At 40.4% G+C, this 144,179-nt stretch overlaps 4 protein-coding genes across 5 annotated transcripts; 2 read left to right on the forward strand and 2 right to left on the reverse strand.

The window, feature by feature from the left end:
- Positions 1-290: 290 nt before the first annotated feature.
- tmed1a (transmembrane p24 trafficking protein 1a) lies at positions 291-7,616 on the reverse strand. Its single transcript, XM_052132219.1, has 4 exons — positions 7,196-7,616; positions 2,416-2,513; positions 1,842-2,028; positions 291-1,540 (listed from the first exon to the last, which is right to left on the reverse strand). Exons 1-4 carry the CDS (start codon positions 7,376-7,378, stop codon positions 1,322-1,324), a joined length of 687 nt encoding a protein of 228 aa, XP_051988179.1. The 5' UTR covers positions 7,379-7,616; the 3' UTR covers positions 291-1,321.
- Positions 7,617-9,549: 1,933 nt separating this feature from the next.
- Positions 9,550-19,814, forward strand: LOC127647763 (tumor necrosis factor ligand superfamily member 6-like). Its single transcript, XM_052132218.1, has 4 exons — positions 9,550-10,798; positions 15,783-15,822; positions 15,990-16,067; positions 17,202-19,814. Exons 1-4 carry the CDS (start codon positions 10,595-10,597, stop codon positions 17,588-17,590), a joined length of 711 nt encoding a protein of 236 aa, XP_051988178.1. The 5' UTR covers positions 9,550-10,594; the 3' UTR covers positions 17,591-19,814.
- Positions 19,815-25,104: 5,290 nt separating this feature from the next.
- Positions 25,105-31,402, reverse strand: tnfsf18 (TNF superfamily member 18). 2 transcript variants are annotated; one of them, XM_052132826.1, is made up of 3 exons: positions 31,217-31,402; positions 28,984-29,065; positions 25,105-27,541 (listed from the first exon to the last, which is right to left on the reverse strand). In XM_052132826.1, exons 1-3 carry the CDS (start codon positions 31,385-31,387, stop codon positions 27,201-27,203), a joined length of 594 nt encoding a protein of 197 aa, XP_051988786.1. In that variant the 5' UTR covers positions 31,388-31,402; the 3' UTR covers positions 25,105-27,200. The 2 variants fall into 2 exon arrangements, with proteins under 2 accessions (XP_051988786.1, XP_051988785.1); XM_052132825.1 differs by having other exon boundaries at positions 31,205-31,402.
- A 23,196-nt stretch (positions 31,403-54,598) lies between these two features.
- ppap2d (phosphatidic acid phosphatase type 2D) lies at positions 54,599-115,887 on the forward strand. The gene is made up of 6 exons (XM_052132160.1): positions 54,599-55,258; positions 104,344-104,501; positions 106,733-107,019; positions 107,903-107,960; positions 113,008-113,184; positions 113,633-115,887. Exons 1-6 carry the CDS (start codon positions 55,069-55,071, stop codon positions 113,732-113,734), a joined length of 972 nt encoding a protein of 323 aa, XP_051988120.1. The 5' UTR covers positions 54,599-55,068; the 3' UTR covers positions 113,735-115,887.
- The last annotated feature ends 28,292 nt before the right edge of the window (positions 115,888-144,179 follow it).

Consider the following 144,179-nt stretch of genomic DNA (forward strand, 5'->3'; position numbering starts at 1 on the left):
AATCAAGGCAGAGTAGATAATAGAGATCAATGTGATGCTGATATTTGTTTTTCAATGCAGTCTATGATTAACTTAAAATGCAATTTTAATGATCCGGGTCAGATTTAATTCATATTGTACTTGTTTGCAATATAGCAGTTATAATTGTCCTAAATAAGATGGTGATGTGCTGTATAATAAAACCATTCAGAGCAAAACGTTCCCTTTGATTTTTTATTTTACTGCCATATAATGAATATGTATAAATAAAAAAGACATGTGTTAGTCATAATTTACTGCAATTTTATTTATTTCAAGTCTCATAAATAGTTTTAACCACAATGATGTAACAGTCATGTATAAAAAATTACATTAACAAACAAGCTACAATCATGTTTCTACTTCGTCAATTTGGTGTTTAACAGTGTTTGAGCTCTAAAAAATTTAGAAGTCCATTAAAAAACAAACAAATCAGATATTAAATAATCACCGATATATCGAAATACTCATATTTACTTTGAAAGGCATAAAGACCTGAGAGTTCCTTAAAGAAACAGTTCACTGATGAAAATTGTCATGCCAAACCCTATTTTTCTGCATAAACACCAGTAGACATTTTTGAAGAATCTTTACAAAGCTCATGCCATACAGCAACGGTTCATAATAAACATGTCTGTCTCCAAAAAAGACCATAATACTAATGGTGCACACTATATTCCAAGTCTTCTGAAGCCATACAAAAATTTTGTGTGAAACAAGCTTTATTCACTGATAATCTTCAATTCCGCCAAACTTGATTGAATCTGGACATCATAATGTCAACATCATTGACATTAAAACAACATTGGTTCTCCAGTGTATAGTGACAACATCTGGATTTTCAATCTGGTTGCTGACAATAAACTTAAAATATAGTGCGTAAGTTGTATGGACTACTTTTATTATCTTACCTTTTTGTTTTTTTTTACCTTTTCGGAGCTTAGTAGTTGTAAGCTGTAGAGCAAGACCTACGTAAAGACTCTTCAAATATTTCTCCTTTAATGCTCCACGGGGGAAAAAAAACCAACAACAGTGGTATATGAGTTTGGAACGGCATGAGGGTGAGTAAATGATGATTTTTTGTTATGTGAACTATTCCTTTAATGATTATTTTCCTGTATACATTAGTACATACTTTTATTTCATTCTTCAGCAGTTATCATTAATCCTCTCTATATATTACCAACACCATCAGAACCATCCACAACCTGGCACATAAGTCATGTTTCACCTATGCTAACAGTGCAAACAGTAGTTACAGCATCCTTAAGACCCTTTTAGGTCCCTGTCCAGCTCATCTTCACTACGTGCAAACTCTGTGTTTGTCACTGAATAATCTGCGTACTGTATAGACCTGGGAGAGAGCCACACTGAGCATCACCAGCAAACTGACACTGGACCAAAAGGAAACACGCCACAGATTATCCTCCAGCAGGTAGCGATCACGAGCCTCAAACGCCCGCAACGTCGTCTGGATCTTCCAGCTTCGCTCCAGGTTCCTGTGCATGACATCCATCGCCTCCTGTGTGATGAGAGGTGACAATAGTCAGCAAGGACCTATGCAATCTATCATTATGGATATCCTTACAAATAAAGTCTCAGACTTACATGCCCGGCTCATTCTAAGTTTGTACTTTGGTCCTATAGAAATAATTCAGTGCTAATACTGCTGTTTGTTTCATCTTCTCACACACTTGCTCTGAGTGGTGCTCAATCTCTAATTCCCCAAAAATATTCAAATGAAAAATCAAAATAAAAACATATTTTTTGGCATTTGAATATAGATACAGTAGCATGGATTGCTGGTTGTTTAATTTATTTACCCTGATATCCTCTAGTTTGTACTCCAGTGAATCATCAGTTTCTGGCAGACCAGCCCAATCTTCATCATCCTCCCTATCCTCCTCTGCTGCATCCATAATCACCATCACATAAACCATCTTCTCTGATATATGACTGAAGCTGTTATCGAAGCAAATTCTGTAGTCACCCTCCTCCATGGAGTCCACCCTGATAGTAAACCACACAACAGACATGGTAAAATCACTATAAACTCATAAAACACACTTGCTGTACTGTAATGCTTTGTGCATTGACAGGCAGCAAAAACCTGTTAAGTAGTTTGAAGTCTGAACAACAATGAACTACATGAAAATCAGTTTTGCTAGTGATTTACACATTTTCAGATGGCTATGCACATAGCTAGGAACAGTCGGATTCTGTAAACAGGTAAATGTTTTCTGTAAATGTGGTCAATGTCAGCTCTGCAGACGGCATGTAAATATCCAGCAGAGGATATGCAAATAAGTTTGTTTATGACGGACTGAAACTAACATGAGTGCATATGAGTAAATGAATGAAGGTCGTGCTCTGTGCACTATGGGACATGAAACCTACGTGTGGATACCGTCAGATTTTCTGAAGTCGGAGACCAGCCTGTATCCGCTGGGGGAGATCAGAGTGAAGCCGACGTCCAGCCCTGTGCCTGCAATGACCTGCAGAACCACAGACAGGTTATTAGTGCTGCACAGATGTGAGACTCCAATAATGCCAAAATAAACATTACACCACTTAAAGTCAACATAAAATGTTTGCAACCCCTTTTCCTTCCATAATTGGAGTATTTCAGAAAAAACTAATTCAGATTGTTTGATGTCAGCCAAAAAGAGGCGGGGCAAGCTAACACATTTTGATAAAAAAATACAAAACACTTAATATTTGGAATACTGTGCACCGATGAATTGTTCATCGCTGAATCAATCATAATAAGACCAAATCAAATTTACTTTCTTAATGCACAATCCATTCCTAATACATGGAAATTTATAGGAATAGTTCACCAAAAAAGGAAAACTCTCTCATCGTTTACTCAATCTCATGCCATCCCAGATGTGTATGACTTACTTTCTTCTGGAGAACACAAATTGGACACAACTTTGATTTTAATTTGTATTTTTTTATGGAAAATATGTGTATTGTTTGATATCTTACAAATCCCTATCTTTCATTTGATAATTATATTTATGAATTTATTGTATTGTTAAACACTTTGTTTGGCAGTTTAGGATTGTGACCTCTTGCTAAGGACACGTGAAGTTAGAAGCACTTTCAAGTATAGAGCATGCATTTAATGAAATTATAATAAAATTACTTAAAAATAAGTAATAAATCCCTTGAGTACATACATTTCCTTTAGATTTAACTTATTGTAACTTAGTATTTTTATAATAATGAATTTAATTTGTGATTAACATTTTTTATTGATTCATATATCAAACAAATAAAAGAAAAAACATATACAAACAGAATCAATCCTTAACACCCCCCATAATAATAATAATAAGATTTTTTTTTAATATAATAATCACACACATAACAACTACACCCCTCTCTTCATTGTCCCTCCCCGAGAGCCCTCCAAAAACACCAGATATTTGCCCCACTTTCCCACAAACAAGTCCAAATTTCCCAATACTCTTGATACCCTTTCTTCAAAAGCTGCCACCCTCACCATCTCTGCACACCACTCTGGAAATGATGGTGCTCCATTCGACTTCCAACCACTTAAAATAACTTGTCATAACACTAGTCAGAATCTTAAATTGCATAAGGTGCACCCTTGCATCTCTAGATGCAGACTTGATGTTTTCTAGCCCACACTCCCTCCAGACTCTGAATTAACAGGGAGTAATACACTGATGCCTCATGACTTTTCCAAAAGCAGTAATCACCTCTCCCAGAGTATCTGCTACTTTAAGGGGGTGCATGCTACTCCCAAAAATAGTACAGAGCAGGTGGCGCAGCTGTAAATACCTAAAGAACCGAGATCTGGGAATCCCAAAATGATGAACCAAATTCTAAAAAGTTCTCAACACTCCACTCTCATATAGGTCACTGAGTGTATTAACCTCCCTGACAATCCACTCTGACCAAGAGAAAGGGGACTTTTTAATATGTAATTTAGGGTTCAGCCATATGCTTGAGGCAACATTTAAATAAATGTCAGAATTAAATACTCTGGACTCCTTCATCCAAATCACATGCAAATGCAAGATAACTTATCTTCTCCAGTTAGTTTGATAGAAAGGCTTTGCAATGGCAAAATATGGCAAGCACTTCCTGTTGAATACAAAACCAGGGAGGGGCTCTCTCAGGTGGAAGCGACCAATGAGCCAAATATCTGAGACCGAATGCATAATAATAAAACAAAATCTTGTGTAGGCCTAGCCCACCTTTGTCAATCGGCCTATGCAATATACTGAAATGTAATTTGGGACGTTTACCATTCAAAATAAAATGACTTCGCTATGCTTTCAAATTGCTTGAAATAAGAGAGGGGGACATCTACAGGAAGAGATTGTAGCAGGTAGTTGAATTTTGGAATACAATTAATTTTAATAACATTAACCTTCCCAATCATAGATAAATGTAATGAAGCCCACCTACCCACATCGCCGAAAAACATTATATTAAGGGGTCAAAATTAACTCTAATTAAATCACACAAATTAGCTGGGAAGAAAATGTCCAAATACTTAATGCCCTGTTTGGGCCACGGAAGGTGCCTGGCTGAAAATTCGTTACTGGGCACTACGCTGTCAGAGCCAAAGCTTAGGATTTAGACCAATTAAAGGCAAGTCATTGATCTAGTGGGGTTAGAGACGAATAATAAAATATCTTCTGCGTAAAGCAAAAGCTTATGCACCACACCTCCCACCACCACCCCTGGAAAATCATCCTCCTTTCTTATCGTGGCTACTAATGGTTCCAGTTCAAGACAGTACAATAATGAGGAAAGAGGGCAACCCAGCCGTGTCCGGTGCCCCTATCCAGAAAAAAAAAAGCTGTTCAGTTTCCTCTGAGAGTCAAACGAATGTTCAGTGAGCAGACTGTTACATAAGTGCAGCAGATGATGTAATCCTTCAAATGTCCTATATAAAATACTCCACAAAACAAATTCCAGCCAATAGGAGGCACAAGAACAAAGAATGAGCAGATTCATCCACAATCTGTCCCGATGGAGTGTTATTCCACAAAACAAACTCCAGCTGCTAGGCGGAACCAGCACAAAATAAACTAAGAAGGCATTCAGCTTCCTCGGACAACCAAATGTATGTACGGCGAGACAAACTCACTCAGGGGGCACATGAGAAACATCAAATGGCTTATTCACTCCATTGCCTCTATGAAAGACTTGTTGTGGGCATGTAAATATTTTGTAGCCATCCTTAGTATCTATTCTCAATTTGGCCGGTAACATAAGAGAAAAAGCGATCTTCCTTTGATGTAAGAGTTTATTGCAGTCCTTGAATCGATCATGTTTCTTTTTTGTCGAATTCGCAAAGTCTGGGAACAAGAACATTTTGTGATTCTTCCAAGAAAGCTTTCCTTTACTCCTCGCCTCACTTAACACAAGATCTTTATTGGGTGATCTCAGAAATTTGGCCAGAATTGATCAGGGCCTGTCTCCCTCAGCCGGTCTGCAAGCCGGGACTTTTGTGAGCTCGCTTGATTTCCAGCTTGAGGCCTGTTATGTCGAGAAGACTCGGGAAGAGTTTGTCCATTCATGTTCATTCATTCATTGTTTCTTCATGCTCAGGAATTCCAACAATTCAGACGTTATTTCACCAACTGCAATTTTCCAAATCGTAAACTCGTTCAGAGTCAATCTTGGTTGCCAGCGGATTAGCAGTTAATTCTCTCTCCAGATAATCGATTAATCTCTCAAAGTCCCACATTCTTGTAACCAACTCAGAAAATTCCACCTCCATCACCGTAATCAATCGACGTATTACAGCCAAATCTTCTAAGTCGGCAACAACTTTCGTCATCATCTCAGACATGTTGAACAGTTGATGCTGGATTTCTCCCACCACACTGTCCAAACTGAGTCCCTGGTCTGCTGGCCTGTCAGAGGTTTCAGCTTGAGCACGTAAGTGTCTTTTAATATCTCCAGAGCCTGAGGATTTTGACTTCTTTGCCATATTGACTGTTTTATATGACATCAAAATAATAAAACATTTGCAAAGTACGCAGAGCTCGCTGTTTATACGTCTGCTCCTCACATGATGTCCCGTGACTCATTATTATGAATTTCTTGATTTTTAACATAAAGATGACTTTCATATGTTGAACATGTTTTGTAGCACATGTTTTGTTACTTATGTCAAGACTTATGTGCTTTCTGGAGCTTCAAACTTCTGGTCACGATATACTTGCATTGTATGGACCTATAGAGCTGAAATATTCGTCTAAATATCTTTTTTTTTTATTTGTGTTCTGCAGAAGAAAGTACGTCATACACATCTGGGATGGCATGAGTGTGAGTAAATGATGAGAGAATTTTCATTTTTGGGTGAACTATTCCTTTAACTACCACCCTACATATTTTATGCTGCTCTCTAAGGTGACATATTTGGAATACTCTACATAGGAAGCAACTTACAGACTAAAACGGAGTGGCACATATTTTTTTTCTTCATCTTTATCTGAGCAGACTTTAACAGCTACATTATCATTATTTGCCCTCTTTTTTCCATATTCAAATTACATTCTATTTTCCACTGACTGATTAAGCAGTCCAACGAACAGCCAGTGTGCGGTTACTGGAGATAAAGTGTGGCACGCAGCACTATTCGATACAGTGATCCTTCTGTTAGATGCAATGGAGCTTTGCTTCAGGTCAGCTGTTTTGCAGCTGTGCCCATTTTAAAATAAAGGGGACTGGCTCCCCAAACAAGACCCCAGACATGTGGCACATTAAACTATGTGAGGTCACAACACAAATAACTACTGCAATGAATGCTGCTCATTGTTGCATGTCTAAAAATGAAAAATAGGACTAAATGATGATTACTCCATCGTCTTCCAACGATGCAACTGAATTGAATGTGAATCATGTTGGAGTATCACCAAAACTGTGGAGAAAACATACACAGTGCTTGAAACTTCTGAATGCACTTTGACCTAAATGTGCGTCTATAAAAGGAACTGCTCTCCTACTTCCTGATCATTCTGCAAAAGCAAACCTGCTAGCAGAGTTATTAAAAGTGACAGTTAAATATAATTGAATGTAATGACAAGAAACTGTGGACAAAGGTTTGATGGCTACTCCTTTTCTTCTAGAGACCGCTAATTTATTGCAGCGATTGAATGTATTGATTCCTTTTGATAAATACCTGATACTCCACTTCCATGCTGCCGTTCTTTGTGGCTGTTTGGAAGAAGCACTCGGTTCCTCCGGCAGGTAGAAGGAAAGTGAATTCTGTGTCCAGATTCGATCCGAACGCGAATCCCAAATCCACATTGAGAGTCAGCAGCAGCGACAGCACGACGAGATGCGCCTCTTGAACGCACTGCATTACTGCGCTTTTAATAAACACACTAGAGCAGCCGTTTCAAACAGCCTGTCTGAAGTGCAGGCGACGCGACAAAACTAGAACGCTACCATTGCCGTATGTGTGAGTAGACACTGCAAGCGCATAATTGTGGACTCTCGCGGACCCACGCTGCTGAATGCGTCGAGTTTAGAAAGTTTGCTTTGTTGATAATACCGGGGGCGTTCTAGTTTTGCAGCGTCGCGTAAAAACTCGTGTTCCGACGTCGAGACTCGGCCGCCTGAATGACAGCGCGCGCGATTTCTGTGTGGACAGCTTCGTTGACAGGAGTGTTAGAATAGGTTTTATACTGCAAGACAAGTTTCTTTAAGTGTAACCTGCTCTGGCGACCAATTTGCTGCAAAATGTCCCCTGAAGTTTGCTAAATGTAAATGTACCAAATTTCCTCGAAGGTTTCTTCATAAATAGGCTATACACACGAGTAGGCTACAATCTTTAAGGGTTGGGTTATGGACTGTTGTGAAGTCTAATGTAAGTCCCCGTTAGACAGGTAGGCCTATAGGTAAACATAAACTTGTTCAGTGAGGTAAAGTTATTTGAAAAAACTCACATTTTCAAGCCAAACTAACTTGGACATGCATGAATGGGGTTTCTTTGCCTAGCACAAAGGTACATAAAAAAAGAGATTTGCTTTCATATAAATGTTTATTATAAATCAATTACAAAATTTAACCATTTGATATTATGACATCAAAAAACATATTTAATGTTCTTAAAAATATCCCTTTTGGACACAAGGCTCTGTTTGTGGAATTTACATTCTATATGTTTTCAAATAAATATAGAAGTGTACATTTTTGTAATAATCTAATTCCATTAAACTGAACTAGAGACATGAAACCAACTGTAAAACACTCAGAATATTGTTCTTTATAAAGCGCAAGACTTGTTTTGGGAGTAAATGCTCAGTACTTTTTATATAGTATCCCTATAAATCTATTAAACTCAATGACTATAGAATTATAATATCTGTATAAATAGTACTGAACATTAATTCCACAAACAGAGTCTTGTGTCATGAAAGGGATATTTTTAAGAACATTTCATATTTGTTGTGGTGTCATAATATCAAATAGTTAAATTATTGATTTATAGGGCTAATAAAATTTATATGAAAACAAATCTCTTTTTTTTTTTTTTAATTCAGCTTTGTGCTAGACAAAAAAACCTATTCATGCATGTCCAGGTTGGTTTGGCTTAAAAATATGATTTGCATGGCGAGTTTAATGGGTAGCGTCACAAATGTCAAACGAATGTCAAATATAAAACTAACGGTGTGATTATATAGTCAATTCACTAAATGGATTAGTAGACAAGGACTGATTGAATGAATATTGTGAGTTTTTGAGTTGCTATTTCCGCTCTGAAACGTCATGTAAATGTGAATGCCGATTTCCTTAAGCCATTTAAGTGGTTAAAGGAATATTTCATCCAAAAATGAAAATTCTCTCATCATTTACTCAACCTCATGCCATCCTAGATGTATAGCCTATGACTTTCTTTCTTCTGCTGAACAGAAAATGAAGGTTTTTAACAGCATCTAAGCTCTGTTGGTCCATACAATGCAAGTGAATGGTGGCTAGAATTTTGAAGCTCCAAAAAGCACATAAAGGTAGCATAAATGTAATCCATACAATTCCAGTGGTTTAATCCATTTCTTCAGAAGTGATATGATAGTTGTGGGTGAGAAATAGATACATATTTAAGTCCTTTTTCCTTCACTTTCACTTTCCCGTTCTCCTTCTTCTGTTATTGGTGATTCACATTATTCGTGCATATCGCCCCCTACTGGGCAGGGAGGAGAATTTATGACAAAAAAAAAACAAAAAATCTAATTCTCTCATCATTTACTCTTGTTTATGTTGTTCGAAATCTTTATGCTGTTATTGAATTGGTGAAACTCAAAAGGAGCATTTTTGAAGAATGTTCACACAGCTCATTTCCTTACAGGTACAGTTTATAGTAACCACGACTGTCAAGCTCTAAAAAGGACAAAAAAGCACCGTAACCGTAGTACAGGAATATTACGGGTTTAATACAAGTTAAGCTCAATCAACAACATGTGGTATAACATTGATTACCACAAAAAATCAAGGCAGAAATGTGAAATTTATAATTTTATAAAAGCCTTAATTCTTCTGTTAAAACATGTGACTGATTTGAGCTGTAAAATTGTTTAAATTGTCATTTTTACAGTCGTTTTAGGGTTTATGGTGTTATGTACATCCTTATGGCAACTAAGTTGTCGCCACAGAAAGATTTTTATCATTCCAAAATCATGTTGACGTATATTATTATATATTTTCAGGAATGAATGACTTAAACTTTGGTCTAACAAAGCTATTGTATGGCTTTGGAAGACTTGGAATGTTTGTCAGTAGTGTCACTACAAATAGCAAAACTATTTGTTTGCTAACGTGTAGTGTTGCTATCTACTTTCTCTAAATTATAGCTTTTAGCTTAGCTTAGCACATTTTTCTGTCGAGTAGTTTGTAACTTAGCTAGCTAAATTGCTGTTTTAAAGAAAAAAGCTGCTCAAATTCTCCTTTTGTGTTCCACAGAAAAAGTATACTGGGGTGGAATCATGAGAGGATGAATAAATGGAGATTTGGGTGAAATATTCCTTAACATGGTAACATAGAGTGTGTGTATGCATGGGAGGGGAAGTGGTGGCTGAGAGTTGATACACAGCAGAGAGGAAGGTGTGAATTGGTGAGCTCATTGAATGGCTATAAGCATGTGTCTGTCCTTGTGTGGGCATTTGTGCATCCTAAATATTTTTTTTGTGACATCATATTCGCTCATTACCATTTAAATAGATTCCACTTAACCTACCCAGACCGGAACTGACTACCTTCCATGTCCAAAATGCGGAAGATCAGAAGATCTTTCCTTTTCGTCAGTAAAGACATTTTCATCTTTTGGAAAATGGTTGGACTATTTAAATTGATTTGTTTTGTTATGGCAGATTATGTGTGAGACTTGTCTGAGAGGTTTTTTTTACTCCGTGGAGAACCGTCCGCCCACCTGAGGTCTTTATGATTGATGGTTATCTCTCACGCTTAGGGTGGGTCTCATGCGCTCTGTGTGCAGTTGGTCTTTTCTTTCACTGTAGAACTGCATCCCCTCTTCTGGATGTTGAATTGTCATCTTTGAAGTGGCCAGAGAGAAGCTGTGGACATGGCTCCAGTTAGTATTAAGTATCCCTCAGTATTCGTGGTGGACAGCAATGCCAGAGCACCTCCGCTGCCCCCCAAACCGGGACGGAGGAAGTGGCACAGGGCGACCCAGACACTGCTGTTGGTCCTGGTCATTGTGGCTCTGTGTGGCATGGCCGTGGAGGCCTGTTTCATCTATCATCTTTACTCATCCAAAGACAAGCCTGTAAGTACCATTATGTGACATTTTCAGATGCATCACAGTGCAGAGAAAGCTTCTCCACATCTCATGCATCACTGCCAGTTCCTTCCCTTCATGTTTATTGCTGGTTTCTGTTTGTTGATCAGTTTTCTTTTTTGATATTTCGGTCTGATGAAGTTTTGAGTTGTGAAGCTGTTTCCTTTCACACAAAGAAAGGTGACAGATGTTATGTAGGTAATGTTAGTTGGGTGTTGACAACGTTGTGGTGTGTAGCAAGCACTATAAAAAGATTCATATAGTTGAAGTGTATTTTTATCACCTGCTACATCTCAGGATATATAACAAAAATGTACAATGAAAAAATAATTGAGAAAAACAAAGTTAGGCAATACTTTGACACTTACTTTAATTTTCTGTCCCAAAATATTGGGTTACTTGTCTTTACTGATTGGCTTTTCTTTAGTCATGCTTTTTCTTTGCAGTCGACACACAAATGTGCATGTGTATGCAGTCATACACATATACATTGAAACTCTAAACCTGGACATAAATGGAAGGTTTTACCATTTTAAAACCATTTTAAACAAACAAACAAACAAACAAAAAAGTTATGATGTTAAATGAAGAAGAAATATTTCAGATTGTTAAGCACTATTTCTAGGTCACTATAATCAAATGTAAGAAACTTTGTGACCATGTTAACTCCTTTATACAGAAGATCAGTTTCCCTGTCTTCCACACTGTAAAGAAAATCATGTTTTTACAAAAACAAAAACAAAACAAAAACTGGCAGCTCTAGTTGCCAGAATAATTATGTAAAAATACAGTAAAAATGTAAACAATTTTACAGAACAACTTATACATTTTATAATTTAATACTTGTAATTGACATGACCATGCTGGCATTGTAAAAAAAATCTGCTCTTGGCTTTATTAGGAATTGTTAATCACCGTTAATCAATCAGAGTAACACATTTTACATTTAAATAATGCAGTAAACATTATCTAAACTACATTTAATATAACACAGAACACCCCAATGTATGTAACTGATATTAAAAATAAGAAGAAACATAACTATTCCCATAAAATATAATGAAATATGATGGGTCATGCAGGGAATTGTGGAAATTCTTTTTACTGTAATTTTAACAATAATTTACTGTAAAAAGTACATGTACCCTTGTTAAAAATAATGCACATTTTTACCATTAATTATACAGGCAAATCATACTATTTACATCTAAAAAATGTTTATTACTACATTTTATTGTAAAAACTACTGTATTGTCTTTTAAAATATGTTACAAATTTTGACTGTATATTTAACATTTTATACTCGTTAATCAATTAACTTTTATTTTCTGTAGCATTTTTACAGTCTTTTACCGTTAAAATTACAGATATTTTTTTACAGTGCAATTAAAGGACAAAAGATGCATCTCAAATCATGATAACATGGATCATCATGTGGTCCATGATAGTTCGAGTGCATGCTGTCATTAAAGCAAATGGTGGACATTCCAAATACTAAGACATCAAAAATTCATTTACATTTTTCCATTAAACTTTTCTCTCAAATTTTTATGCTGATAATATTATTTAACAAATGTTGGAAGATGTATTACATTAGAATAGATTGCAAAATAGAAGCATTTTCACTATTGGACCCCACCGTATATAAATATGTGTATGTATATAATGTACACTGGTTAGATACAAGGTTTCTCCCTTTACTTGCAGTTCGCAGACTTTCAGCTGGACCGACCTGCTGGAGCTGAAACTACGTGTGCTGTGGTTACCTGACCTATAACTTGGTCTTAAAGACCTGATTACGAGAAACAAGGTTGTAACAAACCTGCAACAGAGTAATCTGATGTACAGTTTTGACACAAATTAAAACAGGATTGTATGACCATAATCCGATTATTTAATGCAACGGGAGTATCTAACTTCATGCAACGCTATTAATTTAACAACATTTTTCAGTTGCATTACATTGCTTCCCTATCTGTCACTCACTCGACGTTGTGTCAATGAGTTGACACTAGGGGTTGCTCCTGCGGAGCCCAGACATCTCTGATCTTGAGAAAAGGCCAATGGAAATTGGCGTGTGCAATTTGCATGCCACTCCCCCGGACATACTGGTATAAAAGGAGTGACGCTGCAAACACACATCAGATGTCTTCTTCGGAGCCGAGCGAGGAAGTTCACAGAGCTATATCCGCCTCCATTCATCTCTCTACGCTGTTGGATCTACGGCGCATTCCATCAGTCCTACCCCTCGCACACCACGGTTGTGCTGAGCAAATACCCCTGGGCGCTTCAGCAGCAGAAAACTACGGAGCGAACAACTTTGTTTATATGTATATATATAAATATATATTTAACTCTTATATATATATATATATATAAACACATAAAAGAGTTTAATTTCCTCTAAAAGTGTGGCGCAAACAAAAAGCATATTTTTCAAGATGCCTTTTTCGTTTGTGTATATTTCCTGGTTGCGATCGTTACCTCTCCGCTTCCCATGGCCACTATCGCTGCCTCTCGTGTTGGGCACTGCCCACGCAGGGACAGCGCTTGTGGATGGATCATGCTCTCACTGCGAGGGCATGATTCTGGCAACGTTGTGGTCGCAGCTTACTCTCGGAAGATGGAAAGCCATTCCAGTGGCTCCCCGACTCAGTCCTTCTACCCACGGGTATGAGGTGGGGTCGATTAGCACTGGGGGTGATTTGGGGATTTCAATGGGAGCTTCTCTGCCAGGAAACCCTCCACGGATCTCCCATTCCCCAGCACGCTCGTGTGCCCCAACGAGTCCGCGATGTGACTGCCGGCTCATCTCAGGGCGAGTTTGCGGTCGTGTTCGTGGATCACGAAGTGGATGAGCTTTCGATTACAGCATCGGAGAGTGGGTTGGTTCAGTCTGTCGCCATGCGCAGCTGATGGCCATGCTTGCCCGGGCAGCTGCAAGTGTCGGGATGGAGTGGAATCCTCCGCTCCCCCTGAACTCTTGCAGCCCGGTGATCGGTCCCGGGGCTCCGAGCTCCGCTTATGGCCACGCCCCGCCCCCATACCTTTCTTCCCGGAAGTGCATGATGAGCTCACGCAATATTTTACTGCCCGGACCCGGTTCACGGTCTCGTCCTCTCTCACTACCCTCGACAGTGGGGCTGCCAGGGGGTGCTCGGCGACTCCCCAGGTTGGTAATGCGATCGCGGTGCACTTGTGCCAGCAGTGCGCCACCACCTGGCGGAGCCGCCTGAGTCTCCTGTCCAGGGCCCGTGGGTTTACGTCGTCACTCACGACTGAGCCTACAGTGACGCAGGACAGGCCACCTCCACCCTGCATGCCATGGCTCTTCTGCAAGTGCACCAAGCCGCGGTGCTCAAAGAACAGCACAAGGGTAGTTCTGACTAGAATTCTAGATTTATGCAGGAGCTGCGCTCAGTGACTGGTCTCGCCCTCGAGTGATGATGGTTACGCCATGGTCTCTTGGGCAGGCAATGTCCACCTTAGTGGTCCAGGAGTGCCACCTTTGGCCCAACTTGGTCGAACCAGTTTGGCCTATTCGGCGGCACCGTAGAGGATTTTGCCCAGCAATCCTCAGTGGTTAAAAGGCAGACGGGGAACATTCAACACATCCTGCCCCGGGGCGACGCAATGTCTCGCACACCTGTCTGTTTGTCGACAAGGGCGTCTCCCTGCGGGAGCAATACTGGCTCTCCCACAGCCCGCCCCAGTAGGCTGGCCCCGGCATCGAGCCACCTGCAGAAAGCAGATGCCACCCGTCTCATGGCCGGTCACCAAGAACCCAAGAAAGGCTTCAAAGTGTTCCAAGGTTTGCTGATCTGTGGAAGAGACAGGATTGAAAAATGATCGACCAACAATTGCATTCTGTCCGAATGTAATGATAGGATGTCCTTCCTGTCTGTCAATCTATATTTGCATTCCGCCTCGCAACTTGTTCACGCAGACAATCACACGTCGTCAGCGCGGGTTCCTTAAAGCTGTGCAGAGCGAGCACGATAATTACGTTCGTTATTGTAATGTCAATGTAACCTGTTAATGAGACATGAGGTAATCAGAAACCATTACGATTGATTCCCCAACACAACTCTCATCCTTGTGCTCAGAATCTGCTCTGTTTGTGTGTGTTCATGTTTGATAAAGGAGGTGTGGCTTTTTGACAACTCTACAGCGATGGCGGGCTCTATGCTTTCAAAGCTAGCTTGCTAACTGCTAGCCTCTCTGGATTACACATCCTAGCTTTAAGAAGAATCAATAATTACTGTTACTAACCCTAAACTTACCTTTAAAGAGCTACAGCATTTCAACCAGTCACATTAAGTTTGGAATTAATGTATTAATTTGAATAGAACCATGACATTTCTCCTTCAAAACATGATTTTTGCAATGACCATTTAACATTGTTACATGCAAAATCTTTTAGGGTTTTATAATTTTGTACTAAGAAAAAATTAAATCTATAATAAAACTAATTGCTGTGATTTATCCCATGACAAAGTTAAAATATTGAGCTTGACAATGCCAGTATAAGACAGGTAAAAATGGAAGACTTTGATAATGTCACTTCCTCAAGTTTGAGATCAGAAAGGCCAAACCATAATATTAAAGGGGGAAATGTCACAGCGTTACATAACTGAACAGAGAGTGTGGCATGAAGAGAAGAACTGCATTTTCTTAGACAAAATCTTTATAGACAGTGAAAGTATGATTTATTGATTTTATTTTTTAATTAAAGCGAATGTCTGTAGATTTTTCCACATATAACCCAATAAAGGAAATATGTTAAATTAAATCAAGTGAATGGATCTGCTAATATGAAGCTAGATACAATGGCAATGCACGATACTTCATTGTAATTTCTCTGATGTGGTACATTCAAATATGGGTCGTGTGTTTCTCCCAAGGCAATTAAATGGTCATAGACTCACAAAAATGTCACACAAATTTATTTTGGTCTTTTTATTTTCTGCAGACCTCCGCAAATGATCCACAGACTGCCATGAGAAAACAAGGTAAAGATTACATGTTCTGCCAGCCAGTATTGTTGCACAGTTATAAAGTTTGCTTAACAGTGAATAATATTGTTTTTGCACTTCAATCAATTCTTTAATATACATCAACATGGCATATGAGCAATTTCAGATTGCATTTACGGCAATGTATTTTTGGCATATCATAGAGAAAGAAGATACTGTGCCCCCCAAGCAAAAACCAGTTGGAGTTGTGAAGCCATCAAAACCAGTGGCACATATAACAAGTAAGTTCTGAGCTGTTTTTCATTATTTTGCACATGTGTGAGGACATAGTGGCACACAGGTTTGGTTTACTTGCCATGAACAAAAACCCTTCTGAAAAAACCTGCATGAATTTCCAGGCTTGTTAAACCAATATTTCAGTGATAAAGGATGAGCAAGGAGGCGGGAACTTGCTGAACAGTATGCATAAAGTTGAATAAAAACTCAACATAAAGCAAACATAAGCAAACACTGACACATATAACGCGGCCACGTGCATCTCACTCTCTCTGGAGCTGGCGTCTCCGGCTCCCCTTTATCTGTCTCCCGCTGATCAGCTGATTCAGCGCCGGCCGTGCACGGGCCGGCCACTCCCTCCACGTCACTTTCAGGTTCAGTACAAGTTAAGCTCAATCAACAGCATTTGTAGAATAATGTTGATCACAAAAAAAATTTATTCTGACTTGTTTCTCCTTTTCTTCAAAAAGAAAAGACAAATTTGGGTTGCAAAAAATTGTTGCAATCAACGTTTTGCCACAAATGCTGCCGATGAAGCTTAACTTGTTTTAATCCTGGAATATTCATTTAAGAGCTGATCTAGGTGATGGATCAGCATAGCCATGCTGTTAACCAGTGACCAAATGCTGGTCAGCCATCATGGTCATTCTGGTGAAACTAGTTAACCAAAGAAGTCTTGTTGGCCCTGCTGGAAAGGAAAAAAATATATAGGTCTGGTTGGTCTTAGCTAGTTTAACCCTTCTGTTCTGGAAGAAATGCGTACAGTTTTATGTCTGGGTAAAAAAAAAACCTGTTAAGTACAAAATATACATTATGAACATGAACATTGACATACTGTATTACTTTAAACCCTTTATTTAGAGTGAAAACAGCTGATCATTGAAATATTACACATTGTATCTGTTTGAAACAAATACAGAATCATGGTTTGAATCATCATACTTACTTATTGTTGTATCTGCATATTAAGTTGGGATAGGAGAAAGTATATTAACACCGAAAAAAGAGACACTCTCCAGCTTTAAGCTGGTTTTAGCTGGGGGTTTTTTGTCAGTAGGTGTATCAGCTAGTTAAAAAGCCTGGCGTGGACACCAGCACACCAGCATCCCATGCAACTCATGCTGTTCTTTCCCATCTAGCTGGTCAGCATCTTGCTAATGGAGTCCTGCTGTGGACGGAGAATCAGGAATCCATCCTTCACCATGTAAAACACAAGGTCAATGAGGGCAAGCTCATCATAGAGAGGGAAGGCTTCTATTCAGTCTACTCTAAGATCAGCTTAAAGGTGGACAGCTTCATATTCTATCACTCTGTACTAAAGATCACACCTCGATACACAGGGGGAGAGATTTTGCTTCTCCAGTCCACTAGGTCCATTCCGAAACAGAGGCCAGGAACCATTGACAACAGTTATCTCAGCGGGGTGTTCCACCTGTTCAAAGGTGATTCTGTTTTTGTCAGGATTAAAAATTGCACACTGGTGTTGTCAAATTCTGCTATGAACTACTTTGGTCTGTTCATGGTTTAGAATGTTACCAAATGGTAAAAGTGTTGGTAAAATTTTTGTAAATCCACAGTTGGATTCAATGAAAAGTTACACTAACTTAAAAAAAAGTTTGACACCCAAAATTTTTAAAACAATGTACACTCACATGAGTTGTCCTAATTAGTTGCTAAGAACAACTTTTAATTCTACATTAGAGTCTCTGATTTTGGCCAGCATCACGTGACCAGCCAATCTTGAAATTCCACCGAGATAATCAACAAAAACTTCATGCATCCAAACTGAGAGGTATGAGAATAAGACTAGCTAAACCAAGCAGTCAATAGGTTAGCATGGTAAATTTAGCCCCTGTTGGTACAGTAGGTGCCATAACTACACCATCTGAAAGCAAAAACTATCTTTCACCAATTGTCTTTCAAAAGTTGCCATGTATTCAGATAGAATGCATTTTTTGAATCAACATATCAATGTAAATCACAAGTATTTAATTATATTAGATATCTTAATATATTAGTTATATGAGTGCTGATTTTTGGAGCATGAAATGGACTTTGACATCACAGCTCTGCTAAATGGTTTGGGACTGTGTATGCATTGTCACGATGGCATTTTCCTGCAGCTTCAGAGTGATTATTATGATCATCTTGACATTTACAGTAATTTAATAAAAAATGTCCCTGACCAGAACTGAGAACAAAGATGGCAGATTTCAAATGATTAGATGAATGGAAAAATTATTGGTAGATCTCTTTAAGTATTATAGAACTATAGACCAAAATTAGCTGACTATTAGAACTGAAACCATTACTTAGAGCGTGTCTAACAATAACCATTTCTCACTTTCACATAGTTTGTGCAGTGACCATTCAACCCATTACATTCAGAAGGTTTAAGGTTAATTGTTATGGGGTCAAAGATCAGGGCTAATTATGGCCTTAAAGGACTAGTTCACCCAAAAAAATTAAAAGGTAACACTTTACAAGGTTCCATTTGATATCATTGTTAACAATGATATTTAAATACGTTATTAAAATCAAAAGTTGTATTAGTTAACTTTAGTTAATGCACCATGAACTAACATGAACTTACAATGAACAATTTCATATACCAACTGTAAAGCAGTTCAATGGAAAGGAGGCGAGAACTGGCTTGACAATATAACTAATATTCCGCAGTCTGCCTTTATCCCTCTCGGAGGATTGATTAGACTGATAAGGGGCCGAGTATCTAAAATCATGACCCGGCCCCACCCTCCGCCCTGCCACACTAGCAAACATGAACAAAGATTAACAAATGCAGTAAAAAATTATATTGTTAATTTTTAGTTCATTATATCTAAAGCATTAACTAATGTTAACGAAGGGAACCTCTTGGGAATTCTGTCATACTATACTCACCCTCATGTCATTTCAAATCCGTCTGACTTTCTTCCTATGCAGCACACAAAAAAAGTTTTGATGATCTTCTCAATACAATGACAGTTGATAGTTCCTCACTATAAAGTATTGTCAAATTAGTCCATGCGGCTTGTGCGTCTTACACTCAAATTAATTTTTTTTTAAAGATTTACACATTTCATAATTTCATAACAAAAGCCCATCAAATGTAATTGAGTAATCTTTAACAAAATGAAATAAAAAACGAAATAGTTTAAGTTTTATTAAAAATTACACAATTTAATTTCATGCAATTTTGTTATGAAATGAAAATGTATATTTATATATATATGTGTTGATTTTTTGTTTGTTGCAATGTATCATGTACTCTACCATAATTTAATCATGATAATTACTGAAAATGTATTGTTTAATTAATAAATGTCATAAATTTCCAGTAATAAATATATGTAGTCTATTCCAAGTTTTCTGAAGGCAACGATAGGTTTTGGTAAAAAAAATATATATATATATTTTTTATATGGGTGAATTATTCTTTAAACTAAGAATTATCATTGCCTCAGTCCTGGTGACAGTTGTCAGAATAAAGACAACTGGATCGCAACATAAAAATAAAGTTTCCTGCTCCTTTGTACCTTGATTTGCACGTGTCTTTAATGTTACTATTTTTAACTATTTCAAATTTGCATTCATTTTTTCAGATAAACATTTAAACTATAATTTAATTCTCTGAAGATATTTCTCTCATACAGTATACATGTACTGTATATCTCACATTAGGTGTGAGAGTCTTGTGTTTATGTACAGTATTTTGGCCCCAAGCACTGCACAGGGCCCATTGTCTATGTCAATCATCTTGTGCATCACCGGCATCAAGCTGTTGTAAACTTCAACTGAACAAATTATTTTAAATGAATTTATTTTAGTTTGTTGGCTATTAATTTTGCTCTCAAAATAAAGGTATTGAAACACATCAGCCCGCTCCAATTCATAACATGGCTGTTATACAACATGCGTTGCTGCATTTCCTTTTAGTTATTTGAGATGATGTGCAATGCTGTGGTTTGACCTTTTCTGCTCATCCACAGTGACTGACACTTACATTTTTGAATTCATGATTTATGAAGCATGATTTTTTTATTCACAATACACATTTGTTTCTGACTCATCTTACCCCCCAACCTCTTTGGTGAGGTGAAGTGCGAGTCATTTGTCTTTCAAGATGCTACTTTTTGCTTTTGTAGGATGACATCAGTGTGTGGTGTGCCACAATAAACATATAAACATCTTTGGTAAAGTTTAAAGTCAGTTTGGAGAAATGCTACATTTTTCAATTCTTCACACAGATACACACACATGCTCGCATGCCACCGTTTATCATTTGAATCACAAATTTATTTATTTTCGAACACAAAAATGTATGTACTTTTTAATTGCATTTCATATTCTAAAAAGCTTTTCTTTGGGAACTCCCACACACAGTGTATTCTTAGCAGAACTGTTACTTGTTGATAAACTGCAGAGGAAGTGGTGGTGGGGGGCGCTGCCTGCATGCACAGGTATCTTTCTTTATGAGTTTCGCTGACTCAGATATGTCTGAATCTGTAGTCTACTCTAACAGGCTTCATGGAAGATTCCAACCAGCACAAAGCATATGGGCCGGATACATTATTGGCTTTTTATGAGTTTTGTGATTTCGTGTTCATGCATACACTATGATTCACAAGTTTGTTTTGAATAGAAAAATCTATCTGTATGCAGACTGATCACAATTTGAATTCAGCAATGGGGTTAATTTCAGGGTACTTGAACATTTGGAAATAACATGCCATTTCATGTGTGATTATGTTGTATGTGCATTTGTTTGTCTATTGACTTGGTGTGTGTCATTTGAGGGAGCATATCTACTATATGTTCACATTTGCATATTCATTATGTTGTTGTTGAAAACGAAAGTTACACCTTTATTTCCACCATACAATAGCTCTCAAATGAGTGAAGAGATTCTGCTTAACACATTTTGAAGATTAACACCTGAAATGATGCTACTTCCAATGAAAACACCATTCTGTGGGTGTAATATTTCTCCATTTTGACAGACACCCAAAATAGCTGTGTATTCTGACTAAATGAAGAGAAGGGCTTGGGAGTTGGGACTGTGAATGACTTAAAACCTTCTGTTGCCAGAACTGAATGCCCACGAGCAAAGATGGCTGTCATACTATACTTGAAATCGGATGTTAATGCATGTTTCTCTCCAGCTATGTTGGAACTCCTTGAGCTGCCGTTTACAGTGTGGATCAGTAAGTAAAATAGCGCCCCCTGCTGCTGTAATATGGGAGCTAAAATTACAAGTTCTCTTCGCCTCGTGTAGTGATCTGGCGAAATGATGAAAATATGTGTACCAAAAACTGTTTTTCCCACCCAATCAAAATAAAACATAATTGGAAAAACTGAAACTTATCTTGACGCCAAAACTAGCAACAATGAAAGAAAAATCGCCACGAAAATTTTTTTGTTTTTCACACACCGTTTTTTATATATTTATTTATTTTTATACCGCGACGAGGACGGCGGGACAAATACACTACTTTTAATAGAACTGTAACAAGAAAACATTGAAAATCTCAAGCGAATAGGCCAATCATACAGTCAAAACTAACATATTGAAATGTATTCCTACACATTGAAAATGAAATACAACTAAAACAAAATTAAAAACTTGAACTGTTTCTCTCTCTACACCTCAGATCAAGAGAAGAGAATGCTGTAAGAGCATCAAATTAGCATACAGCATTTCAATGTCATTTTTGGCTGCATTAAAGAGAGGGAGGGAGGGAAGGAAGGAAGGAGAGACTGAAAGAGAGTTATGGTCTCATAAACAGATTGGGAGATTGGAAAGAAACGAAATGACTGCATGTAAAACTAGATTCCCCTCAGCCACAGAAGCAAGTGCGGCCTACATTTCACTGACGCAGTCATCGATCGAGCGGAAATGCCCCTTCTCTGCTTCTGTGCTGTCTTCATCCTGCGGAGGTGGGAAATGGCTGATTCTGAATGGAGTGGGCTGTAAAATAAGCATCATGGACCTATTTCTAATATGATGGTGATGGATAATGTTTCTTTTCCGATTTAGGGAGAAATGTCACACAAAACCATGACATTGACCCCATTCTGTTGAGTAACTGACAAGCTTCATCTCCCATCAGACATTTTTGCATCAGTTCAAATGTGTTTACTTTGTGTTGTGGCGCGTCTGATTGCATGTTGCTCAAGCAACCTCAGAGGATTCTGGTTCCATGGAAACCAAGAAGTTAACATATTCACATAAAGCGGAGGAGCACGAAGCTGAGGACTCTTGTACCACCCTGAAGGGGTTTATTTTGCCCGAACCGGCTGATTGTTCATTATCCCGCTTATTACATGGGCGATTTACCAAATAAAAAAATACATGGACATAAAACATTGATTTGCATTGAAATTATGTAATTATGTAAAAAGAAAAAAAATCAGTGAATGGCTGAACTCCACCTCCGGTTTGCGTGGGAATTCTGTTGATGTTTATTTTGTACTTAAAGAAACATCTGACTGTTCATTGTGCAGCTTATAACAAGACTATTTGCCAAATTAATAAATAAATGGATATGAAACATTGATTTTAGTTACAAAAAAATGTATTCTCTTATTTTTAGAGATCTCACAGTGATCCGAGAAGCAGGAAAGATGGCTCACAATACAGGGATGAGCAGTCTGAAACGTGGATGTGCGGTTGTTACAGAGAAATGTCTGACCTCTAGATGGCTCCATTGAAAAATCTGAATGGAGTTTTCCAGAAAGCCGTGTAATAATTCAGTTTAATTCAGCTATTTTCTAGTCACATAAGTGCAGCTCCTTTCTACTTGGAAAGAATTTAATCTCCAAAATGTTTTACTAGTAAAACATTTGGGCAAAAATGGCCTTCAAATAAAATATATATTCAAAAACAACTGTAAAATAACAACATAACTGTATTTCTCAAATATTACTATGCTTAGTGGGCCTCTGTGAGAGTGATTTAGCATGGGGAAAACCACTGTTACCAAATGGTTACTCATTTCTGTGAAAAAAAAAAACAAAAAAAACTACTATTGGAAAGAACAGCACTCCTAAAAATAGGTGTGTGGTTTTCCACAATGTTTTGGCAACCAGTTGAATTAAAAAAATGTCTCGCTATCTATGACTTAAAAAAAAAATCCTTTTAGAGAAAAAATAACAGTCAATGGCTTTTAAATGACTGACACTTTTAACTTGAAGATTGCCTTTTCAACATTCACTGTATTGAACATGACTTTTTCTTCCATCTATGTCAGTCTCCTCATACACTACCAGTTGGATTGGGCACATTATGCTGACTCACTGGCATCTCCTACCAGACATTTTTACATCAGCTCCAGTGTGTTCACCGTCCCTTTGGTGCGACCAGAAGTGCTTTACATCAGCGACGTAGGAGACCCGGGTTTGTTTCCTGCGCTGAAGCCAGGAAGTACTCGCGTTCGCATCATCAGTACGAGTGTGATTAGGAGGTTGCATTTTTTTTTATCAAACATTAAATTTTTACTCGACTGATGGTAAGGTTTAGGTTTGAGGATTGGTTTGTGGGGTGTGGGTGGTGTAGCCACTTTTGGTGTGAGCTGTACACTTTTAGTTCACACGTGCCCATATACAGAACAACACTTACCGCTTTGGCCACTAGGGGCAGTGTTTTGAATTTAGAATTTGCACAGACCGATTTTTAGCTAAAGAAAAGTCAACTTACAGTTTACGATTTCACTGTGAGATCAGTCTGATGAGAAGTAAATACACCCCTGTCTCAATTTATGGTTCATATGATCTTAAAAACCTTTTGTTCTAAAGGTTTTTGCTTAAATGCTTGAAATTAGTTTTGTAGACAAATACAAAAGTGGAAAATTATTCTGAAATTGACATGAACTGTTTCATTGTGTTTTCTATGACTAGTCAGAAATCATGAGATTAATCATGATTATTTTAAACAATATCTGTTGTGAAATGTGCCTACACAAAGAAATATTGAATTGAAAATGTTTGTCTTATACAATCGTATACATCTTACACTTTTAACATTACATTTAAAATGAATAGAAAAAAAGATATGCTGTAAACTTAATGGAAATTAAATATTTGCCTGTATAGTATCACACATACTATTTGTCTCACACAGTATAAATGGGTCTTTATACATCAAAGCGCATAGCTGCCTTTATGTTTTAGGGGTCCCTTGTAAGAGGACCATCATATTTGTGGGTCCTTGCCACCAAAATGTTTGAAAACCCATGAGCTAGGCAAAGGATGGCTACTTTCAAGAAGCTAAAATATAAGATTTAAAATTTTTTACATAATTACCATACTTTTATTTGTGTTGTTTAAGGTTTTGATGACTTATCTATATTACAAGAATAGGTTTGTCAGCAGACATGTCATTAAACATTCCTATCACTTGTTGAGGAGGCATGGCCTTGCCTTGATAACACAAGTGCAGTGAACTAAATGTTTACTTTGCTATTCAGGTCTACGAATCTGTGCAGTTTAGTCTGATGGCTGTGTGTGGCAACAGTGGTCCTGAGTCATAAGGGGCTCCTCGAAAGCATGCTGAGTAGTGTTATAGTGAGAGAGAGGCGCTTACGCATTCTTTCACTTTCTATTCAGACCAGGTGGTCTCGCTATTGAGTCATTAAAACGTGATGACAAATCACAGTAACTCAGATTCATGGCAATATCCGAGATCCTGGAGATCTGTGTCATGACAAAAGGCCCAAAGAAAAAAGTGGTGGTTCCCTTTGGTGACTAATAAAGATTACATTTGGTAAAAGCTTACTGAATATGAAAGGACTATTATAAGCATGTCAGTGATGAAACACAAAGCTAATTGCCTATTTCTGGTGATGGATTCATGGAAATGATTCACTGATGTGTTGTTTTGTTTCTGCCCGCTCACTCCCACATTCATGGAAAGTCTTAACTTGTATGTCTTGTTGATACAGAAATATCCTCAGAGTGTACGAGTCATCACAAAAATAAGCAATAACAAATTAAAGTGTTTAAGCTGTTTATTCAAACAATGTAGGAAGTCTGATTGCAAAAAAAGAAAAAAAAAAATCTAAGTGGGGTAACCATTCAGAAAGAATATATTTATATATTATATATAATGTATATTTATATAATGTATAATTAAATGGTTGAAAAATGTATGTTGGCATAAGTAGTGCAATATGCAGTCAGCCAGTTTATAGCAAGAAACCATAAAGCAAACTTATAGACCATGTTTTTATTTTTTTTTAATTATTAGTAATAAATCAGGTATACATGCACATGCATTAATCATTGTAAATGCATTCAAGAGGCAAGGAAATTATTTTAATACCTTTTACTAGTTTGTTACATCACTTGACATTTTTTTTAATTATAAAAAAATAAATATGATATTTTTGGGTAAATATGTGAAACCAACATGGACACAAATATTACATGAGTTTTAAACTAGATTTCAAATTTTATAATTTCTGACAACCTTATTTGTCCACAATATCATTAACTGATATACAGTTAAAACAGACCTATATTCCAACAACTTCTCGATCTGTATTTTAGTACTGATAACAACCTTAATATTACAAGTGATTAAACCAAAGGCCCCATGAGGACTTTCTAAAAATGTGTTTTATCCATTAATCATGGCTAATACACATGTATAGACCGTGTTACCCACACAAAGACAAAACACCATCAGAGAAACACATATATAATGCAATAAACATGAATAAACATGATCGAATCTGAACATTGAATCCCATGTACATACTCATTAAACAACATAAATCATTAAAAAAAAAAACATTTCTGGGAATTTCTACTGTTTTTCACCAAAAATAATAAAATTACTCATATTTTTTACTCTTGAAAAGTACATAATTCTAAAAATATTTGACAATAAAAGCACATATTTTCATAAATGATGAGATAATTCATCCTTTTTACTTCCAAAAATTATTTTTTTTAATTATATTTTACAGTAAAATTACACATCTTGATAAATAATTTTGTTTCTTCACTGTACATGGTAAGATAACACAGTTAACCAATTAAAGATTAAATACTTCCAACATTTATTTTCTGTTAAAATGACAAACATTTATTTACAGTGGACACTTAAGCCACACTTAACAATGTGTGCATTTCATTGCATTAGATAATAAAATACTGCACAAACAAATTATATTCAACCTTTTCTATGAACTTCTGGAATTATTTCTAACCAGCTGGTGTCAGGGTGATTTTTAGTGGATGTATGAAGTCAGTTCCCAAGTTGACAGGTATCCAAGAGTAAACACAGGTCCTCTAAAGTTTGACAAAATTATTATAATTTTCTTTGCCTTTACAGCAGTATATCTACAGATCTCTAAATTTGATTTAAAACCTAACAAACGTGCTCCACATGTGGGCGGCAATCGAAAGCTGGAAAATGCTGTCTTTGCAAGCAGTATATGGAGGTAGTAAGGCATCAAAGCATGTTTGAATCCAATATTTACATCACATCCTGTTTACTGAGATGCCTGCATCTGGTCAGTTTTTGAAGGCAGGATAGATGTATCCTTCGCTGCCTATATGATATCCCACAGTCTTGAGCTTGCGTTATTGTGGTTGGTTGACATAATACAAATGTTGTCTAAAGGAGTGCTTGAAAGCGGTACATCAGATTACATATGTCTAGTTTTTTGTCTTAGTTATTGTGGATACTAGATATTTCTTTGGTTATATCTAAAGCTCCTTTGAATTTGATGTAGATCGTTTGACATGTCATTATGGTGCCTTAGAAGGCTGTCCGAAACCATTGTCTTCATGAGGAACCTTAATACACAAAATCATTGACTGAATGGGCAGCGAGTCAGCTGCCTTAGCTTTCGGGACGCACATAAAGTGACACAGGACACTGTGTTCACAGAGTAGGGAAAAGCTTAAATACAGTGCTATAAAGGCATACAGCTTTGTAAATGTCTCTTTAAGAAATAAATAAAATATATGCCTTATCGTTAAAAAATATGTCATATACTCCCTCCAGTGTACTTCAGACCCAGCAGGCCTGTGCTTCTCTGCATATTGGAAAGGGAGTCCACATTCATACTGTCATCTGTCCATTTCATATGTTACAGTCTTATATCCGAAAGGGCTTCGATTCATGCTGATCACAGTTTGATCACACCCAGGTATGTTTCAGTGGCAGAGTTTTGGATTTTGGCTTTAGGAGTGCAGTGTACACTTAAAGTGCTTCCTTTATTCAGAGATGTCCCTTTACCTATGAGGCCTGTTGAGAGAGTTAATTCATTGATATGACCTTTTAAAATAACTACATTTGAGTCATATACTGTCACTGTATATTTCTGTTGCGGCTCCCCAGATTCGAGTGTAACTTGCAGGTATATGAAATATTGGCCATCCTCTTTAATCTCCAACTGATCCTTGCCCTCGATGAAACTCGGTAAATTTGTTTCCCAACTGAGTTTCGCCACCTTTTCTCTGTCATCACCTGTGGAAAGGTCAACAGGGAAGTCATTCTTGGGTTATATGATGCTTGTACACAAACATTTCTAATTGAACAGACAACCTCACTGTACAGAATATAAGACATAGAACTTTAAAGGTGATATGTGGCATTTGTTTTTAGATGTTATACTATCCTAGCATCAGGGCTGGACTGGTAATCTGGCATACAGGGCATTTTCCTGGTAGGCCGACGCAGTTTGGGGCTGTTCAGGGGTGGACTGGCCATCGGGAGAACCGAGCGGGCCTGTGGGTCGGCCGTGAAATGGGCAAAATGTGCCGCGATAAGCTAAATTGAGCAGCTGCGTTATGCGAAATGGACCACAAAATGGCGCCGCAATATGCAGAAAAGTACAGCGAACTTTCTCTTCCCAGTCCAGCCCTGCCTAGCATAGACAACTGTACAGCCCTGTTAAGGCAAATAAAAAAATGCTCAATTTGTCAAGAATAACCAGCTGACAATTTTAGTTCTCAAATTTGTCACTGATCCCAAATACAGTAACTTATTGTTTATCCCTTCTGACATTCTCAGCAATGGAGATCTCAGCAGTGTCTCAAACTTAGTGTCTAAGTGTTTTCAATCAATATGAAATAATTTCTCCTAAGGGATTTCTGGAAAACATCTAAGACAAAGACGGGACTTTAAAATATATTGACACTAATGAAAGAGTAACCTCTGAGCAATACAAATATCACTCTGGGCATATTGAACTTTACTTGCTTTTAACTTGAGTCTGTTATCTACCAACAACTGTGTTTCAAATAATCACATTTATAGCTATTCAAAAGGCACATTAAAGGAATGTTCTGGATTCAATAAAAGTTAAACTAATTCAACAGCATTTGAGTCATAATGTTGATTACCACAAACATTTATTTAGACTCGTCCCTCTTCTTTAAAAAAAAGCAAAAATGGAGGTTACAGTGGAAGACACTTACTATAGAAGTGAATGGGGGCCAAATATTGAGGGTTTATGAGCAGAAATGTGAAGCTTATAATTTTATAAAAGCACTTACATTAATTCTTCTGTTAAAATGAATGTATTATTTGAGCTGTAAACTTGTTTAAATCGTAATTTTTTACAGTCGTCATGGCAATGTAGTTGTCTATAACTTCGCACAGAAAAGGTTTGTAAGTGATTTTATCACACTAAAATCATTAACATGCATATTGTAGGTCTTGGGGCTATACATTTGAAACAGAGCGTATTTTAACGTTTACAGATTGGCCCTCATTCACTTCCATTGTAAGTGCCTCACTGTAACCCAGATTTTTGCTTTTTTTAAAGAAAAGGAGGAACGAGTCAAAATTAATTTTTGTGGCAATCAATATAATGTCACAAATGCTGCCAACTGATCTTAACTTGCATTGAACCATGAATATTCCTTTAACATGTGAGGCTGACTGGTTTAAAAGGTTCAACTTACAATTTGGTTCAAATGTCACTAAACTGTTTGGAGGAGCTTTGGCAATTGTGACATTTTGGTGGACGCTGATGTTTCCGGTCTTCTGTGGGGACAGAAAATAATAATAATAATAAAACAAAATGTTGGTAACATCAAGGCTTTTAATCAAACTCACATTTTCTAATTACAGTTCAAATGCTAAAGAAAATTACAAATGCAACGCTCGCAAAAGACAGTCTGTTTGAGTGTTAATGACTGTCGAGTCTTGACAAATGCTTGAATGAAAGTTTAAAGAAGTTTCAAAAGACTTGAAAGCTACATGTCTACTTGAATACTTCACAGAGATCTAAACAGATCTATATAGGGTTTTAAATCATAGAGAGACAGATATGGATGGCCAGATGGATGGACAGAAGGAGAAAAAAAAGGATAGATAGATGATGCACTTCATTTCCTTTAGCTAATTTATTTACGTTTCAAATACGAATCTTAAATTTAGCTTGCAGTGCTTGTGATGACAGAGAAACAGAATGACAAACATCATCAGGATGGAGAGGGCAGAGTGGCATTTCCCCTCAGTGGGGACAATGATGTCATAATGTCTTGTTCTGTGGTTACTGTTTTGTCTTCACCAGTCTGATACACTTTAACCTTTTCTCTGTGTGTGTGAAAAAGAACAAGTAGAAGAAGAAAAAAAAAGAGTAACTTTCAGGAGAAAGTATGGTTTCAGAACCTAACCAATTTCGTTTTCAAACATCAACCTCTGCTTCTCATATCTTATAGGTGTTACTTTTGAATGAAACCACCAGAAAACTTGAACACAATGAGGTACTACTCTTCCACCAAAACCTAAAAATGACCCGAAAGTGGAAATAATTCTTCACGTTTCTGACTCAAACTAGAGTTGCAGAACAATACTAGTAGCTGAGTTTCAAAACACATGGCAAAATGATGATGCAAAAGTGATGTCAGTGATGAAATTGCGTAAGAAGCAGATCTTGATTTCTTCTTTCACTGGTTCTCACTCTTGGGCTAAACATGTTCTGACATGTTCATCCACTACTCTAGGCCATCAAAGCATCTTTGTCAAACTTTGAATCCACATACATTGAGACATATCCCTGCACTTGCTATGTCATTTTGCTAAAGCATACCAAATCTGATGAAACCTAGTAAAGCTGTGAAACAACAAGTATTGCGTGACCACAACCACACAAAAACGGTGAGTAATCCCACATCTTTAACTGGAGTCAGTCTTGACACATAACACTTTCCTATCGGCATGCCATCATGACTAATACGTCCTTCCATGTGTATGATGCACTCACTGCTCAGACAAAAAGTGCATCTTTGGCAAAAGTCAGATTACACTACATTGCTGAAAAGAGATGGAAATTAACAAATTGATATGGGATACAGATACTGAGTTCCCACACAAGCACCAAATGAGCTTTTTACATACAGTATACCAATTCTTATTCACACCACCTTATTGCAGGTCAACAGAAATTATTTGGACACTTTATCCATACTAAAAATTGTATGATTGCCATGCATGCTTCCACTAAACATAACACTGGGACCAGTAGGTTACTGCTGTATTGAAGTAATTGCAAAAATGGCTCAGATGTTATTTCTGAGAACATTTCTGTAAACAACATTTCTTTGCAGATGCCACTTGGATTCCCTAATGCAACAACATTCATACATAATATATAATATCATTTGTTGTGATCACACACTTAAGCGTTTCCCACCAGCTGTGGTCCTGAGTCATCAACCCTCTGTAGTCTGTCTGTATCCCACCAATACTGGGTACAATATCTGATGCGTAAACAAATGTGTGTCAGTCATGCTGATTATGAGATATATGCAATCTACAGTATTTAGTACTCAGCACACATGACAGTGATCTTGGGGTCACTTCAATGACACAATACTTAATCCAATTAACTTTACACAATACACAACCAGTGAAAGTTTGGACATATTTGATTGAATTTATATTTCTCCTGATTTAAAATAAACCTTTTGATCTTTAGCTTTATGCTTAAATGCTAAACGTTTTGTCGCCGGTATGAGTTGGACCACATGACGAAGAAAAATAGCAATAAAAAAGAATGATGCATGTCCAAACAATTGACTTAAAGTGTATGTTCACAGATTACATACACACTGTCTTTATCTCATCTCAATGGCAGAACATTATCTTAGATCATAAAGAAGTAAATCTCAACCATACCTGTGACTGTACCTGAGCTGGTGCTCCATGAATGATCTGGACAGTTATTGAAGCAGCCACACCAATAGTAAGCAGGGTGGACCATACGAGGAAGCCCCAGATAAGCCTCCTCTGCTGGGCCAAGGCAACACCATCCCTGCCTTCTGTTTTTTCTTTGCAATACTCAGTAGAGAGAGACATCATGTCCAACAGCCACGAGAGAGGAGTGAGCTGACTGAGTCGAAAACACTGGCGAGTTCAGAAGGGAAGAACTGCTTCCCTCCCCTCTAATTCTGGTTGGCCCGTATAGAAACCTCAGAATGTGTTAAGCTTCCTGTCTGCTGGGTTGCGTCTGAGTGTGAGTGTGTGGCTGTGCTCCTGTTCAGGGTTTTACAGCAGATGTCCAAGTGGAGTGATAAAGTGTACTTTCCCCTGAAGCATGGGTTATATGAAACACCTCTCGTTTGGTGAGGGACGGGCCCTCTTACTAGCTGTCAGACTGTCAAAGTTGCTGGGAATTTTTCTCTAGAAATTCACGTTTGATACACCACATCACACTTGGGATTGGTTTCTCTATGCTTGCCATTGATTGTACAGTGAGCATGCTGTGACATGCTCAGAATTGAAGGAACAAGAATCACATATGTGTCAAATCAGCAAATATATGATAACACTAAACATGTTCCCTTTGTTAAAGGTTTATAAAGGGGTTCATTAAGGACTAAGTCTTTTACAAATCCATCATAAATCATTGATATACAGTTATAATAACATGAATAAAAAAGGCCAACTGTCATGCAGTGCTTGCCAAATAATGAGCATTTTAGCTTACATGTTATAATTGCTTACTAAATACACTTCCTACTTATATTAACCCTTAAATGCACGGGTATTTTAACAAGATAAAAATGCATATTTGATTAACTCCACTCCCTCACCTACAATCACCAATTCACGGTCACTATTATTTAAGTGAATGTGATGGTATAGGGTTGATTTCAGGGTACATGAATATGCAGAAGGAACTCATTGATTTCCCTTCCGATCATGTTGGTGTGAAATGTCTGGGGTGAAATATGGTATCCACATGTGCACCGTTGGAAATTCTACAGAATTTCAGATGTGTTTCAGAACCTTCAATTTCCACCAAAAGACACCATAACACTGCCATTTGTGGTTGTTTTGAACATTTAATTAAAAAACCATGTGCATTACAAAGGAGTTGGTCATACAGCTTCCAGTCTACAAAACATTGAAATAAGACTGCTGGGACTAGCTCCTATTCTGATAGCATCATAGTTGTCAGATACTGATTTTGTGTGATCGGCTCACAATCTGCATTGCAATTCATCAGTGGGTTCCAGTAAACCATTTCTTTATTGACCTCACTTATGCACAGGGTCACTGTTGTGCTGGCACTGAAAAGGGCCAGTGTAGTCAAGTTATTTTCAGTTTTATAGTGCCTTATACAACACACATAGTTTCAAAGCAGCTTTACAGAAAATCGAATAATATCTCGAAATATCTATAAAGTCTTAGAGTCATCATTGTGAGTAAAGACGATGATTAACACCCCTGGAGTCACGAGTTCAAATCCAGGGCATGCTGGGTGACTCCAGCCAGGTCTCCTAAGCAACCAAAATTGGAGAGAGTCACATGTGATAACCTCCTTGTGGTCACGACAATGTGGTTCGCTGTTGGTGGGGCCTGTGGTGAGTTGGGCGTGGAGAATAGCATGAAGCCTCCTCAAGTGCTATGTCTCCACGGAAACAAGCCCAACAAGCCATGTGATAAACTTGACAGTCTCTGATGCGGAGGCCACTGAGATTTGTCCTCTGCCACCCGGATTGAGGCGAGTCACTATGTCACCATGAGGACCAAATCAAATTGGGATTTAGGCATTCCAAATTGGGGAGAGAGAGAAAAAAAAAAGAGTCATCATTGTGCAGTTTGATTAAATATGATTATGATGTGTGTATAAAAATAAGTAATTTATTATTAATTGTATTTATAACCCCAGTGAGCAAGCTGAAGGTGACTGTGGCAAGGAACACAAAACTCCATAAGATGTTGGTTAATGGAGAAAAATAACAATGGGAGAAACCAGACACACTGTGGGGGCCAGTTCCCCTCTGACTAACATCACGAATATAATGCCAATATTATACTTATTTATAGTGCAAGTCATGGTTTAAAATGATTAAACTAAGTAAGTGTTTAGGGTCATTGTTTAAACAGAATTCGTAAGAACTGTAAGATTAATGAACAATGTCTTTGAAGTTCATCCTGGATTAACTGCAGAAGTTCAAATTGATGAATTGTCCTTTGTTAGTCGGCTGATGAAGGCTTTTGTTGGCAATTAATTGATGGTCGATGTATTAAATTTCAAGAGTGTAGTCCATCATTAGACTGAGGTGATGCAGTCAGGTGTATAGCAGTTTAACCGGATAGAAATTTCGGTGAGGTCTATCCTAAGTCCAAGGTTCAGGCAGTGGCATATTAAGTATTCCATGTCTTATGGTTGGAGTTGGCATCAGTTCATCCTCTGAGGTTTGAATAATAGAATGAAGTGATGTTTGGCTGGTTCCGGCTGGAATTTGCCATTCTCCAGTGGTGAATTCTCAGAGCAGGAAAAGTCTTCTCTGCTGGCCTAACATGCCAAATAAATTTGACATTTACATTTACATTTATGCATTTGGCAGACGCTTTTATCCAAAGCGACTTACAGTGCACTTATTACAGGAACAATTTCCCCGGAGCAACCTGGAGTTAAGTGCCTTGCTCAAGGACACAATGATGGTGGCTGTGGGGATCGAACCAGCAACCTTCTGATTACCAGTTTACCAGTACTGTGGTTTAGACCACTACACCACCACCACTCCAAATAAATGAATGTTTTTCATCCTTTCATTCTCTGTCACCTTTTTGCCTATGTATTTTTAATCGCTTTCCACTCTTAATTAATCTACAAACAAATAGAGAAAAATGAAAAGTTTATCCTGTCAGAATTGATTCCTTGATGCTTACAAGCGAAGTGTGACAACGTTTTCACAAGTCGCATGCCTGAAGCAGCGCGTGAGTCTGAGCTCCACCCCATCAGGCCTTCAGAATTTCCACAGAATCTCTCAACAGTGCAAGTGAATGAGCAACTAAAGTCAGATTGTCACATTCATCAGCCAATCAGATTGATTTATTTGTTCTTGGTGGGTGTGATCTTTAAGAGATGTTCTGGTCCAGGCCTTCTAGCTGGCCTTGAGTGACGCAATCACGCTTTAAGTGATGTACGTAACTCATGAGCGAAGAGCATAAGATCAAGCTGTCTAAATGTACAGACAATTCCTTGGAATTCATGGCTTGGTTAGTGCTCTGACATGCACTGTTAACTGTGGGACCTCATATAGACAGGCGTGTGCCTTTCCAAATCCTGTCCAATCAACAGAATTTACCACAGGTGGACTCCAATCAAGTTGTAGAAATATCTCAAGGATGATCAGTGGATTCCGGATGCACTGTATAAGCCTGCCATGTGTGTGTTTTTGGGGAGAAGACACAGGAGCTTTCCCCCCCGGCCGGGTGCTACGAATAAAGCACTGAGGAAAAGACTGCACTTTGTCCTATGTGTGTTTGGAACTCTCACTCATGTGACTTCCAGGTGGAGAATTTCCATGACAGACTTCTCCAGACTGTTGCCACAAAGTTTGAAACAAACTATCTAGCCTAGAATGTCCTTCTATGTTCAATGTTTTAATTAATGAGCCTAGCCAAACATATTAAAATGAAGGGGTGTGCACATACTTTTGGCCATGTAGTGTGTGTAAAATATGTAAAGAGCAATAAAAGAACAAGATGGTGAAATAGTAAAGGGGAACAAATCCTGACCTCATTGACATAAAGATCAAAATGCAGATATCAAGTTATAATCTCCTGCAGTTTTTTCTTTTTTATTTGGAAGTATTGCCAACAAACAAACAAACAAACAAACATAAATCCAATGCACAATTCAAAAGCAGAAACATTTCAGAACCATATGATGCATACTGCCATCTTTACTGCCATGTACTCTATATATTTTGACCTGTTGTTTACCTGTGAAAACTTTGTAACTAGAGCAAATTACTCTTGCTATCTGTCATCAGGCTAGGCAAAATGCTTTAGAATAAACACCTGCAAGAAAACAACAAGCCACAACAAGCGAAAGATTAAATATCAACACTTTCCAAAACCACAAGAGATTTTCCCCAGTTTAACCTTTCAGAACCTTGAGTGAGATGATAAATCAGTGAAAAGAAAAACAAAAGAGGAACCGTTGTAGTCGTACATGGCATATTTGGCAAAGAGGAACTGAAACAGACGTGAAGGCACGTATCAAACGTAACGTAATGCTGCAGTGGGTGATATAGGGCACTGGTCACTTGTGTGGGTGTGCCCTTTGCCTCACCAGAGGAAGTTCAGGCCTTGCAGAAAAACACCTGAAATGTGTTGGGGATGCGAGGTGGGAAATTAGCTTGTGGCTTACATGATAGCGTGTGTCTATGACTGACCAAAACATCCCCTACACAATTTCCATCCTTTATCAATTGACATTTCAACAAATTATATATAGGCTATTTACATCAAATTGTGGCTCTGTGGGGGCCATACTATCTGTTGCAGGACTCCTTGGATGAAATCTAAAAGGCAGATGCTATTTGCACTAAGTGTAAATAGTTTTAGATGCTATAAGTACCCCAATGGCAGATACTATTTACATCTACATGATATTAAAGCTTGTTTAACAAACGCCTGCAGATACAGGTGCATAAAACATTATAATCTCTTTTGATAATCGTACACCTGAAGCACAAATTCTAGCACTGTAGCATTGTTTATAAGCTGGGTTGCTAGGAGACATCTCTAATGAGAGTCAAACCCCTGCTAAGCTAACGGGAGTGTTGCAGTTCTGAATATCGGGGAATGGAATGCATTTATGGTCGGAGATATCAAGTAGGAATATCCCAAATCCAACTTGAATGGAACGCAGCATAACCGTGTATCTTGATGAAACTAAATGTATTGCAAGAAACATTTAAATGAATGTCTGTTCGGGAGACGTTCATTTCACAAACAGTCATGCTGCAGTTAAAATTAGGCTTGCTTGAGCATTAAGTGTCATTTCAAGTTCTGGACTTCTTTTTAAAATGTCAGTTGGTATTACTAGTTAGCTGCAACATAATGTATGATGCCCAAAAGCATAGTGTGTCTTATTCAATGTGAAAATGTGTTTCTCACATTTGAGGTGTAAATGCTTATCTGTCATTTATGTGTCCCGCAGCAGCAAAGCGCCTCCCCTCACCTTGCAGTCAACCACTGCGCTAAAACAAGAGCATAAACTTTGCCGGTTACGAGCGACTAAGAAATAGCTGTCCGAAAATGTACAAAAAGTGGATACACACAAGCATGAGAACTTCCCAGATCTTCAGTATGTCTGATATCAATACGCAGGGACACTTATGAGAAGCATGAACATCTGCAGCTCAGGGTAATACCACTAATCCACTAAAATAACGAACAATTCTGCTCGAAATGTTGATTTTGTGCTTAGATTCAATTTCAGCTGCATCAGGGAGAAAATGCGTGCCGTTCTTGTCACGCTTTCTTTGTCTTTTCTGAATTTGTTGCAGTTTATTATCATGCAGGAACACTGACATAGTGATTGATGTATATCATCATGAAATCAGAGACCCTCCCCTCCAATTTCCGATCGCAAGTGGTCACAGAAGACACATTTAAATGACCAGGTGTAAACAGCAATGTGTCTCACCTGACCACATGTGATCGGATCACCCAAGATGCATCTTAATACCAGGTGGAAACGGGGTCTCAGATAAGCAGAACTAAACTTTGTTTTTGGAGTTATGTCTGTGAAATAATCGGGACATAGTACTTTTGAATGGGCAGAATTTTCGTTAATCTCTTTGATGATTCCTGTGATCGCGGACTGATAATGTTACTGTATGTATTTATTTTTTCCATGGTGGTTTATTATTGTGGTATATCGTTTTCAGTCACACCCATCCCTAAACAACACATAAAAACAAAACAAACTGTGGTTGTCTTTTCCTGTCAAAGTGGGCAATGTGGACCACACTTTGTGCCATTAGTCAAAAGTCAGGTTACATGAAACAACACTTGGTTTTAACCACTGATGTGTGTGTTTGCAGTTTGTAGGTGAACACTGAACATATGGAAAATATCCATAGTCTTGTTTTGACATGTTTTGAAATCAGTGGCGGGCCTTGCATTTAATGTCTAGGTCTTCAGTGTGATTCATGCCAGTAAGAAAACACAGTTTCACAATGAATAAGACACCCTATGCTTTTGGGCATCATACATTATGTTGCTGCTAACTAGTAATTCCAATTGACATTTTAAAAACACATCCTCTCACGAAAGCCACAAACTTGAAACGACACTTAATGCACAAGCAAGCCTAATTTTAACTGCAGCATGACTGTTGTGTAAAATGAATGTCTCCCGAACAGACATACAAAAATCATAATTTTTCATATGAATCTACCAAGGAGGTCTATAATACCTGGAAAAATCTATCTAATAATATTTGCGATTTAAATGTTGCTTGCAATACATTTTGTTTCGTCAAGGTACACGGTTATGCTGCGTTCCATTCAAGTTGGATGTGGAATATTCCTACTTGATATCTCCGACCATAAATGCATTCCATTCCACAATATTCAGAACTGCAACGCTCCCGTTAGCTTAGCAGGGGTTTGGCTCTCATTAGAGATGTCTTTTAGCTGTCACGATCCCCGGCTGTCTGCCCCGTGTTTCACTAGTCTATTGTCTTGAACAACAATTCCCACAATTCCCGGCCCTCATCACTGCCAGCACTTTGTCATTGTCTTCACCGGATTGTCGTTTAGTCCTCATTACCCCTCTATATTTAAACCCTGGTTGTTTGTTCAGTCTCTGTCGATCGTTGTTTCTAGATGTTGGATGTCGATGTTCAGCCCAGTTTACCCTGTTCATGTACCCTTTGATGTTTTCATGTTTTTGTTTCATTTTTCCCATCGTGGATGTTTCCTTTGTTCCTGTCTGTCTTGTTTTCACCTTTATAAATAAAACCCGCACTTAGATCCGCACTCCTCGTCCGCCCGGAGGAGGAGGAGAAGAGGAAAGGCTTCTACTCTCCAGCCTCCGCCTTCCACAGCTCCGTCCCCAGAACCTCCCACGGCTCTGCCTTCTATGTCCAGCGAACCAGAGCTCACGCATACCATGGCCAACAAATCAGTGCCTGCAGCCTCGAACGTCAGTGAGCCAGTGCCTGTAGCCTCGAACGTCAATGAGCCAGCGCCTGTAGCCTTGAACGTCAGTGAGCCAGCGCCTGTAGCCTCGAACATCAGTGAGCCAGCGCCAGTAGCCTCGACCGTCCCAGAGCCAGCACCAGTAGCCTCGTCCGTCCCAGAGCCAGAGCCTCCCAGGGCTCCGCCTCCCAGAGCTCCGCCTCCCGAGCCTCCCAGGGCTCCGCCTCCCAGAGCTCAGCCTCCCGAGCCTCCCAGGGCTCCGCCTCCTGAGCCTTCCAGGGCTCCACCTCTCGAGCCTCCCAGGGCTCCGCCTTTCGAGCCTTCCTCGGCTCCGCCCCTCAAGCCTTCCACGGCTTCAATCCCAGAGCCTCCCAGGGCTTCTCCTCTCGAGCCTCCCAGGGCTCCGCCTCCAGAGCCTTCCAGGGAAGACTCTGGAGACTCCGCCAACCACGGCTACGCCTCTTGAGCCTCCCTCAGCTTCGTCTCCTGAGCCTCCCACGGCTCCGCCTACCATGGCTCCATCTCCAGAGTCTTCCACGGCTCCACCCTCCATGGCTCTGCCACCAGCAACCTCCATGGCTCCGCCTACCATGGCTCCGCCCTCAGAGTTCCCTATGGCTGTGGCCCTGTGGCCAACTCCCAGACCTCCCGAACCTGTCCTGTGGCCGACTCCCAGGCCTCCAGACCCTGACCCTACCCTGCGGCCAACTCCCAGGCCGACTCCCAGGCCTCCTGAACCTGTCCTTGTCCTGTGGCCGCCTCCCAGGCCACCTGACCCAGTCCCCGTCTTGTGGCCTTCTTGGACTGCCTGTCTGCCCTTTGTGCCCCCGTGGACTGCCTGCCTGCCGTCTGTGCCCCCGAGGACTGCCTGTCTGCCCCTTGTGCCCCCATGGACTGCCTGCCTGCCCTCTGTGCCTCCTTGGACTGCCTGTCTGCACCTTGTGCCCCCGTGGACTGCCTGCTTGCCCTCTGTGCCCTCCCTGGTCTGCCTGCCCCCCCACACCCCCCCCCCTCACTCCTTGGACAATTTAGTTTTTGTTTTTTGGGTATTTTTTTTTTTTTTAGGAGCGTCTGGAATCCGCTCCTTAGTTATGGGATATGTCACGATCCCAGGTTGTCTGCCCCGTGTTTCACTAGTCTATTGTCTTGAACTACAATTCCCACAATTCCCGGCCCTCATCACTGCCATCACTTTGTCATTGTCTTCACCTGATTGTCGTTTAGTCCTCATTACCCCTCTGTATTTAAACCCTGGTTGTTTGTTAAGTCTCTGTCGATCATTGTTTGTAGATGTTGGATGTCGATGTTCAGCCCAGTTTACCCTGTTCATGTACCCTTTGATGTTTTTGTTTCATTTTTCCCATCGTGGATGTTTCCTTTGTTCCTGTCTGTCTTGTTTTCACCTTTATAAATAAAACCCGCACTTAGATCCGCACTCCTCGTCTGCCTCCCCCTACTAACGTTACACAAGCAACCACAATGCTACAGTGCTAGCATTTGTGCTTTAGGTGTACGATTATCAAAAGAGATTATAATGTTTTATACACCTGTATCTGCAGGCGTTTGTTAAACAAGATTTAATATCATGTAATGTGGAAACAAACTCTTTTATCGATATTAATAAAGTGAATGTTTATTTCACTTTTTTTATATGTCCCTGAGTGTGGACATGTTTGTGTGACATCATGCCCCTGCATCTCTGCAAGTTGATAATTTCTGCATGAGCCTATAAGTTGCAATTCTGATTTAAAGATGCATTGCATTGCACCTTTCCTAGTAGGAAGTTGTAAAATCTGACTTTCCGAGTTGAATGGAATGCAGCACTACTTTTCAAAACTTGATCTATCACTGAAAGCTCCAGCAGCCTAAATTATACTTAGAAAACTCCTGATGTTGCTATAACAATGCAAAAAGCACTTACCAATTAACTTGAAGTAAAGATCAGCCCTCTTTTCCTGTTTAATAAATAAAGTAATCACACAATCATGCAGAACATCTTGTGTTTTTAAATCCATACGGATCTCTTTCTAAATGGTGTTGAAGCAGTGATGACAGGTTACTCGTCAGCAAGATATTGCGCTCTTCGCTTTCAAATTATTTAAAGCGTGATTGCGTCACTCAAGGCCAGCTAGAAGGCCTTGACCAGAACATATCCTAGAGAGCACACCCACCAAGAACAAAGAAATCAATCTGATGAATTTGACAATCTGACTTTAGTTGCTCATTCACTTGCACTGTTGAGGGATTCTGTGGAAATTCTGAAGGCCTGATGGGGTGGAGCTCAGACTCACGCGCTGCTTCAGGCATGAGATTTGTGAAACAGTTGTCACACTTCGCTTGTAAGCATCAAGGAATAAATTCTGACTGGATAAACTTTTCATTTTTCTCTATTTGTTTGTAGATTAATTAAGAGTGGAAAGCGATAGGCAAAAAGGTGACTGAGAATGAAAGGATGAAAAATCTTTATTTATTTGGTATGTTAGGCCAGCAGAGAAGGCTTTGCTGGCCCTGAGAAATCGCCACTGAGTTCACGGTCACCGCAGAAAAACATAACAAAACTGGCGACGAGGACAAAAGCTTGCATATTTCTTCTGGGACACCAATACAGTTTTTTGATCGCATGCAATTGATTAGCGCTAGCATCGCTAAGCTAACAGAATGCATGCACTTTTAAAGTTCATCACACCTGGAAAATAATAGAAAAAAGGGGAAAAAGTGTCATCGTGCATTAAGCGAGACAGCTGCACATCATTAAAGAAAACAGATAAATTAAAACAGATAAAGAAAAGAGAGAGCTACAAAACAGTGAGTGAAAAAAACTCAAATAACACAGAATGTCTGCTCTAGTGGGGCAAATTGGACAATATGACCAAATGTTGAGCAATGGAGCTCATATACGGAGCAGTTTGATTATTTTGTCAAAGCTATCGGGATAAAAGTTGAGGTTTTAGTACCGACTTTCCTGAGTGTTATGGGCAGCAAGACATAATCTACTGCGTAGTCTAGTCCAGCCTAATAAACCAGGCGATTCCTCATACAAGGACATTGCAGCATTGCTCCAAGAGCATTATGCATCTAAACCTCTCATCATTGCTGAAAGATCAGTTAGAGAGAGAATTAATTGTATCCAGTATCCAGATGAGTTTTTGATAGTCTGGACAGCATAAAACCACATAAAATACGATTTTTCAGAATCTGATTCAAACCACATCGGAGATGGTTTCAAACGCGATTGAAATCTGATTTTTTCAGATGCATCTCAGTCCGGACGCTCTGGCTGCTGAAATCGTATTTCAAATGGTCTTTAGCGTCACTCTTAACGTGACACACAATGATGATGGGTGTGTCTCGTTTCAAAGGCTGTGTACTAGGCAGGATGCTTCCTTTGAAGGCTGCAGTATACCGAGCGTCCTCCTTTAAAAAAGTCTTGTTTAAACGAGACGGCCTTCGTAGGACAAACGGAAACGGAAGGTAACAAGATTGCTATGACAGCACGCCACTCTTTAACAAGCGCAAGCACTTTGAGTGAGAAGGGAACAAAGTCCCTTTAGAAGGGAATGTATGAGGTACATTTTAGGAAAGTTATAATGATGTGATTTTTACAGGTGTAGTTTTAGTCTAATACTTTATTTTAATGATATATTAATATAATTATACATATGATATACTCTGCACCCATCTACTGAGGTACTTCAACTTGAGAATTAACATTCCTTGCATTTGAGCTTCATATTTATGGGCAAATTGGCATCATTTCTTTTTTACATTTCCGTTGAAGCAAAGAATTGTGGGTTGTGAGTGCCCATGAAGGATTCAACTGAAGTATCCTCTGAATTCCTGTGAAAGAAGGTCGCAATCGAAGGCCACATGCAAAGTGTCCTAATAGCTTTTATGAATCGAGACAGCCTCGATGATGTATGCGGCCGGCAATTGTGACCTCCTGAGGACGCAGCCTTCCAAACGAGACACAGCCGACATCAAAAATCGACATCGGCTGTGTCTCAGTTGGAAGGCTGCATTCTCCTGAGGTCACATTTGTCAGCTGCATACGTCATGCACTGCGACTGGACAGGGTGCTTATTTGGAGAGTCAGATGATGCACCTCCATTTTTCCTGCATCTGCTTTGAAAGCATCGTCACGTGAAAACGCCTACATCATTACCAAAGCAACCCATGCAGATAGGTTGGTTATGTCTGAATGCGCAAATCTGATTTGATCACTTGCAATTAATAGTGCGGACAGTCTGCCTGAAAAGATCTGATTTGAGAAAATATCCGATTTGCCTGCAGTCTGAACATAGCCTAAGAGAAAGATTTGTGTGCGGACTGTGCAGTGAGACAATTCAAAAGTGACTTCTATGTGAAAATAATCTTACACTAGGGCAAGCAGTGGAAATCAGTGTTTCCATGAAATGGCTGTAAAAGAGGCACAAGCGTTTAGCATGTCCAGTCAAGTTCACAAAGTTTACAGTGAAAAACAGAAACATGACAGCAAGAAAACCTCTTAAAGGAGTTGTGGATGTGACTGTAGAGCTGAACAAACAGAAGGTAAAATGACCACTGTACATTGTGAAAGGTAGTCACACGGCATTGGTGGACCGACCATAGTTAGAGAAAATAAAGTTAAACTGGCAGGAAGTAAATTTGGTCGCAAGAGAGACAACCAGTCTTCTAAATATTTTAAGAAGGCCTGCTGAGGTATTTGCAGGGGAACTGGGCAGCATGAAAGACATTATTGTAAAGCTTGCAATTAAGTCAGACAGTAGACCTAAATGTCTTAAAGCTCACCCAGTTCTATATGCTATTAAGCCAAAAGTGGAAGCTGAACTCAACCATTTGGTGCAAGCAAGAGTACTGAATCAAGTGAGTGTGAGCAAATGGGCAACACCAATTGTTCCTGTAATAAAAAAAAGAGGGATCAGTCAGAATCTGTGGCGATTTTAAGGTCACTGTCAACCCAGTTTTAACTGTGGAAGAATACCATGCCTCTAATTGATGATCTATTTACCGGATTAGCAGGAGGCCAACATTTTGCAAAATTAAGATTCAACTTTATTGTCATTGTGCAGAGTACAGGTACAGAGCAAATGAAATGCAGTTGTTTTTGCATATCCCAACTAAGCACCCCTGGAGCAGATAGGGTCAAGGGCCTTACTCAAGGACCCAACAGTGGTATCTTGGCAGTGCTGGGGCTTGAACCCCTGACCTTTCGGTCAGTAACCCAGAGACTTAACTGCTGAGCCACCACTGGCCCCTTATGTCAAGTGGGCCAGTGGTCCCCACAAGGGACTCTACAGATATCAGAGGCTTCCTTTTGGAATAACTTCAGCCCCGTCCCTGTTCCAACAAGCCATGGACCAGATCCTGAGCAGCTTAAATGGAGTGCAATGTTATCTGGAAGACCTACTGATTACAGGAACTTATGATGAGGCCCATCTAGGGAACTTGAACGCAAAGCTTCAGAGACTGAAAGAGCATGGCCTGTGGGTAAAGAAAGACGAATGCTAGTTCTTCTGCCCAGCCATCGAATACCTTGGACATGTAATTGACAACACAGGTCTCCGCAAGGCATCATCAAAGGTAAAAGCTATTGTAGATGCACCAACTCCGAAGAAAGTAAGTCAGCTGAGATCCTTCTTAAGACTGTTAATGTACTATGCAAAGTTCATGCCTAACCTTTCTAGTAGACTTAAACCCCTACACAAACTCCTGAATAAGTACACACAATGGAAATGGTCTGATGACTGTGAGAAGGCGTTCAGGGATGTGAAGTTCACATAATGAAGACGAGTCATGGCGGTGGCCAGTCTGTGGGTGTGCCATATGAGTTTATGTTCAGAATGGAAAATCAACTTAGTACTTTAAAGGAGTAGCTTTAATATCCCCACCCTTTTATTTTACGCTTTCCTCCTTGGTTTATTGATGATTTTAATACATTTCCTAACAATAATTTTTATTATTAATATATAACCAGTCATTCTCCTAAATCAACAGTGTTGGGTGTAATCAGATTACAAAGTAATTATTTATTGTAATTTAAGTTTTTTTTTTTGTAAAAACAAATTTTTATGTAACATGTTATATATTCTTGTTATTAGATTACAGTTACTGACTTTAAATTAAGGTAATTTTAAGTAAATGACTTGGGATAAACATATATCTAAATAATAGAAAAACTAACTTTTCTGAAATGTGTTTTATAAAGTAACTTAAAAGTAAAGTAATAAGTAAAATGATTACTTTTTGATGAATTAATCATTGTAGGAGTCTGATTACAATTTAAAATAAGTAACTAGTAATTTGTGGTTGATTACTTTTTTTTTAACTTACCTAACACTGTTAATCAAGTACATTTATTGAGTGAAAATGCAACCTCTGAATCATGCTTCCCATTTGTGTAAAATATTGAAGCTCCAAAAATAACACATGTCAGCATAAAAGTAATTTGTAAGACTCCAGTGATTTAATCTATGTCTTCAGACACAATTTGATAGGTGTGTGTGAGTACAGATCAATATTTAAGTCCTTTTTACCATAAATTCTCCTGCCTTCTCAGTCAATCTCCACTTTAACTTTCACTTTCACAATCATCTTCTTTTGTTTTTGGTTATTCATATTCTTCATGTATATCTCCCCCCAAAGGACTTAAATATCGATCTGTTCCCTTTACAAAAAGCTTCACTATGATGTTGCGCTTTGCTAAGCGCTTTTGGGAACAATCCTGCATTGTGACCAGCTGTGAATATGTGTGTAACACGTCAATGAACATTGACTGGAATTTATAGCCTCGGCTGGTGAGATCATTAGATGCAACTGTGGCCAGGCTATAAATAGACGCGTCACCAACGTGTCGTCAGATCCATTTTCTTCAGAGCATACTGTGCTGTGTGTCTCACAAGCCTGTCAGAAACGTTCTTTCCTCTGCTAGGATTTATAATTTGTTAGGCAGTGCGCAGTGAACCTTTTCTCCTTTCCCTCTTTCTATATATATATATATATATATATATATATATATATATATATATATAAAATAGAAAAGAAAAATGTGGAAAAATGTCGGAGAAGCAAGGCAAACGATGCGTGTTTCCCTGTCAACGTTCTATGACTGTCAGGGACACGCACCAATTTTGTTTTGTTTGTTTGGGGGAAGAGCATGCTGCTCTCGCATTGGGGCAGGGCGAGTGCGCGCATTGCGACCTACTTTTGGGCGAAATGCTTTGCGCTTTCCTTGCTTACATCCAGGAGTCAGCGCCCACTCTTTCATCGTGGGGCTCTCGCATATATCTGGCTGAGGAGCGAGAGACGGATCCGTCCCTATCGCTCGCTCTCTCCCCAGATTCAGCTGATCCTTCTCGTAAGCTGAAGCGCACCTCGGCGCCTCTTCATTTCACGAGGGGGTCGCTGAACCTCTGTACATTTCACGCATAATAATAAAGCGGCTGAGAAATTACTCGAGGTGGTTACTCGGGCTGTGGCCAGACTACAGTTAGACTGGCCACGCGAACAAGAGACCAACCCCAAAACGCTGCAAACTATAAGACAGATTTCTGTCTGGTGGCCAAAAAAATAAATAAATATAAAAAAAAATAATAAAAAAATGGAACGCTATATTAGTCCCTTCCTTTCTTTGATGACCTCCATGACGAGCTTTCTCACTCATGGAGGAACCCATTTACTTCCCGTGTTCACGTACCCTCAACGTCTTTATACTCGACTATCGTGGGTGCTGTGACAGGGGGGTATTCAATGATGCCGCCAGTTGAAGAGACGCTTGCGGGCTATCTCTCACCGGGTTCGGCATCATCACTCAAGAAACCCACTCTCCCCACTAAGCAATGCAGGACTACCTCCATGCTAGTGGGGAGGGCTTATCAAGCGGCAGGTCAGGCTGATGCTGCGCTGCACACCATGGCCGTGTTACAGGCATACCGGGCTGACCTACTGAAAGACCTGAGTGCGGGTGCAACGCTCGACAAAGATGCCTTTTCTGAACTTCGTCAGGCCACAGATTTATCTCTCCGTGCGACCAAGCAGACAGCCCGTGCCATTGGTCGGTCTTAGTCCGCTTTAGTCAGCACAGAGAGGCATTTATGGCTTAACCTTTCAGGCATCAAGGATAAGGACAGAGTTTTCCCACTCGATGCCCCGGTTTCGCCTTCCGGTCTCTTCGGAGACGCCATGAGGAAGCCTTTGGGCAGTTTTTTCCTCGCCGCACTCAGGGGGGCGGGGCCGTCGGCCACCCAGTCCCGTCCCGACTCTGCTAGGCAGAGCGTGGCGAGTCATGCTCCCCCTCGTAAAGACTGGGGACAGGCTCGTCGCCCTCAGCAGCCCCCGAAGCAGGACATTCAATTCGAATTCAATTAGCTCGCCGCCCTCCGCGTTTCAACGGCGTGGTTTCCACTGCCGTGAAACCGGAGCAGACACGTCTACTGTGAATAGGTTCGCATTCGGGGATGAAGCCTTCCAGTATCGGGTTCTTCCATTTGGCCTAGCCCTATCACCCCGCACATTCACGAAATGCATGGATGCAGCACTGGCTCCTTCGCGACTACGGGGCATCCGCATTCTGAATTACATAGACTCTATGAACAGTGCAATGTCTCCTCTACTTCTCCCTGAGTCACCCAGCCCCCCTGGGTCCGGACGTGATGGCGCATACATGGCCCTGAATGCGTCTGTATGCATTTTTCCCCGGTTTCTCTGCTCCCGGGAGTCTTAGCCAGAGTTCGCCAGCAAGGGTCTTGCCTCTTTCTGATAGCGCCGCGCTGGCCGAACAGGGTATGGTTCTTGGAGCTAATATCTCTCCTCGACGGCTCGCCTTGGGCGATTCCGGACAGGAGGGACCTTCTGTCTCAGGCGCAGGGGACGATATTTCATCCCCGGCCCGAATTATGGAAACTTCATGTTTGGCCCCTGAAGGGTACCAACTGAGGGACACAGGGCTGTCACCTGAGGTTATCGAGACCATTCTTAGTGCTAGGGCTCCCTCTACCAGAAGAATCTACACCAATAAATGGGGTGTCTTAGAAAAGTAGTGCAGTTCACATGGTGCAGATCCAGTTAACTGCCAAATTGTTTCAGTTCTGGACTATCTGCAGGAAAATTGTCAGCAGGCATATGCTACTCTCATACCCGCTACTCTCAGGGATTATGTGGCCGCCATTTCGGCTTGCCACGCCTTGAGGGACTCGCTCGCTTCATTCGTGGAGCCATGCGACTGAGGCCTCCTGTTAGGACCAGAACTCCTTCATGGGACTTAGCAATAGTCCTGGAGGGTCTGGTTGAGACCACATTTGAACCTCTAGAGTCAGTGTCTGACAGACTTCTGACTCTCAAGATGGTCTTTCTTATGGCGATTACCTCTCTTAAGAGGATTGGGGATCTACAGGCTCTGTCTGTTTTGTCGGCCTGTTTAAAATTTGCCTCAGGTATGGCCAAAGCTATTCTGCATCCTCATCCTAACTACCTTCCTAAGGTGCCTTTTTCGACACTACATCCTGTCACTCTGGAAGCCTTCTGCTCCCCGCCATTTTAGACTTCACAGACTCTGCCCAGTCCATGCCCTTCAGACTTATGTCCGCCGCCCTAGCCAGTGGCATTTGAGTGAACTATTCCTTTAATGAACGAGCTGCCTAAAGTGTGTCCTGAAGTTGGTCTTCAGATGTATGCCGATGACACTGTGGTTTATGTGTCCGGCAAAAGCCCTGCTGTTATCGGCAGTACACTGACCAAAAGTCTTGAAAATCCTGTTTAACTCTTAATCTGAGGAAAACTAAATCTATGTGTTTTTCTATAACAAGAACTCGCACAATAAATGCCCTTAACATTAAAATGAATGGCGAACTCATCGATCAGGTAGAACAAGAAAAATATTTAGGAGCGATTTTAGATTCGCAGCTAAATTTGAAAAGTCATATTAAAAACATTTCAAGAAAAATGAAGGCCAGTATGAACTGTTTCAGAATGATCAGGAGCAGTCTAACATTTGAATGTGCTCATGTCTTTCTGAACACTATGATCCTTTCCCACCTGTCGTACTGCACCACTGTTTGGTCTCAGACCAGCCAAACTACCCTAAAGCCTATTGAGAGGCTTTATAACCGTGCTTTATAACCTTTTAGATAAAAAGCCCATTCGATTCCATCACTGTTATATTTTAAGTAAACATAAAATCTTAAATTGTGTTAATTTTGTTAATCTTAGACACATAAAGTTGTTTTTTAATGTTTGACTGGACTTGCACATGAGCCACTTTGTAAATTTGTGAACAGGCTGGAATCCTCCAGATCAGCAACAGCTGCTTCATGTGGAGACTGTAAAGTTCCATTTTGTAAAACATCTTTTGCCCAAAATGTTTTTTCTGTGAAAGGAGCCAATCTGTGGAACTGGCTTCCTACAAATATAAAGACTTAAACTAAATTGTCCACCTTCAAAAAAACTAACAAAAGCCTGGATCACACAGCAGCAGCAGTGTGATCATGCCATATGAAATATATAGCTGTGTGTATGTGAGGTGTGCATCTGTGTGAGTTCGAGTGAATGTGTTTATTTACTATACTAACTTTTATTGGTGCTAACTGGTTTCTGGACATTTTATTGGGCAGTGGTGGCTCAGTGGTTGAGGCTCTGGGTTACTGACCAGAAGGTTGGGGGTTCAAGCCCCGACACCTCTGTTGGGCCCTTGAGCAAGGCCCTTAACCCTATCTGCTCCAGGGGTGCTGTATCATGGCTGACCCTGCACTCTGACCCCAGCTTAGCTGGGATATGTGAAAACTAATACATTTCACTGTATATATGCAAAAAACTGTGTGTATAATGTGTGACCAAAATAAAGGATTCTATTCTATTTTAACTATTAAAAGCCTTTCTAGGGACAGGTGTTGCGAATTAGCCACGGCTATAAACACTGAGATAAAGGGATCGGATTGTTCCCGTATTGTATTATGTAATAATCTATGTTTTCTTTTTGTATCTGTCCCTATTCAAATAAACAACAAATATAACAAATAAATAAATGTGAACACAATTACTCCCTGTCTCCCACAGCACTGTATGTGCTTAAAAGGATAGTTCACACAAAATGCTAAATTTGGTGTTTATTCACTCTCATGTGTTCCAATCTGTATGACTTAGAAAGAAAAATGAAATGGTAGGCAGAATGTTAGTCTCAGTCACCATTCACTGTCTCTGTAGTGACCTTCCTGAAATTGAGAGCACATTTTTACTTCAGTAAACTCAGTTGATTGCAACTCTGACTCCAGGGGCCGGATTCACGAAATGTTCTTAAGACGAAAATTCTTCTTAACTTCCATTTTCTTCTTAATTTCTAACTTAAGAAAAGTTAAGAATATTTTATATTCCCAAAAAAATGTATTAAGAAAGTTCTTAAGATAGATACTGTAGATTTATCGTTAAGATTTACCAGTGTTGAATTTCTGATATAATTGTATTAGACAAGGCAACCTCATGAACAGGCTAGTATAATCAGACAATGTAAAAGCCATTCATTTTATTCTTAAAGAAAATATTTGAGAACTTCTTAAAGGAATAGTTCACCCAAAAATGAAAATGTTCATCATTTACTCATCCTCGTGCCATCCCAGATGTGCTTGACTTTCTGTCTTCTGCTGAACACAAATGAAGATTTTTAGAAGAATATTTCAGCTCTGTAGGTCCATACAATGTAAGTGAATGGTGACCAGAACTTGGAAGCTCCAAATATCACATAAAGGCTGCATAAAAGTAATTCATAAGACTTCAGAGATTTAATCAATTTCTTCTAAAGAGAACCATTTTGTTTTGGGTGAGAACATAGCAGAATATATCTGTGAAGGAGTTCAATGGGAAGGAGGAGGTGAGAATATTTGGCAATATAAATAATATTTTAATGAATAACTTAAACCAAAAGACAAACACACACATGACGGACATGTCCGTAAACTATCTCTCTCTCTTCGCACCACCGTCTGCCATCTGCCTTTATCCCTCTCGGAGGCTTAATTAGCCTGATAAAGGACCGGGTGTGTATAATCACAACCCGGCCCCGCCCTCTGCCCTGCTACATTACTTCCTCATTCTCTCAGTCTGGGGAGTCCCCGGCCTGACGTACATCCCCTCTCCCTCTTTCCCTGGGGGAGGGCATGCTTTAAGCCTGGTCATCCCCATCTACCTGGACGAGGGAGGGGACAAGGGGAGGGAAACTAATTAAAATGGGGGGGGGTACTTCCTGTAACAGTGTAGTACCCCCCCCCAAAACAACACTAAAATTTAAACGAGAAGGAATAGGCCAATGCAGAATGGCAGCGAGAGAGAGAGAGATGAAAAAAAAAACCTACTCGCCTGTTCTCTGATACACCGTCGCATGGTCCTCGATCACTTCTCCACCCTCTCAGGCGGACGACAGCCACTTCTCCCCGGGCGGACCGGAGTTCAATGGGAAGGAGGAGGTGAGAATATTTGGCAATATAAATAATATTTTAATGAATAACTTAAACCAAAAGACAAACACACACATGACGGACATGTCCGTAAACTATCTCTCTGTCGTCACACCACCATCTGCCATCGGCCTTTATCCCTCTCAGAGGTTTAATTAGCCTGATGGTGTGTATAATCACAACCCGGCCCCGCCCCCTCGCCCTGCCACAATATCGAATTTTTCGCTATAAATCTTGACAGCAGTTTCCTTGGCGATCACGATTACAAGCTCGATTTCCAAATCGAGTGCAAAAACAAATGTAACACAGAACCCAATATGCAACCATAAACTTACATTACATTGTTGTCCCATGACCTAACTAAGTTTGCCAAATGACCTCAGTTTAATTCAGCAAGTGTTGGAAAACGTTGGAAATTGAAATGGTTATTTTGCATTTTTAATTCAATTTTGTCTAAAACTGTATGAACTCTTGTCAGTATGCAATTAGTCAAGAAAGAGATCAAAAATTCATATCAAAATCTAAATTGACATCACATTTCACAGCACACATTGAAACAAATGGTAATTTGTCTCCACTTACAGGTCTTAAAAGGTTTCTACACCTTTTCTGTGACGCTCTGGATGTAAATTGAGGCTTCAGTTCAATAATCACTCAAATGGAACTGAATCCATCGAGACATTCGTTCCACAGTATCACAAACATTTGTTCTTGAAGTTTGACTGAAAAATTAAAAAAATTAGCAGCTTTCAAATCAAATCAGAGGTAAGACTGGGTCTAATTTATGTTTGCAGAAAAAACATGGCCTTATTTTAAACCTTATTTTAGAGTTAAAATAGTAGAATAATTTGGCTAAATTAAATATTACCACAACAATGTTCAGACAAATGCTTCTCAGCTTCATTAGCAAACATCAAACTCATCACAACATATTTGCATTTCCTAGGAAGAGAAGTGACATCACAGAGGGGTGAGAGTACATATGAGGCAATAGTATGACCAAAAATAATTTCAATGTGATTAATATTTCAGTGACAGTTGGTGATTTCCCAAGACGAAAGGCTGACTGTTGGTGTTGGTGATGCAATAAATCTGAGCTGAATAGACTTCAACTTTATGCAAATGAGCAGCAGTGTGATGCAGCGATTAATAATGAGAATACAGAACTGATCTGCTTCCGGATACAGTTGGATACTGCTCTCGTGTAAAAACGCCTGCTAACAGCCATGAGGAAAGAGGCTTGACGACCTCCAGTCAATACTGTAATCAATTTCATTGGGGCTTGAGAGTGCATAGCCACAGGATCGTGCATATACTTGGAACACCCCCCCCAAACGGATCCCGGCCCACTTAAGAATGACACCACAATACAGTATTCAACAAATATTAATATTAAATTAAGATTACAATATATAAACTACACATACATATAATATACACTACATATAAAAAAGTAACAAAATTTTTTTACATTATACAACTATAAAAAAACAACAATAATTGACTATAAATAACAATAAATAACTGTATACAATGGGACACAACAGCAAAATTTTGTTAACTAATAGTTGTAATTTAATGCATGACAACAAATAAACAACATATAGCTAAGTAGCTGGCTTACCTTAAATGATTAACAGTGGTCTTGACTGTGTTCCTCTTCCTTTTGTGTAGGTGCGTTTCATAATGACGACTTTACCGAAACCCTTTGAGCGTGCATGTGCCTGTCACATCTAGCTACAACTCTCTCCTTGATGTTACAATCTCCCTTCCCTTTTGGGCCACAAGGGGGCCCCATAACTGTCTAAATGAGCCATAACAGCTGGCTGAGTCTTATTCACAGCCTTTAGTATGTTTAAAAAAAATAAAAAATAAAATTACCGTCCTTTTGGGGCCCCCGAACAGGGTCTTTGGGGCTCTAAGCGGCCGCTTATACTGCTTACAGCTAGACATGGCCCAGCATAGCCAGACTTGGTGCCATACTTCAGCAGAATTGGACTAGATGGAAAATGTAATTGTTGAAAATACTCACCAGATGGCAATATGTCCCAATTTTCCAAAGTGCACCAAACTGTACTTGAACCTGCAAATACTTGAAAACTTCACATTAGGCTCTTCAAAAGAAAACCTCAGAGAGGCCCACAACTGGTCGTCAGCTTCATGTGTTGTGACATTTTTCAGATTGTTCATTTAGTTTATTTTTGAGTAGAAAATATACCATTGTAATCAATATTGATGTTATTTTCAGAGCTTGAGTTTTCATGGAATAGAACACAAATTTTGAATTTTTAAGCACATTGTTTGCCCATCATGGCAAAGAGTGAAAATCTTTCAGAGTTTCTATACGGCCTATCTAGCTTTAACATAAAAAAAAACGAAATCTGCTTAACAGTGTTTCAGAATAAGCTGAAAGACAGGGAGAGGCAGCTTTTGTTGGAGTCAGAAAGAAAAGACAGGGCAATGAAAGGCTGTGTTTCAAAACCTAGAGAGCTGCCTGCATAGACAGCATTTCTGGGCTAAATCCTGCATAAGAGGGAGTTCACAAAGGACAAATATTCTTGTGTTCAAAAACAGCAAGATTTGACGCAACTGCCAAAAAATACATCTGGTGAGCAACAACTAAAAATGTTAAACTCAACGCAATGATTCTGAACAGTTTTGAAATGTTCGGAACGCATCTCTGATGAAAAAAAGCTAATAAAACGTGCTTCTGAATGCTGAAAAAGGGGCCGTTCACACCATCTGTGCCTATTTGCAATTTCCTATGTAAAAATGTGCTACTGGCTACACTGTAAAAAGTGGTAACCTGCAGTTGTTACCTGAAGGAGCATTTTCTACCTGATCTAACCCTTAAAATTGTTTGTTGGTGCAACCTAATGTATTCAGGTTCATTCTGTGATGTTTAAGGAATAGTTCAACCAAAAATAAAAATGCTCACATAATTTACTCACCATCATGCCATCCCAGATGAGTAAGACTTTCTTTCTTCTGCAGAACACAAATGCCGATTTTTAGAAGAATATTTCAGCTCTGTAGGTCCAAAAAAATGCAAGTGTAGGTCCAAAATTTTGAAGCTACAAAATCCACATAAAGGAAGCATAAAAGTAATCCACAAGACTCCATTGGTTAAATCCATGTGTTCAGACATGATATTACAGGTTTGGGTGGGAAAGAGATACATTTTTAAGTCATTTTTTATCATAAATTCTCCTCCGTGCCCAGTAGGGGGTGGTATGCACAAAGATTGTGAATCACCAAAAACAGAAGAAGAAGAACAGGGAGGAGAATTTATTGTAAAACAGGACTTTAATATTTATCTGTTTCTCACCCACACTATCATATTGCTTCTGAAGGCATGGCTACATGTAGCTTTTTTGAGCATTTGGTGTGAAGGGCACTTGAAGGTGCACTCAGTATTTTTTGGGGGTTATGTCATCTTGGAGTTACACTGTCTGACACCTTGAGGCATGGATGCGGCATCATTCAAACAATCTTTTTCAGTTACTGAATTATTTATTTAATTTATTTACTGATATAGTCATCTTCTCATGGGAGTGCGCATGATTACAATTAATTTCTTAATGAGAAAAAATGTACTGCACCTTTAAAACGAGCCCAAACATGCTGTCTAAGTAGGCAGCTCACTAGGTTTTTAGACACAGCCCTAGAGACAGAGGGTGGAGGAATAACACATATCAAAAACTGTCTGCTTAAAGTTTTCTCTGTTGGAGAAAGAAAGAAGAGTGAAACATGGGGAGCAGAAGTAAGAGAGGATGACAAACTTTTGACTGACATACGTTCTCAGGAATGTGTTTTAATCCATCATGTCCTGACGATGATGGCAAAACTGCAGCTGAAACTTTTCTTCAGTGATGTGCAAAGGAGTTTTCATCTAAGACAGAGCGGACCAGGATCCCTGTACAAGTCTGTTCGCTTTATTAGTTAAAATAATTGTTCCCATTTCTATATTCATCGTCTACACGTGCGCGTGTATGGGCTCTGACACTTACTGGACTTTGTAAACAAAAACAAAAAACTAAAAAAGACTCTAAACTTCAGCAATACTGTACTGTACAGTTCCTGAACTGTAAATTTGGCTTAATTGATATTGTAAAGGTATATGTGCTGAACTGAAAACACGGGCGTCATGAATAAGTTGAATTCGGTTAACAGTCACACGGAGCTCCAGCAGCGGCTGGCGGATCACGGCGGATCCGGAGACAGTGCGATTGAGAACGGCACGAAACACATCGTGAGCCCCTCTGAACCTGCCGACAGTGTGGAGTGCTCCAACAGGAAGATGCTGGTCGGGCTGGACATCCTCTGTCTGCTCGTGGGTAAGAGCGAAAAACAAAACACAACAAAAAAACTTGAGTGACTCTTTGTGATAACTTCCTTTAATAACACGTTATTACACTGTAATAAGTTAATCTGCATTGCAATTGGTACCTTAAGGCACTACTACCTGACCTGACATTTTACAACGACTTTCATTGGTGTAGCAATATGTTGTCAGGTTTATGTAATCAAATAATGTAAGTTTTTATAACATGCCACCAAAACTTGAACTGACAACTGGGTAACACTTTATCATAACTTTAACTAATAGGTTATTAAAAAAGAGTAATGCTCAGATCAGTAGTTGGTGTGCATTTATATATGAATATAAAAATATATGAATTAAATTGTCATGAACTGACATGTTAAACATTAAGTTAAGGTTTTTGTAAAATGTCACCAAACTGCAACTTGCCCCTGAGAGCAAGTGGAAAACAACACAACAGATTTATTGCAGGGCTTTGAATGTTGAAGGAGTATTCAGTGAGACATTTTCCTCTTATAATAAATCAAATGAAGACATTTATGTTTTTGACAGTTCTTCACAAAAATGTTGATGTTTTTTTTCTACAATTTTCATAACTTGAAAGTTAGAAACTTTAAAAAGTGGAGAAATCCAAAGTTGCACCGTCCAATAATCGTCCCAGAGCTTACAGAAGGAATAATAAGTTCGTAACCTCTACACATGTGCTTTGTGTCTTAAGTTTTGAGTTGGCAGTCCTAGGAAACTCTGTCATTTCCATGGAAAAAAGCAGTTCTCTAGAGAAAAGTGAAAGTGCCTTTTCAGATGGCCTCAAGAGCACATGTTGTTTACTTCAACTTTATTATAACTTTCATTGAAAAAAGATTACATAATGTGAAATAAATCTATCCTTTTCCTGATCCCACCCTTAAAATGAAGTGTAATCCAATATAGTTATACTAATTCATTTATATTAAATAATATTTTTCACTGGAAAGGCACAAGAACAGTTTTTTCCTTCAGGCTATCCATCTCATGAACAGTTAAAACTGCCCCATTGCTCACAGTTTAGTATATTTATATTTATCCGACATATCCAACCTCTTCTGCCATTACATTCCCTTATACTGTATATAACAGATTTGTGTGTATATATATATATATATATATATATATATATATATATACACATATATATTTATAAATATATATTGTCTTATTGTGTATTTCTATATATAATTATATTTTCTATTCACTTTTTATTTTTATTCTATTTTTTATTATTATCTCTGTCATGTTGTTGTATTGTTTGTGCACTGGAAAGTTCTGTCACACAGACAAATTCCTCATTGGTGTTAGCATAATTGGCAATAAAACTGATATTTTATACTTGGATTTATCCAGTTAATTTGGATGTCACCACATGTATTACATTTGTTTTTTTAAGTTGCCAGACAACATTTTTTACAGTGTATAATGCATAACATAGTTAATGTACATTGAAACAATCTGAAATATCACAATTGTATTAATTTTATATACTGTACATTTTCACATTTGAATGTGCATGAACTACTGAATTATTTTGCATTATATACTAATTACATTATGAAAGTAATTTAAAAGTGTTACCAGAGTTTTCTGCTGAAGAGTTTTTTTCCCCATCCATTAAAATCAAAATGATCTATTAGTTTCTATTCATTATTTCTATTAATCCTGTTCATTTCCATTTATGGGATAGTTCAATAAAAAGTATGTCATCATTTACTCACCCTAATTTCTTTCCAAACACAAATGACTTTCTTCCATTGGCATTGCCCTTCTAGATTTGCCTATAGCCCCCCAGAAATGTTTGATGTCCCCGCCCTGACTGGCAATAAAACAAACAAGGTGCACTTCACCCCCCTGATGGCAAAACAATCAATGTTGCCCCCCTAAACATACAAGTGCACCAACAAAGATTGCATTCTAGTACCAGCCCTGGTCTCGGTCACCATTCAGTTTCATTGCATTTTTTTTTTCGCCATATAATGAAGGTAAATGGTGACTGAGACTGCACTTTCTCCGAAACATCACTTCTTGTGTTCTAAATAAGACAGGAAGTCATAGGATTGAAACACATGAGGGTGAGCAAATGATGACAGCTCTTTCTATTTAGGTGAACGATCTCTGCAACGATTATTAATATTTTTGTGTGCAGAACAGGCTCTGTTTTTGGGGGTGCTGTAAGTTTATTGACACATTTGTTGTTTCTTGTACAATCAGTGCATACTTCATCAGTTTCTGTTGGTTTAATTTGTCACAATGACACACAACAGGCATGAGGGGATAAACACTTTAATTATGTTTCTGTGTCGTTGCTGGTGTGCCAGAGAGAACCTGTCCTGGCAGACAGACAGGTTACAGTGAGAAACTTATTCATTGACCTAACTTAAAATAAAACCTGCTGCTCTATGAACTCAAACTGCTCTTGGCTTCCAGGTAAAATTGACTCTGTCCCCCTCGCAGAGTCTGTTTTTAGCAACGTGAAGTGTCTGGTAAAGTTTGAGGTTAAGTGTCGTGCAGAGGGGCTCCTGTGATTTTGTCTGACTGTCTGATTTTTCAGTCAGACAGCGCTCATCCCTCTCTGCCTTGTAACGTTACAGTCATGCACTCAGCAGTTCCATGTCCTCCAATCTGATTAGTTTGTGATTAAGAAGCAGTATTGTTCATACCTTGTGATGACTGGAGAGAGCAGAGGCGGCAAAGAGGAACTTTGTAGTGGAATTAACATGACGTGAGAAAGGAAGAGCTCACCTGTGACAGCACACTTTGTGTTACTTTCTCTTGACATAAATCAATACTGTCAAACATGCAGGGCCACATGGTATACTTCATTTTTCTCTTATTCAGCTTAAGTAGCAAATCTGACATTTTAATATGTTTCATTAACTAATTGCGTTCTCCATCTGGATGAAAATAAAGCAATAAGAGGGTTTGTGCTTTACACGGTCCTAATCAGGTGTGATGCATTACATTTCCAGTGCAACCTATTCTCAAAGAATGAACGTTATAACCACATTTTTGTAAACTGAGATTTACGTGCCGTGTTCTACGCTTCAGCACAGTGTTCTGGTGAAATGAACACTAGAGACACTACAACAACTGAGTTTTATTCACTTTCAAACAAATCATGACTAGGAATGTGGGAGACTAGTTGACTAGTCCACTAAACGGTTCTGATGCTGCTAGTCGACACTGCGGAATTACTAGTCGGTTAATATTTTTCTGCATTAAACTATTCAAAATTTGTACACATTTACGTTTGGCTTTATATTTTTACAGAGACTGCACTAAAATTATATTAATAATTATATTCAAATTATATTCATATTAATGTTACACATTTTAAATAGAATTAATAGTACAAATATTATTTAAAAAAGAGGATATCTGGAGCAGATACAAAGTTTCATTTCACAGCAGGCTGCGTGTGCTTTTTTTTACATCGTAACTGTTATTAGTTAATATTTTTTACTGAACAGCTGTCATATTAGATCAGTGGCTAATGCATGCCTACACGTCGTGAAATATACAACACTTTTCAGCGCAATTTTGCTTAGCCTACTTATTATTATTTTCAACAGTCCTGACTGTTTTAATATATTAAGTATCCTTTACTTGGTGAATTTAATTTAGAATAGGCTATTAGGGTGTGGTATTGGTACTGCACTATTCATTCAATTGTTTTCAATAAATAAACCTGTATTCGCTAAAGGTGAATGCGTACCGTGTTCAATATTTAATGTAAAATGATGATAATGCAAGGCGAGCACATCGCTGATAAATGCCCTTTTCTGTTTAACATTTTTTATTGATTCGTATAGATAACAAAGAAAAGCAAAACAAGTATACACAGAATCAACATTTAACCTCCACTATTACCCCTCCCAATCCCAATCCCCAACCCCACCCTTTTTTTTATTTGAGTGCTCAATACATCACACAAATAACTCTGAACCTTCAACCAAAATTATTGGATCTTAACACACCACCAAAAAACATGGGTTTTGTCTCCATCTTCTGATTGGCAGCATTAGCAGGTGGGTGTGTCTTTAAGACCAAGGCTATACAATCTAGAGGGGGTCCAATAGAATTAATGTAAAATCTTGAATTACATAAGGTGCACCCTTGCATCTTTAGATGCAGACTTGATATTTTTTAGAATCCTAGTCAACACTCCCTCCTCCAATACCAAGTTCCCATAATATTTTTTCCCATAATCTCATTATAAAAGTTAAAGCTCTGTCCCCCAGACTCTGAATTAGCAGGGAGTAATACACTGATGCCTCATGACCTTTTCCAAAAGCAGTAATCACCTCTCCCAGAGTATCTGCCACTTTAGGGGGTTGTATGCTACTCCCAAAAGTAGTACAGAGCAGGTGGCGCAGCTGTACATACCTAAAATCTGGGAATCTCAAAATGTTGAACCAAATTTTCAAAGGATCTCAACACTCCACTCTCATATAGGTCACTGAGTGTATTAACCTCCCTGACAATCCACCCTGACCAGCAGAATAGGGACTTATTAATACATAATTTTGGGTTCAGCCATATGCTCATGACAACATTTAAATAAATGTCAGAATAAACGCTCTGGACACTTTTGTTCATACATAACGGGGTGTAACTTAACTTCTCTGATTAGTTTGATAAAAAGGCTTTGCAATGGTGAAATAGGGGCAAGAACTTCCTGTTGAATACAAAACCAGGGAGGGGCTCTCTCAGGTGGAAGTGACCAATGAGCCAAATGTCTGAGACTGAATGCATAATAATAAAACAAAAATTTAACTATGCATCTTACTGAAATGTAAAAAAAACAAAACAATGTTCTGCACTTATATAGCACCTTTTTAACCTTAGTGGTATTCAAAACACTTTACACTGCATCTCATTCCCCCATTCACTCATATAATCTGAGAAATTTACCATTCCAAATGAAGGACTTTGCTATGATATCAAACTGCTTGAAATAAGAGAAGGGGACATCTATAGGGAGAGACTCTAGCAGGTAGTTGAATTTTGGAATACAATTAATTTTGATAACATTAACCATCACAATCATAGATAAATGTAATGAAGCCCACTTGCCCACATTGCTCAAAAACCTTTCCAATATAGGGTAAAAAAAAAAACTAAATCACACAAATTCGCTGGGAAGAACATACCCAAATACTCAATGCCTTGTTTGTGCCACTGGAAGTTGCCTGGCTGAAAAGTCATTACCGGGCAGCACTAATCTGAAATTATTCTATTCGTTTGTACCACCGCTACCGGGTGTCTATAAAGTAACTTAATCCAACCAATAAAAGTATTCCCGAACTCTTACATTTCCAAAATCTTAAAAAGATAATCCCATTCTGCCATATCAAAGTCCTTTTTGGCATCAAGTTAGATGGTAGCAACCAGAGTCTGATCATTCACCACTTACCACATGATATTGATGAAACGCCTAATGTTATCAGAACAGCTACGGCCAGAATAAACCCCACCTGATCTATATGTATAAGAGATGTCATAACTTTACTTAATTGGCTAGCCAAATGTTTTTTTACAATATTTTAATGTCTAGCTGAATGATGGAATTTGGATGGTAACTTTTACACTCGCTTGGATCTTTGTCCTATTTAAGAATCAGACTTGTGTCATGGTGGGTGGAAGCTTTCCATTCTTTAATGATTCCGTATAAATTTCTTGCAAATGTGGAGCCAATTCTGTAGCATAAGATCTAAAAAAATTCAGCGGCAAAGCTATCTGGCCCTGGTGCCTTACCCGTAGGCAAAGCCTTAATTACCTCACCAAGCTCCTCCAAGGTTATCTCAGAATCGAGAGTTTTTTTTGCTCAGCCATCAGTTTAGGAAGTTCTAATGGTTCCACAAAGTTTCTAATATCCTCATCAGTAGAGGAAGACGTGGAACTATAGAGATCGAGAGCATTATTAATATCAATGGCTGAGGTAAATATTTCACCACCAGCAGACCTCACTGAGGGAATAGCAGAAATCGACCCTCTCTGTTTTATATTTTGCAAAAGGGATACATTAAAGCACCAACTATAGGATTTCCTTTTCTAAATATGTGGTTAACCTCTAAACTCACTAGGGCGTGATCTGAGACTAAAATGTTTCCAAATAAGCAATCAACAACAGATGAAATGAGGGACTTAGATATTAAAAAAAGAAAATCTATACTAGAATAAATCTTATGGTCTAATACATTTTTTTTTGTCCCTACCAGATGGGTTGAAAAGTCTCCAAATATCTTTAAGACCAAGATTTTTACACATCCCTTGAAGCATCAGTGTTGCACTTGCGGGCTTACACACTTCCATTTCAAAATGATCAAGGACTGAGTCTATCAAAAGATTAAAATCTCCTCCCAATATTATATCATGAAGGGTGCCAGCAGCTTGCAACATCCCTTCAAGATCCATAAAAAAGCCCTGATCATCAACGTTAGGTGCGTAAATATTAGTCAAAATAAGAATTTGCCCCTGAATTTCTACTAAAACAATAATGACTCTTCCTAATTTATCTTTAATCTGTTTGAGACATTTGAATTGTAGATGTTTACTTTTCAATGTAATGACTCCTCTGCTCTTACTTGAGCCAGCACTAAAGAAAACATGTCCACCCCATATCTTCCCAAATTTTTCAGCCTCCTGTGGGCAAAAGATCCTTTCTTGAAGAAACACTATATCACATTTCTTACACTTAAGAAGAGAAATAAGTTCCTTCTTTTTATGGGGTGCCCCAACCCATTCACATTCCATGTGGAGAGAGACAATCCACTCATATTAACATTTGACATTTTTATATAAGAGAAAAAATAGATTGTGTGTCAAAAACTAAATTGTAAAGACCACATTCCAACATAAGTGCAACAAAGAAAACCCCAAACTTCCCCCAAACCAAACAAACAGAAAAAAGAAAAACATGCGCATTAACCCTGTGCACAACAGCGCCAACTGGAGTCCATCCCTCTAAACTCAAACAGTCCATTTACGCCTACAAGAGCCCCCACGACAACTTTGCCATCGGATCGCTCAAGTCCGGTGTTTCTATACAAATTTTGTGAGACAGAACCACACAACAAAATATAATCTATAAAACAAGCTCCAGCCAATAGGCAGAATAAACACAAAACCATGTAGATTCATCAACATAACATAGCGTCGGAATTTATTAGTATTAAGTATTTTTTGAATAGATTAAGTATTTTAAATGGGTTGCTAAATGTTGGTTTCTTTTTAGACTAGTCGACTCCAAAATTTTTGTTTAAATGTCAGTGAAATTTGTTATTTCTCACATACCTAATCACGATTACAATGGCTGATTATGACTTTATAAACACTAATAAATTGTGCTTTTCATGTCGCATTTGCTTTTAGGACACTATCTGTTAGGTTTTGGTGTTGATTTAGGGTAAGGATGTCTGTTTTTTTTACCTTTCATTTGCTTTTAAAAATTATTTTCAATTAATTTCAGAATTAATATATATGTTGTTATTTTTTAACGTTAGAGAAGCTGAAGTTTATACAGGGTTTCCACAGGGCATTAAAAAGCATTAAAAGTCATTAAATGGATTTTGCGAAAATTAAGGCCTTAAATAGCAATAAGAGCATTAAATGTTATTCCTACAGGCATTACAATTTTTAGATAGTTTTGAAAAAATAATATTACCAATTTATTTTGAATATAGCCTTCACAATTAATAACTTTGATTTGCTGTTGCAAAATATGTACATTGGTGTGATAAACACACGGATCCAGTTTGGTAATTGCCTCTGCAAAACTGACATAACGCCGGATGTTTGAACAGCGGCGGGCTGGGACCTGGAGGAGTTAGAACAGATAACGTAAATTTTGTAAAGTTGCAAAGAAATGGGTAAGTGCAAATTCCAGCAAAAGTGGCTAGAAGACAAAGAATTTAGGACATGTTTGTTTACATGGTTGGTTGTCAACATGGAGCCGTTAAATCTCATATGCAGTCCGACCACAAATCGGCTATGAAAGGCAGACAGCAATTAACTATCTCAAGTTACTTCGCCGTGACCGACAAAGTAACATTTTCAGCAACTACCACCACAACTGCTGCTGTAGTGACCACCGCTTCCTGCGGAGCCACTACCAAAGGAAAATCGATTGAACTTTGACCAGCATTTGGTTCGAATGCGACGCTGCAGGCAGAGGTGCATCAACACTCATACGCATCAAACGAAGGTGTTTCTGAGTTGTTCCAGGGAATGTTTCCTGATTCGCAAATAGCCAAATCTTTCACCTGTGGAAAGGACAAAACCAGCTACATTTTAAAATGTGGACTTGCCCCATACTTCACAATAAACTGATTTCTGCAATTAACAATGCAGGACAATTGTGAACTACTGGCTTCTGTAGCCTCAGCCAGGACCATATACAGGATCTACCTTGATGAAGAGAGGAGCAAGAGAGAGGGTGCCATGCGTGGACTTAAGAGTAAAGCTTTGGAAGATGAGCTGGAAGAACTGAAAAAGAAAAGGGATGTGTTGGAGATCATCAACACATCCCTTTTCTTTTTCAGTTCTTCCAGCTCATCTTCCAAAGCTTTACTCTGTGCGCCAGCCTTCAGAATGATGTCGATCAAAAAGCTGAGCTGGCCAAAAACAAATCTAACACACTCATGGCTCAAATGATTACAAAATCTAATACTATGAGGCGATACAAGGACAAATGCAATGGATTGAAAAATGTTGAGTCCGAGTTGGAACTAAAAGTGAGCGAACTAAGGCACATGGATTAATTCTCTTATTTACACAAAGTTAAAAGTGTGTAATTTCTATAGCACTTCAATTTTGCATACATTAATTTCCAGCCTTAAAAAGTTCAGAGTTTTTCCTTCACTGTCCAGACTGATAGAATTTCCGTTTATAGTTGAAGGAGGTCACGTGTATTCGATGGCGGTACAATTTACACAAACAGAAACATAATGGCTTTTTTTTCCAGTCATGGCCTGATTTTTCAGTATGCCTATAGCATTCAATATCTAGTTGATTGGTACTATGTTAAAATAAATTTGACATATCTGCAAATACATTTTTATATTTTAAACTGTCTCCTGAGCCAATTCTAATTCAGTTCAGAGTGATACAGTTTATTTAAATTATGTAGATTGTCTCAAATATCCAAGATTGTCATCATTGCATCATTGTCAGATTGAATGGTTACAATTGGGAAATGGGCTTTTTAAAAATGTATCGTTTGTATATGTGTGTATATATATATGTATATGTGGTTAGTCATGGGTCATGTATGGCATTAAAAATGTTAAAAATTGCATTAAAAAAGGCATTAAAAAGCATTAAATTAGATTTGATGATACCTGCAGAAACCTTATAGTTATAGTAAAGGAAATATTTTGTGCTGAACATGTTTTTATAATCTAAAAAAAAACAATAATAAAAGTGCCAAGACAACCCAGAAATACAAAGTTCTCAAAGCCACAAGTCTAAAGACTTAAACAAAAAATTAGGTTCCTTCAAGCTTTTTTCTCTGTAAAATCGAGTACAGAGTAAAATTAAGGCTCCGCCTTTCAAGACTACACAAAATCTGACTCCACTGCTCAGCTATTATGAATAAAACTACGTCCCATTTTGAAAAATAGACTTTGGAGACATGCTCATATTGTTTATGAGACTCTAATATATAATATAATGTACAGTTTTACAACATGAATGCTGCTCAGATTGCATAGTTTGTTGAAGAACGACATTGAAGGGCAATTCTTTCAGGCAAGATCTCATGTAAACAATGGAGAATATATCAATATTTCTCAGATTTATCATTTTTATGGACAAAGTGCTATTGAATGTTTTTGATGAACGCTTGTCATGGACAATTGACCCAAGTGTGGCGAACTGGATTCATCTGGCGATCGTGTTTTCATATAAAAGGTATGAAGTCCCGTTTTCATATTGCATGTTTTCATTTGTACTCCTGGGACAAATAACTAAATTGCTGTTTCTGGAGCATTGCTATCATTAAACAGAGATCGGATATCAATGTTGAACCCTTAGACCTTTGAAAAGATGTATCATTTGTTAACATAAAATGTATTTATAGACGGTAAATTATATATTAAATTTAAGCAGAGTGACGTCACTACCGCGTGCGGGGGGGGATTGCGTATCAACAGGTTAAGGATATTTGTTTTGTTCACCTCTCATTTCCTTTTAGGACACTTTCGGTTAGGTTTATGTGTTTGTTTAGGGTAAGGATGTCTGTTTTGTTCACCTCTCATTTGCTTTTAGGACACTATCGGTTAGGTTTAGTTGTTTGTTTAGGGTAAGGACGTCTGTTTTGTTTACCTTTTTGGTTTGGTTGTTCGGTTGATTACAATCAGTTAGGTTTAGGTGTTGGTTAAATGTAAGGATGTCTGTTTTTTTCCACTTATCATTTGCTTTTAGGACACTATCGGTTAGGTTTAGGTGTTGGTTTAACGTAAGGATGTCTCTTTTGTTTCTAAATCTTATTTTGATTTTAGATTTAGGTTAAAGTTTTAGATGTTTTACTCATTAAAACCTCCTTCTAATATTCACCTTAAAAACCTCTGATTACGACACCATTTCACTCGCTTTCGGCGCCTTCTGTTAGAAATTTCACTGGTAAACTGCAGCAAAATGTGTTATGAAGCATGTAATTTTGTTTTGAAAAATTGTTGCCAGGGTAAAATCATTTTCAGGAAATCATGCTGTTCCAGTGACAAGCAATATGTCTGCCCACACTGAGCATAAAATGCTGCAAACAGTCAAATCAGAACAAATTTGATGTTGGCAAAGTGGAATTTCGGACCAATGAGATTTTACAGTGTGCGGAAAAAACATTAAATCAACTTAAACTGGTTTGCCGGTTATAGCTGTTTTAATCTGGTCTCCCAGCCTGGCCAAGCTGAGTGCCCAAAACCCCTAAAATCACCACACAGACCAGTTTAGCCAGGCTATGAGACCAGCTAACCATCTTAGTCTGGTTTTATCTGTTTTCTTTTTTTTTCATCAGGTCGCTGTGGCTTATTGCTTCACTATAGTAGCGTGAGACAGTCACTGGTTAAAATATTGCAACTGGTTTCAGTGTTTGATTGTTTTTTCAGCAGTGAATAGGGTATTCATGCCACTGCATTCTGATCCACTTTTAATAAGTTCTCAAAGCCAAAATAAGAGCAGCTTTGATGGGGGTTATGTCTGAAAAGCTCTTGCCATGCATGTGAATGCGAGTGCTGACTGCATCTGCTGCGCAGAACAATGCCGCAGATTGTTTACTGACTGAGACGATCGATCACCAGCTTGGCTCTGTTTCTCTGCAACTCTTTGTCAGTGCATTCCTCTCGGCCAGATTGTGATACACAAGGAGGTTTTGCAGAAATGCCTGTCCTGGAGATATGCATGATTACCTGTGGCTTGAGCAGAGGTCAAAGGTCACAGTGTTAAAGAAAGGTCACAAGCATACTGAGTGTGTGTGTGTGTGCACGCTGAAATAAGCAACACAGACCCTCTATTTCACAATCATTATGTATTATTTTCTAGTGTGAACAGTAAATGTTTATAAGTTTTATATGCTGGTCAAGCTTAAATGGCCTGAAATGGCTGCAGGACTGCAGAGGGCCAAATCTCAATATGAAATATAAGCCCAGATTATATATTGGCAGTGGGTTTGACTAGTCAGTTTAACATTAGTGTCATATAAAATCATGTGTAATGGTTAAGCAATGTCCTTACAAAAACTGCCAAGGTAATAACAAAGAAAGTGAACTACCAGTCAAAAGTTTGCACATCATTTACAAAATGTATGTTTTAATGATCTTAAAAGCATTTTAATCTAAAGGCTTATGCTGTAATGCTTGAAATTAATTTTGTAGACAAATATAAATCATGCCTAGATATTAATTTTCTTAACAAAACTTAAATTATAATTAAATAAATGTTTTTGAAATGAATGACGGAGCAGATAGTGAAGGAAAAGCAGCCAATAAGTCTCCAGCATAGATCACTATTTTCCACAATTTAGAAGAGTGGTAAATTCATGAAAACTATTAAATAATACAAATGGAAGTATGGTATGTAGTGACAGAAAAATGTTACACAAATAATATATATAATATATTATTGTAACACTGTTAAGAATGGGCAAGGAGGAGGCGAGAACTGGCTTGTCAACATAAATCATAATTTAATGCAAACTTAAACCAAAAGCACAAACATAAACAAACACACACACGACAGACATGCCCGTAGTTCTCTTTCTCTCGAACTATCGTCACCGGCCACTTTTATCCCTCGCGCGCCTCATCAGGCCGATTGGGTACCGGGCGCGCGATATTCCGACCCGGCCCCGCCCCCCTCCGCTCCACACTTATATATTTTTATATTCTAATATATATAAATATAAATATAAATGAGCTTTTCAAACAGTATTAAAAGAGTTCCACCATTCATAAAAATATATTTTAGTCTATTTTTAATATTTGTACATTTCAATTTCATAACAAAATTCCATCAAATTGAATTGTAATCTTTAACTAAATAAAATTATTTAAACTTAAATTTATATTATTTATTTTCTCACGTTTTATTTAATTTAGTTTAAAATTACACATTTAAAAATATACAATTATAAAAATTTGTAAATATAAAAAAATTGTCTTTTTGTTTGTGGGGGAACTCTTTAAATGTATAATTGAAAATATGTATAATATAAGATATCTTTTTATTTGTTTAAATTTTTATCATTTATATTATATATCTATAACTTTTATAAACGTTTTATAAATAGTAATCCCAAACAGTTAGTAAACTTTTGACTGTATGATAAATGACCATTTCATACTATTACTAAACTATGCTACTAGTGCTTTTTGTAAGTGGTTGCGGAACAGAGATTTTTTTATAGCTCTGCTTCATTGATTCCGTGTCTATTGTAACCTTGAGTGCAGCACCAGACTTGTAAAGTAAGATCTGATCAAAAAGAAATGAAAGAGACATCAGAGCAGAACACATCAACAAAGCAGTGAGTGTGTGTCTGTGTTAAAATGTCATTGAATGAGTAAAGCATGTATTGGATGAGCAAACATATCTTTATCAGATGGAGTGATACAGAACCTGAATGAAACCAACTCGCTCCTGTTTATCTCTGTTCTTCACCTTTCTTCTCCACCATGCCACAAAATGCAGTGTTGAATTAAAGGTGCTCTAACAATGGACCGACTGGAGTGTACTACAGTGTGAGGCTTATAGGTGTGTGTGTGTGTGTGTGCTTGTGTGTATGGCGTACGGTTGTGTTTCCGTTCAGTTGGCAGTGAAAGCTGTCAAGTGAGACGATAGCATGCTGCAGCATGTCAGTGATGTGGGCGGCATCACATTCAGGCCTGCTTATGACCACATGCTGTCTGCCGGCTCCACATGCTTTATCATGTTGATAAATGCACCGAGCCGGTGGATCTCTGTTCTCGTGGGGGTTTCAGTTGGGGTCATGGCATTGGTTGCAGGGCTCCCTGTTCTTCTATTCTAATCTTTTCTATTTGCAAAAGTAATGTTTGGGAATCTAACATTTATATTTCCTACTGACACACTAAAGCTGAAGATATAAATAACCATCTTAAGACAAATGTTTGTGAAAAATCTTAAGTGCCAAAGACTTTTGCACTGTCAATCGATTACATTTTTAATCAAGTGAATTACATGAAATGCCAAATTAAATATCTATTTAATTGCATATAAAATATTTGTTGTGAAAGGCTCTCAAATGATAATAATTAAATAATTATAAATAGTTATATATAAGCAATTATAATTACGGTATATAATATAATTATAAGACATGGTTGCTTCAGCAGAGGCACTAAAAATGGAAACAAACACAATTTTTAGCAGAACATAACCAAAAATATGAACAAAATCCCATTCCGTTTTTCCGGAATGAAAACATAATTTTTAAATGCTATAACCGGTTAATAACTTGTTCATTTTGTTCTGATAATTGTTTTCATGAAACAAAAGACCAAAAGGTTTATCAAAGTAAATTACACCACTTCCCATTGCCCAAAAAAATGAGGCATCTCTCTTTTAGGTAAAACATACTGTAAGTATCTTTTACTGTGTATTTCTTTGCTTTTAAATTCGATACAGTATCAACCTTAAAATCCTCATATGATTGGGAGAACTTTTAACTTGCTTTTAGTGGCACTCAGTGGACATTTCACCTGAGAACTGTCACCATATGTGTGAGGAATCATGTCAAATATGTTTGCAAAAATGTTGCATAGTTTTCATGAGATCAGGTGGTAAATATCTATACCTGCCAACACCCCCGATTTTACCGTGTTTCTCCCGTTTTTCCTCCCCTCCTGCTGTAATCCCGATTTACAATTTCTCCCGATTATGCCATTATCTCTCTCTCTGTTCTCCCTCTGGCTAAAGTGCATTAGACCAGCACCAGACTCGCTCTAAGCTACTCAACCCTGACAGAGCCTGCCAACACTCTCCTGTACACAGGGTTACAGCTCTAAATTAGGAAAGTGCCCAGGGCCACTGGTGAGAGAGAGTGAGGTTTTATACTGTTGTTATGGATCTGGTGAAAGGTCAGAGGTTAAAGCACAGTGCTCAACAGCCCGTCTCCTTCATGAGTGAAAAGAAGTCACTGTAAATCCCACCGAGAGACACAACAAATTTGAGGATTACACTGATATTTGCAAGAGAGGAGCAAATGAGTGTCAGTTAGCAGTACAATTACCCCAGCTCATCTATTATTAAAAATTATGCATAGAAAATATGCAGCCATGTCAGTTACTGTTTGTACTTTCAGTTTATAAAGGGGTCATATCAAAAGGGATCAATTTTTCCTTGATATTCCTCCAAGGAAGAAAGCATTTTGACATTGTAAACATGATTCCATTGAATCGACAGTATAAGATGAAAGGCTAATATTTTGAGTCTTTCCAACAGACAGATGTGTCATGATGACTGTTTAAGGTATCAGTGTTTGTCAAGCTATTTCACCCACTGACCTGTTTCAACACAGCCTCATTCCTAAACACACATACAGACACAATCTTAAAAAATCTGGAGGCACTATTGAGATGTTGGAGCCAACATCAGCTGTTGGCTGTCTCCTGTCTACAGTATGTTGCATGATGAGGCAAAGCAAAGCCCCCAGCCTTAGGAGTCATGTCTGGACTGGGCTATAGTAACTCCAGAGACATGCCAATGCTGGGAAATGCAAGCAAGCTCCAACTCTTCTCTCCCTGTGCTACTGCTTTCCGTAAAGTTTGTGTATTTTTAAGTGTGAAGTTTTTTGTTGGTGGTATGGAAATGCTTGAAGGGACTATGGGAAGAGTTGGCCATGTTTCATAGAAATGCAGTTATGTTAATCTCAGTAAATGTGCACTTTTTTAGTGGTTCTTTGCAGCATCTTGGGTTCAGCAAATAGCTCTCTTCTTTTCAAGAATGATTTTTAACTTTGTAAAGCAGTGTCTCAATTTATTAGGAACACCTGTACACTTACTTATTCATGCAATTATCTAATCAGTCAATTGTGTGGTAGCAGTGCAATGATTAAAACCATGCAGATATGGGTCAGTAGCTTCCGTTAATGTTCACATCAACCATCAGAATGGGGAAGAATGTGATCTCAGTGATTTCAACCGTGGCATGATTGTTGCTACAGACGGGCTGTCTGAGTATTTCAGAAAGGTGAGGCTGCAGTGGGTACAGGCTCACCAAAACTGGTTAAAGACTGGAAAACATCATCTGGTCTGACGAATCTCGATTTCTGCTGCGACGTGCAGATAGTCACTGCAGCCTCCGCTTTTTGTTCTTGGCTGACAGAAGTGGAACCCGATGTGGTCTTCTGCTGTTGTAGCCCATTCACCTCATGGTCCATTTATGATTAATTTGTTGTTGAGTAGCATAATTGATGCCCTATGCAGAGTTCGCGTGATATGAACGTGAAGTGATCGTCTGTGTTCAGCAACTGCTTTCGGGTCCTTGAATAACGTATAACGTGCGAGTCAGGGCAGCCGGTGGAATTTCTGGTGCCCTCCTAGGGTAAGATGGTGCCCCCCTAGGGAGTTGGTGCCCTACGCAGACTGCGTAGTACGCGTATAGAAATAGAAATAATTAGTTCACCTCCTGAGCCTTCGCGGATGAGTCTTTCATTCATTTGACACTTGACAGCAGCATAGGTACCCACAGGATCGGTAAAGGAAACAGAATTGATTAGTTCACATCACATGTCGGTCTTCGGATCTGAGTTTATCGTTCATTTAACATGTGGACAACTACACAGACTCTGTATTGGAAATGGAAATGAGTTCATACTTCCAACTTTCCTTAAATACAGCGGTTCATTTGATTGTATTTTTCCTTTACAGTTTTCACAAAGCGTTTCTGGTCTCAAATTTTAGCTTCTTTATTACTTGCAATGTATATACATTTTTGAACGTTTCTGTCATGATGGTTCTTTTCCATAACATTGAATCTGGTAATAAAGTGTTAGTTGAAGCTTTAAACTTTTTGAATGATGGGAAAAAAACAACTTTTAGCTTTTCTTAAGTATAAAATATTATTGATTACAAAATCTATTAGAAATATAACATGTTTTTTTTACTTGAATAAACTGTAATTTAGACCCAAATCAAACCCTGCATTAAAGAATTTCCCTTTGAATATACTGATAGTCATCTAAGACTATAATTTTACACTTGGGAGAAAATAACTCGTGAACACTTCCTGCATTAAATACATGAATATAATTCATCATGACAATTCTTATGATTTAAAATGTGTTTTATTGTCACACCACATGTATTTATCATGATACAAACAACTGCGACACAATGAACTGTAAGCTGTTAAGAGAAAATGAACATCTTTTGTCTTCAATGCGGATACTAGTAGCAATAACGTAACAAGTGAACGAAAGACTCAGATCCAAAGACCCATTCGGGGGGTGAACTTATCAGTTATGTTGCTTGTACAAAGCCTATGCAGTTATCACATGAAAAATGAATGAAAGGCTCAAATTGATCTAATCAATTCAGTTTCCTGTAGAGCCTTTGAGGCTGTCACGTGATTAATGAACGAAATGACTTGAAAAAGATTTGCGAGATCCACGTCAGAAAAATGATCCAATCTTCCATTACTAGTTCAGCGTGTTTTGCATTCTGAGATGCTATTCTGCTCACCACAATTGCACTGAAGGGTTATCTGAGTTACCGTAGACTTTCTTTCAACTTGAACTAGTCTGGCCATTCTCTGTTGACCTCTCTCATCAGCAAAGCATTTATGTCCACAGAACTGCCCCACACTGGTTGTTTTTTGTTTTTGGCACCATTCTGAGTAGAGACTGTTGTGTGTAAAAATCCCAGGAGTTCAGCATTTAGACGGACGCTCTTGGAGCATCTCACTTTGGCTCTATTGTGTTTTTAGGTCACTGTGTCAAGATAAATGTATTTGAAAAAGCACCTGTTCAGAGTTGGTCATATTGCCTATATGCATTTGTAAAGCTTTAAAACAACACCTGTTTTTTGTTGGTCAACTAGTTATTAATTCATTTGATTATTTTTTCAGTGCAGAGCATCAAAGAATAACAAAATATTTATTCATTATTTAAGCAACCCGAGAGCAAACAAACAGTATTCAGTATGCCTGATTTATTTAATTTATTTAGACAACATGGATGGTAAATTATACTGTATTTACCTAAATCTCAACATGTTCACATACCTTGATAAATAATTTTTAATGCTACAGTAATTGAATGAATACTTTTTACATCCATAATTCTAGCACAATCTGCCTTTATTAAAATTCTCATATAGCATCATATGACTTAGAAAAGTTCTGGCTTCGAGCTTTAATTGGATCTCTTCTGGCATCATGAGTCAAATCCCTTTCCAAAACTTCCGAATTTGAAGGAATGTGTATGCAGTGTGGTTTCGGTATTTGTTGGTGCTTGTTATCTGTGAGTGTGTGTGGTTCCTGTCTGTCTCTCCAGGCCAGTGTCTTTGTTCGTGGTGATTTGTCTTTAGTTTGAGCTCATTGGGGTAGACATAACAGAACACCTGGCAACAACAGGAAGAATAATGTCACCCCTTGAGCTATCTCTCTCTTCACAGAGATCAGTTCTGCCCGTCTACCCAAACAGACGCTCTCAGACAATAGCTTCAATTAGGAGTTTAGTGGATGATGGTCCGATCAAAAACACCGCCACACTGCCAGAGGCTGTATAATTTGTACTGCTCTGTCTCATCTATGTGTGTGTCTGTGTGTGTGTGTCAGAGAGCAAACTTGTTTACCTGACCATATTTTACCACATTGGCTTCTTTTGTCTGTCGGTAAGACCCTGGAAACTAAAAATAGACAAAATCTGAGATTTAGCAAGATTAGACTAAAGCAATAAGCCACAAAAGGCTGTGCATTTACTATAGATAAATGAACACTAATCACCCCGATGGGGACTACATGAAACAGCTATATACAGAAAAACATCAGTAATACTAAAAATAGTTGAAATCTCTATGAACTCTTCATAACAACTAATTAAATGCCCACATAATTTCCTTTTGACCAAACAAACATGCTTAAATTATTCAAGTGCAAAGGCTTATAGGTATTCCCCACAACCCCAATTCTTTACTCGATTTTTTGAGTTAGGTGTACTTGATTTCAAATATTTAGGGATTACTTGAATCCATGTCATTTTTCCTTGCTCTTATAATTATGCACAGCTAAAGTGCAGCTTTATGTGCACTTCTTTGGGGAATCAAGTTTAATGCTTGACCTCAGTTTTACATTTTTTAATTGAATTAAGTAGAAACAGTGATATAAATGTACATTTTAAACAACTTCTTATTAGGGCTGCAACTAACGATTATTTCGAAAATAGATTAATCTAATGATTATTAGAATGATTATTCGACTATTCAGCAATTATTGCAACGATTAATCATTATCTTTTAAGCAATTCAGCTTGTGTCTGACTTAAAAGGTTGTATTAAATGTGCTTAATAACAATAAATAGGACAAAATCATCTTTTTAATGTACCTCTAAATGACATTCACTAAATTAAAGGAAAAAATACTTTTTAGTTTAATTCAGTAAAGAAATTCACTGAAAAAAATCCTATAGTTATCAATTGTTTTTGTCTTGTTTTCCATTGAAAATTGTCTAAAAATCCTTAAAACAAGATACATTTACTTGATAAGCAACATATAAGAAATTTAGACTTGCTTTAATAGAATGTATCTTAAATATAAGTGTATTTGGTTATACTAATGCGAGTGCAGTAAAGACAAAATATATATATATTCAAGATCTATTCTCTAAAAGCAAGTCTAAATATCTTATATTCTGCTTCTCAGGTGAATGTGTCTTTTTTTAAAGGATTTTTAGATATTTTAAATGTTTTTTATTTTTAATATTACATTCAACATTCTCAGATAACAATGTTTTCTTCTGCATTTTAGCTTCTAAAGAAAATGTTCATTGTTTTAAATGAGTTTAAAATATTTATATTGGAAAAAAAAGCCAAAACAAATCAAAAATGTATTTTGTTTCAGTGTATAATGGGGCGAAGACTACCCTCTCTTACCTGAACCTTATCAGTTCACTTCAATCCATCTTTAACTCACAAATAAACTCTCTCTTATTAATAAAGCTGCTTATTGGCAATTTTCTTCACGATAAGAAACACACAGTGACATATATTATGATTCAATATGTCGTGAGCCATCACGTTATAATCTAGCTGCATTCCTTAACCCCCCACCCGTATTCTGGCAGGTCCCGCCTCCTGCGTTCGGATTGGCTACCAAGAGCAACTTAAAATGGTCTGTGATTTGCCAGTTGAAAAGTTGATCATATCTGAGTCTTAGTCACCATTAACAGAGGGACATCATATCATATAAGTTGCAGAAAAACAAACAGCCACTAAGTTGGAAGTTCAGTACACATTTTAAATGGTTAACATTAGACAAGACAAAACTATCACATGCATTTAAATAAGATGTTTACAGCTATGTTGATTCATATTATAATGGGGACGATATAATATCGCAGCTTCCAGTGTATGAGCGTGTGTGTTTTTACTTTCTTCTGTCCTATACAACTGATCTGTTCTATTTACTATACAGTGTATTTCAAACAGCTCATTTTATGATATGTAACATAATTTGTCACTTCATTTCTATAACTTCAGAATAGAAGTGGTTTAATGAAGTGATATGTTATGTGTGAGAAACAGATCAATATTTAAGTAGTTTTTACTAAAGTAAAAGTCAATGTTTAGATTTACAGTAGGAAAAAGGACTTAAATATGTATCTGTTTCTAGGAATATCATAAGAAGTTTTTATATTTCTTAGCTTGCCTCCATATATTATTCAATCAATTCAAGTTTTGCTTTAAATTTTAAAAAAATTACCTTACAATATTTTCAGTTCTAAGGGTGGCTATGTGCTTACCATCAATTGCTATGTTCTTAACTGATCAATTTATATTCCACAGCATTCTCAGAAAAGTCTGAAATAGTTCATTACAAAAAAATACTTATTCTTTCATGGTAAGTGAATATGTTTTTATATTATTATATTTGGCGTACAGTGAAACCATAAATGTTGGAGCCAGTCAAAATTTGTTTGCCATTAAAAATGTCATTCAAATCACTGATTATATTTCAGGACAAATTGATGTCACATATAACTAATTATTTTCTTTCCAGTACATTAATTCAGCCATTTAATATTACTAAAAAGAAAAACACAAACAGTTGTTCTACTGTCGGAACGGCAAAGTGTTATAGAATTACCTATGCCTTATCTTGAACGTAGATAAGATAACCATCCAATCGGAAGGCGTCGTCAAGCTGGTGACATATTGACAACTTAATTTCAATCATTTGACGTCTAATTATATCAATAGCGGGATTTGCCGGAACACGGGTTGGGAAAAAAATTCGAAAATGTAACATGACAATTTTTTATAGTCGAAGTTGTCGATAACTTCGAGTAATCGTTTCAGCCCTACTTCCTATTAGTTGCTAAATCATATTCGTACGACATACATTTTTAAGTAAATAAAGTTGAATGAACTGATACATTTGTGTACGTATATCTAACAAAGGTTTTCTAGTTGTGCTGACATAAAATGGCCATAAGTTGAATTTACTTAAAAAGCATGATTCAAAATGCTACATATATATTTTAAGTCAATCCAACACAACATTTCTTTCCCCAGTATTTTTTTTTATGTGGTGCAGACAGGAGACTGTCTACCTGCTTGGGTTTCCACTGCTCATAGTTTGTATAGTCCAAGGCTGTTTGGGGTCGCGCATGTGTGGTGCAGTTGGTTTAGTCTGCGTTTGTGTGGCGTTTATGTTCGTATGGACTTGGTGTGAATGCATATTGTCTCTTTGGTGGCTGTGGTTTTGAGAGGTGTTTGTGTATCAGTGTGCTGGTGCAGTCTCTGTTGCCGTGTTTCCAAAGCTGGCACCCAGTGTGTGTTGGCTTGGGTGACTTTGTTGGTGAAGTTTGCCACCACATCAAGGTGGTATTATAATTTATTGAGGCATTATAGGGTTTGTAGGAATATTTTGGTCCAGGGCCTGGCGGTAATGAGGTGGTTTTGTGGACGTTTGGGGGAATAAGTGTATCTTGTAATAATGAAGTGTTTGTGTGTGTGTATTGTTAAGAAGAGGAGGGGGCTGTTTACAAAGTAGGTCTCAGCTGAGCCTCGTTCTCTGACCTCACATTCCAGAACCGCCGCTAATCACCTCCATCTGGTTGCTCTCGTTCTCTCAAACTCTTTTTCTCTCCCTTACCTCTATCACTCACTCATTTTCCTGTTTTCTTCTCTATCTCCTCGATCTTTAAGGGTTTATAGAAAATTTTGACATTTGTGTATTATTAAATACCAGCAATGAAAGAAATGGCAGCAACCAAAAAATTAAAATTCTGTTGCTATTTACTAATTTTACCAGTGGAATGTGAAAGGAGAATTTTTGAAGTATCTTAACGCAACTGTTTTCCATTTAATGACAGTTGATAGCAACCAACAAAAACGACCAAAAAAGACTTGTGGCTCAGTGGCTCAGGTGGTAGAGCTGGTTGGCCACTAATTGCAGTATTGGTGATTTGATTCCCAGCCCACACAACTCCACATGCTGAAGTGTCCTTCTGCAAGACGCTGAACCCCAAGTTGCTCCCAATGGCAGGCTAGTGCCTTGCATGGCAGCTCTGCCATCATTGGTGTGTGAATGGGTGAATGCGATACAGTGTAAAGTGCTTTGGTAACCACTAAGGTTAAAAAAGGCACTATATAAGTGCAGACCAGTTCTCTCGAGTGTTCTCCAGACATATAGTAGCTTTACGTAATGAGTTCTTTCATTTAATTGTCAATCCCGCATATTAAAATTGTTGAATATTGGCATTGTTTTAGTTTACGAATCTATGTTGTTTTGGCACCATTTTTAATGTAAATGCGTTTGTAAAGGAAATTTGAGAGCTTTGGCAGAATGGAATGTATTTGGATTTAAATCGTAAGAAATTTCACGATTTCGGTTCTTATTTCTCTTGACTATTCTGATTCTTGTTTCATTAATGATTCTTACTTTTGAGGAATAAATATTTGGAAATAAGATATGCAATTTTGATTGCCTTTAAGTTTAATTTAATTTCAGATTTCAACAAATCAAAGATAAATCTAGTACACTTTCTGGCTTTTCAAAGACTTTTTAGAGGTATAAATGCAGTCCAATAATTGACCCTTCGCTAACCACCGCCTTAAAAGCGTTTCTGACCAATCCTTGTGCCAATTCTCTGACAAGCACTTTCTTTTTCCCCACGAGAGTCTATTGGAGTAATTTGTGTTTGAATAGTTTTAAGTGGAATTTTACAGAAATTATCCACAAAATGTAAAACATCAGTCAGAGCAAGCAACAGGCAGAGCAAGCAACAGGCGGAGCTTAGCGAAGGGTCAGTTGGATCTACTGTGACTAAATACTAAGTAAAAACAAAACTAAACAAAAAAATGTGCTAACATATTTCATTTTTTTTATTTTATAAAGTTCAACAGATTACAACAAAACTCGTAATGTGTAGGCTTTTAACCTCACATCAACATATGAACAACCAGGCAGTAACTTAAATGCCAGATTTACGTGATTCACTAAAAAGAATCAGCTTATAAGAGTCATTCGGGATCCACATTCCACTTGTCATGCTGTTTTCAAATTAATCAGCTCAGAGGAGTAATTTGTTCAGGAACCGCACTACAATGGTCGCATTGTAGATTCAAAAGTACCGGCTCATAAGAGTAATTCACGTGTTCACTGGCTCATATAGTCCTGAAGCACATAATGGATTTGGCATGCTGTCCATAATGGAGGGGCTTGAGCTCAGGACTGGCTTGAGTTCTGAGATCTCACCATGGACTATCGGACTAAAACAAGAAATAGTAAGGTACATTTTTAATAATAATTGGTTTTGGCGTTTTGAAATGTAAAGGTGGAGATGGGGAGGTGGAGGGATCCCAGAAGAATCATCGCAGGTGCTAGGGAAGCAGCTGCTTATATATGCTTGGGATGTGATTGGCAGGCCTAGAAGAACAAGCTCCTCCCGAACTTAAGTTTGGAAATAAATATCGTTCAGGAATCAGATTGCAATTGTAGCACGGCATGTTGCGCGCTGTCGATTCAAAAGATCAGGCTCATTAAAGTCACTCATTTGGGTATCAGACAACACTGGTCGTGCTGTGTGCATCATGCTACAGATTCAATAGAGGGGCACGGTTGTTGCTAAATAGTGCTGCAAAAATACTACTGTTCATTTCTCTCGCTGTTTTCAACTTGCTCAGTCCCTGTTATTTATTGTGGGCTGTGGTTCTCAGAAGTGTAATTTAGAACCAGAGCTTTTCTCTCCGAGCGAAGAACGAATTGCCTCATCATCTGTTCTGTTCCATTCTGTTCCCTCTCTCTTGTGACTGAGTTATAGCCCTGGCTGAGAACACATTGTGCAACTGCATGGCCATGTGTGCTGTTTATCCTATCTTCTCTGGCTCATTTTCTCTTTTCTCTATCCATCTTTTCTGTATTCTCTCCTCCGGCCTGGTGCTGCAGTTTGCTAGCAGCTGCTTGACAGATTATGTGCGGCTGGTCAGCGGTTTGGAGGTTTGGTGTGAAGCTCTGTACGTTGAGCTGAAAGAGTGAGAGTGTAGCTGTGGTCGAAGTTGCCCCACAGTACTCATTTGGACTCATGTACGCTGCTGCCTCCTGTGTGTAGTGTGTTTGCTCTGGGCTTGGGTAAGGCCGGGTTGTGGTGTGTTTCTCTGCGGTGGATGAATCACTGGCTGTGTTAGTCGCTGGGATGTCAGGAGCTGTGTTCGGAATAGCGTACTACTATCTTACTTATCTTACTGTTGCTGCTGTACATTGTATATATGGGTGTTTCTTCAACTTTGGGCAATTTCATGTCCTGGGGTTGATTTTTATTAAAACTAACAGATCTCAACTTTTTTCATTTTGTTTTATGAAGGTCAAATTAACTTTTTACCATTCCTTCATCATTTATTTTTGGTACTTTTCAAACAACTTTTATGTATAGATTTTATTATTTTAGTTTTGTCCCAGACTCTCATCGTTTACTCACCCTCATGCCATCCCAGATGTGTATGACTTACTTTCATCTACAGAACACGATTTATGATTTTTAGAAGAATATTTCAGCTCTGTAGATCCATACAATGCAAGTTAATGGGTGCCAAAATGTTTAAGCTCTAAAAAATAACATACAGGCTTCATAAAAGCAATCCATATGACTCCATTGTTTTAAGCCATATTTTCAGAAGTGATATGATAGCTGTGGGTGAGAAACAGATCAATATTTATGTCCTTTTTTGCTAGAAATGTGTCCCCTTACCCAGTAGGGGGCAGTAGGTATGAAGAATGGAATTACCAAAAAACACAAGAAGAAGAATTTGAAAGTTATCTGTTTCTCACTCATCAATCATATCGCTTCTGAAGATATTGATTGAACCACTGGAGTCATATGGAATTAAGAAATTTTGAAACCCATTAACTTGCATTGTTTGGACTAAAGGAGCTGAGATATTCTTCTACAAATCTTCATTTGAGTTCAGCAGATGAAAGAAAGTCATACACATCTGGGATGGCATGAGGGTTAGTAAACGATGAAAGAATTTTCATTTTTGGGTGAACTATCCCTTTAAACTTTCAATATTAATCTTTGAAAATACAAATTATTAATGTTTAAAACTATGATAATTTAAACAAAAAGTGATTTTTTTAATGAAAATTATTTCCACACCAAACATTTTTTCCCCAAATGAAGATTTTTTCAAAGGTTAGTGTACTTATTATCAAATTCGACAAGTGTCAGTGAAGAGCATGCTTGAGATGAAATATGAAACAAGACGTGTTTGAAGAAAACAGAGAAAATTTTTGGTATAAATATCACTTGTGAGCAGAATATTTTAGAGGGGCGTGGTTTCCATCAAGTTGTAATTTTACCAAATAATACAAAAAGTGTAAAATATTATTTAATTTAGTGATTTAGTGCTGTTTTTTTTACTACAAAATTCAAGTACTTGTGATTGTGAAATTACATTTTAAAGTACTTGTAATCAGATTACAGCTACTTTTTATGGATTACATGATTACACATGAATCAAGCAAAAGCAGTAAATTGTTCATAATTTATTCATCCCTCCATTTCTTTTTTTTAATATGCAATAATATGTCATTTTAAATCATCCTGCAGCTGATATACATTCAGGAATTTTTTGTGTGTTTTGGAATTGAGGGGGGATAATTATAATATAATCTAAGAGATTATGTTACTGACTGCAATTTTAGTTATGTAATATGTAATCAGTACCAGATTACAATTCGGAAGTAATCTAACTAGAACTGTGTGCATTTAGGATATGTAAAATTTTAGCTATGAAATTATCCTTTTCAAGACAGGGTCATTTTATAAAATATATATAAAAAGTTAATTTCCATTACTGTCTCTTCCATCACTGTATTCTGTTAAATTCAGTGCAGAATTTAAGATTTGCTGGAAAAGACACTGTGGTGGTAATTTTCATGACTTCCAGAAAAAATGACAGAAATTGGACACATTTCCTGTGATATATGTACATACTGTCACAGTATGAACCCTTTTTGTCATCTTTCTCTTTTCAGAGACTCTTATGTTGAAGTAACCTAGGACTCTTGCCATGACTGTTTTCCTGATTTGTTCCCTGATTACTTCCAGCTGTCTCTAATTTATTCATTAATCTTCATTCGTGTGTGTATATATAGCCCTCATATTTCCTTTAGTCTTGGTCAGTTCTTGTTTGTTTGTTGGTGTGTTCGTGTAAGAGTGTGACAATCATTATAACAATCAAACTTCTGTAGCATTTTGTTTCCTTTTTGCCCAAGTGTTTGATTTTCATCATTGTTTCTTTTTCCTCTTCTTCTGAATATAATAAATATAAATAGGTCCAACTTATCCAACTGGCACTTGATCGATCTTACTACAGATTGTTCATCCATCAAGTCGCCATGGCTTGGAATCGAGCATAGGGCCTTTAACTAACTAACTAACTAACGCTCCTCTCATCCTTCCCAATAGTGTGACACATACACGGTTGGACATTTTTTTTAGCATACTTATGTTTCTAGAAGTCCACAGTGCTAAAAGTACTGGATTAAAATTGGATTAAAAAAAAAACTTTTTATTTTTCAAGATAATCACTGGATGGCACTTGCTGATTTAAACATTAAACAACGGGATAAGGTCGCGTGACAAATGTTTTGTGTAATAATGTAGCATTCTACGGTTTTACATTTTTATCATTGAAAAATGTTTACAGATTAATTTAAGTTATTTTAAGTCAATAACTTAAAGTATATTGGCAGTATTCATTATATACTTACAGTACAGCGTAAGTATTAAGCTAGTGTTCCATTCTGAGCATAGCCATTAGTTCTGGACCATGGCTTTTCGGATCTGCTAATGGACTTCTGTTGAATTGCTTTTCATCTGTACACCGGTGCGGTAATGGAACCGCATGTAGAGTGTACCCCAGTCATCGACTGGGTGTAGGTTGTAAATGGTGAAGAGACTGGTGGGTATGGGCTATTGCATTACTGCTTGGATCCATTAGCGATGTCCACTGGATAAGTGAGCTAGCTGGGGTGGGTCATTGATCCTGAATGGAACTATTTAGCTGTGACATAATACTCTAGGAGGGCATAGATTTTTCTGACACCAGTTCTTCTGGCCTTGTTCTATGAAATGAATTCGATTGACATGTCATTGATACAGGCTGCTTGGTGACAGTGAAACTTTAAACAAATATTTCACCCAAAAATGTAAATTCTTTCATAATTTACTCACTCTCATGTCATTTCGAATCCTCTATGACTTTTTCCTTCTTCCGTGGGATACGAAAGGAGATATTTATGGATTGAGCTCTCTTCCATCCACAAGTTGTATTACTTTTATGTTGCTTTAATGGTGCTTTTGGTGCTTGTCCTCCTTTAGTCTTCCACAGAAGAAAGACATTCATGTGGGTTTGGAGAAACTAGTCTTGTAAAACAAGCCTCAAACTAAGTCTTAGTAATTCTGCAAAAACATGAACTCTAAGCTGATATCTATGGTTTAATTTCTTTGTATTCTTTCTGATTGCTCCAAATAGAACATGAGATGATTATAACAATTCGCTTTGCTGAGAACCAAATCTATTACGAATTATGTAGGGGGTCTTTCTAGGAGAGACATCAATTCTTGACCTTGCTGTCTAGAAGAGGAGTGTACATGTTACCAGTTTAGCATGCTTGATCTAGCTAATCATTAACTCAGTTGACAGCAGTTAGCTGCTGGCTAACATGTAGTTTTGGAGATAAGAAGCTTCCCTTTGTGGTATGAGCTAATAGACCACCTTAAGCACAGCCTGTGAGGTCATGGTGTTAAGTGTATTTGACAGAAGTTTTGGAGGCTTCTTGGAGCCTCTCAGACCACATAGATTCATGAATGATCTGTTCCAAGGGAAAACAGTTGTTAGCAAAGTAATCAATCATTGGAAGCACTGGGACTTTTCCTGATGGGCGAAATCAAATTTACAGTAGATAGAAAGTAAATATCCAAAGATTGTAAAGGAATAAAAAAAGTTCTGACACTGCTTTTCACCCAATTTGGAATGCCCAAATCCCAATGCGCATTTAAGTCCTTGTGGTCGCATAAATACTCGCCTCAATCCGGTTGGCCTTCGCGAGTAGTTCGTCAACCCACGCATCTTATCAAGTGGCTTGTTGATAATGTTACCACGGAGACATAGTGCATACGGAGGCTTCACGCCGTCCACCGCGGCATCCATGCTCAACTCACCATGCGCCCCACCGAGAACAAACCAAATTATAGCAACCGCGAGGAGGTTACCCCATGTGACTCTACCCTCCCTAGCAACCGGGCCAGTTTGGTTGCTTAGGAGACCTGGCTGGAGTCACTCAGAACACCCTGGGATTCAAACTAGCGAACTCCAGGGGTGGTAGCCAGCGTCTTTACCACTGAGTTACCCAGGCCCCCAGGCCTAACCATTGAAGTCACAATGGCGAACAGATGTGTGCTAAAATAGGTGTATGCTTTCTGAATGTCCAGAGAGAGGCAAAAGTGAGTTGGTTTTAATTGTAAATAATGATATGCAGTAAAAAGGAAAGCTTATTTTATGAACTATACACCCTAACCCAAACCTCTTACCTAAACCAGTGGTGTTTGTACACCATCAGTGGTGTACAAATGTAATTTAAGAGGACAAATGCAACATCCAAATTGAGCTCATCATTGAATTGGTGAACATGATTAGTTCCTGGTTTCAATGCTGGACCGAAACCCATGTTTCTGAGGCTGCTAACACAATGTGGTATCAATAGTGCTACAGGAGAAGGTAAAAACATTTTAATTGATTTAAATATGTCAGGTGGGGGATGCCGCTTGTGAGTAACTTGATGTCAGGGTACTGGGACATTCGGTGACAACATGTTGGCTTCCCGTGTGATCATGTTGCCCCCTGTGGCCGAAGCTGGAACTACAGTTGCTGCAGTTACACTGCACAACAACTTAATTCTTTGAAAGATATGACATAAAAGGCACAGCATGTTAAATTCTGTCATAATTTGAGTAATTAGATTAATGTACTCCTAAACCTAACTCCATACCTAAGTCTAACACTTACTTTAACAGTACTGAAACCAAAACAGCATTCTTTCGCTTCTTTCCAAATGTAGCAAGAAGTGACGTCAAAAGGCTTGGCGCTAGTGAATTTCAAGCATGAACATTCACCACATGGTGGCGCTTGTCTGGAATTCTGCGCATTGGGTCTGAATATGTGAACTTCTGTGCAAATTTCCCATATTGTCATGCTGTGGTGGATCCTGGTGGAATTATGTAGGATTTAAACATAAGTTTCATATTGCATTTAATATTCCTTTTAGCCACACAAACATTTACAATTATTATATATTTATTGTTTATTGTTTAATATAATTGTGCCGTCAAGCACAAACATATGAAAGAAATCAATATATATGAGCTAAGTTTTTACAAGTTTTTTAGGAATGCGATGGATTTGCTTGAGTACTCCGATTTTATATTGGAAATGAAGTGGCAACTCAACACAGTACCAGAATTGTTTACACATTGTTGGGTCAAAGCCCACCAGTTGAGAATCACTGAACTACACAAATAGAAGGTAATTTGTGTTAGGCCACCATAGTTTTCAAGCTGTTTTTCCAAGTCCCAGTACATACCAATAACCACTTAATGAACAAATTTGGTTAAAAACGCTCTAAAGGAGTCTCTTGTCTTGTTGAACTTTCACCGTGTGAAGCCTTATTGAATGTGGAAGGAGAATTAAATGAAGACCTCTGTTTAAAAGCCCAATGAACAGGAACCGGAGCTTGGTCACCAGACATTCATATCCTGCATGGTGACCAGGGCAACAGCTAATGATTGAGGTCTCAGTTACACACAAACATGCATGAAGCCCAGCCTGAGTGAGACTCTGCTGGATAACAGTGTACAAGCCTGCCACGCCAAGCATGCATTACTTTAAGGAGAGTGAGTGTTTAACTAACAAAATTACTTAAAGAAATTGTACTGTAATAAAAGTGAACAGTGAACAAGTGAAAGGGATATCAGGTTCAGATGAGGGTGTGCTGACCTGGAACTCTGCGCTATGTCTCCAACAATATGTCTTCTTCACCTCTATATACTTGACCCTTCATGCTCTACAGCACAGGATGTTGCATCTTACTTTTTCTCTGTTTGGCCTCCACTTTTTCTGAGAGACCATATAGGAAATCGACATTTCGAATTGTTCATGCACCCTGAAATTGACCCAAACTGAATTTAGACAAGTGCCATCCCTCATTAGACAGTGGTGCATCAATTCAACTGTGTTTATCTTTCCCTGTGGCATTTACCTTGGAGACATGGGTTCAGGTCCAGCAGAAACCAGGAAGTATTCATGTTCACATAAATAATGGTGAGTGCGATTCAGAGCATTTTTGCTCAAAATTTTTTAATTTTCTTAATCCATTCAATCATCATTTACTTACAATGCAAGTGGATGGTGATCAGCACTTTAAAGCTCCAAAAAGCTCAGACAATCATTGTAAAAAGTAATACTTGGGACTCCAGTGGTTAAATTAATGTCTTCTAAAGCGATATGATTGATTTGGGTGAGAAAGAGATCAATATTTAATTGTCACGAAACACATGAGATCCAAGCACAGAGGAACAGCTCACAAAGTTTATTTGTAACAAAGATTAAGTATGAGGTGAATGAAGCAGTGGAATGGACCCAGCACCGAGTGCAGCATGAAGACCAGGTGTGTATGCGTAGAGATGTCTGTTGTGTGCGGGACACCCAGGCAGAGAGCAGTCAATCCAAAGGCAGGTGAAGACACAGGACATAATGTTCCAGATGATCCAAACCCCAGGCAAAGACTGGTAACCAACACAGTGAAAAACATACCAACCGAGGCATAGAGCGTGAGGCGAGTGACTTGATATGCAACAATCTAGCACTGAACAAGAGAACAAGGGTATTTAATTAAGGAGGTAAATAACATGGAACAGGTGCCGTCTGTCTGTTGATGAGTGGCGCGAACAGATCACGCCTGCTGGCCGGCACCTGTGACACACGAGGGAAAACAACCAAACAAACAGAACAATCCGGCGACCTCACCGAGACTGTGACTTTTAAGTCCTTTTCACTATAATTGTTTACTACCGATTGCTCTCCAATGCGCACCCATGAGGGGAATCAGATCACTGTTCGTCTTTGTTTTCTACAGAACACTGTTCACAAGCTTCATTGGTTTTGCTTTTATTTGAACATGCCAGCCCGCTCCCTCATTGACGTGCACTAGAGAGTGACCGGAAGTATACAGTTAGAGATCATATTGCTTTAGAAGACAATTTAAACACTGGAGTCAAATGGATAACTTTGACTACAATTGTATGTGCTTTTTGGAACTTTAAAGTGCTGATCACCATTCACTAGCAATGTATGGACCTAGAGAGCTGAAAAAGTATTCCAAAAAACTTTGTTTGTGTTCTGCTGAAGAAAGAATGTCATATACATCTGGAAGGCATGAGGGTGAGTAAATTATGAAATATTGAAATTATGAAATAATTTTTATTTTTGGGTAAACTATCCATTTAATAAAAGTTGCATTCCTGTTGACTTTAATACACCATTTACAATAAAAAATACAACTTGCTTTTGGCGTCCCTTTGTGGACATTTCACCTCATCGGCACTTCAAGATTCAATTTAATTTACAACTTATTTTCAGCAGTAGAGCTTATGATCTCCTGTCGTTGAATTCTCAGTGTGATCAATCTCCTACCTTTGACATCACAGCTTTGGATAGATGCTAGTGAAGGGTTTGGAACTTTGCACATTCTCATGGTGCTATCAGCTAATTAGCTTTTCAGAACATTATTAATGCAGCTCAAGAGTGATGAGTTACATTCTCTGGAGTAGAGCTACGTCACTTCCTATTCTTGTTGCTGAAGGCACACTGCACAAGTGTTTGTAGCTTGCTAGCGTGCTTAACATTATTCTTATATGTTCAGAATTTTATCCTTTTTCCACGTGCTTCAGGTTTTTCCACTTTTCTACTCTTTCATCTGTGTGTATTATACCGACCACACCTGTTTCCCTGTTTTTATAAAATTTTATTTACATATCGCTTCTCGACTGCGTGCATTCGTTTTTTACACTGTGTTTACACGGATTAGTGCATCAATCTCAAACATCTGCTGATTAGGAACCACATCGATCTCAAACCTTTGCCACACAAGAACAACCATAACAACAACAACAAACAATTTCGGTAAGTCATGGTATCCACTCATGTTATTGCTTCCTGCATTACATGCCACATGTTTACTATAGATTCTTCCTTCAGCAGTGAGAGATTCACATGTGATAAATGTAAGGAATTAGTCAGGTTGACAGAGAAGGTTAATGAGCTAGAGGCATGCAGAAAGAGAAAGAGAAGCCGGTAGAGTCTGTTTAGGATTCGTGTAGAACAGCAAGCAACACACACACTCTGGTTCTGGCTCTAGAGCCCCCCCCAGCAGGGCGATTGTGTGTCGCCTCGGCAGCATACTCTCTAAGCAAAGTGACACCATTTTACCGATCCTGTTAGGATTTCCAAGTGATTCTCCCAACTCAGTGATGCACCCACTGAGAATCATGTTGAAATAGCCTTAATAATTAGTGATTCTGTTGTAAGGAACATGGAAATAGAGACTCCAGCCAACATTGTTAAATGCATTTCGGTGGCTCGGGCATCTGACTTCAGATCAAATTTATAAGTGCTGGTTAATGCTAAATGAGATTTTCTAAAATTGTTATTCATGTCATCACTAACAATATCTGGCTTCACCAGTCGGAAATAATATTAAAGAAGTGTGCGAACTCGTAAAAATTTTGTCAGACACTGTAATATGCTCGTGCCCCCTCCCTACTCGTCGTGGTGATGAGGTTAATAGTAGATTAGTGTAATATAATAGACCAGTTTGGAATGCCCAGTTCCCACTACTTAGTAGGTCCTCGTGGTGGCATGGATACTCACCTCAATCCGGGTGGTGGAGGACAAGTCTCAGTTGCTTCAGCTTCTGAGACCATCAATCTGTGCCTCTTATCAGGTGGCTTGTTGTGCATGACACCACGGAGACACCGCATGTGGAGGGTCATGCTGCTCTCCGCGATCCACACACAACTTACCACGTGCCCATTGAGAGCGAGAATCACTAACCATGACCACAAAGTTTTTGGTGTTACTCAGAGGACAGAATAAAAGTTTTAAGTCTTTTGAACTAATAATGCTTAATATGATACCATCAGATATAAATAAAAAATCCCTGTCATCTTTTGCCCTTGCTACAGTATATAGATCACCTGGGCCATACTCAGATTTCATTGGTGAATTTGAACATTTTCAGATTTAGTAGTTAATGTAGATAGAGCTTTAATTGTTGGTGACATCAACATTTACTTAGATAATGAAAATGACACATTAGGATTAGCATTTATTGAAATCCTCAACTCTTTTGAAAAATCCAACTTATTGCCATAATCTAAAACTAGATTTAATTCAGTCATATGTAGTTGATGTTGATACTATAGGAATTCCTCAGCAGAGTGATGACATCTCAGATTATTACCTCGTCTCTTATTTGTTGCCATCAGCTAATGTCACTCAATCTACACCACACTAATGCAGTGCATGGAAGGGTAGTGTTTGTAGCTACAGACAGGCACTAAATGCTGCCAGGTCAGCATATTTTAGCAAACTCAGAAAATAACCACAAAAATCCTAGGTGTTCATTCAGTACTGTGGCTAAATTGGTTAGGAATAAAAAGCATCAACTGAACCAGATATTCCGTCACAGCACAATAGTAATGACTTTATGAATTTCTTTTACTGATAAATTTGAAATAATCAGAAATAAAATTGGAACTATGCAATTAACTGTCACAAAAAAGTGTCTCATAATTTGCTCACAAGCAACTTCAATCCTTCGCTGTCATAGGTCACAAAGAGCTAAAAATCAAAAGCCACAATATTTATGCTAGATCCAATACCAACAAAGCTCTTAAAAGTGGTATTTCCAGTAATCTCAGAACCTCTTCTTAGTATTATTAACTCCTCGATATCCTTAGGGCATGTCCCAAGAAAGGACACACTTATTAAGAAGCCACAGCTTGATCCTAGAGAATTGGCTAATTATAGACAGATTTTAAATCTCCCATTTATGTCGAAAATACTAGAAAAGGTTGTGTCCTCCCAACAATGTTCATTTCTACAGAGAAATTGAATATATGAACATTTCAGTCAGGATTTAGACCATATCACAGTACAGAGACTGCACTTATAAGAGTTACAAATAACTTGCTCTTATCATTTGATCGCGGCTGCATTTCTCTTCGATTGCTTTTAGATCTTAATGCTGCCTTCAACACTATAGATCACGACATTCTCTTGAATAGGCTGCATAATTATTTTGGCATTTGTGGACTTGCAATAGCATGGTTTAGGTCCTATTTATCATACCGCAAACTCTTTGTATGTGTAAACAAGGTATTGTCAAATCAAACAAAAGTTAAGTATGGAGTGCCACAGGGATCAGTTTTAGGGTTTCTGCTTTTCTCTTTATACATGCTTCTCCTGGGAAATATTACCAGGAATCGTGGAATAAGTTTCCACTGTTATGCTGACGATACCCAACTTTATATTTAATCTAAACCCAACAAAAATTCATACTTCTCCAAATTAGCAGAGTGTATAAATGAAATCAAAGATTGGATGGCCAGAAATGTCCTTCTACTCAATTCTGACTAAACAGAGGTACTAATGATTGGAACAAAAACCTCTAAAAATAAGCCGCTAAAATATAATTTGACTCTCGATGGATGTACTGTTATGTCATTTTCAACAGCGAAGAACTTAATACTTCCACCACAGAAATATTGCGTATTAAGTTATGACTGATGCCGAAAAATTATTTCATGCGTTCATGACCTCAAGACTAGGTTATTGTAAGACTAGGTTACTGGAAGGATGTCCAGAATGTTCAATTATTAACCAGAGTGTCACGAACCCCGCTCCCTCGCTCCGCCCCCTCGAGCTTCCACGCTCGCTCCGCCCCCTCGAGCTCGCACGCTCTTTGTGCTCGCTCAAGCCCTCACGCCCACTTTGCTCCTACTCGCTCACATGCTCGTAGGCAATCTCCCTTCCTCGAGTTTCTCACGCATTTCCAATCCCCCAGAACATTATGACCACCTGCACTCGCGTCATCTGCACTCCTGCACATTAGTTTCACCTGCACTCGTCTCATCACCTGTCATGGTTTACACCTGCACTCGCCCCTATATATATCACTACCCTTTCTTCTCACGGTTGTTGGTTATTGTATTTAGTTTCCGTGTCTTTGCCCCCACTAGTCTCGTCTAGTTTTGACCTCCTCTCGTTCACCTCTTAGCTTGCCAGCTCCCTTGTTCCCCTGTCTTTTGCTCCCATTAGTCTCGTCATTTTCCTATTGATTCCCCGGCTTTCGACCTCACGCTCCCTTTGACTACTCTCTCCCGGATTTGCCCCCTTGTTTATATCTTGATTCCCTGGCTCTCGACCTCACGCTCCCTTTGACTACTCTTCACTGGATTTGCCCTTTTTCTGTACTTTTGCCTGCCTGCAATAAAACGCAGTTTTTGACTTACATTGTGACTGTCTCTTCTTGTGCGGGTTACAGAATAACCAACCGTTACCAAAGACAGTCACAATGCCCCGCGCTGAGGATTCGCGCAGCTCACTAGAGCGGAGGTGCACGTCACATTCGGCGCGAGGAGCTACAGTTTGGAGGCAGGACCGGCTGCCATGCCCAGGGGCAGCAGGTATGTTATATGTCTGAAATTTTTCACCCTGTTTCACCTGTGTCTGCCCCTGAGCCCATTGATGCTTTCCATGCATCCGTGAGCACCGTATGCTCTCCATCCCCGGAGAGGTTTTACGGCTCATCGGACGGGAACCAAGGGTTTTCCGTGCAAGGCAGTGGTTATGTAACTCATAACCCCGTCCTTGACATTATGGAGCCAGCGGCCCGACTCTTGGGTTTGCGCCAGGGGAGCCAACCCTTGGAGGCTTATATTATGGATTTTTGTGCCCTGGCGTACCAGGTGAATTTTGATGAGGTGGCTCTGAAAGACATTTTTCAATTTGGACTGAATGAGCCAGCCTCATCATTCATGCCTGGTGGTCGCTGCTCTCTCAACCTGGCTCAGTTTATTGACCTTGCCCTACTCTACGCTGGTTCCTCGTTTACTGTGGGGGAGGCAGAAACTGAACCAGCGTTCCATACCACGGCCCCCGTCTTGAAGCCTACCACGGCCCCCGTCTTGAAGCCTACCACGGCCCCCGTCTTGAAGCCTTACACGGCCCTAGTCCCGAAGCCTGTCGCGGCCCTAGCCCCGAAGCCTGACACGGCCCTAGCCCCGAAACCTGACACGGCCCTAGCCCCGAAGCCTTACACGGCCCTAGCCCCGAAGCCTTACACGGCCCTAGCCCCGAAGCCTGACATGGCCCTAGCCCCGAAGCCTTACACGGCCCTAGCCCCGAAGCCTGTCACGGCCCTAGCCCCAAAGCCTGACATGGCCCCAGTCCCGAGGCCTGTCACGGCCCCAGTCCAGAAGCCTGTCACGGCCCCAGTCTCGAAGCCTGGCACGGCCAGCGAGTCAATGCCCATGCCTGCCACGGCCAGAGAGCCAGCGCCCATGCCCGCCACGGCCAACGAGCCAGCGCCCATGCCCGCCACGGCCAACGAGCCAGCGCCCATGCCCGCCACAGCCAACGAGCCAGCGCCCATGCCCGCCACGGCCAACGAGCCAGCGCCCATGCCCGCCACGGTCGGCGAGCCAGCGCCTGTAGCCTCGACCGTCCCCATGGCCACGTCCCCTGTTGGCCGAGGACGCAAGAGAAGGAAGAGGGCCCCTTCTCCCCAGTCTCGTCTTGTGCTCAAGACCGCAGAGGTTCCCTCAGAGTCTTCCACAGCTCTACCGACCTCTGTTCCGCCCTCAGAGTCTTCCACGGCTCTGCCGGGTTCTGCTCCGCCCCCAGAGTCTTCCACGGCTCTGCCGGGTTCTGCTCCGCCCCCAGAGTCTTCCACGGCTCTGCCGGGTTCTGCTCCGCCCCCAGAGTCTTCCACTGCTCTGCGGGGTTCTGCTCCACCCCCAGAGTCTTCCACGGCTCTGCCGGGTTCTGCTCCGCCCTCAGAGTCTTCCACGGCTCTGCCAGCCTCTGCTCCGCTCTCAGAGTCTTCCACGGCTCTGCCAGCCTCTGCTCGCCCCTCAGAGCCCTCGCGGCCTCCGCCTCTCGAGTCTCCCAAGGCTCCTCCTCCCAAGCCTCCCAGGGCTCCTCTCAAGCCTCCCAGGGCTCTTCCTCTCGAGCCTCCTAAGGCTCCTCCTCTCGAGCCATCCAGGGCCCCACCTCTAGAGCCTCTCGAGTCTTCCACAACCTTTTTCCCCGAGCCTATCACGGCTCTACTCCCAGAGACTCCAGAGCTTCCTAGGGCTCCGCCTCTCGAGCCTCCTACGGCTCCGCCTCCCGAGCCTCCTACGACTCTGCCTCCCGAGCCTCCTATGGCTCCACCTCCCGAGCCTCCCACGGCTCCACCTCCCGAGCCCCTCACGGCTCTGCTCCCAAAGACTCCAGAGCTTTCTATGGCTCCGCCTCTCGGGCCTCCTATGGCTCTACCCCCCGAGACTACAGAGCCTGCCAGGTCATCGCCTCGGGGACCTCCCACGGCGCCACCTCCATTGGCTCCACCTCCTGAGCCTTCCAGGCCTCCACCTCTAGAGCCTCCCACGGCGCCACCGTCATTGGCTCCACCTCCAGAGCCTTTCAGGCCTTCGCCCCTAAAGCCTCCTTCGGCTCCACCTCCAGAGCCTTCCAGAACCCCACCTCCAGAGCCGCCTACAGTGCCGCCTCTGACGGCACCGCCTTTCACGGCTCTTCCCTGGCCCCCTTACCCTGTCCGGTGGCCCCTGACACTCTCCCTGTCCTGTGGCCTCTTCCCTGGCCTCCTGACCCTGTTCCTGTCCGGTGGTCACCTTCCAGACCCCGGACCCGGTCCCTGTCCTCCAGTCGCCTTCCAGACCCCCTGACCCAGTCTCTGCCCTACGGCTGCCCCCTAGATCTCCCGACCACCCGCCTGTCCGCTATGTTCCCCAGACCTTGCCTTGATACTGCCCATTGACCCCATGGACTGTCTCATTTCCCTCTGTGCCCCTTGGACTGCCCTCAATTTTGTTTGTGTGTTTTGTGGGTTGTCTGTTCAGGGTTTTTGTTTGTTGGGTTCATCCAGCACCACTTCCTCGCAACCCGGCGGCCGTCAGGAGCCGTCCGTTTTAGAGGGGAGTACTGTCACGAACCCCGCTCCCTCGCTCCGCCCCCTCGAGCTTCCACGCTCGCTCTGCCCCCTCGAGCTCGCACGCTCTTTTTGCTCGCTCGAGCCCTCACGCCCACTTTGCTCCTACTCGCTCACATGCTCGTAGGCAATCTCCCTTCCTCGAGTTTCTCACGCGTTTCCAATCCCCCAGAACATTATGACCACCTGCACTCGCGTCATCTGCACTCCTGCACATTAGTTTCACCTGCACTCGTCTCATCACCTGTCATGGTTTACACCTGCACTCGCCCCTATAGATATCACCACCCTTTCGTCTCACGGTTGTTGGTTATTGTATTTAGTTTCCCGTGTCTTTGCCCCCCGCTAGTCTCGTCTAGTTTTGACCTCCTCTCGTTCACCTCTTAGCTTGCCAGCTCCCCTTGTTCCCCTGTCTTTTGCTCCCACTAGTCTCGTCATTTTCCTCTTGATTCCCCGGCTTTCGACCTCACGCTCCCTTTGACTACTCTCACCCGGATTTGCCCCCTTGTTTATATCTTGATTCCCCGGCTTTCGACCTCACGCTCCCTTTGACTACTCTTCACTGGATTTGCCCTTTTTCTGTACTTTTGCCTGCCTGCAATAAAACGCAGTTTTTGACTTACATTGTGACTGTCTCTTCTTGTGCGGGTTACACAGAGTGCTGACTAGAACCAAGAAATATGATCATATTAGCCCCATTGTTTCATCATTACATTGGCTACCTGTTACATTTTTTATTAATTTGAAAATTTTGTTAACTACATACAAATCTTTGAATGGTCTAGTTCGTAAAATACTTAAGAGATATTCTGACATGCTATTTTCCATCACGTTCATTACGATCACAAAATTCTGGCTTGTTAATAATTCCAGGAATATCAAAATCCACAAAAGGAGGAGATCCTTTTCTTATTTGGCTCCTAAACTATGGAAGAGTCTCCCTAACACTGTTTGGGATGCAGACACACTAACTCAGTTAAAGTCTAGACTAAAGACTCATATATTTATCCTAGTATATACCTAAATTATCCTTCAACTAACAATTAGACTGCTTTAGTTTAGTTGTGCTATAACCAGAAACATCTATCATGATCTATAACTATGCAAAAAATGTAATGGCATCTACGCTAATATTATTCTATTTGTTTCCATGTCTCAACCTCGGGAATCATATTCCGAGGTTACCTGAACTGGCCAGATCCAGCTCCGTTCCTGCTTGGTGCCGAACTCCACTGCTACGTGTCACTGAGAGATGAAGACAAACTATTGTACAGCCGGTGCTAGCCAGAAATAACTTTATTTGTTTTTCTTCAGAGGATCAGCTAATGCTAACTCCAACTGTAAGATGCCACTTCATATGCCAATGCCTGAACCTTGGATTTAGGATGGACCTCACCAAATGACCTGCAGGCTGAACTGCGATGCACCTCATCATTTATCTCTGCCTGCATCACCTTGGTCTATTGATGGACTACACTCTTAAAATGGAATACATAGACTTTAATTGAATTGCAAATAAAAGCCTTTATCAGCCAACTAACAAAGGACATTGCATCTATGTGAACTTCTGCAGTTAATACAGTATGGACTTTAAAGACATTAATCATTAATCTTACAGTTCATAAAAAATATTTTATTCTTGAAACACTGGCCCTTAACGCTTACTTAGTTTACACATTTTAAACCATGACCTACACTGCACTATACATAAGTAATATTGGTATTATATTCATGATGTTAGCCAGAGGGGAACTGGCCCCCACAGTGAGTCTGGTTTCTCCCAGGGTTATTTTTCTCCATTAACTAACATCTTTTTTTTTTCCTTGACAAAGTCGCCTTAAGCTTGCTCACAAGGGTTCTAAATACAATTATTATTTCATTATTTAATTTCTATTCAAATTTTACAATCATATTTAATCAAACTACACAATGATCACTGTAAGACATTATGGAGATTACAGTTTATTTATTTATTTAAATTTTTTGGTAATGCACGATTTCCTGTAAAGCTGCTTTGAAAAGATATGTGTTGTGAAAAGTGCTATACAAATAAAAATGACTTGACTTGACGTCATTTACAGCTCAGGCAATTGATTAAAAAAATTCCTGGAACTGAATGCTTTGAACTCCTTGCTGTAGGTGCCCTTACTCTCTTTAGTTTACAACGATTTTACTGAAAGATGATGATTAGTTAAAGTGAACTTGCTGTTCTGTTGATGTATTTTAGCCATTAGTGACCTACTTTGCACTTTCTTTCCATCTCTGGATCTGTTTTGGTCCCCCTGTGTGTGTTTGTGCAAGCATGTGTGTGCCCTGAAAGCCGAGCGGTCACTTACACTGAGAGATTCCCTGGCAGGGACTGTGTTTGTGACTGTGTTTATTCCAGTTGGGATAGAGAGTGGAGGGTTAATGATTACTCTCATGCTCTGAGTGGATCAAGGGCATGGGACCGTGTGTGCCCTGGGCCTGGGGGGAATGAGAGAGCGAGAGAGAGAGAGAGAGAGAGAGAGAGAGAGAGAGAGAGAGCAAACCAAAGAACAACAGCTGAATCACACTACACTTCTATATCCGCACTCAGCTCCTGGTGCAAACCTGTATTTATAGATCAGTACTGTTCTGTACTTGCTCTAAAGTCACTTTAAAAAAAATTTTTTTCAATGACTTTGTAAACGAAAGAGTGGGAGGAGCTTGTTCAGATGATCCTGTCAATCACAATACAAGTGTGTAGAAACGGCACTGACAATTCTTCTGGCATTCTTTCACCACCCAATTTATTAACCTCTTATTCTCTGTCCATGTATACCTCTTCTGTTAATCAAGTAGTCCAGGGCTTGAGTCGAGCTTTTGCATAACAGAAAGCAATTTAAATCCATTTCTGTTTATCGCTTTTAAAATCAACATGAAACGTCTAGGTTACGTATGTAACCTCCGTTCCCCGATGGAGGGAACGAGACGTTGTGTCAGAGAACCGACACTAGGGGCCTCTCTTGAGCGCCAATATTCACCTCTGATCTATGAAAAAAGGCCAATGAGAAGTTGGCAGCCGGTATTTGCATGTCCCGCCCCCGGACATACGGGTATTTAGGCTGCGCAAATACAGGAGTTCATTCAGGATTTTTCTGAGGAGCCGGAAATGGTCCGGCCACAACAGTGGCTCGGCTCAGCGACGTGGCGGGGAAGACACAACGTCTCGTTCCCTCCATCGGGGAACGGATGTTACATACGTAACCTAGACGTTCCCCTTCTGTCGCTCTCGCCACGTTGTGTCAGAGAAGCGACACTAGGGGTCCACTTATAAAAGTGCCATGCGCTGAGCCGTGTATGTGAACTGCTGATACAGGAGCAAGCAGGTATTCTTATGTGCAGGATGACCAATTGTATCAGGCTGCACGTACCCTTCCCCAATGCCCCATTCAAGCCATCAGAATCCTTTTCGTTACCCTGGAAGGGGGAACAAGGTGATGGGAATGGGCCAGCCTGGCTGGGCCTCTTTTCTCTCTATGTTTCTCGCATAGAGCAACTACGGCCGGGGCCCTTACACGCATTGAGGGAAGGGGGTCTTAGCCCTTCTTTCAGGGGGAGAAGACCCTGCGGAGGCCACACCTACCTGGCAGGGGAGGCAAAGAGTGGCAAATGCATCACATGGCCTATTAGGACCCATGTGGAAAAGTTGGTGCAGTGGTAGATCCAGCCTCGTAGAGGGGGGAAGCATACAGCACGGTGACCGAGGCAGCTGTAACTGCCTAAGGGAGACACCGGGGTCCACTCGTGAGGGGACAGTACCATGGAATTACACACAGGGGGAGTCCGAGCAGGAGGCCTTACCTGTGGAGCACCTATTCCAGTACAGGGTAGCCTTCGGGGACCCGTAGTGGCTTGGGTCGGCGAGTTCCTCCACTGAACTGCGGACCCAACAGGGCTAGGGAGGAGTCAACCAGTGACCCGAAGATGGGGTCTCCTGGGAACGGAGGCACACTATTTTACCTCGGCTGAGGGAAAGGGCGCTAGGCGCAAGTGATTCACCTGGTCAGAACGTCAGCGTGTTACCGAGTTCTACGGGCTTGGACCTGAGAAAACACGGGACGATACTGACTCAACACGGAGGTTGTAAAACCTAGAGAAAGTGTTAGGTGTTGCTCACCCTGCTGCTCTGCAGATGTCTGCTAGGGAGGTGCCCCTGGCCAGTGCCCATGAGGACGCAACACCCCTGGTGGAGTGAGCTCGGACCCGCAAGGGGGGGCACGGCCTGGGTGTGATAAGCCAATGAAATGGCGTCGACAACCCAGTGGGCAAGCCTCTGTTTGGAGACAGCGTTCCCTTTCCGCTGTCCCCTGAAGCAGACAAAGAGCTGCTCAGAGTGTCTAGTGCTCTGTGTGCGGTCCAGATAGATATGCAAAGCATGTACTGGACACAGCAATGCAAGGGTTGGGTCTGCCTCCTCCCGGGGCAGCGCTTGCAGGTTCACTACCTGATCTCTGAAGGGTGTGGTAGGAACCTTGGGCACATAGCCCGGTCGCGGTCTTAGGATCACGTATGTGTCTGCCGGACCGAACTCCAGGCAAGTGTCGCTAACAGAGAATGCTTGCAGGTCCCTGACCCTCTTGATGGAGGCGAGCACGATCAGCAGGGCAGTCTTGAGAGAGAGGGCCCTGAGTCCAGCTGAATCTAGCGGCTCGAAGGGGGGTCTCTGGAGGCCTGTGAGGACGATCGAGACATCCCAGGAGGGGAATAGGTTAGGCCGGGAGGGAGTTAGCCTCTGGGCACATTTGGGGAACCTGACAATTAAGTCGTGCTTACCAAGAGACTTGCCGTCTATCGTGTCGTGGTGAGCCGCGACGGCGGCAACATACACCTTGAGGGTGGAGGGGGACAGCCTCCTCTCCAGCCTCTCCTGAAGAAACACGAGCACTGACCTAACCGCGCACTTCTGCGGGTCTTCAGCTCGGGAAGAACACCAGTTCACGAACAGACGCCACTTTCAGCTGGACCGACTGGGGGTGGAGCCTCCACTCTCCGCCGGGCAAGCGTTTGTCTTGACAGTGCGTCCGCTATCACATTGAGGTTGCCGGGGATGTGAGTGGCGTGCAGTGACTTGAGTCTCATATGCATCAACCCCAGCAGCGCGGCCGCCGCGGAGGATGCCATATGCCCCAGGAGCTGTTGGAATCGGTTTAGAGGGACCACGGTACCTGGCTTGAGGGAAGCGAGGTATTTCAACACCGACTGAGCACGCTCGTTGGAGAGACGTGCTGTCATTGAGACTGAGTCTAACTCCAAACCGAGAAAAAAGACGCTCCGGACTGGGGTGAGCTTGCTCTTTTCCCAGTTGACCTGAAGCCCCAAACGGCTGAGGTGCCTGAGCACCTGGTCTCTGTGCGCACATAGTAACTCTCACGAGGGGGCCAGGATGAGCCAGTCGTCGAGGTAATTGAGTATGCGTATGCCAGCTTCTCGGAGTGGGGCAAGAGCTGCCTCTGTGACTTTCGTGAAGACGCGAGGGGACAGAGACAGGCCGAAGGGGAGGACTTTGTACTGATACGCCTGGCCGTCGAACGCGAACCGTAGGAAGGGTCGGTGTCGAGGGCGAATCGAGACGTGAAAGTACGCGTCCTTCAGGTCTACCACTGCGAACCAATCTAGATGCCGGACGCCAGATAGAATTTGTTTCTGGGTGAGCATTTTGAACGGGAGTTTGGACAGGGTCCGATTGAAAACTCGTAGGCCCAAGATCGGTCGTAAGCCGCCGCCTTTCTTGGGTACAACGAAGTAAAGGCTGTAGAAACCCTTCTTCGTATCGGTTGGAGGGACAGGCTCTGTCGCGTCCTTGATTAGAAGGGAGGCAATTTCTTTGCGCAGGGAATGTGCATGTTCGCCGTGTACTGCGGAAAAATGAACGCCCACGAAGGGGGGCGGAGGCCTGGCAAACTGATTTGCTAACCGAGTCGAATGGTCCGGTGCAGCCAGCGTGACGGGCTGGGCAGTGAAAGCCACGCCTCTAAGCTCCGTGCTAGGGGCACCAAGGGGACGAGTATTTTGGACATACCTGGCGGGGCTTCGCAGCGGTGCGGAACAGGTAATGCGGCGTCGGGAGGCAGTGAAGCGGCCCGAGGCTCCGGTGCTGAGAATAGACTCAAAGCACTTACCTTGCTCCGCGTCCCCGGCAGGGGGCGGGTTCGTTACTGAGGAGGAGGTCTGATGTTGGCGTCCTCTGGACTTGTCTGAACCGGCCGGCCGGGGAACAGTCGTGGGCTGAAGGCGGGGACACCACGTCCAGGAACCGGGACTGTTGAGGCCTGAAAGCAGAGTGCCGTGAGAATGGCATTTGTGGGCCAGGTGACCCAGAGACAAAAAGGAAATAGCTCTATACAGAATTTAACAAAAAATTCTCCTTCCGGCCCTCCACCAGGGAACGGACCGGTCTTACCAGCTCCGGAGCTATCGTCTCGGTCTCTGGGTCGGTCATCTCAGGAGCGCCTGGGAGCCTTCCGGGTCCTTGAGGGGGTCCGTGAGACGAGGGCGTCCAACTTCTGCGGGGAGCTCGACGCTGGGGCTGAGAGCTGGGCCCACTCTCTTCGTTAGTTGAGGCGGAGCACCACTTTCTTTCTTTCTTGAAAGCCGCAGGAGGACGCCCTCGGCCAGCAGACAGGGCATGGCCCCTGGCGGCAGGTTTGTGGCAGGGCAAGATGTGTGAAATAGCCTCCGTCTGTTTCTTCACCACTGAGGACTGCTGGGCGGAGTCGTCAAGTGGTGTCGCCGAATGGACTGAGCTGGGAGACGGGGGCGTTTTTTGAGAAAGCGTGCTTTGTCTGCCTCCTGTACTGCGACCAGGTCCTGTCCATCGTTGCGTTTCTCGACCACAGGGGGTGGCCATCGGCTGTTTGAGTGCAGTTCCTGCAGCAAGTCAAGAACAGGACTACCCAAGTGCAGATTTGAAGTGCCCTGGCCCGGTGGACTTGCAGGAGAGGGCCATGGCGTGCAGTGGGGAGCGGTCTGGGACCGTTCTACCACCGAGGGTAGCGAGAGCGGAGGAGTGAGGAAGCTGGGCTTGCTCAGCTCGTCATGCACGTCCGGGAAGGAACCGGGGGGGCGCGGCTGTGAGCGTCGCACATGCCCGCGGAACCAATTAAGCCCGGGGAAGCATAGCGGACCTCCGTGCGTCAGGCTCAGACTGGGCGCAGACCCGAAGGTGGCGGCCCAGGCGAGTTATCCACATCCGACGCCGCTGTTACGCTCTCCAATGCAGCGGTGATGTCATCATCCAATGCCAGGGAGCTCGAGGGACCGGACGGTAGGCCATTAAGCGGGCCGCACTAAACCCAAGCTCGGGGGAAGCAGGCAAGCGTGCCGGGGAGGCGGGAGGTTTCGAGGGGATTTACCCGGCAAAAGCGTCCCGTTATTCTCCCCAGATCGTCTTTCATCGCCCGCGGTGCCTGCCTCAATCCCGTGGGAAGGAGGCGAGGGGCGGGGGGTGGCTGAAGCGGCTTTCTCTCACTACAAGAGAAAGCCTATGACCGCAATGCTGTCATGGCTATGTTCTCGCACTGAAAACATAGACCATTCATAAAAATGCTGCCTGCGTGTGATCGCAACCCAGGAATGCAAGGCAGTTTTTATGACCGTCAGAGGTGGGGAGAAATCAACCACATCCAGAAACTACACAGGGGCGGAAATATCGTCTTTAAAAAGACGCGTCCTGAGAGGGACGTTCAACGCCGCTGTGTTTTGCTCTTTAGAGTGAAATTACTCTTTTAGAATAACTCTTTCGAGTTGTCTGCGCTGTCGAAGTGCCCAGGGGCAAGAATGCACAGCCATGCACGAAGGAGAAAGCCGCTGTTATGCGCCGTCAAATCCAACAGCATGCAGAGCGTCAGAGGATTAAACAGGAACTTGGTGTGTAACTCGCAGCAGACTGCATGCACGGCCATCGGCTCCAAAGAAATTTTCTGAATGAACTCCTGTATTTGCGCCGCCTAAATACCCGTATGTCCGGGGGCGGGACATGCAAATACCGGCTGCCAACTTCTCATTGGCCTTTTTTCATAGATCAGAGGTGAATATCGGTGCTCAAGAGAGACCCCTAGTGTCGCTTCTGTGACACAACGTGGAGAGAGCGACAGAAGGGGAACCATATTTGAAACCCATTTTACTTCTGTAATCTGATATATTTTTTAGTGAAACAGGATATTCAAAAATATGTGTACTTGATTTTATGCATTGAGAATTGATTGGATCATGAAAAATTGCTATGAAAAACCAGAATGCAGCCAGGTGGAAACAAAGTTATTACAATGTTACTAAAGATTGTGAAGAAAAACATTTTATTCTTGGGAATAACACACAATAATGAATAATTTATTAAAGGGATAGTTCACCCTAAAATGAAAATGCTCTCATCATTTACTCACCCTCATGCCATCCCAGATGTGTTTGACTTTCTTTTTTCTGCAGAACACAAACAAAGATTTTTAGATGAATATTTCAGATCTGTAGGTCCATACAATACAAGTGAATGGTGAACTTTGAAGCTCCAAAAAGCACATAAAGGCAGCATAAAAGTAATCCATACGACTTCAGTTGTTTGATCCATGTCTTCAGAAGAAATATGATAGGACCATGATTTGGACCACATTTGGTGGAGAGTGATGTTACTTCCCCCAAAAAGTTTCTTAGGAAGAATATCTAAGGAAGGGAAATAGTTACAGTGTTTCTTTTAACGGCACAAACCAGCGGAAATTGAGCACAAACGAACGGCACTTCTTTCGTTTACACAACCAGAAGGTCTTTTTTTTTTCTTCCAGTAAAAGTTATATTTATATATATATGTATACATTTTCGCCTTTTCTCGATCATACACAGACAATTATTTTAATAAAAATTAAATATTTAAAGATGATCACACAGTGTTTTTTTTAATAAATGTGATATCACTGAAAGGGGAAGTGCGTTTCCTTCAGTATAAGTTCAGGAATGTCCATCGGCTTTCTACAACGACTCGAGCCGTTGCCCTTGCTCACCTCTTCACGTGTTTTAGGTCGGGCCGTGGGTCGGGAGGCTGGTTCTGTTCACAGCATCACAATTACGAGCTCCCATTCTGGACACATATCACTGTGGACGCTCAGTTAGGGCCATGTTCAGTATTTCACAGCAACAGTGAACGAGCCACCATTAACTACTGATATGTTTTGCATCCGTTTCTTGTGTGCGGGATTCACAGATCCAGTAATATCAACTGGTCGTACCATCTTCCAATGACAGGCCGTCTTACGTTCTCTTCAAGTGGCAGTGAAATAAATCTGATTTATTAATGTAAAATGTTATTGTTAAATATGATGACATTTTTAAACATGAATTAAAATGCGTCTTTTTATTTGTCCATTTAGAAATTGATTGAGTTATTCAAGATTTTATTTTCAAATTAATAGATTGATCATTTATTCTTTCATTGTAAATGGCACTCCAGGGCTTCCATATACAACAAGCCATCATTTTGGAAAAAATGGTGGTATAGTGATGCGATTCTATGAGACTAGGTTGATTTTTACGGGCTTTTTGCCTTCAATAGAATAGGTAGAGGTGAAAGGAAACAGTAGGCCGAAGGAGGAAGGTTGCGATTTGAAAATGACCCAAGCCAGGTCATCCGCATGGAAGCACCACTGTGCCACGATCCGGAGCACATGCATTACCGGACAGGCCAGCTGATTTTGTTTTTAATGTCACCTATTAGCTTACTAATATTTTCCTTAAGAGGAGACCTATCCATCCAGTACAACATCCCGGTTCACTTACCTGGAAAATTCAGGAAGTAGGCCAGGTGTTGTACCACCCACTGTCTGATTTGAATCTTTAGCCTAAATTAATAATTGTTCAATTAATTTTATTTGCTTGAAAGAGAGAATAAAATAAGTCCCACACAGTACTATGGCTTGTAAGATTCCTTTCTCTAAGGAACTCTTATAGAATTCCATCAGGAATCCTGCAAGCTACAGCATTGTGACAGAATTCTTTCTACAATATTGTCCTGCACAGTCGTGCACACCTGCCTGCAACCATCCAGGTGTGCGAGGGGTGTCTTTTTGTTTGCATTTGCCTGAATGAGAAAATATTTCATGCACTCTCAGTGAACCATATTCCCACATTCCCAGCAGAACGCAAGAAACATTCTGTCCTCCACCACACAACCTCTGTCGTCAGTCCTGACTTTTTCAGGTTCTTTTCTTCTCCAGATTCCTCCTCTGTCCGTGCTGTCATTCTCTCAGCCCCCCGCACCCCGCCCCTCCCCCCCCCCACACACACACACATGCACACACCATCTCCCTCCATCTCTCTGCTGGAGCTATGCATGGAATGCCGGCTCCCTTGGCTGGATCTCGTCTCCCCTATGGATAACAAAAAGTGACAGTCTCGATATCTCAACCACACTTGTAATTGTAATTGCACATAATAGGACAGTTAGGATGAATCTATGTCTGATCTTTTGGTGCCAAAGAAACACAGACAGAGGAACATTCCTCCAGGTAGTTTTGACAGAAGCACTTAACCCATCTATCTCTCTCCTGATAGCCTCCATTCCATTCTTCGCCTGTGAGCTGAAAGCGGTGACTCCATACATGAGGGGCTTCTTCTGTGGGGACTCCAGCATCACTTACCCTTACACAGAGAGTGAGGCCATTCCTGATAGTATGCTTATAGCTGGGGGCATCATCATCACAGGGCTTACGGTGAGGACACACACAGAAGATATTGTATGACTCGCAGGAAGGCCTTAAGGGACTTCTGTCCATTGCAATATTAGCCGACGGTTCTCTGGTTACTGAGTCTAATGATCTACTCATTCATCTAGCTTCCTATTGAACAAGAGTAAGACAGCATGTATATTAATTATTTAAAGGAACATCCATTGGTCCAAACCCTTTTGTTTTGTTTTTTCTATGTAATTCAAAAGGAGATTTTTTTTTTTTAAGAATCATTACTAATTTTTGCCAAACAATGACTGTGTAAGTAACCTTTATTTAAACAGGATAAGAACTCATTGAGATAAAATCTAGTTTACAAGATTGACCTTGCCAATTATCATTATCAAATAGTCATTAGCAGTCAGATATCACAATTTATTTACAGTATTCACAAGTGTTGTAATATCAGACAGTTGAAAATGTGTGCTAGGTTTAAGACAGAGAGTGAGTCTGCTTCACAGATGGAGTTGGGGAGGTCATTCCACCAACTTTATACACAGCAGTAAATAATTGTATTGTCAGCATAAAGATGATATCTAGCATTAGATATATTATCACAAAGGTTGTTTATGTATGTGTGTATATATATATATATATATATATATATATATATATATATATATATATATATGTGAATAAAATTGGACCCAAAACTGACCCTTGTGGAACACCCTTAACAATATCAATGTGAGCGTCTTCGTATTTCCAAAGGCGGCAACTCAGCTTTGGCATATAGAGTGTAGTGATGAGTTTGATAACCACAAGCAATAATAAAGCGCAAGGCACTATGAAATAGGGTGTCAAGTTTTTCTTAAATATTGCTTTGGGGCATGCATATACAATAAATCACCATAGTTAAGTATTGGTAGAAATGTTGCAGACACTATAGGTACTTTCTGGCACTGACCTAAAAGGAACATTTATTTCTGAAATAAAAGCCTAATTTTAGTTTGAGTTTCAAAACAAAGTGTTCAATATGAGACTTGAATGACAACTGGTTATAAAGTACAATGCCCAGATACTTATTGGTAACAGGATAAATTATGGCATCTTGAAAAGCTACAATGTCTGTAAGGTTTGTTGACAAAACATTAGAATTTGAGACAAACATTAATTTAGTTTTATCTGCATTCAGAACCAGTTTAAGTTGATGTAAAGTGACTGAACAGAGTCAAAGGCAGACTGTAAATATAGAAATGTCAGTGAAACAGAGGATACACAGCAGTAAATAATTGTATCGTCAGCATAAAGATGATATCTAGCATTAGATATATTATTACAAAGGTTGTTTATGTATGTATATATATATATATATATATATATATATATATTAGTGAATACAGTTGGACCTAAAACTGACCCTTGTGGAACACCTTTAACAACAGGTAATGCAGATGAAATAAAGCCATCTATCAGCACACACTGATATTTGCCAGAAAGATAACAGTGAAACCAAACAACAGCTTGATTGGATAGCCAAATACTATGAAGCCTCTTTAAGAAGTTACAGTGATCATCTGTGTCAAAAGCCTTAGAAAGATCAAGGAAATGGGCTGTGCATCTAAATAAAGTGCAAACCAAAGTGTATAGTAACCTTGTCCAAAAAGGACAAAAAGAACCATAAAAGTAGTCTATATCGACTGGTGTGGTAGTCTTTTGAAGCCCTACTTTACTTTGTAGCCACCATCTCTGTGAGGAAAAGACCACAATTTAAGTCATTATGTGTCCATGGGTGATATCACATTTGTTGTAACTCCCTATTTTATTTGATAATTTTTTAGGATTGTTATTATTGATTTAATTATTGGGTTTTTGTTACAGACAAATTAAAACGTATATTCTAGAAAAGAAAAAAAAAAATAATGTTAAATGGATACATCACGGATTATCAGTGATGTCTGTTCATCAAACAAAATTAGCATATGGCTTCAGAAACCATGGAAGCACACAAGTTATATGGACCCATTTTTTGTTACTTTGTATAAATTTTTTTGTCCTTTGGAGCTTGACATGTTTTTGTTGAGCAACAAAACAAATTCAAAAAGTTATACTTTTGTGTGCCACAGAAAAAAAATAACAGTGTGCAGGTTTTTATTTTTGGGTGAACTATACCTTTAAGGCTATTAGTGAACATGACTTATGCTTCATAGGCTTTGTAGTATTTAACTTGATGTTGCATGGTAGTAACCTCAGCAAAAATCCACTGTCTGTCTCAGATTGCTGTTGGGGAGTGTTACCGGGTGCGATTCAGAGGCGTGCATTCGCGCGCTTTTGTGCGGAACTGCTACATTTCCTGCCTGTACAAGGAGCTTGGTAGCTTCCTGTTTGGTTGCTGTGTGGGGCAATCCGTGACTAACATGGCAAAGCTGAGTGTGGGCCGACTTCGTCCACACTTCCTGTCTGTGTGTAACGTGACGTATGCGTCGCTCAACTGCACACCTGGAACCTACATCCCAGACGTCGTCTGCAAGAACTCCAGCTCTAAAATGGTGGAGGAGGCCAGGTCAGTGGAGAACAAGCATTTGTATGATGAGATGATGCTTTGTTCCAAAACCTAGTGAACTGCCTTGCTGTTTACTGCCTACATATTTACTGCATACATCTAAGCCATCATCTTGAAAAAGGCATCAAAAGTGACTGATTCGAAACGCTGTTCATTGGTAGAAACTTTGCGTACCACACAAATAGCACTCCCTACAGGTAGCACAAAGCAGACTTGACTCAAAGTTGATTTTAAAAGAGTTTGATGTTAGCATGTTGCTAAGCTAAACACGACATTTGAGTAACAAATAATGCATAGGCTAGCACACAAACATTGGGTAAAATCAACCTGATCTCACAGAAATTAGATTAGGTAGAGCATTAACCTTAAAAACCTCATCTGTTTAGGAGAACATTTAGCTTTCTTTTAGCGCCACACAGGCGACATTTCACTTCGGAACTGTAGCAATACGTGAAAGGAACCATGTAATATAATTTTGCAAATATTTCACCACAGTCACTTAATTGAGATCAGAACATGAGATGAGGCTTACTGATATTTTTTTGGCACTAATTAAAATATATGTATAATAAGTTATTTTTATTTCTTTTTACAGGACTAAGTGGGTGGCTCATTTGGTTTTGGAACAGAGCTATGATGTATGAGTTGTTAAGGGTGAAATATAGTATTCCAAGTCCCAAGTGTTGGATTTTTAACCACTCATATAGTATGTATTACAGAAAATATTAAGGACATTGCTTGGAATAACATGTGCTCTTGTGTTTATCTAATATAACATCATGCAATGACAATGTTATGGCCCATAAACCAGTGCAGCAGTTTAATTATTTGCAGGATTATGACATCTGGTTGGTGAAATTTCCCTACTGCTTTTCTTTCACAGAAAGTCCTTCTTCTCGGGCCATGCGTCTTTCGCCATGTACACCATGCTTTACCTGGCAGTGAGTATCCGCGTGTGGCCATATTTACCACATGCACACTCAAACACACAAACACTCATCAAGATATCACCGAATGCCTGAGCATACTGTCAGATTCTGGTGAGGGGCTTTACTGCTGTCAGCTTTCACTTCCAGCCCTGCCATGTGGGAAAATACCTCAAAATTCCTACTGCCAAAAAAGTCTCTCAAACTTCAACTCACAAACACACACAACTGTGCATAAATACACTCATATTGAAAGAGGACGACTCTGAGAAAAGCGGAAAAACTCCCAGAAGGCATCTTGCCTCAAACGAAAAAAGAAAAGCTTGAGTGAAAGAGGGAAAGTTCTCCAGAGCGCTGATGAATAGATGAGTGGAGAGAAGGAGAGAGAGTGAAAGCAAGCCCAAAACAGAGGAAGCCTTGTTTAGTTGTGGGTTTGGTCGAGGGGTGGGGGGTGGGGGGGCTTTGGCCTGCTGAGAGATAGACAGACTTCTTTCAGTGAAACCCCTGTCACTCTCTCTCTCTCTCTCTCTCTCTGTAATGGAATGGGGAAGGGGTACAATAAGGGGGAAAAAACCCCCCAAAACAAACAAACAAATAATTATGAAGCATATCATTCAATAGCATTCACATTTCTTTTTCACTCAAATGGCCTACAAACCTTGAATTTAAAAATCCCATTTCCGATTACTCTTAGCGATTCTTCAGTACAGAATTCTTATTGCATTTACTGCCCTGCAGCCTGTTGCCAAATTATAAGATAATTTCATATTTCTAGAGAGCAGATATAAAAAATCTGTAATAAATGTAATTATTTTTTATTATATTTGATTAGCCTAATACGGGACCGGGTGTGTAGGATAACTACCTGGCCTCGCCCTCCGCCCTGCCACATTCCTCCCTCGTTCTCTCAGGCTGGGGAGCCCCCAGCATGACGTACACCCCCCCCCCCCTTTCCCTGGGGGAGGGCGTGCCCTAAGCCCCGTCTGCTGGCAGGTCATCCCCGTCTACCTGGACGAGGGAGGGGACAAGGGGAGGGAAACAGAAATAATTAAACTGGGGGGTACTTCCTGTAATAGTGTAGTACCCCCCAAAAAACACAAAAATTTAAAAGAGAGGGAAAAGGCCAATGCAGAACGGCAGTGAGAGAGAGAGGAGAGAGAGATGAAAAAAAACCTCTTACTCGCCAGTTTTCCGATACGCCGCAGCTTGTTCCTTGGCCACTCCTCCACCCTCTATTGGACAACAGCCGCGCCTCTCCGGGTGGATCAGAGGTAGACCTCTAGCCCCTGGCGAACGGAAGGGATCAGAAGGGGTCTCCTCCGCCCCTGGCAGCGGCCCTGACCGCTCCAGGCAGTCGGTTAGGAGCCCCTTCTCCCCTCGCGGTCGGTGGCCATCGTCCTCTTTCAGGCGGCTGGGCTCCTCGTCCCCCGGCAGATGGCTGCTCAGTTGGGGTGGACGGTAGTGGCGAGAACTCTACTACGGCGTATCCCTCCTCCTTCCCGAGTTTCCAGCACCAGTGTAAAGGGATCAATGGTAAGGAGGAGGCGAGAACTGGCTTGTCAATATAAATAATAGTTTTAATGATAAACTTAAAACAAAAGACAAACACACACATGTCCGTAAACGATCTCTCTCTCCCGCACGATCCTCTGCAGTCGACCTTTATCCCTCTCGGGAGGCTTGATTATCCTAATACAGGACCGGGTGTGTAGGATCACTACCCGGCCCCGCCCTCCGGACTGCCACATTGTGAAACTGTGTTTTCTTAATGGCATGAATCGCACTGAAGGCCTAGACTTAAAATGCACTGGCCGTGGCTGCTGTTTATGTAGTCTAATTTTATACTTCAGGCTTGTGAGACTTCCACAGTTCTTATTTAATTTCGAGTTGGACATTCATAACATGTGCATCAGTATAAGATCAATTCAGTAACCACTCCAACAGATGTAGAAGTGTTTTTGATTCAATCAGACGAACCGGCTCATAGGAGTCATTTGTTCATGAATCGGACTGCACCCGAATCGCCAGATGTTTTACGCTGTAGATTCAGTAGGGGGCAGTACTTCTGCTGAAGTGTGCTGCAGGAAACGCTGTAAGAGTATTTAAGTACAGTGTTTGGCCCGTATCGGCAGAAAATTGCATGTGCAAAAACATTAACAGGAACAAAATCATGCGGTTCTGGTAATGAAAAAAAAAAATTTAACCAGTTCTGAGAAAGAACCGTTCTCAGTTTCCAAACCCTTTTCATGTGCCAATACAACTGGAAAAAATAAAATAAGGAAACACACACACACACACACACACACACACACACACACACACACACACACACACACACACACACACACACACACTATTTTTGTCTTTTCGAAGACTTGGTTTCAGAGAATGTATCTTGCATTTTAAAGTTTGTTTTTCTTAATCCATTGACAAATAGTTTCTCTTTGTTTTAAGCATAAATATAACAACATTATTATTTTTTTTTTTTTTTCAGCTTAAAACAAGGGGAAACTTTCTATTGGGCTAAGTAAATTAAAATAAAAATAAACTTAATTCAAGATATAATTTTTTAACAACTTTTAATATCTTATACAATTGCATATGAGGGATGTTTTAAAGGGATATATACCTAAAAATGGAAATTAATTCACTTACCCTCATGTTGTTCCAAACAACATGTTTTTTCTCTTCTGAGGAACACAAAAGGAGATGTTAGGCAGAATGTTATCCTCAGTCACCATTTACTTTCATTGCATCTTTCAATAGTTTGCATTCCCTCACAGACAGTTTTGGGTTCCCTTGCAATTATTTTGGGTTCCCACACAGTAGCTTTATCCATCCTTTACGAATATTAACAATGGTATTTGTAGAGTTACCATAGTTCAGCTTTGGGATTTATAGTAAAACCATTGTAACCACAAAATTGACCGTTGGTTTTACTACAGCCATTATAGTTCATCTAGATGGTATTTCTAGAACAACAATAACCACAACATTTACCTTGATTTTACTGCAGTAACCTTATTTTAACCATGATATTTGTAGTAAAAACAAAATAAATACTAAAGTTAAACCATGGTTAATTTGTGGTACATGTACCATAGTTTTTATAACCATTATAAACCATGAAACTTGTAGCACCCAAAACTATTGCAAGGGAAGGCAAAACTATTTCAGAAAAGAAATTCCCTCCCTGTTCTGAACAACATTAGGGTGAACTATCCCTTTATGGATGTTTAGATATTTTCACTGGAAAACAAGACAAAAACACTGATTAAGTAAGTGATTTTTTTGTAGAGATAAAGCTTGGCATTCAATAGCATGCACATTCTTTCAGTCAAATGCCCCACAACCCTTATCGGAATTTACACCAACTTGTGTGCCCATCACATGTTTAGAAAAGAGGGAAAATTCTCCCCACTGTGTAGAAACAAGCTCTTTTCTACCATTCAACTGATTGAATTCATGGGCCTCTGCCTGCTCTAAACGAGGGACGGCTCTTCAATTCTCATTAGAGAGGTACAGAGAGAGGGAGGCAGAGCGAGAATAGAGGGAGAGAGCTGGTGAAGCACAGAGCTATAGAAAGGCTGTGCCAGCCTCTTTGTCCTCCTCTCTGCCTGCTTTCTTTCCCAGTCCCGTCCAGTGTTGCATGTGAGACCTGCGGCCACATGCTCTGGCTGTGAGGGCCAGCTGCTCCAGGCTTTACTTCAGGAAGTCAAACACCTGTGATGGGGCTGGAGGGAGGGAAGGGCTGCAGGGGTAAGAGGGCCCTTAAAGTCTGGAATGTTCAACGATCCCTCATGTGACATCAATATCCATACATTTCATTCAAAGCCAATAATCCTGCTGTGACCTCTGACCCGAATATTTCTTCCAGACATTCACAGTGTATGTCTTTTCAGGGTGGTATGATGAACAGATACTAACAGGCTTTTTTTTTTAGGTGGAAAATGTTTGGCTCAGTTCCAGACCTACTGAGCTGCCTTGCTGTCTACATAGGCAGCTTTAGCATTAGCATTTAGCTAAACTGTTGGGATTTAGTCTGAATGGCCCTTAAGAATATTTGTGGTATTGGCATTAGAAGTAAAACCACACAAGAAAGCAAAACTATGGTACAAGAAATCATAATCAACATCAAAACATTTAAATAATATAAATACATTTAAATAAAATAAAATAAATTTCTCCCTGTACCCAACAAAAATATAAGGGTGAGTAAATGACAAGAAAATGAAAAACTAATGATACTTTTTTTTTTGTAATTTTAGTACCGGTTCTATACCAAGTTAGAAGGTCGCCTTTGTAAAGTAACAGAATTAGCTGAGAGAGAATTTCTTTCACATGTAAGCAAAATGGACATTATAACTGAAGTAAACCCGATTGAATCGGAATTGAATCAGAATCAAATTGAATGGAGAGCTTGTGAATCTGAATCGAAGTGAAATTGGGAAATCTGTATCAACACCCAGCCCTAGCAAGAATGCTTTCAGTCCTAAGAGGGCAGTATAATTTTTTTTAGAAAAGCCTTCACATTGGGACTACACATCTGATGCTTTAAAATGCTGCCTATGTAGGCAGCTCACTAGTTTTGGAACAGAGCCAACAGAGAGTGCCATTCTCTTGTTCTACAAGTTTGGAGACACAGAAGCTATTGTAGTTTTGTATAGTAGTTACACACACACACACACACACACACATACATGTTGGTATCATTATGAGGATTCTCCATAGACATAATGATTTCTATACTGTATGAACTATTGATTCTATCCCCTCCCCCTAAACCTAAACCTAACCCTCACAAAAAAACTTTCTGCAATTTACGTAAAAAAATAAATAAATACATTGTTTAGTTTTTTTTAAGCGTTTTAAATTATGGGGACATTAGAAATGTCTTTATAAACCAAATTTATATCATAATACCCTTGTAATTACAGTTTGTAACCTAAAAAAATGTACACACACACACACACACACAACACGTTGGCTTCATTTATCAGTCTGTACACTCATTTATCAGCTCACTTGTTAATCATTTCTGAAACGCCTTCTCTTTTTGCAGTTTTACCTGCAGGCACGGTTGTCATGGCGAGGGGCGCGGCTCCTGCGACCATTGCTGCAGTTCATGTTGGTGATGTTAGCAGTGTACACAGGACTCAGCCGCATTTCTGACTACCGCCATCATCCCACTGACGTCCTGACCGGCTACCTGCTAGGAGGACTCACCGCTTACTGGGTGGTAAGAATCACGTCTCTGTGCCCGCACGCTTTAGGCCACTGTTTATCAACTGGTTTTACTTCAGGACCAGTGGCAACCCAACACAGTTGCAAAATAGTTTATTTAAAAAAAGTGAACAAAAATTGCCTTATAACCTTATAATAAAGTTTATTACAAATATGTTATTAATATTTTTTTAAATATTGTTTACATTTAATAATGTTAAATTAAATGTAATATTATTTTAAGTAAATAATTCAAACCTATGTTGGTATCTGCCTAATTTTGATCGTTTATACCAAGTCACTGTTGCATTTCTGGCAAACTTCCATTGAGTGCGACTAGTTGTTTTTGAAATCAACACACAACTGAAGACAAATGTCGATGTGTTCAGAGATTTTCTCTTAGTAAATTTTTTGTCTTTCTCTTTTGATGGTTTAAATCTATTTTGCTGTTTGTGTTGTCACAGGCCTTTTACATCTCGTCCATGTTTAAGACGTCTCATCCTAACATGTCCCCCACGAGCCTGTCTCTGGAGAGCCCCTTGTCCAGCCAGCAGACGGTCTGCTAACAGAGCACACCTGGACATAGAGACACCTGAGAGACACGAGATAGATTGACAGGGAAAGTGAGAAGTAAGGGGGACGTGATGAAGTGAAGAAGGGGGCTGGGACAAAGAAATTTGGAGCATGCTCATGTCTTGACAAATCCTCACAGAAAACCATTTCCTGCCTGGTCAGAGAGAAGAAGAGCAGTTATATACATCTAACCCTGCAACAAACCCGTCCACAATCTATCAACCCTCCATAGAAAAAAGATATTTTTATATAAAAAGTTTATCCTTTATATTTTTTGAAATATGTTATAGTTGAAGCTGCTAATAATTGTTGTTTTATAATTTGTCACATGTAGTCCATGCTTGTTCTTGTAGTCACAGAGTTTCTCACATTACAGTAATTCAAAGATAATAACTCGTTATTTATCGCCATATGTAACGCTAATAGAGACTTTTGACATCAACCTTTCACGCTATCGTGTTTTGTGTTGAATGAGACCCACCAGTCTAATACGCAGAATTGTGTTATGCCAATGGACTAAAATGGACAGATCACAACACTTAAGCCTCAGACCACACCCCCTTTGTTTTTGCTATAGAGCTGTTCGGTTATTAGTCCTAAAACCCTGGATAGATTAAGCGTCCCCCAGGAATTTCTAATGGGTTTTTAGAATAGCTGTTCTCGAATAATGAGTCAAATCTCAACATCACTTGAAGAGACATTCACATTCTGTTCTACAACATAAATTGCCCACACTCATACCTTAGACATGAATTTTAAAGCCGCTTTGTGCATTAAAAACAGTTGCTAACAGTTGCTACTTGCTACATAATGACTGCAACGCTTACATTTACTTTTATCCAAAGCGACTTACAAAAGAGGAAAACGTAAGCGAATCATCTTAAGGAGACAGTGGTGCGAAAAGTGCCATATTACAAAGTTTCACTAGCATCAGAATAGTATTCAACGCTTCTCTGATTCAAGCCTGTAATCTCACATCTTTGTGTAGTAGTTATTCTAGTTGTAGCAACCTATCAGAAATTTACATTTTTAAAACAGACTGGAGATTCAAAATTCAAATTTAAGGTATGACTGTGTGAAATGTATCTTGTAGAATACATTTTTGTTGTTGTAGTCCTTGTGTGGTAGCTTGTTAGCAACTTAGCAACTCTTTTAATGCAAAAATGGCCTCGAAATTCACATCTGATGTGTGACCTTCGCAAAAAAATGTGAAGACCTCTTTAAATTATGTTAACAACAGACCTTATGTTACTCATAAATTGAGAACCACTATTCTAAAAGCATCGGAAATTGCAGAGGGAAGCCATTAGCTTAAAAATGTTAGTTGTGAAAGTTCTCGTTTTAGTGCTATAAACTATATAGCTCTATTAGACCTACCTAGACCACTACTCCGGTGCGTTGTTGCACAATCATAGCGGTGCCAATTGTAGACACCTTCGGTTCATTAAAAGCACAGATTTGAAATCTGATTTTATGCTAAAGAAATTAAGCTTGACCTGTTGTGTTGTATTAAAGTGGGATAAACCCCATGTTTGTACTAACCACTTTCACGGCATGAGTCGGACTACAGAGCGACTGAAAGGAGGTTTGACCCAAAAACCTCCTCAACCCCTGCGTCTGCACCACGAAGGCTTGAATCCCACCTTCAGCAGACCGGGGGTCTATACCTGTGTACCCTTTACTACTCATAGCACTTGAATTACACTATGAAAACTTTTAATTACTAAAGATAATATTTTATATTTTGTCTTGTTTAATCAGTGTTTTACTTTCTTCCTGCGGTCAGTGCCATTTGTTTGTGTGTATGTGTGTTATTTTCCCCCAAATTATAATTATTCAGAATGAATGTAAATAAATCATTTTATAAACAATCCAGATTTTTAGAAGTATTAGTATCAGTTTTGTAAGTTTGTTTTACATGTTTATATATGTTTTTATCGTTCGTGTTGATCAGGTATGCAGAGTTATTGTTCTAATTGTAAAAGAGACTAGTGACTGAGCCAGAGATATATGTTATGTTATGTTATCAGAAAGCTATATTCTACTTATCTAGTGTCATTTCATTTGTTGGTTCCCCTGTGAAAGTCTGCAAGGCTGAAATAACCACTGTATTAATAAACCAAACCAATAAAAGGAATGTTCAATCTTTGTATCTCATTTTGTCCTTCTCTCTAATGTACTAGTAATCAGACTACATTTACTTTTTTATAGATTACATGATTACATGCAGCATTAACAAGGCAACGGCAGTAAAATGTTAATAATGTATTGATCATCCTAATCATTCTCTTTTTTCAATCTTTTACATTTTTCATTGGAAATCAGCACACCGCTGATACCCGTTTCGTAAGTCTTGGAGTGTTTTCGGAAGAGAGGGGGAGGTTTGTGTGTATTGCAAGTAAAAAACGATACTTGCTACTAGCCAGCCAGGTGAAAATTGAGCAGTCTACCTCAGCATTTAACCACTGGACCTTTACAGATCATTTCATTGTTAAGGAGACGTGGGGCAAAAACATCACTGTGCAACGTAAACTATGCCTTCCTAAAGTTAATATCCGGTCAACTGCGAAGGACCAAATCTAAAGAAGCATTTGGATGTATGCATGTTTTTCTTTTTAACTTTACATCGCAAATTTAACCAACTGAAATACATTTTTTCAATTATTATTTGAATGATCAATCTGTGTATAACCATGTTGCAATGTCTTTTGATGGGTTTTGTCCATCAATCGCATCAAAATGCACAAATACACGCCATTTCTTATTCAACTGGATTAGCACTATAAAGTAACTTTTAGTTTCTTAAACTGCTTTTGTAGATGGCTTCAAAATATTTTTGAATGCACTTTTGGTGTAGTGATAGCTTTGAGATGTTTTTGTGACTCTGATTCTCAAATATAACTGGTCTTTAACTGGTGTTTATAAAATGGTGAAATTGCATGACCACGTGCCTCGTGAACCTGTCCATAGTTTTAGAAACTCCAATAAGAAATGCCTGTTAAACTGAAACATATTTGAGTCTGTCATTGATGGAGGGCCAAGACCTCTATCAGCACATTGGGTGAAAACATGAAAATATGAAAACTGTATTTTGTCATTGTGGGGTGAAAGGTGGAAGCAGGAAACGTGTTAATAATGTGCAACTCAAAATAGCTTTTCAGCTTCAACATAAACACAGACAACTTTGGCAGTTGAAGCGTGTCTCCCACTGGGTCTCAGGTTCCTCTTTATCGCCTCCCCCCCCTTACTGTAATCTGTAAAACTGCTTACTGTAATCAGAAACAGGTGTTTGATATTATAGCACTAAGGTGGGAACCCTTACCACTTTCTCACTCTCTCCAGATGAACGCCATGACTTCATTAATATTTTAATATTTGCAATATTTGTTTCTGAATTTGTGTACATGAGCAGAACTCAAATGATTAAACCATGCAGCATTATGTTGAAAGTAATCCAAAAAAGTAATCCAAAACGTAATCCAAAAGTAATCGGATTAGATTACATCAAAAATGAAATCTACAAGATTATGTTACTAACTGCATTTTTTGTCATACAATTTGTAATTAGTACCTGATTACAGTTCACAAGTAATCCACCCAACCAAACAAACCAGTCCAAAACCGCATACTTACCGTATTTCCTGACGGAATTAACTATTATTCCATGAAGCCAATGAAGTAACTGAATTAAAAACAATGGAAAAATTATAAAAACTATTGATTTTAAGTTGTTGATAATAATTATAGAAACAACATATTTTAATTACATTGCAAAATATTCAGATACTTACAAATATATTAGTACATAGAAGAGAATGTAATGAGAGTGACTCGATTGCATCATTCACAGTGCATCATGGAAGTGGGTGGTTCCTACAGTGATTGTTTAGTGCACGTTTTTTGCTGCGATTCCCTGATTGGTGGATTTTTCTCTTCAGGATTCATGGGTAGTGTAGTTCTTCACCAGGAATTACTGTTTGAGTTGAAATAACGCAGACTTGTGACTTCATCAGAAACATATACAACTGATGAACAACCTCTGAGCTCATGAGGTTCATACTGAAGGTTTTTCTTAAAAATAAGATCGCCTTTGAAAAATGTAAATAATGTTTTTTTTGTATTATTCCAGAACCAGACTGTTGTGCTCTATCAGAAACCTTCGATCAATGAGGAGCCTACAAGGTAAGCAAAGCAACGCGTAATGTGGCTGTCCAATAGACATTCTATGGTTGGTACACTGGAGAGGAGACAAGAGGACATTTTTTAATTTTGTTTATGTATGTCTATGGAAGAGATTCTTGAGTGTGCTGAATAAACTGCTTTTGTGAGGAAATAGCTCATCACTTAATGAACTCACCACCTATTCGCTAATCTTCAACATGTTTTACAGTAAACAATCCTTTTGCAGTGGACTATGTGTGTAGTTTACTACAATAAAAATTGCTGTTTTATAAGTGAGGTCTTAGATAGGTCCTGCGACAGGTAGGTGTTTACGGTTTACAGTTTACGGTTCATTCAGTTGTATGGTATTCACAAACGGTGACTTACTGTCGTAACATGCTAGGTGACCATTACACTCTCTCCTATGTTAAAAACGCAGAAGTTGTATAGGCATCGAAGGTCTCTGTATTGAGTTTTCCATTAGCATGTTGCTAAGCTAACGACTTGATAGTCAAGCAAAGTTCAAACAAACAGATTTCAGCTTTTTTCATTTTGTTACATGAAGGTCTTATTAAAACTGACTTTTAAACTTCTTTACTGGCATCCATCATTTATTTTTGGTACTTTTCAAATGCCTTTTATGTTTAATGTATATTTTACTGTTTTAGCCATGTCCCGGACCCATACTTTCAACATTAAACTAATAAAAAATAAAAAAAATAATTACATGTTTAAAACTATGATAATCTCAACAAAGAGTGACATAAACATGAACCATTTCAATATTTATTGTGTGGATAATTATTTATATACATTTTCCAATTGTTATGTATACCCTGTCTTGTTTCACTGTTGCCCTTTTGTTTGCCTTTTTTGTCACTTTTGCATTTCTTAGTTTTCACTTTAGTCCCTTATGTAACTCCATAGTCCCCTTGTTAGCGTTCGTGTTTTCTGTCATTGTTTTCACCTGTCCTCATTAGTTTGCCTTTTGCTTCTGTTAATCACCTTGTTATCTTGTTTGAGTTCTGTTCGTTCATTGGCCCTTTTTCCCATGTTTATGTATTTACCTTTGTTCAGTCCTTGTCTATCGTTGTTTGATGTCAGCCTGGTGTGTGTTTCCTTCCCGAGTCCTCTGTTTGTTTACATCGTGTTTATTTAGCAGTTTTTATGTTTGATTTCCCCATTGTGGGTTCCTTTGTGTTTACCCGTTTTGTTAATTAAATAAAGTTTAAACTGCGTTTGGATCCGCATCTCCTCGTCTGCCTCGTTGCTCAAGCGTTACACCAATAATTACAACTGTTCCATAGTTGTGTAGTGCACATTGCCACTACACCAAACAATTGTTGACAAAAGTGCCAGTGAAGAGCCTGCTTGAGATGAGACAAATTAACGTCTGAAGAATACACAGAAAATTCAAGGTAAATATCACTTGTGAGCGGAATACTGTTATTTGGCATATTTTCAAATCAAGCTGTAATTTTGCCAAATTATGAAAAAAGGGTGAAAATATTATGTATTCATTGTAATTATAATTGTCATTAAATTTATTTCTCAAACCGTAAAAATTTCATTTCCATCAGCGTAATTTCCAGCACCGAACTGAGATGTGCTGAAAATGACACTGTGGTGGGAAATTGTATATCTTTTTTTGAAGAAATAAATTACAAAATATATATAAATTCCTGTGATGCATGGACATAAACAGCTGGAAATTGTTAGTAAACATGTATAACATATACACATAAACATATAGTAAACATTTTTAACTGTCTTGAACTTCATGGTGCTAAAAGTGCCTGAAGTTGAAGAGTTTGGAGCTTGCCTACGATGTCTTTAAAATGCTATCTACATAGGCAGCTCACTAGGTTTAGGAACAGAGCCACAGAATTGTGTAGGAAACACTGGTCTTAGAACACCTGGAACAATCACTGTAACTCACAGACTCTTGTGGCTTATAACTTCATTAGAGGTTGAGTGTTGACATATTTAAACATTTCTGCTAAAATTATAAATAAAACAAATACAACGTCAGCTCTTTGAAAACAATGGTTGAACATCTAAATATCTACAGTTCACTCTCCCTCTCATTTTCCCTATCTCTTTCTCTCTCTCTTTGAGTGCAGTGGAGCATACTGGCTGTTTCTGGGGTCATGCTACTACCATTGTGATTCCAGGCCAGATAGAAGCTGGCAAAGTGCTAGAAGCAGCAAAGGAGGCTTTGCCTTTCATTCTCGTTTAGTTTTTTTTTTCCTTCTCCAATGCACTTCCAGACAGAGTGAGCAGAATAGAAGGCAGCCAAGATCAGAGCGAGCAAGGGAGAGATAAAGACATTGAGAGAGAGAAAGTAGCAGTAAAGGCATGAGTGGAGGTACGGTATGAGGGGCCAGAGGGGGAGGGGCTCTGCGGTTGGATGCTGGTGGGGTGTAAGGGGGCTGTGGGGCGTGGGGCACTGGAATGGGTAGGAATGTGATGAATGTTTTTGGGCTGTTTTGTTTCACAATGTTGTTACCAGGGAGCATATTTCATACCTGACGTGGAGTGTACATGTTCCATAATGCATGACCCTGCTCTACATAATGTAGTCTGCTTAACTTGTCTTACCACTTTAACGCCTCCAATAGCCTTCACACTCTACCCAATAATTCTGAAGCCCCGATTTGACTGTTATAAGCATGGACAGATTCCTCCTGTGAATTATACCTCTCTGCTACTTTAAAAACGGCATGAAACTGCATTTTATAATGAATATGAAATCATAACTGACCATACTAATGCATGTATCTGGTCTTCTTGTGTGCTTCTGATTCTTCAGTGCATGCTATTCCAAATAAAACATGTTTGTCTGGTTAATTTTTCATCAAAATAATCTTCGGCTGACATTAACAATCCATCATTCTTTTCAAGCACTTCCCTTAAACCACCTTGACCCATTCTGGTAATGCCCATTTTCACTGTTTTTCCTCATTGAATATTCAGTTTCACTCTAAAATACACTATATTGTGGAAGAGAAATGGATTACAAAGGGCATTTCATGTTGATTTGAACTTACACAATGCAACATTTTCAAGTTAAACAGAATGTGTAGCAATACATTGTGTTGGATGGGACTTTGATTCTTCCATCGGGAGTATGATTGGTTGGGAAAAATATTATGAATAATATTATTTTCTCTGCCAATGGAGCCTTGGTTGCATCAGTGGAAAGAAAAGTGGTTTCATTGGTGTAGAAAGTTATTATATATATATATATTTTAAGGCTGTCAATTTAATGTGTTTATTCAGTTATATAATGAATTTATTAATTATAAAGACAATACGATAAAATAAACTATAGTTATCTGAATTGTGTGTTTTTTTTTATTTTTTTTATATATATATATATATATCACACTCGCAAGAGTGCGATATGGTCGTACATCAGCACTGCTGTGATTCGGCCGCAGGCCGAGTGCAGTAAGTAATTACAGCAGTGTTGATGTACGACCATATAGCACGATTGCGAGTATGATATTGCTTATATACAGTTCAATGAACAAGTAAATTTTAAAAAATTAGGAAAAACCTAGTATGGTCATAAAAACTACTTTCTTACGTGACGGATCAGAATCTGCCATTGCTGGTTCAAAACAATCGATGCATCCAAGCCTCCGTTAGTAATTCAGAAAGTTAACTTCAGAAATAGTATCACGGCTTGTTCTGTTTCAAACAAGTTATTGGATAAACAAGGATGGATTGATGGGTGGGTGTGTGCGTGTATATGTGTGTGTGTGGGCATGTTTGTGTGGTTTCTGAGGACAATTATTAAGGTTATAAACTGGTAAATGCAAGGTTATTATGCTTTAATCGTGGTTTATGATGACATTTATAGTGTCCCCATAATTTAAATAGCTTAAAAAACATTAAAAGATGTTTTATTGAAAATGTAAAAATGCAGAACGTTTTCTGTGAGGGTTAGGTTTAGGGGATAGAATCTATAGTTTGTACAATATAAAAATCATTAGGTCTATGGAAAGTCCTCATAATGATAAGTAGACAAACATATGTGTGTGAGAGAGAGAGAGAGAGAGAGAGAGAGAGAGAGAGACAGAGAGAGAGAGAGAGAGAGAGAGAGAGAGAGAGACAGAGAGACACACACACACGGAGTGTGTGCAATAACCTGTTGCCACTCCTAAGCAGATATGCTGTCAGTGTTCTGAAGGTCAGCTTTCTCAGTGGAAAAATAGCGTACAAGCGGGGTTATTTCTCCCTATTTTAGTGGTAGCCTCGCAAGAGTCATTCACTATAGAAACAGCGATGTCCTCCACCATTTATACTGTATTTATCCAATGTGGAAACTCTGTAAGCGCCTCGAGTTCTGTAATCAAACAGTCCATTGTGTCTCTCAGCTGCAATGAGCCTTAATTCTGAAATTGTTCATTTAAAGCCGTTTAAAACAATGTCCTAGCTTAAGTAATGTAGTGGTAATACCAGCGATCACGGAGCGCTGTTCTATGTAAACAATGACTAACGGATTCACTTTACGTCACCAACTGGCTCATATTACACACAAAAATTATCTTTTGCCACCATTTGCTGGCTAACATATGTAATTTCAAAAATAAAGACAGTAACTCCTAACAGATATGCACTACTCTTGCACTTTAGTTTAGAATGGCACGAACACAAGCGGAGTGATACACACAGTGAAGCGTCCGAGTGCTGATGCTGTCAGACCATCAGTGCTCATGGACCGTCTCTCGTCCAATCAGATTTGAGGACCTGAACTAACGAACTATATATATATATATATATCTATATATATCTTTATTTGGGGGCCTTTTTCAGAAAATTGTCTAATTGCACCTCTGTGTAAATTGCATCTGCCACTCAGTGCAGCTGTTTGCATCCCAGTATTCTGGTGAAACCACAGGAATCTACGACAAACTAAACGTTATGCAGTCACTTGTTTGATCCGGAGGCGGGTTCTGTCGATTACACTTGTTCCTGTGTGAGATTATAGTTACTGTAGTAAAACCAAGGTTATTTTTTCTAAGGGAAGGTTAAGATAAGGTTTATGGGTAGGGGTTAATGTAGTGTGTCTGTGGGATTCTAAATAAACCCCATAAACACACTGCAGTGATTCCCATACTGTATGTTAGTATTTAAATATGGGTGCAAGTAATATCTGCCACTATTTGCACTGGGGTATAAAAACATACACCATTTTTTGCAACAGGGTGGAAATAGCATCTTGTGATTCATTGTCATTAATTTAATTAATTGGCATCTCATGTAATGAATTTGACAAAAAATTAATTGTATGTAATGTAAAAAAAATGTAATTACTTCACAGTTCTCTCTCTCACTCTCTGCCACCTCTTTTTTCCTAACAGTAGCATATGGCTTGCCTCTGGTTATTTCGATCTGCCTGATTGAGTCCTAATAGCATCATGTGAAATGCTTTAGCCTTTTTAACCCTCATTATCAAAGAAATGAAAGATTACCATATTTTTCCATTGACCAGCAGACGGCACATACCTGAGCGGAATTCGCTTGATTAGACATGAGAGAACACGCTTATAAAATAGTTACCCCTATAAATGGAAGTGACGTGTAGCTTTAAGAATCTCTGTAGCGTGTGACGGAGGAAGTTTCTTGCATGTATTCCCCCACGTAGGTTACCTTCTTTGCTGTCTGGCTAGATGTGACTGTTTCATACCTGAGACAGCAATCAGATGTAGGACATACCTTACAGCATCTGATATGACCAGCGCTTGAAATGGAAACAATCCGAGCCAGTACTTTCCTTGTTTGCATATGGATATACAATTTAGAATTATATATTAAACTTTACAATAAGGTTCCATTTGTTAACATTAGTAAATGCAATACGTACAGTGTCATGAACTAACAACGATCGGTGACATTTCACAGCATTTATTAAACTTAATGTTCATTTATCAGAACACTTGTTCATTGTTTCTTCATGTTAGTTCATAATGCATTAACTAATGTTAAAGCATGCTAATTTTAATGTAAATGTAATAATGCATTAGTATTTGTAGATTAACAGTAACTTAAAAAAATGCTGTAAAAGTATAAACAGTTCATGTTAACTAACATAGCTAATTAATGTTAACAAATACAGCTTTATTGTAAATTGTAATCATAAATATTATAAGTATACATAATGACATATAATTATTTACATATATAAATAATTTACTGCAGTTTAATGCAGTAAACACCTTAATTTGGCATTAAAACAGCTATATAAAACATCACTAACATTTTATTTATTTATGCATTTCAATCAAATTGAGTAATTTTTTATAAAATAAAAAACATAATATTTAAAAATGTATTAATTGTATTTTGTCAGAATTTACACAATTAAATTATATGGAATTTTGCTATGAAATTAAAATGTGTAAATCTTAAAAATAGTGTGTGTATAATATATATATATATATATATATATATACACACACATCATTTGGGTTACATATAGTTTTGTTTCTTTTTGCTTAATTAGAGTCAAATTTCATCACATAATAAATTGAGATTAATCGCATTAACTACAAAATGCACAAAGGCACTGTAATGCGTTTACTTTATCAACAGCCATATAATACGCTGTAATATTTACCTATATGCCCTTGTCGAGGCTAACAATGTTCTTTTCATGATCAGTTTTACAGATATTGAAGAATTTTGTCCATGCATGTTTGTTAAACTATTATGCACAATTTCTACCCTGTAATATCAATATCAATCAAATTGTGACTAGTGGTTTAACATGTGATTCAGATGGCCCTTTTATGTCTGAATGAACAGGTGTTGGCCATAATAAGCTGCAGTATGCGCCAAATTTAATGCAAGTCAAATGTTATTGAAGTCACAACATTGCTGGCAAGACTACATAGTATATATTTGTCTAGTGAGAGTGTGTCGGGCAGCTACAGAAAAGAAAACTGGTGGTTTATGAGAGCTGCCGATAAGCATAGCTGCATGAGTTCTGGCAAACATGCCGTAAATTGGGCACTCATTAATTTCACATGCAAATGAACTTTTCGCCAGAAGTGTTTGCCATTAGCGGCAAATTTCCATTGTTGCCAAAGGTTTGCTGCTGGTTCACAACTACCGGTGAAGAGCTCCAAACTTCTGGCAATAATTAGCGGCAATTCGCAAAGCTTATTTGCATATGAAAATAACAAGTGCCAGATTTGTAGCATGTTTGCCATAGATTTTTATAAGTGTCTGTACCAGGTAGTACCGGCCAACTTCAAGGAATGCCCCTATAAATAGAAGTGACTTGCACAGACATAAATCAAGTTTGACGGAGGACGTATCTTGCATGAATTCCCCCACGTAGGTTACCTCCACTGCCAACTGGCCAGACAAGACTGCTTCATACCTGAGACAGCAATTGAAAGTAGGGCATACCTCCCTGTATCTGATTACAGCTCTGTCACCTCATTATGAAGGGCACTTGCACACAATAGCTGGGCAACACTGTGCCAGCATTGCTACGGTTCCCTCCGCTGTAGCACTAAAACTAACTCATAAATCCAAAGCCACAAACGCTTTGCAAAATATAATGATCGTAATTTTTTATTTACACACTCACCACAGCTTATCGCGGTGGCATTTATGTGCTCTGGGAAAAAGCTAAACCTCAGGACCAGCTAAAATTAATCAGATTCAACCGCTGTATGGAATCAGCACTGTTCTTGCTACGGTCCGCAGCCCACGCCTTCAACATCATGTGATGCCAGCTAAATTCCTAACAGAATTAACCTTGGATTAATTGGTTGTTTAGACTTTTAGACTGTTTAGAGTTCCAGCTTTGTTATTTTCTCTGATATGGAGTGTATTGCTCCATTTATCCTGTTAATGAAAGTGGAGAATGCGGTAGCAACGGTCATTACCGCTCCCCAACCAGAACAATGTGTTCTGAGTCAGGCCTGTGAAAAACATTAACTAGGCCGCCTGAGCACATTGATGACTACATATCTCAGTCTCCATCCTTCGTTACTGACCGTAGGGACTTCACCAGGGTCAACTCTGATTCGATGGGCAAAAAGTACAAAATAAATTAAAAAATAGCTGCATGCCTCTGTGGGCGGAAGTGAGGGCTAGAGATGGAAATCAGATGTGCTGTGGAGATCTCTGGTGTCAGTGTTTCCTTAAGACACGTACAGTACATCACCTGCACACCTGTCTGACTATAGCCTACCAAACCATTACCCTTATAAATGGAAGTGACGTGTAGAGTTAAGAATCTCTGTAGAGTGTGACGGAGGAAGTTTCTTGCATGTATTCCCCCATGTAGATTACCTTCTTTGCTGTCTGGCTAGATGTGACTGTTTCATACCTGAGACAGCAATCAGATGTACAGCTGTGGCCAAAAGTATTGGCAGTGACATAAAATTTGTGATTCGCAAAGTTTTCAGCTTCAGTTGTTGTGGTGTTGATTCATATCGTTTCCAGATTATTGTACAGAGTGATCAGATGCATTTTAAATAATTGCAAAAAGCTTCATTGGCCAAAAGAATTGACTTTATCACAAAAACCCAAATTTCACAGTTTTTTGGTCCTGGCACAAAATGACCAGCTAACATAATTTCACTAATCATATCAGCAGCACCACGGAAAGTGTGAACGAGTACTAGTGAGGTGAAATCACTTTTCTCTGTATTGCACAGAGAACTACCCATAATTGAAAATAGTTAAACTATGACCAAACTACACTTTTAAAAAGTAATTTTATAAATTATAATTTTTTATATATACAAAAGTGAGTCAAAATATAGTGATAAACAGCAGCAATTCACTAAATGGAAAATAATAATAATAATACCCTCCCTATTACCACTTCCAGCAGCAACCGTGGTTTTCCCCAGGAGGTCTCCCATCTAGATACTGGCCAGGCTCAACCCTGCTTAGCTTTAGTGGGCAACCTGGCAAGAGCTGCAGGGTGATATGGCTGCCAAGTCCCCTATTCTGTTGTGGTCATTTTTGACTGGAGTAATTATAATTGTATTGGGATTTTATGTTTTTATTTTTATTTTTTATTATAATTTGTTTTTACATATACAGTCAGTTTTCAATTTCATCATTCGTTTGCAAATAAGCAAATGTATTATTTTATCAAATGTATTATTCAAATATGATCATTTCTCATGCATTGGGGGCAGATGACTTAACATGAAATCATGTTATAACAATAATAGCCCGTAGAAAGCTGCAGCCACAAGTTATGCATTTTAGACATTATCTCTATCAACTATTATTTGTCTAAGTGCCATTTTTAGCTGACTTAAAGTGAACAGGTGCTTCTTTCATGGCTAGTGAGCATGTGCTGTTAATGTTATAATGACCACAACAGTCAAGGGCATCGTTATCTGATCTATAATGGCGCCAAAGCAAGTATTAGTTAATTTTAGTGTGTCCGTGTTAAACATTAAGCTTTCCACATCAGTGTATTCCTCACAGTGACATTGTCAACATTACCTGGGTTAACTATGAGAGAGAGAGAGAGAGAGAGAGAGAGAGAGAGAGAGAGAGAGAGAGAGAGAGAGAGAGAGAGAGAGAGAGAGAGAGAGAGAGAGAGAGAGAGAGAGAGAGAGAGAGACCCCTCCTATTTAGATAAGGCAGACAGGTAGGAATTTCAAGGGAAACAACATGTTTGTCCTTCTAAAACTCTGCCACTCTTAGCTAAATGAAATAACACCTTATCTGTGAGACAGACAAGGTTCTTGTTGAGATAGCAAGTTATGTGTTTGTAGTGTCTGAGAGTTAAGTCACAATGCGTTTGCAAGAATGTGTGTGTGTTTTTGCACATGTTAGGGCAGGTGTGCATTAAAACTGCATGCAGACTGCACTATTGCCCTGCACTATTAAAACAAAATGGAACACTAACAAATGGTCAGTAAAAAAAATGAAAGACTCTTGGTAGGTTTATAAATGCAGTAGATGCAGGTGAGAGACAGAGAAAGAGAGAGAGAGATTTTTGATTTTTAAAATACATTTTATTACAATTCTGTTTTTCATTCACACAAAAAGATACATGTACAGCTGAGTAAAAAAAAAAAACCCTCACAATATGCTGTTAAAAGTCAAAATGTTACTGATTATACTACAAAGAACACCATTTATACACCATCTTTGCTCAAACAACATAAGATTCTTTGTGGCATTATAATAGCGAAAATCTATTTGGATTCTAGATTTCAACAACATTGAAAAAAGCAATACTACATCTGTATCAGAATCTGTCTCAATTTTTCTTTTTCTGTTTACATAAATTGCCATTTTTGCTTGACCCAAGAAAAAATTAAACAACTGACATTCATAAGAACGTTTTTTCAAATACTTAAAACCACAGATAAAAATCTCCAGAGAGAATATTTCATCAAACTGATTAAATAGAAAAAAATAAAAAAATAAACAAGGGCCTTAATCTTATACAATGCATAAGTATGAAACACAGTTTCTCTTTGTGAACAGAAAGGACACTCCTGAGTGACTTCACAATTTATCACTGATACAAATGCATTGACCGCTATAGCGCCATGCAAAACTCTCCATTGCAAGTCCCCTGTTTTTTTAATCAATGGTGACTTATAAAGTGCCCCCCATTTAGGTCTTGTGTTCTCACTTAAATGTAAGACATTACGCCATGGTGAGTCTACTTTACCATCAAGACTCTTTTTGTTAAACGCTTTAACACAACACTCATACATAGCTTTACTGGATGCTTTTTCTTTTCCTAACAACCTTAAAATATTACACTTCAGAAAAAAACCTTCACACATTTCTAAATCGGGAGTTAAACACAAATTCGGAAAAGGATCATCGTCTTTTGGTTGAATCCACCCTTCTTCAATGTAACCCGCACAAGAAGAGACAGTCACAATGTCGATGAGAACTGCTTTTATTAAGAGCAAAAGCAGGCAAACGTACAAACAAGGCAAATCCAGAAGGAGAATTATCAGGGTGAGCATTAAGTCAAAGCCAGGGAATCAAGATAGGGCAAAGGGGCAAATCTACAAAAGAGTGGTCAATGAGAGCGGGAGGTTGAAGCCGGGAAACAGGTAACAACTAGACGGGACTAGCGAGGGCAAAAGACAGGGTAACTAGCTGGGATAACTAGTGCTGGCAAAGCGAAGGGGTAAACTAGAACAATAACCAACAAGAGTGAGACGAATGTGCTGGGGTACGAGTGGTGCAGGTGAAACGAATGACAGGTGATGGGACTAGTACAGGTGTATACAATGCTCTGGTGTGATCAGACGAGTACAGGTGAAACTAATGTGGTGACTGAGAGCGGGCTTGCGAGCCCGAAGAGGGAGACCTGCTAACGAGCATGAGAGCTCGAGGGAGCAAAACGAGCGTGCGAGCTCGAGGGAGCCAAATGAGCGTGCAAGCTCGAGGGAGCAGAACGAGCGTGGAAGCTCGAGGGAGCAGAACGAGCGTGCGAGCTCGAGGGAGCAAAACGAGCGTGCGAGCTCGAGGGAGCAGAACGAGCGTGCGAGCTCGAGGGAGCAGAACGAGGGAGCAGAACGAGCGTGCGAGCTCGAGGGAGCAGAACGAGCGTGGGAGCTCGAGGGAGCAGAACGAGCGTGCGAGCTCGAGGGAGCAAAACGAGCGTGCAAGCTCGAGGGGGCGGAGCGAGGGAGCGGGGTTCGTGACAGTACTGCCCCCGTCTATAACGGACGGCTCCTGACGGCCGCGTTCGGTCGCGAGGAGCGCGACCTCTGGGAAGTGGTGCTGGACGATCCCAACAAACAAAAAACCCCTGAACCCAAAACCCACAAAACACATCAACAAAATTGAGGGCAGTCCAAGGGGCACAGAGGGAAATGAGACAGTCCATGGGGTCAATGGGCAGTTTCAAGGCAAGGTCAGGGGGAACATAGCGGACAGGCGGGTGGTCGGGAGATCTAGGGGCAGCCATAGGGCAGAGACTGGGTCAGGGGGTCTGGAAGGCGACTGGAGGACAGGGACTGGGTCCGGGGGTCTGGAATGTGACCACCACACAGGAATAGGGTCCGGAGGCCAGGAAAGAGGCCACAGGACAGGGAGAGGGTCAGGAAGTCTGGGCCGTGAAAGGCAGAGCCGTCAGAGGCGGCACCGTAGGCGGCTCTGGAGGCGGGGTTCTGGAAGGCTCTGGAGGTGGAGCCGAAGGAGGCTTTAGGGGCGAAGGCCTGGAAGGCTCTGGAGGTGGAGCCAAGGGAGGCGGCGCCGTGGGGGGTTTCCGAGACAACGGCCTGGAAGGCTCTGTAGTCTCGGGAGGCGGAGCCCTAGAAAGATCTGGAGTCTTGAGGGGGGAGCCATGAAAGACTCGAGAGACGAAGCACTGAGAGGCTTGAGAGGGGGAGGAGTCCTGAAAGACTCGAGGGACGGAGCCCTGAGAGGCTCGAGAGGAGGAGGAGGAGCCCTGAGAGACTCGAGAGACGAAGCCCTGAGAGGCTTGAGAGGAGGAGGAGCTCTGAGAGACTCGAGAGATGAAGCCCTGAGAGGCTGGAGGGGAGGAGGTGCCCTGGGAGACTCGAGAGACGAAGCCCTGAGGGGCTTGAGTGGTGGAGCCATGAAAGACTCGAGGGACGGAGCCCTGAGAGGCTTGAGGGGTGGAGCCATGAGAGGCTCGAGGGACGGAGCCCTGAGAGGCTCGAGGGGAGGAGGAGCCCTGAAAGACTCGAGAGGAGAAGACCTGGGAGGCTTGAGAGGGGGAGGAGCCCTGAGAGACTTGAGAGACGAAGTCCTGAGAGGCTTGGGGGGAGGATGAGCCCTGAAAGACTCGAGAGGAGAAGCCCTGAGAGGCTTGGAAGGAGGGGGAGCCCTGAAAGACTCGAGAGGAGGAGCCCTGGGAGGCTTGAGAGGCGGAGCCCGGGGGGGCTCGAGGGGTAGAGCTCTGGGAGGCTCGAGAGGAGGAGCCCTGGGAGGCTCGGGTGGAGGAGCCTTGGGAGGCTCGTGAGGCGGAGGCCGCGAGGGCTCTGAGGGGTGAGCAGAGGCTGGCAGAGCCGTGGAAGACTCGGAGAGCGGAGCAGAGGCTGGCAGAGTCGTGGAAGACTCTGAGGGCGGAGCAGAGCCCGGCACAGCCGTGGAAGACTCTGAGGGCGGAGCAGAGCTCAGCAGAGCCGTGGAAGACTCTGAGGGCGGAGCAGAGCCCGGCAGAGTCGTGGAAGACTCTGAGGGCGGAGCAGAGCCCGGCAGAGTCGTGGAAGACTCTGAGGGCGGAGCAGAGCCCGGCAGAGTCGTGGAAGACTCTGAGGGCGGAGCAGAGCCCGGCAGAGTCGTGGAAGACTCTGAGGGCGGAGCAGAGCCCGGCAGAGCCGTGGAAGACTCTGAGGGCGGAGCAGAGCCGTGGAAGACTCTGAGGGCGGAGCAGAGCCCGGCAGAGCCGTGGAAGACTCTGAGGGCGGAGCAGAGCTCGGCAGAGCCGTGGAAGACTCTGAGGGCGGAGCAGAGCCCGGCAGAGCCGTGGAAGACTCTGAGGGAACCTCTGCGGTCTTGAGCACAAGACGAGACTGGGGAGAAGGGGCCCTCTTCCTTCTCTTACATCTTCGGCCAAGAGGGGACGTGGCCATGGGGCGGTCGAGGCTACAGGCGCTGGCTCTGGGGCGGTCGAGGCTACAGGCGCTGGCTCGCTGACCGTGGCAGACATGGGCGCTGGCTCGCCGGCCGTGGCAGGCATGTGCGCTGGCTCGTTGGCCGTGGCAGACCTGGGCCTTGGCTCGCTGGCCGTGGCAGGCATGGGCGTTGACTCGCTGGCCGTGCCAGGCTTCGAGACTGGGGCTGTGTCAGGTTTCGGGACTGGGGCCGAGTCAGGCTTCGGTCAGTCCACATTGAAAAATGTCTTTCAGAGCCACCTCATCAAAATTCACCTGGTACGCCAGGGCACAAAAATCCATAACATAAGCCTCCAAGGGTTGGCTCCCCTGGTGCAAAACCAAGAGTCGGGCCGCTGGCTCCATAATGTCAAGGACGGGGTTATGAGTTACACAACCACTGCCTTGCACGAAAAACCCTTGGTTAGCGTCCGAAGAGCCGTCAAACCTCTCAGGGGATTGAAGGCTTACAGCGCTCAGGGATGCGTTGGGAGCATCAACGGGCTCAGGGGCAGACACAGGTGAAACAGGGTGAAATAAGTCAGAAATCGCACGTACCTGTGGACCCTGCGCCGTGAGCGCTCGGTGATGTCTCCCAACGGTAGATCCTTCAGCAGAGCGTGCAGAAAAAAGAGGGAGAAAACAGAGCGTGCGAGCTCGAGGGGGCGGAGCGAGGGAGCGGGGTTCGTGACATTCAAAGTCCTTTATCATTTTTAACTCTTCTTTGGTGATGGTTTCTTTCCATTCAGACAACAGCCGAGTTACCACCCATGTTGACCTCATCTTCAGCCTTTCTTCCAGAGCTTTGGAGTCAGATAAATCATGTCCAGTTATACGAATTAGACTCCCGAAAGTGATTATACGAGATTTAATGAGTAAGTCCATCAAAGCAGGAAAACGTCCTTCGTTGGACAAATCCAAACATGATCCACCAATCAGCGGTTCTTGAAGAGTCCAGTACAAAGAGTCTGTTCTTTCACTTCTCAAAACTTTAAAATGTGACCACACTTTGAATAAATTACAATAAAAAAATCAGTAACTTAGACACAGAAAACTTCTTAAGGTTCAACCAGAACAAAGACTTATCTAGACCCAGACCTTCAAAATTTCTCAAAATAATAGAAGTGACCAAGCTCCAATTCTCATCTGCAGATCTTTCAAGGAACCTTTGTACATACTTTAACCGAAAAGCTGCCACTCGACTCTGGAGATGAATCAAACCTTGTCCCCCTTAATTTTTTGACAGATACAAGACACTTTGTGGCACCCAATGTAGCTTATCCCAAAAGAAATTAACTAATATAGATTGGATTTTTTTCAAAAGAAGTGCTGGGGGGTCAATACAGGCTAGCCCATGCCAAAGAGCAGAGGCGGCTAAATTATTAATAATTAAAACCCGTCCTCTATAAGACATGTGAGAAAGTAAAAACTTCCATTTATTCAAAGGCCCCACAACCTTTTCTTCTATCCCCTCAAAATTCCTCTTTACATTAACATCATCTCCCAAATACACACCTAGATATTTAAACCCACCTCTGCTCCACTGTAACCCTGCAGGGAGACTGGGGTGTCCATGCGGCCACTTCCCAACTAAGATAGCCTCACTTTTGTTCCAATTTACTTTGGCAGAGGAGACAACCATAAAATCACTTAAAATCTTTGTTATCTTAGACACATCACTTTGCTCTTTAATGAAAATGACAATGTCATCAGCATAAGCTGATAATTTAATGAATTTCCCACAGTTCGGAATGCTTACACCCTTTAATTCCTCTCTAAACTTCTGTAACAGGGTTCAATAGTTAAGCTATATAGCATACCTGAAAGAGCACAACCTTGTCTAATACCTCTAAGAACACTAAAGGGGGCACATAAGTCACCATTCACCTTCAACAAGCTTTCAACATCACAATATAAAACTTTTAACTTATCAATGAAATTAGTGTTAAAGCCAAAAGCTTCTAAAACCTCCCATAAATAACTATGTTCAATCCTGTCGAACGCTTTCTCTTGGTCTATTGAAATCAAACCAAAATCCACATCAAAGAGCTTGCTGATATCAAACATGTCTCTAATAAATGAGATGTTATCAAAAAATTTGTCTTCCTGGCACACAATAAGTCTGATCAGAGTGAATGACTTCTTCCAGAACCCCACTCAATCGATTTGCTAATGCTTTGGATAGAATTTTATAATCACTGCACAACAATGACACAGGCCTCCAGTTTTTTATTTCACTCAGATCTCCCTTCTTGGGCAGTAGAGTCAACACTGCTCTACGGCAGCTCAGTGGTAACCTTCCACTGTTTAGACTCTCATTAATGACAGCAAGCAGATCGGCACCAATCTCGGGCCAAAACGACTTATAGAAGTCTACAGACAGGCCATCTATTCCCGGTGCTCTGCCGCCTTCCATGCCTTGAAGAGCTTTCTTCAGCTCTTCCAACGTTATCTCTCTACAGAGATCGGCATTTGCCTCTTCGGTCACCTGAGGAAGATCCTCAATAAACCCATTGGGGTTTAACCTGTCCATAAGCTCACTGCTGTACAGTTCTTTATAAAATTCTACCGCTCTCTTACGGATTTCTGCATGATCCGACAAGAGTGCACCCTCCTTGGAACGCAAAACATGTATACATCTTTTTTGGCCATTCTTCCTTTCCAAATAAAAAAAAAATTTGGAATATACATCCATCCACTCTATGTTCTTAAAACGAGATCTGATCAGAGCCCCTTGTGCTTTCAGGTCTAAAATTTCTGCCAATTCTTTATTTTTCCTATTTAAAATTTCAATAAGCTCTTGATTCCGTTCAGTTCCAATAGATTCTTGTAGTTTTCTTATATCATCTTCTAAATTTGACATTAAAAGATTTGTTTCTTTAGTGATGTTGTAAGCATATTGTTGACTCAATTGTTTAATTTGTGTTTTTCCAAAATCCCACCACTGCTGCAAGGATTGAAAATCAGATTTAGTGGTTCTAAAATCATTCCAAAAAAACTTAAAGATATCCCTAAATTCCATGTCCGTTAAGAGGCTGTTATTGAAATGCCACAATGCACTCTTTGGTTTTATGGATCCTAAAGATAAAAAACACTGTACTAGACTATGATCCGAAAAGCTAACTGGAATGATAAAACAATCTCTAAAAAGATTGAGTTGATGACTTAAACCATACAATCTGTCCAATCTTGCTAAAGACAACCTATTATCATAAGAATGAACCCATGTATATTGTCTCTGTGCTTTATGAAAATTCCGCCAAATGTCTACAAGATCATGCGTTTCTATAAATTGAATTAAACTTTTTCGAGAAGCCATATGAGGCTCAACATGATTTTTATCTGAGGCAACTTCTGTACAATTAAAATCCCGTCCAATCAAGAGCAAATCTTCAGTATTACAATCACTTATTGCTTTACATAATATATTTAGAAAACCCATTCTTTCAACTTCATTAGTGGGAGCATAAACACAACAAAAACAACAGAATACATTTTCAAATTGAGCCTTTACTTTTAAAAACCTGCCTTTTACAATTTCCTCTACTTCATAAGAAAATGGAATGGAGTTTTCTGAGAAAAAGATAGCAACACCTGCACTTAAAGATGAATTATGACTAAAAATGCTTAACCCATCAAATTCTCTTACCCAATCTTCTTCATTGGTAATATCACTATGAGTTTCCTGTGCAAACAAGATATCTATTTTCTTTATCTTGATTAATTCATATAATTCAAACCTTTTCTTCCCTTCCCGTGCTCCATATAAATTCAGGGAAGCAAAATGAAGATCTTTCATTATAGAGAAGAAAAGGATAATCAGGACACAAAAAAACTTCATTTCATAAGTGTGAATTTGAAAACTTCTCAGCATTGATTCCTAATTGAAAATTTACTTTTGTGAGAATTTTCCGTAGTCTGTATACCTCTTGATCAGAAAAAAGACCTTCACTCTTAAAAAACTTCACCTTTTCTGCAAATTGCTCCAAATCAGGAAAATACTCTTTTCACATTTCTAGCATTCTTTGTTACTCTCAAAAAGAGCTTCACGTCATCTACACTGTAACACTGCTCTGAAGACTCATCATTTGCTTGATCAAAAGTAACACTACATTCTGAAAAGTCAGTGTCACTTTCAGTATCAGTTTGACTATTCTCCATTTTTTTTTTTAGTTTACTAGAGTGGCTCTGTTTCATTCTCCTTTTCTGTGGTGTTTTAAAAACACATTCATCCTCTCCCCCAGAACACTGACCTCCTTCCAGCTCCATAGCTTGATTATCTTCCAAACTCTGTGTAATTAAACCATCAGTTAACTGACGCCTTTCACCAGAGACCGAAGCTTCTATACCTGCCACTGACACTGCCTCTGTCCCCTTCTGTTTCAGAGCTGCAGCATCGCCTGCTGAATCTGTCCCGTTAGCATCTACAGACTGTTGTACAGTGCTCACCTCAGCTGCACCCGCTGCTGTCGCCACCTCAGTCCTAACAGCCTGTGCTAACGGCACCTCCTCATCCTCAACAACTCTTTCAACCGAAACTGATGGAATTTCTTTTTCGGACAAACCCTCACAAGATGTCCTATTTCACCACAACTAAGGCACTTCATGCTATTAGTTGTAGCATAAACTACATAGTTAAAGTCATCATGATTGAAGTTAAACGTTAAATCCAAATCCTCTTTTTGTCCTTTAAAACCATAAACACAAAACGTCTGAACGACACTACGTGCTTCAGTAACGCCGATTTACAGCCAATTTGAATCATCTTAATAGGGGAAACCAGTCTGCCATGTCTTTCCAACAATTTAACCAGAACCTCATTTTTAATAAACGGCGGCACGTTTGATAAAATCACTTTTTTGGACGGAGTAGACACTGGAACGAAAGCGTTGTCAATAACAACTCCACTTTCAATCAATATGTTCGCTAACTCAACGGTCTTCAAAAAAACAACAACCGCGTTGTTCATCCTTGATGCCGACAGAATATTTTCATAGCCAACCACCTCTCCTACAGCCAAACTGCACTCTTCCACACTCGCGTTTAAACTTATCTTCACAGCGTGACGCCGTGTGAGGAAATCCAACGTCCTCACACCTTAAGTCATCCTGCCAGTTACCAAGAACTGGCAGACAAACAACAAAACACTATCTTAATACTTTTAAACCAGTATACCACAAAAAAAAAAAAAAAAAGTTAAAGATAGAAAGAATAGACAAAAAAAGTCCACACACTCATCAGCCATGCTTCTCACTCGCTCGCCCACCAAACGCATGCGCAGAGAGAGAGAGAGAGAATCACAATAATGTCGTAAAGGAATATTCTGGGTTCAATGCAAATTAAGCTCAATCGACAGCATTGGAGGCATAAAACTACAAAAAAATAATTTTTTTATTTAGACTCATACCTTCTTTTCTTAAAAAAAAAAAAATGGAAAAATCTGGTTTACAGTGGGGAACTTACAATGGAAGCGAATGAGGCCAATTTTTGGGAGGCTTTAAGTCAGAAATGCGAAGCTTTTAATTTGAGGAAAGCACTGACATTAATTCTTCTGTTAAAAATCATGTAATATTTGACTACATCGTCATGGCAACAAAGTTGTAAATTGGCTATAACTTTACACAGAAAATGTTAGCTTTCATGTTTACATGCATATTGTTTATGTCTTGTAGCTATACTTTTGAAACAGTGAGTATTTTAACATTAACTGATTGGCCCCATTCACTTCCATTGTAAGTGGTTCACTGTAACCCAGCTTTTGCTTTTTTTTTTTAAGAAAAGTTGGGGTAAATCAAAAAGTTTTTTGAGGTAATCAATATTATGCCACAAATGTCAATTATGTTGATTGAGCTTAACTTGTATTGAAACCAGAACATTCCTTTAATCGGGCACGACACAAAAGTTAACACCAGAGACTATTATTGTATGAGAAACAGGCCACTTCTATTAAAATGAAAAGGAGAAATTAAAACGACCAACAACAGAGCTCTAGTGCCCAATGGTCAACGGATGTAAGAAGGATAATCTTTTAGACACAGACATTGCCTGTCAATCAACTCGAGAATGTGCGTTAGCAATACAAGCTGGGAAAATTGCGCTTTTTAGCATAACATGAGGTAAAGAAGCACAATTTACGATACCATTGTTGTCAGAATTTACTGCTGATTTGACAAAGCTTGGCAAGCAGTTTCTGAGATTTCGGTGTCCACCATTTAATTAGATAGGAGCTGCACTGTCATGACTGGAAATAGCCTCCTGGGAGCGTTTAAAAAATGGCCGACATTGGACCGACTTTCTAGAAAGACTTTGCTAACACTTTGCACAAGGCTAAATGCTAACTGCTGTGTGTAGCAACATAATAATTTTACATTTACATTTTATGCATTTGGCAGACACTTTTATCCAAAGCGACTTACAGTGCACTTATTACAGGGACAATCCCCCCGGAGCAACCTGGTGTTAAGTGCCTTGCTCAAGGACACAATGGTGGTGGCTGTGGGGATTGAACCAGCAACCTTCTGATTAACAGTTATGTGCTTTAGCCCACTACGCCATCACCACTCACAGCCAAAGAGAGAATTTTTTATGTGTGAGTGACCAATGAGATTTCACTGCACAGTTATTCAGAACAATGAGAAACATTTAATTTTGCAAACTGCTTGTCACGGTCACTGCTGGTTTGAACAAAAATGTCTTGGTTACTGTCGTAACCCCCGTTCCCTGATGGAGGGAACAAGACATTGTGTTGATGTAGTGACACTAGGGGTCTCTCTTGAGAGCCTAGGTTGCCTCTGAACTTTGAGAAAAGGCCAATGAGAAATTGGCTAACAGAATTTACATGTCCCTCCCCCGGACATACAGGTATAAAAGGAGGGAATTGCGCATCTGTTTAGTCAGGTTTTGTACTGAGGAGCCTAGAATAAGGTTTGGCCATTACAGCGGTTGGTACGGTGTTGTGGCAAGGGGGACACAACGTCTCATTCCCTCCATCAGGGAACAGGGGTTACGACAGTAACCTAGACATTTCCCTTCTGTCACTCACTCAATGTTGTGTCGATGTAGTGACACTAGGGTCCGTATCCAATAACGCCACGACACTGAACCGTGTTACGTGAACTGCTGATGCAGGTGCAAGCAAGCTGTTGCATGCCAAAGGAGCAGACCGCATCAGGCTGCACGTAACCTTCCCCAACACCCCATAAGACGTCATATATATTTTAGGTTCCCGGCATCCCTGAGGGGGGAACAACGATGTCTAATGCTCTCTCATAGAGCAGTAGATGTGCCTGGGGCCATCTAACGCTATACACGCATCAGGGAAGGCATTCTTTTCCAATCCTATTCTTTCAGGGGGAAAAGACCCCGCGAAGACCACATCCTGCCCAGGCTGGGGAGGTCAACATGTGGCAAATACTTCACATGGACTTACAAGCCACACATGGAAGTGGCGTGGTGGTAGGTCCTGCCTAGTGATGGAGGAGCTCTACAGACACAGTGGCCGGGGGCAGAGGGGACTGCCCAAGGGAGTCGACGCAGGGGGTTACCGTGATAAATGACACCTGTGGAGCACCTACTTAGTACCCTTAGTGGTTCTGGTCGGGAATTCCGCCGGCGAATTTGCGAGCCAGAGGGCTAGGGAGGAAGCTCTGCAGATGTCTGCTAGAGAGGTGCCATTGGCCAGTGCCCACGAGGATGCCACACTCCTCGTAGAGTGTGCTCGAACCAGCAAGAGGGCGGGCACGGCCTGGGTCTGACAACCCAGTGGGCAAGCCTCTGTTTGGAGACAGCATTCCCTTTCCGCTGTCCGCCAAAGCAAACAAAGAGCTGCTCGGAACGTCAAAAGCTCCATGTGTGGTCCAAATAGGTGTGCAAAGCATGCAACGGACACAGCAACGATAAGGCTGTGTCTGCTTCCTCCCGGGGCAGCACTTGCAGGTTCACTACCTGGTCCCTGAAGGGGGTCGTAGGAACCTTGGACATGTAGCCCAGTCGGGCTTTTGGATGACATGAGCACCTGCCAGACCGAACTCCAGGTATGTGTCGCTGACAGAGAATGCTTGCAGGTCCCCAATCCTCTTGATGGAAGTGAGCGGAATCAGGAGGGCTGTCTTCAGGGACAGGGCTTTTAGCTCAACTGACTCTGAAGGCCCGCAAGGACCACGGAGAGATCCCATGAGGGGAACAGGCATGGCCTGGGAGGATTCAACCTCCAGGTGCCTCTAAGGAACCTGATGATCAGGTCGTGCATCCCTAAGGACTTACGTCCACTGCGTCGTGGTGAGCCTATATAGCGACTACATAAACCTTCAAGGTGGAGGGGTACAGCTGCCCCTCCAGCCTCTCCAGCAGGAATGAGAGCACTGACCCGACTGCGCATCTATGTGGGTCTTCAGATCGGGAAGAACACCAATTTGCGAACAAATGCCACTTTTCGGCCACTGCTGACTCCAAAGGAGGAGATGGTGGGCGAGGTGCGACATGTGACTAGAGCGAAAGTTGTCTTGGTGAGTTATATATGCTACAGTCGCAGAGCTGTCTGAACGGATCAAGACGTGCTTGTCCTAAAAGGGCAAGAAGTACAGTCAGCAACTCTAGGCAGTTGATGTGCCAGCCAGCAGCAGTCCTGTTCAGGAGCCAGTGGCTGCACGCCCATTGCACATGGCATCCCAGCCCAGATTCGAGGCATATGTGGTGACCAAGATGGGTCTGGACACCTGCTGTAGGGGGGCTGCCGTCTGCAGAGAACAGAGGTGTGTCCATGGGCTTAATAGGTGACGGCAGAGTGGAACCGTTGTGCCTTGTCTGAATGAACTTTCTGCAGTTCAGCACTGGCTGCGTACTCTGAAATGGGAAGAGTCTGCTCTTTTCCTAGTTGACCTGAAGCCCATGGCAGCTGAGGTACTTGAGCACCTGGTCCCTGTGGGTGCACAGTGACTCTCGAGAGGGAGCTAGAATCAGCCAGTCATAGAGTTAAATGAGTTCACAGATGCCCACTTCCCTTAGCGGGGCAAAGGCTGCCTCTGTGACCTTCGTTAAGGCGCGAGGGAACAGGGACAAGCTGAAGGGGAGGACCTGGTACTAGTATGTCAGGCTGTCAGATGCGAGCCACTGTCTGTGTCGAGGCAAAATTGAGACGTGAAAGTACACGTCCTTCAGATCTACCACTGTGAAACAATCTCGATGCTAGACGCATGTTAGAACATGTTTCTGCATGAGCATCTTGAACGGGAGTCTGTGTAAGGCCCAGTTCAGAATTCACAGGTCCAAGATTGGCCGCAACCCACCGCGTTTCTTGGCTATGATGAAGTGAGTGCCATAGAAGCCATTCTTCATCTCAGCTGGAGGGACAGACTCTATCGTGTCCTTGTGTAACAGGTTTGCGATTTCCACTCGCAGGGTGCTGCCGTTCTCGCCGTGCACAGAAGTGAAGAGGATGCTGCTGAAACTGGGCGAGCGCCTAGGAACTGAATCACATAGCCGAGTCGGATGGTCCTGGCCAGCCAGCGCAAAGAGTTGGAAAGCGTAAGTGATGCGTCCAAGCTCCGAGCGGGGGCACTAAGGGGACGATCACGTTTGACGTTCCTAGTGAGGCTAAAGCAGCAGGGTAATATTATGTCGGGGAGCAGAGTTGCATCCCGAAACACTTATGCTTAGGAAAAACTCAAAGCACTTACCTTGCTCCGTACACCTTGCTGGGGGCGGGAAAGTGACTGAGGAGGAGGTCCTATGGAGGTGTCCTCTAGACTCATCAGAATCGGCCCACCTGGAGTCTACAGTTGAAGGTGTGGAGAACGGATTGTGTGGACACCGGTTAGGTGAATCAAGGAGTGAGGAAGCTGCTCTTTTTGGGTACCACAGCCCATTTGGGGTTTCCCTGCTGGTCCTCCACTGAGGGATGGAGTGGTACCCAAAAGTGGTAGAGGCCAGCTCCGTAGCAGCCATCTCGCTCCCTGAGTCGATCATCTCAGGAACACTTGGGAGCCTTTTGGGTCCACTAAGAGGTTCATGAGATGGGAGGGTCAGCTTCCTGTGGAGAGCTCCACACTGGGGCTGAGAGCTAGGCCCGGGTTGGGCTGGAGCTGCCTGAGTTTTCGCAGCCGCAGGGGGACACCCTCGGTGAACAGACAAAATACGTTCTCTTGAGCAATGGGGAGGCATGATATGTTGCATGGCCTCTGTTTGTTTCTTCACTACTGAAAACTGTTGGGCGAAGTCCTCAGCGGCGTCACTGAATAGGCTGAGAAAGCGGGCTTTGTCAGTATCCTGCATCTCGACTAGGTTCAGCTACAGATGTCGTTCCTGGACCATGAGGGCAATCGCCTGTCCGAGTGCCTGCGCTGTGACCGTCGTGGTCCAGAGGGCGAGGTCAGCTGCTGAGCGCAGTTCCTGCAGCACATCAGGATCAGGACTACCCAAGTGCAGTTCTTTAAGTGCCCTGGCCTGGTGGGTTTGCAGGAGGGCCATGGCATGCAGTGTGTAAGTGGCCCATCCAGAGGATCTGTAGGCCTTCAACGGCAGGGACGACGTTGTCCTACAGGCCTTGGAGGGGAGTACCGGGCAATCCCATGAGGCGGCCGTGTTTTGCAGCACAGACGCACCGCAACAGCTTTGTACCTGTGGACCCCCCGCAGTCGAGGGTAGTGAGAGTGGAAGAGCGAGGAGATCAGCTTCGGGCAGTAAAAGGTGCTTCCATGACCTCCTCAGCTCTTCATGCACTTCCGGGAAGAAAGGAACACAGGGGGTGGGGCTGTGAGTGGCGTCCTGACCCTAGGAACCAATCGTCTAGCCATGAGGGCTGGGGGAGTTCCAGTCCAGCCCAATGCTCACGGCGGCCCGTGTAAGCTTGCTGGACATCTGCGCATCTGCCTCAGTACACTAGTGGAGGTCAGTGTGAAAGAGAAGCCGGTAGAAAATGTTTCGGATGCGGGTAGAACATCGAGCAACACACACAGCAGCAGGGCATTTGGGTGATGTCTTGGCGGCATACTCACTCAGCAAAGCGACAGCACTCTCCTGTTCCTGTTAGGGTCTCCAATTGATTTTCCTCAATCAGTAATGCACCCACTGAGAATCATGTTGAAAGAGCCTTAATAATTGGTGATTCTATTGTAAGGAACGTTGAAATAGAGACTCCAGCCACCATTGTTAAATGTATTTCCGGGGCTCGAGTGTCTGATATCAGGTCAAATTTACAAGTGATGGCTGATGCTAAATGTAGATTTTAAAATGTTTTATTCATGTCGGCATGAACGATGTCTGGCTTCGCCAGTCGGAGATCGCTAGAGATAATGTTAAAGACACTGTAATATGCTGTGGCCCCCTCCCTGCTCATCTTGTAACGAGGTTTACAATAGATTAGTGTCACTGATATTACAGATGTCTGAGTGGTGACCAGAGAATAAAATAGGATTTATAGACAAATGGAAGAGTTTTTGGGGTAGACCTGACCTGCTAAAGAGAGACAGACTCCGTCCCTACAGGGAAGGTGACGTTCTCCTCTTTAGTAATTTGGCTCATAGTAGTGATAATATTTGACTAATTGGGGCCCAGGTCAGGAAGCAGACAAATTGGTTAATTAGAATGTCTGCTAGATGCCTTGAGACATCACACAGGTCACATAAACTACAACACATAGAGACTGCATCACCTAGATTTCATATAGAGACTGTATCTGTTCGCCAAACTACCAAACACAAACCCCTAACTAAATAATTGAGAAAAAATGTGATTAAGGTCAAATGGAAAAAAAATATTTTTTGGAAGATAAACATCATATAAAGGTAGGGCTACTAAACATTATATCTCTTCCTACCAAAACACTAATTGTAAATTAAATTATTATAGATCATAGTTTGGATGCACTCTGTTTGACTGAAACATGTCTTAAACAGGATGAATATATTAGTTTAAATCTACTCCCTCAGGTTATTGTTATAAACATGAGCCTTGTTTGAAGGGACGAGGAGGAGGTGTTGCTACAATTTACAGTGACGTTTTTAGTGTTATTCAGAGGACAGGATATAAATGTAAGCCTTTTGAACTAATAATGCTTAATGTGACACCATCAGATCTAAATAAAATCTCTGTTGTCTTTTGCCTTTGCTACAGTATATATAGATCACCCGGGCCATACTCAGATTTCTTTAGTGAATTTAAAACTTTCTATCAGATTTAGTAGTTAATGTAGATAGAGCTTTAATTGTTTGTGACTTCAGCATTCACATAGATAATGAATATGACACAATGGGATTAGTATTTATCGATATTCTCAACTCTGATTAAGTCAGACAATATGTGACAGGACCAACTAATCGCCATAATACGCTAGATTTAATTCTGTCATATGGAGTTGATGTTGAGACTAAAGAAATGCTACCGTAGGGCAATAACATCTTAGATCATTACCATCACTTGTTTGCCGTGATCAGCAAATGTCACTCAATTTTCACCACACTTTCTTTCAGGTAGAACTATTTCGACCACTAAAGATAGCTTCACTAATAATCTTCCAGAATTAGCTCACATACTCAGTAAACAAAAAAGTCTATAAGAACTTGTTGTAATGACAGACAATATAAATACAGTCTTCTCTAGCACTCTTGATAGTGTCTTCCCCCTTCGATTAAAGAAAATTCAAGAAAAAGGCCCAGCACCATGCTACAATGATCATCACACTCATACT

Source organism: Xyrauchen texanus, chromosome 8, assembly GCF_025860055.1.
Source record: "Xyrauchen texanus isolate HMW12.3.18 chromosome 8, RBS_HiC_50CHRs, whole genome shotgun sequence".
NCBI classification, from domain to species: domain Eukaryota; kingdom Metazoa; phylum Chordata; class Actinopteri; order Cypriniformes; family Catostomidae; genus Xyrauchen; species Xyrauchen texanus.

Bases quoted from the DNA above. Each gene is read 5' to 3' on its own strand.
- ppap2d (XM_052132160.1), top strand. From the start codon at position 55,069: ATGAATAAGTTGAATTCGGTTAACAGTCACACGGAGCTCCAGCAGCGG. The intron at 107,020-107,902 runs GTCAGTGGAGAA...TTTCTTTCACAG, and splicing joins AAAATGGTGGAGGAGGCCAG to AAAGTCCTTCTTCTCGGGCC. The intron at 113,185-113,632 runs GTAAGAATCACG...GTGTTGTCACAG, and splicing joins GACTCACCGCTTACTGGGTG to GCCTTTTACATCTCGTCCAT.
- tmed1a (XM_052132219.1), bottom strand. From the start codon at position 7,378: ATGCAGTGCGTTCAAGAGGCGCATCTCGTCGTGCTGTCGCTGCTGCTG. The intron at 2,514-7,195 runs GTATTTATCAAA...GTGGTTCTGCAG, and splicing joins GCATGGAAGTGGAGTATCAG to GTCATTGCAGGCACAGGGCT. The intron at 2,029-2,415 runs GTAGGTTTCATG...GTTTACTATCAG, and splicing joins AAATCTGACGGTATCCACAC to GGTGGACTCCATGGAGGAGG.
- LOC127647763 (XM_052132218.1), top strand. From the start codon at position 10,595: ATGGCTCCAGTTAGTATTAAGTATCCCTCAGTATTCGTGGTGGACAGC. The intron at 15,823-15,989 runs GTAAAGATTACA...GGCATATCATAG, and splicing joins GACTGCCATGAGAAAACAAG to AGAAAGAAGATACTGTGCCC. The intron at 16,068-17,201 runs GTAAGTTCTGAG...TTTCCCATCTAG, and splicing joins ACCAGTGGCACATATAACAA to CTGGTCAGCATCTTGCTAAT.
- tnfsf18 (XM_052132825.1), bottom strand. From the start codon at position 31,387: ATGATGTCTCTCTCTACTGAGTATTGCAAAGAAAAAACAGAAGGCAGG. The intron at 29,066-31,204 runs GTATGGTTGAGA...CTGTCCCCACAG, and splicing joins CAGCTCAGGTACAGTCACAG to AAGACCGGAAACATCAGCGT. The intron at 27,542-28,983 runs GTAAGTTGAACC...ACCTTTCCACAG, and splicing joins AGTGACATTTGAACCAAATT to GTGATGACAGAGAAAAGGTG.